Source organism: Megalobrama amblycephala, linkage group LG16, assembly GCF_018812025.1.
Source record: "Megalobrama amblycephala isolate DHTTF-2021 linkage group LG16, ASM1881202v1, whole genome shotgun sequence".
NCBI classification, from domain to species: Eukaryota; Metazoa; Chordata; class Actinopteri; order Cypriniformes; family Xenocyprididae; genus Megalobrama; species Megalobrama amblycephala.
Window position 1 is genome coordinate 8,263,890 of NC_063059.1, and position 144,179 is coordinate 8,408,068.

General features: G+C 36.5%; 7 protein-coding genes across 15 annotated transcripts in view; 4 read left to right on the forward strand and 3 right to left on the reverse strand.

Annotated features, from left to right (window-relative positions):
- Window positions 1-8,313, reverse strand: part of mag (myelin associated glycoprotein) — a 10,423-nt gene extending 2,110 nt beyond the window's left edge. The window contains exons 1-11 of one of the 3 annotated variants that reach the window (XM_048160053.1): window positions 8,176-8,313; window positions 6,437-6,515; window positions 5,906-6,274; window positions 4,949-5,245; window positions 4,588-4,845; window positions 3,561-3,821; window positions 2,953-3,261; window positions 2,769-2,868; window positions 1,402-1,504; window positions 426-479; window positions 1-100 (exon numbers count right to left, since the gene is read on the reverse strand). The exon at window positions 1-100 is cut by the window's left edge and continues 2,110 nt beyond it. In XM_048160053.1, coding sequence (XP_048016010.1) covers window positions 1-100; window positions 426-479; window positions 1,402-1,504; window positions 2,769-2,868; window positions 2,953-3,261; window positions 3,561-3,821; window positions 4,588-4,845; window positions 4,949-5,245; window positions 5,906-6,274; window positions 6,437-6,485 — 1,900 coding nt within the window. In that variant the 5' untranslated portion in view covers window positions 6,486-6,515; window positions 8,176-8,313. The remainder of the gene's footprint in view (window positions 101-425; window positions 480-1,401; window positions 1,505-2,768; window positions 2,869-2,952; window positions 3,262-3,560; window positions 3,822-4,587; window positions 4,846-4,948; window positions 5,246-5,905; window positions 6,275-6,436; window positions 6,516-8,175) is intronic. The other 2 variants (XM_048160054.1, XM_048160055.1) reach the window with 2 other exon arrangements.
- An 18,674-nt stretch (window positions 8,314-26,987) lies between these two features.
- lsr (lipolysis stimulated lipoprotein receptor) lies at window positions 26,988-40,849 on the reverse strand. 4 transcript variants are annotated; one of them, XM_048160058.1, is made up of 11 exons: window positions 40,603-40,849; window positions 37,884-38,210; window positions 37,511-37,630; window positions 36,963-37,019; window positions 34,999-35,145; window positions 33,916-34,104; window positions 33,767-33,817; window positions 33,367-33,480; window positions 32,130-32,418; window positions 31,586-32,051; window positions 26,988-27,772 (listed from the first exon to the last, which is right to left on the reverse strand). In XM_048160058.1, the coding sequence occupies exons 1-11, from the start codon at window positions 40,640-40,642 to the stop codon at window positions 27,737-27,739; spliced, it is 1,836 nt and encodes a 611-aa protein (XP_048016015.1). In that variant the 5' UTR covers window positions 40,643-40,849; the 3' UTR covers window positions 26,988-27,736. The 4 variants fall into 4 exon arrangements, with proteins under 4 accessions (XP_048016015.1, XP_048016013.1, XP_048016017.1 ...); XM_048160056.1 differs by having other exon boundaries at window positions 33,352-33,480; XM_048160060.1 differs by lacking the exon at window positions 36,963-37,019 and having other exon boundaries at window positions 40,603-40,846.
- A 4,339-nt stretch (window positions 40,850-45,188) lies between these two features.
- tmem106ba (transmembrane protein 106Ba) lies at window positions 45,189-51,804 on the forward strand. 2 transcript variants are annotated; one of them, XM_048160331.1, is made up of 8 exons: window positions 45,189-45,324; window positions 45,939-46,131; window positions 46,309-46,372; window positions 46,512-46,671; window positions 46,881-47,021; window positions 47,553-47,602; window positions 47,705-47,758; window positions 50,670-51,804. In XM_048160331.1, the coding sequence occupies exons 2-8, from the start codon at window positions 45,951-45,953 to the stop codon at window positions 50,788-50,790; spliced, it is 771 nt and encodes a 256-aa protein (XP_048016288.1). In that variant the 5' UTR covers window positions 45,189-45,324; window positions 45,939-45,950; the 3' UTR covers window positions 50,791-51,804. The 2 variants fall into 2 exon arrangements, with proteins under 2 accessions (XP_048016288.1, XP_048016286.1); XM_048160329.1 differs by having other exon boundaries at window positions 45,190-45,324; window positions 45,943-46,131.
- A 1,786-nt stretch (window positions 51,805-53,590) lies between these two features.
- On the forward strand, window positions 53,591-58,553 carry vwde (von Willebrand factor D and EGF domains). Its single transcript, XM_048160332.1, is given in 6 exon segments — window positions 53,591-53,988; window positions 54,103-54,198; window positions 54,322-54,426; window positions 57,983-58,078; window positions 58,226-58,255; window positions 58,258-58,553. Coding segments are annotated over 6 exon segments (636 nt in total). The 5' UTR covers window positions 53,591-53,759; the 3' UTR covers window positions 58,338-58,553.
- A 59-nt stretch (window positions 58,554-58,612) lies between these two features.
- vwdel (von Willebrand factor D and EGF domains-like) lies at window positions 58,613-93,574 on the reverse strand. The gene is made up of 32 exons (XM_048160328.1): window positions 93,175-93,574; window positions 88,903-89,093; window positions 88,568-88,799; window positions 88,320-88,385; window positions 84,655-84,887; window positions 84,484-84,573; window positions 84,246-84,375; window positions 83,915-84,129; window positions 82,535-82,608; window positions 80,503-80,779; window positions 80,159-80,355; window positions 77,502-78,382; window positions 75,666-75,802; window positions 75,433-75,579; window positions 75,224-75,328; window positions 70,187-70,301; window positions 69,547-69,797; window positions 68,725-68,944; window positions 68,445-68,582; window positions 67,423-67,515; window positions 67,185-67,328; window positions 66,682-67,053; window positions 63,159-63,254; window positions 62,966-63,061; window positions 62,723-62,818; window positions 62,546-62,641; window positions 62,038-62,133; window positions 61,837-61,932; window positions 61,615-61,710; window positions 61,004-61,099; window positions 59,142-59,239; window positions 58,613-59,018 (listed from the first exon to the last, which is right to left on the reverse strand). The coding sequence occupies exons 1-32, from the start codon at window positions 93,251-93,253 to the stop codon at window positions 59,010-59,012; spliced, it is 5,262 nt and encodes a 1,753-aa protein (XP_048016285.1). The 5' UTR covers window positions 93,254-93,574; the 3' UTR covers window positions 58,613-59,009.
- A 4,443-nt stretch (window positions 93,575-98,017) lies between these two features.
- Window positions 98,018-99,802, forward strand: si:dkey-30e9.6 (uncharacterized protein LOC564083 homolog). Its single transcript, XM_048161641.1, is given in 6 exon segments — window positions 98,018-98,129; window positions 98,132-98,173; window positions 98,176-98,444; window positions 98,549-98,633; window positions 98,871-99,013; window positions 99,094-99,802. Coding segments are annotated over 6 exon segments (732 nt in total). The 3' UTR covers window positions 99,175-99,802.
- Window positions 99,803-99,990: 188 nt separating this feature from the next.
- On the forward strand, window positions 99,991-103,732 carry arl4aa (ADP-ribosylation factor-like 4aa). Of its 3 annotated transcripts, none has more exons than XM_048161535.1 (3): window positions 100,022-100,136; window positions 100,224-100,339; window positions 102,789-103,732. In XM_048161535.1, exon 3 carries the CDS (start codon window positions 102,865-102,867, stop codon window positions 103,471-103,473), a length of 609 nt encoding a protein of 202 aa, XP_048017492.1. In that variant the 5' UTR covers window positions 100,022-100,136; window positions 100,224-100,339; window positions 102,789-102,864; the 3' UTR covers window positions 103,474-103,732. The 3 variants fall into 3 exon arrangements, with proteins under 3 accessions (XP_048017491.1, XP_048017492.1, XP_048017493.1); XM_048161536.1 differs by having other exon boundaries at window positions 100,030-100,136; window positions 100,270-100,339; XM_048161534.1 differs by lacking the exon at window positions 100,224-100,339 and having other exon boundaries at window positions 99,991-100,136.
- The last annotated feature ends 40,447 nt before the right edge of the window (window positions 103,733-144,179 follow it).

The window sequence follows — 144,179 nt, forward strand, 5'->3', positions numbered from 1 at the left end:
CCCGGTGTCGTCCATGGAGAAACTCTAGGGCGGCGTAATTCAGCTCTTGCCTCTCCATGCCTGCCATTGGGCCCACAGATTGGTAATCACTGTCGTCTCCCTGTAAAGATAATGCAGGAAAGATATTTAAGCCCAAATTTGGGGGGCAAAGCAGAAAAACTTTGGTAATGTCAAAATAAAAGTTCTCAACAAGATACTCAAAGCACTGTTAGCAATTAGCTGCTAAACAGAATGAGGTAGCATAGCGCATGAACTATTAGCTTTCAGGCAGCAGTGTTAAAAACAGAAATAAATCTAAATTATTTATTGTTGGAATTGGATTTTTTTCTAAAAAATATTCCATATTATGTCTTATTGTTGTCTAGTGGCAGTTCATTTCATCTCCACCCATTTGTTTACATGCTCATCTTAAATTTCAGCCTTACCGTGCCTTCCTCTAGGATGGAGTTAAACTTTGAGCCCAGGAGCTCAGTCTTAAGCTATGTTAGGGGAAGAAAAAGAGACAGAGAATGCAGAGAAGCAATGAAGGAGGAGAGAATAGAGGTCAGGAAATGCTCTAAGCATAGGCCACACTGGGACTCTTAGTTGTGACGAGCCATCCACACTTGGCTTTGTGACAGTGCCTATATTCAGAATAGTATACTAGCATACTACCATTTCTGCACAACATAGTATATATACTTTGCATAGTATGCCACTTTTTATATGCATAGATGATATAGTTAATTTGCCAAAATATGCAATATAAAACACAGCACACTGTATCCCACAATACAATGTCTTTCACTTGGCCTTCCATTTCTAGCGTGATTAAGGTAATTTCAGCCATCTTTTTCTTAATTACATTTTTCATTGGACTTTTTTTTAGACAAAATTGGAAAAATGATTTACAAGATGATAACTGGATATCTACATGCAACATAATAAGGTCATGTGACAAATATGTGACAGCATAAGTCTGCTTGAAAACTTTGTGAAATAGTGCCTCAATTTCCACTTACAATTTTTTTTAAAAATAGTAGCATAAAGTGTATACTATGCAGTATTTGCAGTAAGACTGTATCTGAACATAGCAGATGATTCTGCAGCAAAACTGCACTTTTTCCCTCTTCAAATCATTCTTTAAAAACTTAGTACTGAGTATGTAGCAATCAGCAAAAATTTACCATTCTTTTTCATTGGTGGTTCCTGATTGGTTAAAGTTAATGCTAAGTGTGAAAAGCTAATTACAACAAGAGAAGAGCCAGTATACAATATCATTTGCCACATCTATGCATGGAAAAGACCATAGAATGTTGTTTATTTTATTGTACGGTGTGTTCGCTTTTATTTTGTATTATCACTGTGTGCAAGTACTGTATATGCTGTGTAGGTGATTTATTTATCATTGTAATATCTCACCACTTTTTTCCTGAGACTCTGTTTGTCCTTCTTGACTGCGCTGTAGAACATTGAGGGATTCTCCACTTTAGATCCCACGTCCTGCCCAGGGTTACCATTCTCTCTGGGGGGTGGAGTCAGAGAATCAGACTCTGTCTCACACTCAACCATACTGTAAACTAACTGGCTTGCGGCAACACTTTAAAGGGATAGTTGACCCAAAATTCAAACTTCTATCATTGCTTACTCACCCTCATGACATTGAAAACCTTTATGACTTCCTTTTTTACAGTGGAACCATACCCAGATATTTTGCACAATTTCTAAGCTGCTCTTTTCCATACAATTGAAATGAATGGAGACTGGGGTTGAGCTTCACTAATGATATGCCACTTGTTCATGAACTTTTATTTTGAAAGTATTTCGTCCTGTGTGTTCAATTCCTGTGTGTTTAGTTCCAGTTTCCTTGGTTGCCATATTTGTTCCTTATTGTTTCATTGATTAGTGTCGCACCTGTTCCTCATCATTCTGTGTATTTATACCCTCTGATATCTTCTGTTCTTGGTCTTGTGTTATGTTTCATGCTAGTGTTTCTTTGTATGGTTCCTGATTTCAACGTTCATCTGTGTCAAGCCTCTTTGAATCTGGATTATCAAGACAAGCTAGTATGTGACATCGTGAGACATTTTCAGTGAATAACTTTGGTATATTCCTGAATCGTATGCCTGCAGGAAACTTGCAATATAATGTATAAAATCATATAGAACATTTTTTTGTCACTTTCGGGAAGTTGACAGTCCACATTATTTTTCATTGTATGGAAAAGAACTGCTTAGACATTCAGAAAAAATATTTTTGCTTTTGTTCCTCTGAAGAAAGAAAACCATACGGGGAGTAAAAGACAGAATTGTAATTTTTAGGTCAACTATTCCTTTAAGCCTGGGCATCCATTTTAACACAAGGGGATCATTGCAACCCCTAAATAAAAACGGCATTGTGCCAAGTGTGTCAAGTTTGGGATCATTTCATTTTGATGTCCAATGGGATGTTTTATTTTTTCTTGCAAAATGAGATAGGAGCAGGATGTTTGCTGCAGAGCTCAGCGGTTTTGAGGCTGAAAAGCAATGGCATGGGGCAATTGAACCTGCAATAGTTTTGTTAGTCTGCAGTTTCATGCACAATGTGGCATGTTTACCATCTTACCAAGCAATCAAATTGGATCATCTGTGAGTGGGTTATGGCTTGAAAACCAAATGCCAAAAAAAAACAAAACAAAACTGAACATGGATGACTAGGCTTGGGTGTTTTGATACCTACAAACCCCGGTCCCAACCCACAAACTCCACCAAAATGTTCTTCTCCCAGTCTTTCTTGTGAAGGATACTCACTTTTTATTGTTCTGACCCACGTATCTCACAGCTGCGATGATGAAGGCGATGACCGCCACACCTCCGATAGTCCCCACTATGACGGCCATCATGTACTTTTCTGAAAGAGAGCGTAGAGTTAATTGATGATACCTCAAAATCACATTAATGGTTGCATATGTGGTTTCAGTGAAAGTCTACTTACTCTCCTGCTGCAGTTCCAAGCGGATGGTATCGGAGCCGTACATGTTGCTGATACTGCAGTGCACATGGACAGCGGTATCACCATTGTTTCCCCTTTCACCCTTGTCCTGGAGCTTGATGATGCCCGTGGATGTGTACCCATCCGAGTGAGTGTAGTAGTTGAAACGGTTGTTGGAGCTGTTGATGGTAATGTTGAGGTCAGGCAGGTAGAATTCGATCGCAGGCTCAGGGTTTCCCGTGGCAATGCACACACATTGAACACCCTCACGGACTATAGTGCACTTAGAGTCGTCAAGAAGGATAGGGGCAACTGGGAAAATTGAGAAGAAATATTCAAAAATCACATCTTTCAGTGTTGTAGCACTTCATTCCGGACAAGACCAGACTCTGACAAGGATTTAGGAACATTTGGACTTGTCCAGCCTCAAATACTACAACAGTAACATCTATCTTTTACTTGCCATCTTAAGGCTTGATCCAAGCTGAATGCAAACCAAAACCAACTTTTCTTTGGAGGAAAATCTTCATAAACTGTCCCTGAGCATAACTACAGTCTACTGGCTCATTATCTACTGCACCAAAACTGGTCAAACTCTTACAGAGACTTACATTCTACTGTAATGTTAAGTGAGCTGCTGGCCCGTCCGTGTTCGTTTTCAGCTAGACAGCGGTAGACTCCATCGGCCTGCGGTGTGATCTCGTGCAGCTCAAGCACGGACCCCTCCTCAGCTGTGATGGTGCCCACCAGCTCCCCATCCTTCAGCCAGGTCAACGTGGGCATTGGATTACCCCTGCTGATGCACTGTAGAGCAACTGAAGTTCCTTCTATCACGGTCAGAGATTCATTGATCCATGGCTCCCGTGGAGGATCTTCCAGTTTGAGAGAAAAGAAAGAAGAAAACCTGATTTCCTGATTAATGTTCGGATTGATAATGGAATGCTAGCATACGGCTTATGACTTAAGCCACTTTTCCACCGAATTTACCCAGAACAATTTGTCCCAGGAACTTTTTTCCCCCAGACCTGTTGCTGTCTTTATTTACATCAGGTCTAAAGTAACGTGAAGATTAGTCCGGTGACGTAGGACTGCGCGTGACTTTCCAGTTCCCGCTGGATTTCATCCCCGCATATAAGTTTAATAAAGCCTAACCCTCGTTGTCGGTCCATCGGTCAAATTTTTTTTAACTCCGTTGTTGATTCAAATAGCAAACTCTTACTGCATGCACCGCAACAGACTTAAAAAAATGGTGGTTGAAATAAAATGCTGCGTGGAGTCAACAAACCAAAATGCAGCGTGAACTCAACCAATCAGTATGTTCAGAAAGTTCCTAAACTTTGAAAAAGTACTACCTCGTGAGCAGGGACTTTCTGAGGGGTAAATTTGTATCCGTAACTTCATTTAAACCCTGGTCCCTGTGGTCAAAACACACAGAGTACCACCCCAAAGTCCCTAGTCCCTGGGGAAAGTTCTTGAGGTGGAAACGCAGCTTTATTAACACAAACTTGAATCAAAAATGCAAAAACATTTAGCCATTAATCTGTATCCAAAATCACTCCCTATTCCCTAAACAATTGCTAACAGCAACTTTAAGAGATTTATATTTAAATCCACAGGGGTGCATGAACTTTTACTTACAATTTACTGCCAGATACATGGATGTGTTCATGCTGCCGTAGCCATTGTCACCAACACAGGTGTAGACACCTTCCTCCTCCGGGGTCAAGTTGTCCAGGGGCAGTGAAGAATTTGAGGCTGTTTCCGACATCAGCTCTTTGTCTCCAAAATACCAAGTTATCATGGGGACTGGATTACTGTCCACATCACAGTGCAGGACCACCGAGCTTCCCTCCATCACCTCTTGAGACACGTTCACCCACACAGTTCGAGGGGCATCTACAGATTACAGGATAAGTCCGTAGATATTGTCTGAGAAAATTATGCATCAGTTTTGATGAAATTTATGCAGCTAAATGTTTAAGAAAATGGCGGAACTTACACTTGATGTCCAGAGAAATGAGGCGTTCATAGACGAAGGTGGTGTTTTGGTAGTTGACCCGGCAGCCCAGCATCTGGCCGTTGTGCATGGGTTTGGGTGTGAAGGTGAGGGTGCTGGACAGTACAGCAGTGTTGCTGTCCTCAACAGTGTCAGGGGTGAAAACGGGGTCGGGTAGGTAGTCCGTGTACATCCAGTGGATTTCTGGACTCATGTCTGGACAATTGTCTGGGACATAACAGGTCAAGTCCAGGCTTTGGTCACTAACAATCTCTTCTGGAACATCGATGTTGGGCTGATCTAGAGCAGGGAGAGACATATAAGTCAATATGAAGTCAAAATAGACCTTTTTACCTAAAACTTTAATCAAGCCAAATAACTATTTATGAATGGATTTAGCAAACCTGCATTTAGACCTGGCTCTATTCTTCTATACAACACCCACTTTTAACAGTCCAAAGTCTTGCCCTACATTTTACTCATTTACTCATGCTGTTTGATTCAGAAATACATCTTATTACAAACGTAAAATTGGTTGTTGTTTAAAATGCTGTTTCATGTCAACTTCAAATGCTAGACCAACAATGTTTCAGTAACCACACTGAAAAAAACATTCTTAATTATATTCTTAGGTATTTTAGAGTAATTAAATATCAAAAAATCCTTTAAATTAATTTAATAAACTTTAGAAGCAAGAAAGTGAAAAGGTCTGCCAGTGTAATAATGTTATCCAAAACAACATTGGACACCCAGTGACTTTTCATTAGAGATCTTCTTACAGGTTGTTCACTTCTTACAGTGAGTAAATGATCAGAGATGTTTCACTCCTTTATTGTTAATCTTATGCAGTGTTGCTTCTCAAGTTATCTTTTTTAAGGATTTTGGGATATTATTAGTGGAAGACATAAAAAAGTATAATTAAATAATGTTTTTTTTTCATACTCTGGCCTGCATACTTACCCAACACCTGTAGTTTTGTGAAGTCAGGAAAAGTGTAGATGTTCGCTCCGCCCAGGTCTGCACGGAAGTAATACCTCCCAGAATGTTCCACGCCGACGTTGCTTATCAACAGTGTGCAGTTTTTTTGTGTCAGGTCACCCAGTAGCCTGGTCCGTCCCTTATAACTTTCGTGAACAATATCTGTGCGTGACTTGTACACCACTGGGGGGAAAAGCTGGGGGTAAGGGTGGCCGAAATACCAGATCCCGTGGACCCCCCTGTAAGGCCTGATACCCGAGGGGTATGTGAATGAACAAGGTATAACCACACAGGAGTTTGTCATGGCTGAAATGTCTCTGGGCATCCACACATTCCACTGAGCCCTAACATCTGTCCAGGGAAAAACAGAAGAGTGCAGGAAACTTAATTAAATTAATCTTTTAACACTATTAAAAAAAAAAAAATGTTTTTGGACATGCACCATAGTATCTTAACATACTATGTTAAAAGGAACCAAAGTAATAGCATGTTTGATTTAGAACAAGTTCTTACCTTTCAAAAAAAGCAGCAGAGGAAACAGCAGCAGCTCCAAGCCCTTCATGGTCTCAGTTTAAATCTGGACCATAGACCTCTGTTACAAAACCAGCACATGCATCAGCCTTACAAACATCAGACATCTACTAATACAACAGAGCTTGTAGCTCTCTCATTTTTGTAGTTTCACTCTAAAAAAATGTATTATTAAGAAAATATGAAGTTGTTTAAATTACAAATATAAGTTGTGCAAGTGTTTTATTTATTTATCTGTTAGCATTTTTATCATTCATAAAACAAAACAGATGGTGATAAAAGCAGTGAAGATTCAGGATATGACATGAGCCTTCCTGTAAAAAAAAAAAATGTGTTGCATACAAGTTTTAACTACTTGTTTTTGCCATATTTCACCCCAGAATCAAGAATTCAGAATTTATTTTATTATAAAGAAATGTAATCCTATTCTAAGGATAAATAATTGTTGTACTGCCTTTAATGTATGCTGATTTAAATAAGAAAAAAACATGTTTTTTCATTTTATTTTTTACTGTAACATGTTTATTTCTTTCTATATTATATTAATAACAGTCACATTTAAGAATATTCAAAACACATTAAAATACGTAGATAGAAACATGCAAAATTAAAGTAATGACAATTTGAAGAATATAGAAAAAATGCAAAATATAATATTTCTTTCCTTTTTAAAAAATGTATATTATGGTGAAATGTGACATAAACATGTTTTTATGTGAGATTCACCCTATTAGGTGATATAAATATTAGAAAATAAAGGTGGAATTGGGGTGATTGGAGTGTCACGGGTTGAATTACTATAAGAAGCCAACACTATATATACAGTCAAACCAAAATGTATTCAGACACCTTGAACATTTCATTGATTAATACAGTTTATTCGCTATAGTTTTTTTTTTTTTTTTTTTTTTTTTAAATGTTAATATGACAAGTTAAACTGTGTCAGATTTTTTTTATATTAATTATGTCAGATAACACTTAAGCAAAACATGGTCAGGTCAAAGTGTCTGAATAATTTTTGGTTCCAAATTTTTATCAGTTTTACTGGTGGTCCACTGTATGAAGAATTTTTGGTTATAATATGTCACAGATCACTTTATTTGCTCACGAAAACTTCAGTCAAGCCAGCTCGCGCGTCAACCTGAGAGATCAGCCTCCTTACCTTAAAGTGTCAAATTTCTCGGTTTCTGAATGGACGGTTTGGCTTGATTGACAAACGATAACGTTCGGGCATGATTTATATACCATCGACCTGTCCTAAAACATTAGCACGCTTTGATCGATGGTTTGGAGATCGCGTGTTTCTCCGTTCGAGAGCGCATTTCCTGTTCACATCCGCGACAAAACAGCTGATTATTTACGAACGGAAGCTCACAGAAACGTGAAAATAGTCTCGTTTGAAAGAAAATATCCTAAGCTAAAAGATGATATAGTGTGACTAATTGAAGCAGCCCTAATCAAAAGTGCGGGGGTCGACTTCTATCTTTTCAAAACTGCAGGGGTCCTGACCCCCCTGTCCCCCGTGCCAACGGCGCCCCTGCTATATACATATACGTATATATATATAGAGAGAGAGAGAGAGAGAGAGAGAGAGAGAGAGATTATGCTTATATGTAGCCTATGTGTGTATAGATAGACAGATTGACTATTTGTGTTTGTTTTCAATCTTTTGGGTAATACCAAAGACTATAAAATAACACTTAAAGGGACTTCAGTAATACCTTGAACTGCTGGCAAAGTGTGCTGAACCGCAACCAACTTTAATTCCCCTCTCCAACGGTGAACTAGCCGCTGCTGTTCTTCCCTCACAAACAAGGGGGCGTTCTCTCACAGCACATCAACTCAGCTTCCCTTCTGATTTGTCTTAAAACAACAACAAAAAATGACATCAGTATCAAGAAGCAGCATTAGCTCTCTTAACCCACACAGACACACTCTTACATGCAGTACAGGGCCGCAGTGTGTGGGAGAGGAGAATTGCTCATTATGAGTGTACGACGTCAGCCCTTGCGTGTTTTTGGCAGGCATACAGACATCAGTGTTCATGATATGACACATCATCCACAGCACATTCATCCACGCTCACACAGCGTCACCCAGCTGCCTCTGTTGACTTTATTCACGCGCTCCGCTCGCGTGTCAGCGGTGTGCGCGCTTTACACGCGCGAGCATCTCCTCAAGACTTAAGAGCAGACGGAGAGTGCAGATGGTGGCTGATAAATGGATTGTTCTTGAAATCCCTACGATTATTATATTAGAAGATTCCCCTGATAGCTTACGAGTTTGACGCAGTTATTGAACGAATAAACTTTGCGAGATGACAGAGGCCTGGCAGGACTCTTAAAGGGTTAGTTCACCCAAAAATGAAAATTATGTCATTAATTACTCACCCTCATGTTGTTTCAAACCCCTAAGACCTTCATTCATCTTCGGAACACAAATTAAGATATTTTTGATAAAATCCGATGGCTCAGTGAGGCCTGCATCACCAGCAAAAACACTCCCGTTTTCAATGCCCGGAAAGAACATATTTAAACAGTTCATGTGACTACAGTGGTTCAACCTTAATGTTATGAAGTGAAGAGAATACTTTTCAACAATATCTAGTGATGGGCGATTTCTAAACACTGCTTCATGAAGCTTTACGAATCATTTGCTTCAAATCAGTGGTTCAGTTATAACCCTTTAATATATAAAACAGTCAAGAATCTCGACAAATGCTTCACACAGCCTAAATTTAGGCCTACAGTATATCCTAGCAACTTGTTGCCATTCTTTCACAGCAATTTTTCGGCAGTAGTTTATTTTAATTAAATAAAACAGTAATATACATAAATAAATAATACAACTTTTTAATTAAATATTTAATGAAATATTCTTCAAAATGACTTATTTTGTGTTCCACAGAAGAAAGATTATATGGTTTGGAATGACATGAGGGTGAGTAAATCATGATATAATTTTCATTTTTTTGTGATAAACTGTCCCTTTAAGATTAAATAACTACGCTTAACTTATTTAAAATAATGCAAACAGTTAATTAAAAGTAGATTAATTCATAATATGCCTACTTACGCATAATATTATAGTACCATCCAGCACAATACGTTTATTTTTTACAGTATTTTTTGTGTTATATGACAGAACTTGTAAAACTTGTAAAAATGTTCTTACAACTATAGACCTCATTTTTTCCCAGAAATATTTCACAAAAATAATGAATGTTGAATCTTGTCAATCCTGGCAATACTTTACAGCGCATATTGTTACAATTGAAACCCTACAGAAATGGCTCATTGCACAAACATCCCAAGCAGCCTTTTTATTCTTGTTAATCATAACCAAATGATTATAATGACACCAGCTGTTCCAGAAAAACAGAACTAATTTATATGCCCATCACACAAGATCTAAGAGGCAGCAAACTGCTGTTGCTTGGAGCTGAACCCCTGGCAGCACGCGTTAGAAAGCATGAAGCCATTCCCAAGCCAAACAAACAGACCATTCATACTCCACAAACAAGCTTTGAACCATCCAGGACACTTGCCTCATACCAGATCCAGATTCCACTCTTGGGCTCTCCTGAAGGGGAAGAACTGGTCTCTCTGCTCCTGCGGTTCTGGTACTTCAAAGTCCTCCTGCTCTTCGTCCTTCCTCAGAGATGCAGGAATGGGGGGAAAAGACAAAAGAGGGAGGGCGACGGAGATAGACAGATAGGGAGAGGAGAGGATAGAGATTTTAGCTAAGCAGTATGGGCAAATGTGTGCCGTGGGCAGCCTTGAATATGCAGACATTTCCCTCAGTGCATTCTTCTTCTCTAGCCCACATCGTGCATTCCTCTCCATGACATCTCTCCTTTCTACGCTGGTCAGCCTCTCTTGTTCCAGCCTGTCTGGATAACACTGTTCCTCATGGTTTTTAAGTATACTTCTGCTAAGGGTCAGATGACACAGTTGAGCAGTTTGAGTTGGGACTGTGTAAATCTGCTGAAATTCTTTTTTGATGCACAACTTGCCTTATTTTTTTATTTTTTTTTTTTTGTCTCAGTTGTGGTTCATTTGAACTAAACATGAAATCATAATGGACCCTATTTCATTTTTTAAATGCATATCCTTTGTCTTATTGTGAATGATTCATCAGTGCATGTTATTCCAAATAAAATAAAAAAAATGTAAGTCTTTGTAATCTTTCATCAAATTGTAATGTCTCTTCCTCTGAATCAACATCATCACTTACAGTAGGCCAACGGATATGTTAAAGGATAAGTCCACTTTTAAATACACTTTTCCTGATAAATTTACTCACCCCCATGTCATCCAAGAAGTTCATGTCTTTCTTTCGTCAGTCGAAAAGAAATGAAGGTTTCTGAGGAAAACATTCCAGGATTATTCTCCTTACAGTGGATTTCAATGGCTACCAACAGATTGAAGGTCAAAATTACAGTTTCAGTGCAGCTTCAAGGGCTTTAAACGATACCAGATGAGTAATAAAGGTCTTATCTAGTGAATCGATCAGGCATTTTCAAAATAAATACAACCGTTTTTATGCTTTATAAACAAAATTTCGCTTTGAACGTACTTTCCGCTTCCGCATTCTTCATAACGCTTACGCTGAATGTCCTACGCCTTCCCTATTCTACTTACGGAACGAACGCGGCGGCAGTTTCGTTTTTTTCCGTAACTTGAATAGGGAAGGCGTAGGACATTCAGCGTAAGCATTATGAAGAATGCAGAAGCGGAAAGTACGTTCAAGGCGATATTTTGTTTATAAAGCATAAACGATCGATTCGCTAGATAAGACCCTTATTACTCGTCTGGTATCGTTTAAAGCCCTTTGAAGCTGCACTGAAACTGTAATTTTGACCTTCAATCTGTTGGTAGCCATTGAAATCCACTGCAAGGAGAAAAATCCTGGAATGTTTTCCTCAAAAACCTTCATTTCTTTTCGACTGACGAAAGAAAGACATGAACATCTTGGATGACATGGGGGTGAGTAAATTTATCAGGAAAAGTGTATTTAAAAGTGGACTAATCCTTTAACGAATAGTTGTTGTTTTAACAAACTCGCATTCAGTGTGTCTCAATCTCTCTTTTTTTTTTTTTTTTGAAAGAAATACTCTAATACTTTTATTTAGCAAGGACACATTAAATTGACCAAAAATGTTTATACATGCTTATATTATACATGAAGCACAACCATTTCCAACATTGATAATAATAAGAAATGCTTCTTGAGCAGCAGATCAGCATATTAGAACGATTTCTGAAGGATCATGTGACACTGAAGACTGGAGTAATGATGCTGAAAATTCAGCTTTACTATCACAGGAATAAATTACATTTTAAAATATATTAAAACAGAAAATGGTTATTTCTAGTTTGTTTCTAGTTTGTTTCTAGTTGGTTTATTACCGGCCAAAGTTAAAGGAGCCCACCCCAACTTCTATGGCATTCTGGACCCTAGTTGTGGCATCTTTAACAGTGGACGTCTGTGGAAGTTTTTGGCCATTTTATTTTATTTAGAATTTGTTAGCTGAAATTTTGTATATCAATATTATAAGTCAAAATACCATTTATGATGGACAGTGGACATAGGGACTCCCAAAGTTGATAGAGGGGGCTGTGTGGAACAAATGCACAACAAGGAGTCTGTGTGAAATCAAGACGTACAACATGCCACAGCACCCCACACACATGCGGCAACACACGCACCGTAAAGCACCACCTTCCCACCAACACACAAATGAATTGTGCAGCACATGCCAACACAATGTGTGTATTACATCAGTAATGCTGCTAAATGGCCTTTCTATGCTTCTGAATCTGAATCCTTCACTCAATGAAAAGTTTGTGTTTGAGTGTCTGTGTGTGTGAGGGAATGAGAAATCTGTCTAATATTAAAGAGCAGTTTGTTTATCCAAAACCATGTGGTACTGGAACCATGCTGTACTGTCTCATACTTTTAATGGGCTGCTTGAAATACAAGTGGGTGTCGGAAACAGCTATCAGCCAATGCGGCTAAAGACAAAAAAAAAGAAGAAAAGCCTGTATTTTTTCTCATTCATAATGACTATACAACAACATTAATAAGCTTTAGCTTTTTTCTCAGATCAGAAAATAGAGAAATCCATATATACAGAGATGGTCTTATTATTGGGAGATACAAGAGTCCATGGCTCTGCCACTGGAGAAAGCATAATGGCTAATTTGGATCTTGCCTTGATAACCAATTACATTACAGCCTTGATGTCATTGAATTTCCTGCAGAGTTCTGCGACAGTCAATCACTGTTTGCGGATACCATAGAAATGGATCGTAAACTGAATCATACCTGTTACGCAATTGTCACTTATAAAACATCATTTTTTTTTTTTTGGTGTGAGCTCTAAAAATATAGAGCAAACATGTTGAAGATTAGCTGATAGGCTGTCAGTTCACTAAATGATAAGAAGTTTTCCCACAAATCAGTTTATTTAATGTATTGTATCCTCTCCTCCACTGACATCCATTAAGGCCTCTGGTGTGTGTACCGCAGTGTTAGCAGGCATTACGTGTTTTTTTGTTTTGTTTTGTTTTGTTTTGTTTTTTGCCTTCAAGTGTCTTTGATATATATATTCAGAAAAAAAAAACTCTGGAATTTCTGGAACATTTAAAGGTGCAGTCAGTATATTGCATTGCATAATATGAACTGGAAACTGACACCTAGTGGTGTGGATGTAGCATTGCGCGAAAGCAAATGTTTTCTGATGCCACAGTAGAATGGGCAAAGCGCTGATTAATTTATTCCACAACCAAAAAAGTCCAATAGAGTGGCGCAGATATGACGTCACTTTGTAGGCCAATCGGCAGTTAACATCACACCGGTTCCCCTCGACAAAAACACAATAGGATTTTTCCATAGGCTTTTGAATTGTCGCAAAAAAACAAGCTCTGTGATCAACAAAAGTTTATGATACTTACACGTTTTGGCCATCAAGATAATTTTCACAGATGAACACAACTTTTATGAATTTTGAAGTTTTAATACAGTTAACAGAAGTAAAAAGCTAAAGGTAGGCTATAAATGAACTACACACAACTTCAGAACATCACTAAGCTTCCGACAACTCTTTCATTTTTTATCTAAAACATTTTCCCAGAATGGTTATAATAGTTTTTAAGAACACAATTATAAGCATAATGAGGCTGTAACAGTTTACCTGTTTGGCGTGATGACATTAAATGAACGTGACAGCCTCCATTTAGCCACTTGTTAGCAACCGCCTTTTTCAAGACACGTAACAGCTTCAATAAAATCATGAGTGGGGTAATACTGATGTATTTTATGTTGTAGGATAAAACGTGAAAGTGTCTCGAGCTTGTGTTCACCACAGACCTTATTTCAACCATTTAACCAAAATCCCATTCAAAATACCCAGGACGATAGAACCGGAAATGCTAAAATGCTAACTCGCTTTCAGGTTTTGGCTTACAAAGTTGTGCCTGCACCACTCTATAACAGGGAGGTTACAGAAGTAAATCAAGTATTCAGCAGGTCATGTGTTCGCAAAATGGCCGCCCCCATGAGCCAACCTGCTCCATGTAAAATAAAACTACTGATATGAGTGAAGGATTTATATAGTCATTTTAAACATTTGTTTATGCATAATTGAGGTAATTAACAATTAATTGAGTGCGAATAATTTATGTGTTTAAATGAGGGGAAAATTAATGACTGCACCTTTAAACATTGCTTAAGTGTTGTGCATGCACATCTTTCAGTCGGTTCTGTATAAATGTGCATCTTGTGCTATAGATCTCTTCAGAACAGGTCTGTTCACAGCATGCTTTACTGTCAGCATGTGACGCGCCCTGCGTCCATAAGCCTGGGCACCCTCTAAATTTACCAAAGGAGCAGATGGTGGTAAAAAACACGACTGCTGGCCCTCCCACACTGTTGCTGCATAAGCGACTATGACTGAAGAGTGTTTATGAATGCGCTCTTGGTCGGGCATATTCTCAGTGGCTTGCATAATTTCGGTAGGAGGGATTACAAATGCCTGTGAGTCAAAACACACAGCATACTAAGATAAAACTATCAGCATCATCACCAGGAGGTAATTTCAGCATGGATGGAGTAACAACTTTGGGGTGATTAATAAAGCCCAAATGTTGGCAAGTCTCAGAACAGAACTCGAATTAGCAAGGCAATAATGGATAAACAGCTAATGTGAGCTGCAATCCATCGATGAGTCAGATTGTAAACATCGCTCAGATTCAGAATGATCTGATCCGGGCATGTGTAAAGTTTTATGAAGCAGCCCACCCACAACCGGGACCCACAAGAACGCTGCCAGGAAGGGGGATGCTAATTGTCAAAATGTCTGCCGCTTGAAACAATATCCTGTTGCGTTATTAAATTTCCCTGAATCAGTCAGAATTGCTTCCATCCACAGAATACAAAAATGGGAAGATCTTCTATTCAAGAATAAAACTATTTTGAAATGTACTATAAATGCATATTATATATTAAATAATATTATTTTATTGTTATCATTTTATAAATAAATATTACTTGTTTTTATTTTGAAATGTACTATACTGTATACTTAAAAATGTACTATAAATATATTTTATTATTATTTTATAAATACATTATTTTTATTTTAAGTTAATAGAAGAATATAAGGTATACTCTTGCACATATAAACATAACAATTGTGCTTTCTAGGCTGAAATATTCCACAACCTGCTGTATTCAGCATTCCATAGGGGCAGATGGCAGTCTCAGTAGTCTACCTTCACTACATAGCAGCTTCCTGTCCACATTTCAGACTGTGAAGACAGAGGCCCAGGTCCAATTTAGTAAGGCTAGGCCCGTCCCACTCTCTTGGAGGAGAATCCATGCTAATCCTTTTGAAGTAACTCCTCATTTTTTAAACCGTTTTTGATTCCCAGCTAGTGCCAAATTTTACATGACATTTTTTACATGTAAAAAATTACATTGTAGCATTTCAACAAGTCCCAAAGAATACTGCTACCCAGAAAAATCCGTTAGGAACAGCTAGATGGACGCTATATGGAATAGAGTTATTCGAGTTTTTGAGCTATGAGGCATGAAACTATGCAACAGGCTTTGCGCATGGGAGCATCTTGAACTGCTTGTCAATATTTCATCATTTGGGGGGTCATTGGCATCAAAAAGTTGATCAATAGCTTACTGATTGGCTTCTCCACAAAAATACCCCATGAATTTAAGTGGTAACAATTACTGCATGCAACACACCAAATTTCAGCTCTGCTAAAATTATCAGCGCCAATGATTACAAACAAAAGCTGCTGTTCTGTGGCAAAGAATGTTTATGAGTAATCAGGAAAAGATCCAATATCACGCCACTCTGCTGCTAACCTAAAGTGGGATGTGATGAAGCCCTACTATGTTGTTCAAGTGAGTGATTGAGGAGTTTGGCAGGAGTGTGTTGGCACTGCATGACACATAACTATGCATGACTGAACCACCATTGCCTTCCCTTCTGTACCTGAACATCTCTCTATCTCTACATCCTTTTCTTTTTTTATCTTATTCTCGTGACAATGTCTTTTCTCAGTCCATACACAATTCATTTACTGACAACAACTGCATGAAAACACATTTAGTTTAACTAACAACCAACAGTAGCAATGATCAGACTTGATTTACTTTTCTAGTTTTGTTATACATCCAATACACTCTTGTAAACGTATCTGTGCAGCTAAACACATTTGAAATATATGAAAGTAAACTTAAAAAGCTCTAATGTAACCCTTAATGTAATTAATGAATAAACATGGCATTAAAAACAACCTAAAATGCAGTAAGACTCACCAGTGAAAAGGTTCCAGACGTCCTCAGTTCAAATCAAGCATTAATCAGCAGAGAAAAACCGTAGCATGATAAACACTCACAATGACATGCACACATACGGATGGAGGCCTCTCTTGCCACCTTCTGTACCAGGCGGGGCGGGCAGGAGGAGGAGGTGGGCTCGTTTCTCTCCTCCTTTCAACTCCTCCGTTCTGTATGAAAATGTCAGAGGCTCAGAGCAGGGAGCATTGTTCCATCCACTCAGGCCATTCATAAACAGACACCCACTCTACTCAACCCACAATGCACTGCACTGTTCCTCCCGGCCCAGAGCACATGGATGTGGCAGCGTTCAGAACCTAGGTCAACGCAAGCAAGAATCAAGATGCCCCCGCACACTAGTATGCATCATTTACGCTGGATGATATGAGAGGAATGCAAGCATTTTCATTAGACAACTGCATGGAGGGTGTTGCTGACACAAAGAGAGAGTGAGAGAAAATGCTCTTAAAAAAAGGTTCTTCAGAGGTTATTTTGAAGCACATTATGTTCAACAACAACAACAAAAATCTGTCATGCTTTTCATGGGTTAGCTATACACTGAAAACTGATAGGGTTTTACAACCTAATGGTGGTCACTGTGATTTTGCCAAGTAAGGCATGTTCCTGGATAAACATATTTTGTTGATCCTAGAACAACATTCCTATCTGAAAATTTAGTCCTAACCTTTTCCCAAACCCTAAACTTAACCCTACTCATAAATTATCCATAAAATTAGAGGGAAATGATAGTTGAATAACAATGTTGTGGAAGATGTTGATCCAGGAACATGTTGTACTTGGTGAAATCACGTTCACCACCTAAATGGTATAGAAGAACAAAGAACTTTTTCATAGTTTAGGTTCTTTATTGGCATCAGTTTCCATGAAGAACCTTTATAACATCCACACTCTTAAAATGAAAGATTCTTTAATGGCATTGACAGTTCCATGAAGAACCTTTAACATCCATGGAACCTTTCCATCAAACAAAAGGTTCTTTAGAGTGGAAAAAGGTTCGTCAGATCATTAATTATTGCTTTGCACTGAGATAGAAATGGTTCCTTTAAGAATGGTTCACTGAATGAACCAAAATTGGATCTTCTATGACATTCCTTTTGGAAGCTTTATTTTTAAGATTGCATGGAACAATTCAATAGCACATAAGGTTATTCATAGTGGAGAAATGTTCTTCAGATTATTACAATGGTCTTTATACCAAGAAAAAAATCGTAATATTTTGAGAACTGTTAACTGAAAGGATCTTTGTGGAACCAAAAATGGTTCTTCTGTGCAAAGCCCCTTTTGGAAACTTTATTTTTTAGAAATGTGCAAGATGCTGCTTTAGAACCTTTAATAACTTTAATAAACCTAAATACCTTCAAACAAACGTTTAATATAACATAAAGAACATTTTCTATCTCCAAAACATTAAATACTGTACATGACTCAAGAACCCTGCAAAGCAAAAATGGCTCTTGATAAGAAGTGAAGGCCCTTCAGAGAACTACTAACCTTTAAAGATAGTTCCTAGACGTTCTTGAGGTCAATTAACATATTAGCTTATAAGTTCTTTAAAGCACCAGTGCACTTTAGTTTCTAAAGAACTAAAATCAAATGTTCTTTGTGGAATTTCTAAGATTTTGCTAACTTTTTGGTTCTACCAAAAACCTAGAAACCTTGATTTTTAAGAGTGTGTGGACATAAAGATATACAAGAAGTCTCTATGCCAAACCACTAACCACTGCACATCAATAAAAATCTTGAAAAGTGGTTAAAATCAACATAACAGAAACAAACACAACTGAGGTGGCACTAAGGACTAACTAAAAGACATAGGCCTGTCTAGTTATCATTTACAAACAAAGTGATTAAATGAACAGCACTGTGTCCAACTGTCTTGATGAAAACACACTGTTCCAGTTATTCTAGTTACAACACACCACACCAGAGAAATAAGTCAATCAGCATAGACGTAAATGCTCCAGAGCCTCGACAAACACCACACACACACTCCTGCCCCTTGTGCTTCTGTACATAGTGCCTATTGTTTAGGCCGTCCCGAGGAGAGAACAGAACGACCAGGCTGGAGCCTGACACCACACAACACAGGGAAGTCGATGCGCACAGCTAATTGTCTTAAAAATCACAACAATCACCCATTCACTCTTCCCATTTCACTGCCTTTCTCTCGTGGATGTTACAGTCATAATTAAGCACTAATGCATGGGAGGCTGTGCTGTGCTGTACTTTAAATAGTCACGATTAATAGGCGTAAGCACTAACATAATGACGATTACTGCATTATCATTTTTAAAAAATAAAAAAATTAAATAAAAATATTTATTTTATTATTAAATTAAGCAAGCAACATCCTCCTGCAACACATATATATATATATATATATATATATATATATATATATATATATATACATTATCAATATTATTAAAGCATTGCAGATACATCCCACTGACGACTTTGCCTCCCCAACACCTCCTCTCTTTCTCTCCAAAAGGGTGCTCTAACACTCACATGAGTCAGGCATTTCCCCATTACTGCTGCATCTATGATCATACTCACTATACCAGTCACACACACACACCAGCCTACAGCAGGCCTCTGGTTTGAGCCATGAGGTCAGCGTGCCTGGAGGACTGAGCTCTTGCCTTGCTGTAGATATGGGGTGAGGGCACTCAGCGCTGGGACAAAAAAGGATCCATTGTCCTCCTTTTGTCTTTGGGAAGACAGACAGTATAGATGGTTTGTGGCACAACGGAAAGGTAGAGGAGAACGGGACACGAGGACTCATGGAACAGGGTGACTCTGATGGTAATTAATGACTCCTGTCTGAAACAGGGCATAATAAGAGGCCTAAAACAACTGTCCAGCAAAGACAAGGATGGCAAATGAAGATGAATATTTTTTTACTCAAATCAACAGAGAAAAACACAGCAGGAAACATTGACTAAATATATACTGTTGAGTAACAGCCAGATTGTCATAATCTGCAGAGAAAAAACTGAGTGTGTTGACAACCAAGATGGGTCTGAAATGAATAGATGCATTTTATTCCATGTAATTCTAATATAATACTCATTATGGATAAGCAAAGTGACTCAAAACATATTTGGACACTTAAGCCACACTTGTCATTGCATATCAAACCAAGTGGTATCTGCAAATAAATGTGGACTGAAATAACTTTCCTGAGTCACTTGTAGCCAAAAGGTCCAATTTTTAGTGTATTTATGGGCTGTGTCCGAAAGCCTAAAAATGCTGGCTTCGGAGGATGCATTCAAAGGTAGGAAGGCATCAAGGCACATCCAAATCCAATGTTAGCCTTACTTCCTGTCTCCTGAGATATCTTTATCTGATCTATTTTTGAAGGCAGCACAGATGTATCCTTCGCTTCCTCTGATATCCCACAATCCTGTGTGTTCCATTCTGTGACAGTTGAGCTAAAAAATAAAGATGGCATCTAAAAGTTGCAGTTGGTGCTCAGTTTTGTGTGTAAATGAATGTTTTTGACCAATGTTTTCCTCTTTTGATGTCATTCAGACAAGCAAGAAATTACTATTATAGTAATTAAATATTCCCTTAGTTATCACCAAAGCTGGCTCTATTTTGATGTAGAAAAATAAATCATTTAAGAGTTATGCTGCCTCAGAAGTCTGTCTGAAATCAGTTTCGTGAGGTACCTTCATGCGCAAGCGCTGCCTGAAAAGCCATTGCCTGATAGGGCAGCAAGGCAGCAAGGTAATAAGTCAGCTGCCTAAGCTTTGGGAAGCAGCTATGGGCTGCATCCATAAACTGAAAAATGCTGGCTTTGGAGGACGCATTCCAAGGTAGGAAGGCATCAAGGCTCGTCCGAATCCAATGTTAACGTCACTTCCTGTCTCTGAGATACCTTCATCTGATCTATTTTTGAAGGCAGCATAGATGTAGCCTTCACTGCCTTTGATATCCCACAATTCTGTGCTTTCCATTTTCTGTGCTCTTTCTGTTATGCTGCCTCAAAGTCTGTCCAATACCTTCATGCGAGGCAACAAGTCAGCTTCCTAGAGCCCAAAGTATAATTCACTTTTTACACGTACGCGAGGGTCAGCGTACAGAGTGCGCAACGCCAATTTTGTCATCAGAAGAGTATGTGCGTACTGTACTCGCACCGCTGGACTTTGTACGCACAGGTCGTACATGCGCAATTAATTGTTTTTGCAGTGATTTGTCTATCCACAAGGTGGCAACCGTGCCCTATGGGTGCTGATTCACAAGGTAGTCAGATAGAAACTGCATACACAGAACAGACCGGAACGCATGCAAGCTACAGTGACGAGGGATTGTGCAAAGAGGTTAGTACCCTAATTTGTACAACTCTAGCATGAAAGAATACAAAGATGTTTACGTGTTGTAACTCGTGGCGAGAAATTGTTCAAAACTACGCATACGTCGAACGCCTGTGTATGTGTACGAGTTGAATGCTGTGCATTCGACTGTGTGCGTACACTAGCGTATGTGTAAAAAACAAAGCCTGCGTTTCAATGTGCATACTATCAAGACTAAATAGTATGGTGCAAATTCTTGAGAAAATGAAGTCCAGGCCGTTAAATTAGTTATTCATTTCCAATTAAATTTAACCTCACACGCAAATTTCAATCAATAATGAAAATATTTAATAAAACCATAAGGTAAAAATTAAAATCTGAAATTGAACATTTATGCAAGAAAATCATTAGATATGGCGCCAACGAGACAGCAAAGTGCAAGTATAGCAGGAAAAAGGGTACCAATCGAGAGAATGAGCCAAGTTTTATACCCTAAGATTGGAAAAACTTACATCACATTCGGAGATCTTGTTTTGGATAGATAAGAAAGGTCAAAATGAACCTTTCCCTGGCTCAGAGTTTTTAAAGAAATTCATGACAGTCATTGGATAATTTTTGTGATCTCGTGACAAGTGACATTATCAAACAGAGCATAAACACCCCAAAATAGTCTCTAAATGGGTGGGGTAACACCTTCATCGGAACAATACAATAACAAGTTAACATTTTCTCCAAAATTTCCCTTTCATTTGAATACAGAGATACAAAATATTATTGTACATCATGTGATCCATTCTAAGAACATCTATGCTTTGGTAAAATTTTGGCAGGAACCCAACTCAACCACAAAGGTACCAAACCCTCTTTTACTCAGAAACTTCACTTGAACATCAAAGTCACAAAGTTCAACAGGTGAAAATAACACAATGGAGATCAAAATAACAAAAAGAGGATAATATGAAGTAAATATGTGGTTCTACTTGAAAATAAGTCATTATATGCGAGTAATTTAAGTAAGATAAGTAGCATTAAAAATCATACCCAATGAATGATAATAAGAGATTAAAATGATTAATAATGAATGATTACATAGAATATGGATAAATGTATATGCATAAATGAATATAAATCATTTCGGATCCATCAGTGACATTAGTAATATTCAATACCATTTTAAGGCAGATAGGGTGGATAATAAGCACATTGGGATGCAAGGAAAGTATTAAAAATTAAAAGTTTTTTTTTAGCTTTTAGTATGAATATGTTAGCCTTAATGTGATAAATAAGCTGGTGTGTTCCAAAACAATGACAAAATTCACATTTAGGAGATATAAGCATTCAAATCTTAGTCTCCCACTTCCGCTAAAATGGATCACAGATTTTCATGACATCACCGTGCACTTCAGCCTCTCATCAGATCTTCTGTCCAATCAAATGCTCTCTAGAATCTGAAGTCCCACCCCCTTCTACACTATAAACAGACGCTGAAGCTGCAGCTGAAATCGGTCATTTGTTCACACATTTACTAGTTTCTATATGGTGAACTGCACTATATAGAGGATAAGTGTTCAGACAGTGTAAATATGCTTTCCTTTGACGCGAATGAAGTCCGTTTTCACGTTAGTGTCACATGAACTGCCGCAGCACGAGCACTGTCCAGAGACTTGCCCTGCGTTCCATTTGGTAGGGCTCATCCCTATGCCCTAACCCCTTCAAAGGGTTTACCCTCCGGAGTGAGAGCTTCGAAGGAATGAAGGGTGTAGGGGTCAAAAAAACTCTTTATTTGGAATGCACTTCTGTGTCATCTTAACGAGACAGTCACGGAGGCGCCTTTGTCGCACATTTTATACGCTGATGTACTCTTTGTATTAATACGCATTCATTTAAGTAGTAACATTACCAGCTACTGTCAGTCTTTTATGTTAAATATAATGTATATTGTGTCTATGTATTTGAAACATTTTAAATGTACTGATAAGTAGCTGTAAAGTATTTTTTGTTTAAGTACAATATAATTTTGACCATAATAATGTACCAAATCTAACTTGTATAAATATTACAGTGATATAGAAAAATACTGTACATACATTTATAGGTAAAATCGAACTCCAAGCCTCGTGTACCCATTCTGTTATGCCAAACAGCTTTCCTGTGCAAAGGATCATGGGGGCCCGAAGTGTCCATCAGTTGTACCCTTCGAAATTCTTAATTCCGAAGGGCCCTTTGAGGTGGCCAGTTTTGAGCACTTCAGTTTGGAATGACCCTTCAATATGGCGGCCATGATTGTTTTCACTCCGAAGTGCGAGTCGGCACAGACCACAAAACGTTTTGAATTCTACAATCAATGCTATATTTTGAAGCAATATGGAGGAGATTTGGAGGAGAAATGGTTAGAAATTAGAAGGAAGCCAAAGCATACCGAGCTCAGCACCTTTGGCCAAGCTGTGATATACAAACCCGATTCCAAAAAAGTTGGGACACTGTACAAATTGTGAATAAAAACAGAATGCAATGATGTGGAAGTTTCAAATTTCAATATTTTATTCAGAATACAACATAGATGACATATAAAATGTTTAAACTGAGAAAATGTACCATTTTAAGGGAAAAATAAGTTGATTTTAAATTTCATGGCATCAACACATCTCAAAAAAGTTGGGACAAGGCCATGTTTACCACTGTGTGGCATCCCCTCTTCTTTTTATAACAGTCTGCAAATGTCTGGGGACTGAGGAGACAAGTTGCTCAAGTTTAGGAATAGGAATGTTGTCCCATTCTTGTCTAATACAGGCTTCTAGTTGCTCAACTGTCTTAGGTCTTCTTTGCCGCATCTTCCTCTTTATCATGCGCCAAATGTTTTCTATGGGTGAAAGATCTGGACTGCAGGCTTGCCATTTCAGTACCCGGATCCTTCTACGCAGCCTTGATGTTGTAATTGATGCAGTATGTGGTCTGGCATTGTCATGTTGGAAAATGCAAGGTCTTCCCTGAAAGAGACGACATCTGGATGGGAGCATATGTTGTTCTAGAACTTGGATATACCTTTCAGCATTGATGGTGCCTTTCCAGATGTGTAAGCTGCCCATGCCACACGCACTCATGCAACCCCATACCATCAGAGATGCAGGCTTCTGAACTGAGCGCTGATGACAACTTGGGTTGTCCTTGTCCTCTTTAGTCCGGATGACATGGCGTCCCAGTTTTCCAAAAAAAACCTTCAAATTTTGATTCGTCTGACCACAGAACAGTTTTCCACTTTGCCACAGCCCATTTTAAATGAGCCTTGGCCCAGAGAAAACGCCTGCGCTTCTGGATCATGTTTAGATATGGCTTCTTTTTTGACCTATAGAGTTTTAGCCGGCAACGGCGAATGGCGTGGTGGATTGTGTTCACCGACAATGTTTTCTGGAAGTATTCCTGAACCCATGTTGTGATTTCCATTACAGTAGCATTCCTGTATGTGATGCAGTGCCGTCTAAGGGCCCGAAGATCATGGGCATCCAGTATGGTTTTCCAGCCTTGACCCTTATGCACAGAGATTGTTCCAGATTCTCTGAATCTTTGGATGATATTATGCACTGTAGATGATGATAACTTCAAACTCTTTGCAATTTTTCTCTGAGAAACTCCTTTCTGATATTGCTCCACTATTTTTCGCCGCAGCATTGGGGGAATTGGTGATCCTCTGCCCATCTTGACTTCTGAGAGACACTGCCACTCTGAGAGGCACTTTTTATACCCAATCATGTTGCCAATTGACCTAATAAGTTGCAAATTGGTCCTCCAGCTGTTCCTTATATGTACATTTAACTTTTCCGGCCTCTTATTGCTACCTGTCCCAACTTGTTTGGAATGTGTAGCTCTCATGAAATCCAAAATGAGCCAATATTTGGCATGACATTTCAAAATGTCTCACTTTCAACATTTGATATGTTATCTATATTCTATTGTGAATAAAATATAAGTTTATGAGATTTGTAAATTATTGCATTCCTTTTTTATTCACAATTTGTACAGTGTCCCAACTTTTTTGGAAATGGGTTTGTAAACGAAACGCTGTTTTAAAAAAGGGGCAGGGTTGTTCGATATATCCCGCCCTGTCTTCCTGTTTCAGTTGAAATTGTCAACACATTGAAAAATGCTGCGCGTTCCAAGACACTTAAGTGGGCCTTTAAGTTTTCAGAGGCAGTCAGTTCACACAGGTGTCCTAGCAGAGTAACCACTTGTGTAGAGCATCACATCAATCATGAACATGAGCCACTAAAGTCTGACAACCAAGAAGTGTCACAATACTTCATTTTGAATGGTAAAATTGTTAATTTGATCATTTAAAACCCTGACAAATTCTTTGTTAAATTTTTTGCTTGTTTGTTCTAAGTAAATGACATTTGGTTAGAAATGTTGTTATCTACTACAATGACATTGGTACACTTTTAAGTGTGGGTTAAGCATCAAAATATGTTTTGGGACTACTTTAAAAAAAAGTCCAAAGTAAATACTGTTTGATAAAGTGTAATTTACTGAAGTGCACAAACAAACACTAACTAGAAATGGCCAGTGAGGCAGATGGCAATGAATAATAGGTCATACAGTTAATATTGTGCACTTGGACCAGTGCAAATGCCAGATGACAGCACACTTCACATCTCCAAAAACTATTGGACATTCATCCACAGTGGGGTTTGATTCACTGGCACATAACCAAGAGAGGAACTAGCCAACATTATAATCCCACTCTATAAAAAAATCATTTTGAGTTGTATGAGCAAAAACATTGGATCATAATGCATTTCACTGGTTAGGATACATGATTATTTCTGCCTTGGTAAAAAACAAAATAAAGAAAGGCATTAACTTTTGTGCCATGTCTACAGTGTCATCACATTTGATGCTCTGATATACTTTACAGCAACAATAACCAAACAACTGAGCAGCTTTTGTGTTAAAAAAGGGGAAAAAACAGATTTCACAAAGTTAGATAAAGTAATAATAGGTGTTTACCACTTATTCGTCTATAAAATACTTGCACATTATATAAAATAAAAAATCTAATATCTGATAAATGAATATTTATTAATAAAATCAAAAATATAATAAGAAAATTAGCAGTGAAATATCAAAACTTAATTTTCACTCAAAATAAATTGACATGCCAAATAAACATCATGGCATTTCTTAACCTCACGTATGTGTCACTTGTCATATAATTTATGGTTGCCATCTTAAAAAGACCAGACTTACCTTATCAGACGTCTTGACTGTTAACAGGCAGACAGAATGCCGATAACTCAAGAGCGATGCCAGTCTCTTTTCCTATTGCATCTCAATCCCTCCCATCCTGCCTCTCTCTCTCTCTCCCTCTCTCTCGTGTCCACCCCTCACTATCTGGTGGCATGTGCCACTGACACATGATTGTTATTGTGGTTTTACATTAGCACTCTGATTAGTAATGCCATGATTTCACAAACAGAAAAACATCACTGCAGAAAGCCAAACTGCTACTGCATTTCAAAAAGCAACTGGACACAAACATGACTTATTCTGGCCTGTTTTACAAAATGAAATCAAGTTCAAGTTGAAAGGAAAATAAAATCACATGCCTCAAGTCTGTTGTTCAGTTTCTCCATACATATTCAACTGAGTTTTAATAGTCTTCTCATGTAGTGTTACACTCTCCAATGTAATTGTTATAGACAGCATAACCGTTTATTACTCAGATTTCAACAGCTGTCTGAACTGTGGGGGTCACCTGGCCTTTTGCTGATTCTGTTTCTTAGGCAGTTCTCACCTACCTTCCTTCTATCTGAAGGAATTGCTGCTTTAAGACACCAGATGGATGAAAGCGTCGATGGCTACCTCTCCGCTGTGATCTTGGCAGGCCACCAACAGTGGATTTCAGAAACTACGTTTCACAGAGGCAGTTGTTGGTCCTTCTTCTCCATCTGGGTTAGAAAAAATGCTTTTTTTCTGCTAAACCCACAGCCTAGATGTACTAGCACCTAAAAGCAAGCACTCTTTCATATATACACTAAGACTTCTAGTCTGTAAAGACAGCATTGTACAGGACCAAAGACACCAGAACAAAGCTGCCAAAAACAGGAACTTAAACTTCACAGAAGCATTTCTAACATTAAATGCATATTTAAACTGCAGACATACAAATTAAATACCTCGGCTCAATGATAATCAATGTTATTGTCATTTTATGCATATGAATTCTGTATGACATACCTGCCATTATTGCACATGGATAGTAAACTGCCATCTAGTGGGCACAATTCAGAAACACCAAATAATACAAAAAAAAAAAGTGTCACATTGATCCCTAACAAGACAACAAACCTAAATACAATAGAAAAGCTTTATTGAAAATTGACATTCCAGAACTGTACAAAAATAGCAAAATGACAAACGAATGTATGACCAAACCTCAGATTAGAGTAAGTATTAAACATATGTATAAAATAAAAACACATTTAAAAAAAAAAAAAGAGAAAAAAAAGCACATTCAGGGGTATTTCATAGTTCTTGCATTTGTAAATGTGCATAATGTTTGTTTAAAAAAAAAAAAAAAAAAAAATGCATTATATAATCACCCACTTGCAGAAACTGCATGATGCCTCAAACACAATAAGAGAATTTCAGTCCATACAAAGATCATTTCTTTGTTACATTACAATGACTAAAAATCCACACCTGAAAACCTAAAAGGCTCAAATGTTCATCTTTTTTTCCATTTCACAAATGAACATCTATTAAAAACGCATTCATATACAGAGACAGACATATGCACAATTAAAAATAACTGCTGATGCCAGTTTTCAAAAAAATGTTCATGGCAGGAAACAAATCATAAAAAATGCTTATAATCTGCTATTTCATGTTCATAAACAAGCCTACATAACAGTGAAATAATCGAAACTATATGGCTATACAGTTATTATCATTAAAAATATCCCATAAAAATACAAGACGTTTGAATATCAACAAAAATTCTTCTTAGCAATCAACATAAAACTCAAAAACACACACACAAGTGTTGTGAAAAAGCAGAGGAAACACACACAGCTGCTTCAGAGACATACACACTGCTGTGTCACACCACCAGACTCTCTCTGCTCACAGCTCCATTCTGACCAAAGAAAAAAAAACAGCACAACTTTGTGTTAGTATTAAAACATGCCTGAATATTAAAGTATTGTGTCCTATTCTTCTGACCGTCACTTAACATTGACAAAGAAAAGCCACAATTTGAAATGGAAAATGTCCAGAAAAAAAATGTTTCAGCTAAAAGGTGGAAGCTATGTTTTGATCATAGCTAGTTTCCAGCTGGACCACCTAAAGCAAGCATGACCCAATTTTCTTCCAGCAGAGTCATGACAACTGACTTGCTGAACTCTGTACACAAACAAAATAGCTAACTATTTAACTAACTAAATAAATACAATTTGGTACATTTTTCTTCTTACATAATGATATTATGTACCACGAACGATACTCACAATGATCAGCAATGTTTGCACTGTACAGTAGGGATGTGCCTGAAGCCTAAAATGAATAATAGACTCTACAGAGCCCCTAAAGGGACATGGTTAGGCTTGCTGCGGCAGGTTGGTTACATTACAGTACATCAGATATCACTTATCATGTGAGAGATGACTGGACAGGACAATATCGGAGGATTTGGTGGGCAACAGATCCTGATCATATCTTGTAAAATACATGGTCAATGCCTCCACTCCCTATACACCAGGGGTCGACAAGTAAGTTTGGCATCGGGCCAAAAAAATTTTGCCACTAGATGGCGGACCAGAACATAGTCCAAAGGATAATTTAAGAAATTAATTGACGAAAAATGCAACTAGAATTGCCTGTGACAGACTGTTACAGTGTAACTGGTAGTGAGCTGGTACTCTGTCCTACTACAGGATTTAACACAGTCATTAACAAAAAGCCACATTTGTGTGGCGGCATCTGGGTTTTACACTGGATAAATTAATAAAGCAGAGTACTAACACGTAACCTGGTAATTATCTTCATTCACCAACTTGCAACAGACCACCTTGCTAAAACCCATATGTGGGAGATGCAGAATGGATAAGAAATAACTCAAAAAATAAGAGGACTTGAATAAGCCCATTAATGGCATGTTTGAGTCATGCTCTTAACGAACTATGGTTTATTTCCTCTTTCCATATTGTGAATTAATAAATGTGTATCATTTTAATTTGCTTGTTACACAATGGCGCCTAACTTATTGTAATAATTATTACATAGACTAACTTTTACACTCAGAATTATTCCTTGGCATCCTCAAGTACTAAAGTGCATTTTTTAATTGTTTGCGTGCTGGAGGTACGCTATTATGTCGTGTGCAGAGTGATGTTAAAATTTAAGGCTTTGGTGAGAGAAAAAGGCACTATCGAAGTGTCTAAAGAGGAAGAGCTTGACAGCGAAAATAGGGCATACAGAAGAAGAATCTAATGACAACTATGCATTCATCCTACCTAGTTTTGTGAATGCAAAGCCAGTGTGTCTTATCTGCAACAAAGTATCTGCTAAAAATCACGTTCCGGGGGGTAAAAAGTTTTTGGTGGGGTTCTGCCTGGTAAAATTTGCATTTCAGGGGCTAAATATCATGTTATTTGCAGACATGAAAAACAACCTGCGGCAACAGTGTTAAAGTAGCCCGATTTCCTTGGGAAAAATGTGGACTTGGCAACGCTGACCATAATATGAATTTAACTGAATAATTTAAATTTAATTTCAACTCAGCCAGGTACCAACAAACCAGCATTATTTTAGTATTATTTATATACTATTATAGTATTTATTCATATTTTTAATTGCCTTTTATTTTCATTTTGGTTTATGTTTTAGTATTTTTGTTATGTGGTTTTCTCATTTTTAGATTTCTATTTAGCTTTAATTCATTTTTATTTCAGTTTTAGTAATTTTAGTACTTCAGCTAGTCTAATTTGTTTAAAGTTGAAGTTTTTCATCTAATATTTATATTTTCTTTTACTTCAAAAGAAAATTTTAATAAAAGGTTTAGTTTAGTTAAAGGGTTAGTTCACCCAAAAATGAAAATTATGTCATTAATGACTCACCCTCATGTCGTTCCAAACCCGTAAGACCTCCGTTCATCTTCAGAACACAGTTTAAAGGTCCCGTTTTTCATGGTTTTTTGAAGCTTTGATTGTGTTTATAGTGTGCAATATAACATGTTCATGTTTCGCGTGTAAAAAAAACACAGTATTTTTCACATAATTTACTTATCTGTATACCGCTGTTTCCATGGTCATAAAAACGGGCTGATGACTTCCTTGTTCTATGAAGTCCCTCCTTCAGAAATACGTAACGAGTTCTGATTGTGCCAGCGGTTCCTGTGTTGTGATTCGACAGCAGCTTAGCGCTCCTTGCCCGGAAAGGTCACGCCTCTTACCATAACGTGGAGATGCACGCGCTCAGTGTTATTGTAAACATGTCTTTAATTTTACCCTATCAATTTGAGCCGGAATCAGACTCGGTGATTGGACTGCGGGATGAAAGTAACAGCGTTTCGACGACATGGCGATAAACACACTCTACAAACGCAACTCTTGTGTATTCCTGTGGGCGGAGGTTAGTCAAAAAACTGTTTTAGTGACGTCATTAAAGAAGGAAGTAGAGGGATGTAGTCCAAACTGGCCGTTCGATGTAGGCGACTTCTGTTAAATAAAATATCTCGCTTGGCATTGAACTTTGAGCTTTAAAATTTTACAGATTTTATTTATACTCTAACAACAACATTACACACTAACTAAAGTTTGAAACATGGGATCACAAAGAACGGGACCTTTAAGATATTTTAGATTTAGTCCGAGAGATTTCTGTCCCTCCATTGAAAATGTATGTACGGTAGACTGTCCATGTCCAGAAATGTAATAAAAACATCATCAAAGTAGTCCATGTGACATCAGTGGGTTAGTTAGAAGATTTTGAAGCATCAAAAATACATTTTGGTCCAAAAATAACAAAAACTACGACTTTATTCAGCATTGTCTTCTCTGCCGGGTTTGTTGTATATCCGCTTTCAATCCACAGCGACGCTGCTTCTTCTTCTTTCCTGTTTTACGGCGGTTGGCATCCAGCTTATTGGTGCATTACCGCCCCCTTCTGCTCTGGACAGTGACGCGATTAGGACATCCGCGACATGCACACCTACGCACCATTTTAAAAAATATAGCAATACCAAAAAAATAACAAACAATGTAGAATAGCTTGAATACAGCGTGCGTCTCCCTCAGACTGTAAACGAAGCTCGGGCGCACTACATAACACGTCATCAGCGTCACTATCCGGAGCAGAAGGGGGCGGTAATGCACCAATAAGCTGGATGCCAACCGCCGTAGAAGAAGAAGCAGCAGCATCACTGTGGATATACACAGACCCGGAAGAGAAGACAATGCTGAATAAAGGTCGTAGTTTTTTGTTATTTTTGGACCAAAATGTATTTTCGATGCTTCAAAAACTTCCTAACTAACCCACTGATGTCACATGGACTACTTTGATGATGTTTTTATTACCTTTCTGGACATGGAGAGTGCACCGTACATACATTTTCAATGGAGGGACAGAAAGCTCTCGGACTAAATCTAAAATATCTTAAACTGTGTTCAGAAGATGAACGGAGGTCTTACGGGTTTGGAAACGACATGAGGGTGAGTCATTAATGACATAATTTTCATTTTTGGGTGAACTAACCCTTTAACTAAAAACATTGCAAGAAAGTGGTGTTTCAGCTGGTGCTGACCAGCTTGTTGTAAAGCTACAACTGATTTTAGCTGGATTTTCAAAAAGCTTTTAGTTTGGAATATCACCGTCAATAAAACAACCAACAATTAACCTAAAAAAAACCACAATTCATACATTTTAATAAGCACTTTTGAATCTGGCTTCTTACCTTTTTTAAGTTGCTCTTTTTGGATGATGCTAAACTGTCACTGTCGTCAGTGTAGGGAGGGGGCAGAGGTGGGAAGTTGCTATGGTTGCCACGGCGATCAGGGTTTCCAGAGGGTGGGGCGAGCGGCAGAGGTGGCGGTCCCCCACGCGGCCCCCTGTAGCGGTCAGAACGGTCGCTCTCGCTGTCGAGCCTCTCGCGGCTGCGGCCTCTCTGCTGTTCGCCTAACTTCTTCTTTTCCATGGCCTCCCTCAGGAAGCTGTCATCGTACGCGTCCCGGCCTCCGCGGCCACGATCACGCTCCAGATCCATCAGGTCATCACGACTAAGGGCGCGGCGGCCCTGAAAACCAGGCCCACGGAAGGAGTCTCCACGACGAGGACGACTATCAGGAGAGTAATTACGGGGTCGGCGGTCATCAAAGGCGCGGTCGTTTCCTCGTCCGCTGCTACTCCATTCGTCATCCGAACTAGACAGAGTAAAGCCATGTTTTAAGAAGGACTTAGCATGATTAATTATTCATCATTGCTACGATTAATTCACTTACCCTCTTCTGCCGCCCCTGGCCCCACCGTCTCGGCGAGTGGGAAGATAGTCATCACGGTCTCTGTAATTGCGGCCAACATCGTCTAAGTGTTCCATGGAGCGTGCGCGTCCTCGATTGTCAGCTCCACGCCTGTGCTCGTCCCGTCGGACGTGCTGAGAGACGCTGCTGATGGTGCTCATATTCTCGTCCACATCATCGTACACCGTGGTAAGCTGAGGTGGTCTGGCCCGACCGCGATTTCGAGAGTCTGGACCGTCGTGAAGTGAGCTCACCTCGCTCATACCATCCACTAGAGGACAGAATAAGACCAAAGCAGCAGAAATGTTTTCAATAAACAAAGCAATTACAACCAAATCATCCCCCAACCTTGGAAAAACAAGAAAGAAAATTTATAGGAAACCAAGTTGAAACAGAATTTGTTTCCTTTAGACTTGCCTTTGGACTTTCACACACACACACAAGTAGGACATGTTTGTGAATTCCTAAATCTGTCAAAAAATGGTTGATTTGAATGTTGTTCATGGACCAGCAGAGGATCTTGATCCAGGAACATGTCCTACTTAAGTCATATTAAAGGGGCTACATGTAAGAATTTTCATGTATTAATCCTTTTTTTATTGCCATGTATGTGAACAGCTTGTAACGAAACTTAAAAAAAACAAGACCTTTCCTGACTTTCTAAATTGTGTCTGAAACCCTGCAGACAGATCAGGACTCGGGATGGGATGTTTTTGTCTGGATAATCAAAAGGATGTGATGTTTACAAGACATGATGCCTTTGAATTGCAAAGTTTGTGGAAAAACATATTTACATCGCTATGATCAGATGCTTTCTTAACTGCTGTTTTCTCACCGCTGTCATTTTTGATTGTGTGTTTATTTAGTTATTGAGAGGAAAGCATGCAGAACATATTTACATATTCATCTAAATGCTGTATTTAGCAGTGTGTATGGCTGCTAAAATGGATGTTCCTTTGTGTCACTGCAAAGGTAATTCCTAAAACTTATTTTTACTTCTAAGTAAAAATGAAAAAGAACTTTGAGATCACTTTCATTCTCTTGCGCGAACATGAGCAATAATTTACAGGCCGCAGTTCACTTAAAGGCCACCAGTGTCGCTAATAACAATGGGTTTCTGAATTCTACATATAGCCCCTTTAAGCACCACTTTGTTATAACCCAACCCTCAGAGTGAAAGATAGAGCCCATCTCCAGAACTCACGACGACTGTATTTGCCTGGAGTGTTCCCTGGGCGACTGGGGTCGAGGTTGGCCAGTTCACGCTCCATGTAGTACAGCACCCGTGTTGGGTTTCCATCGTGGTCAGCCTGAACACGGTATCCACTACGGGCTGAAAAACAACACCAACATTAGATGTGAAACGAACATTTGGAAGGTTAAAAATCACTTAAAAATACAGATCGTGGTGCCTGGAGATCTACCATCCTGCAAAGTTCAGCTCCAACCTTGATCAAAAACAACTGAACTGGCTAATTAAGATCTTCAGAACACTTGATAATTACAGACAGTTGTGTTGGAACAGGGTTGGTCTGAATTCAGCAGGTAGGTAGATCTCCAGGAACAAAATTGAGCACCCCTGATTTATGTAAAGAAAGTAGTAAAGATCTCTCGCTTACTTCCTCCACCATCGTGGTCTTGCAACAACGGCACTTGAGATCCTTGGCCAACTGTAGTGGGAAGAACAAATGATCAACTAATTACATTTATTGAAGTAAAACTAGTTTGTTATACTGTCAATTTTAAGGCAATGAGAGGACGAGTCTACCTGAGCTGGCCCCGTCGTAGTCTCTGCCGTAGCCATTGGAGGGAGGACCAGCGACGCCCATCGGCATAGGGAGCATGGGTATGCCTGGTGCTGCTCCATAAGCTGGCTGTCCGTACATACTTGGGGCATAGAGGGTGGGTGCATACTGACTGGGGACACCAGACTTTGCCATTTTACCGGCCTCATATACTGCAAAAAAAATTAATATAGTGCAAGTTATGATTTAAATCAATAATGCAATAAAATTCTTGTTAACATTTAGAGAATTTTCTCTGCAAATGTTCATATCTCTGCATTCAAATTTTTACAATTGATCTGATAATTCATCAACATATAATGTAATTAATTAGATTATTTATTTTCAACTGAAAACTGACAGCACAAATTTTAAAAAAAAAAAAAAAACACAAAGGGAATTTATGAACACTTTCCTTAAACACATTTTCCACTCCAAGGGTTTATTATCGTTAACTAAAAGTAAAACTAAAATTAAAAACATATTTGTTAACAAAGCTTAAATAAAAGATGAAAAAAATAAACCTAATTGTTGTCTTTGCAACTAACTGAGATAAGCTTGAATAACTAGCTTAAATAGTAATATTTAACTTAAAGGCTATTTTTTTCTTCTCCTTGGGCCAATGCCGAAAGGAATTACTCAAAATTAAACTAAAATTAAAATGAAGATCTAAAAGCTAAATCAAAATATTGATAAAAATGATAATATAAACATGTAACTAACTGAGATAAGCTTGAGTTGAAGCACTAAAATTACTAACTGGAAATAAAAAGAAACTAAAAATTAAATAAAAAATACTTAAATAGTAATATTAAAAAAATAAAAATAAAAATAAAAATAAAAGGAATTACTCAAAAATTAAACTAAAATTAAAATGAAAATCTAAAAGCTAAATCAAAATATTGATAAAAACGATAATATAAATATATAATATATAGTGTATAAATAATACAAAAATAACACTGACCACTTCATCATTTAGACTGCCTTGTCATTCAGTTTGATTTACTTTCACCTTCCTAAATGAGGAACAGGCCATTTCTGGTTAAAAGGGGAAGTGGACTCACAGGCTCGAGGACAGCAGCAGCGCTCCGGGCAGCAGGGGCACCTGACGTAACAGCAGCAGGTGTGAGGGCAACACTGACACCAGCAGATACCAATCAGGAGCAACAGCAACAAGAAGCCCAGGACCACCAACACCACTAACAACCAGTCTGGAGAAGAACAAAAGAGACAAATCGCTTGCTTCAGATACTAAACAGAGGAATCAAGGAATTAAACAGAAAAGACTGAAAAGAGAAACCTGTGTAAATGCAATATTGGTTTTATAGTTTCATGAGAAGACTGCTCAGAAGTCATAAAACTGGGATATAATTGTATCATTATCACTAATTTCATACACACACTAATATATATATATATATATATATATATATATATATATATATATATATATATACATATATATACACTTATTTTGGTATGTCATGAGATGGGTGATTTTTATCTTCATGTGTGCACATGTCTGTCAGCTCTTGCTGCTGGCAAGCAAAAAAAAAAAAAAAAAAAAAAAAAAGTATTTGACGCACATAAAGAAAAACCAGCCGGACAGGTTTTGCCTCGCAATACTCTGCCAGGGCTTGATTCCAGCATGCACCATAACAACATCCTACATGCACAGACACAACATGACTCATGTGCAGACACACATCTTAGAAACTATTCCACAATCTGACCAAGAAAACAAACCATCAAAATCAAATACAAGATCCTTATTTGTTCAGTTAGAATATCCATATAATCTCAACCAAATTACAGAGGATTATGCAAATCTAAAGTGGCAATAATGTACAGTCAGTGAGCTAACTGAAAATTACCCCACTTATTCCATAGCTTCTTACCAATACCACATAAATAAATTAATGGATCTTTAATATTGTTTTGAGCTGAAACTGGTTTCTTACATGAGAAGAAAGAGGTTGTGGTTGTGATAAGACAGATATGAAACAAGATATGAAACTGTTGCCTGGAACAACATGAAAAAATATTTAACCACAGAATGCTGCCAATCAGAATCAAGTATTCAAATAAAAGACATATAATAGTTAGTAACTGACCTCAGTCAGAGTAGACAACATACTTAAAAGGTACACTTTTTTTAACTCAAAGGTAACTTTTTTTCTCTCTCAAAATTAACAAATAGGTAAGTTGTCGCAATGTGTGAGAAAGGTGCTCATAATAAAACAAGAATCAACATTGGCTTGGATTTTTACTTACTTTACTTTATTTATAAAGGGACCATGTACAAATTTTAACATAAATGTTTCCATTCCATGCATTGTATCGGATTTAGCTAAAAGCTCATTTTCAACCGCTTATGTTTTGGTGATGGCGAGAACTGAGGAATTTGAAATGTTGTAAAAGTGACGTGAGATGACCATTTTTATTGCTCAACAAGGTGAGTACGGTATTTATTAAACAGATACACTGCCATATGTAGCTCTCTAACAGAGTTCACTGTAAAGCATTATCTATTGTGAAGGGTCATTTCATTATGGTTGTAGCACTGTGCTGGAATTTAGTTTCAAGGATGTAACATTTCTAATAATGGGTAAAGCTACAGGGTCAAAGCTAGACTGAGCTCACAACCAAAACACACAAAATGCATGCAGTTTTTTTTGTTTTTTTAAACTGCTAGAAGGCCAAAAGTTATAGTGTGCCTTTAATTTGACACAAATAAAAACAAGGCTGTGTTCATTTCATATGTTGTACTATCGTAAAAATCTTATTTTCAATGTTTTAGCGACTGGACGCTCTAACCTTCAAGGACACAGTGACACACATTGAACACACAGTTCTTCTGTCCTTCGAAACCTTGTTTTATGAATCAAATTAAATATGATTTCTACTCTATAGGTCTATAATTTTTCTAGCCTAAGGCTGCAGTGAATAAGACCTGACTGTGGCTGGTGAAGGATTCAAGTACAGCTCCAAATTTAACCAGATCTCTAGAGAGAAGCACTTATTCTACCTTCCATGATCAGTAAATCAATGCCAGGCAGCAGGTCTGTAGTATTTGACTTTCTCTCTGTGAAAGAAAGACAAAGCCATAATTACTGAAAAAAGCCTTTCGGCATTGGCCCAAGGAGAAGAAAAAAATAGCCTTTAAGTTAATAGAATTACTACTACTGTTACTACTCTAATTATTAATATTAGTATTTATCAATATATTCTTGTTTTCTATAACATTAAAGAAATGCTCTTGAATCCTTCACAAGCAAACAGTGACCTTCCAGGTGGAAATTAATGAAAATAATCATATTTTTTAAAAATAATATAAAAAAAAAAAAAAAACAGTAAAATATTTTTTTTTTTTTTTTTTTTTTAAATGAAGAGAAAAAAAAAAAAAAACAACTTCCAAGATATCATCTAACACGGCCCTAAATCCTCATGTGCACAAAGATCCGTCAAACGCGGCAAATTTTAACGAATGAACAATGCATGCAATTGAAATCACACATGATTAAATGTTTGGGTGTCTATCAGTATGAGGTGGTCTGTCAGAAGGTAAACACTTACCAAGTACAATGAGCTCTGTAAAACACTCGCCATTCCCTGAAAGGTCCACGGCTGAGGAGACTGAACAGAGATACACACCGCTGTCTCCCCAAGCAGTCTGAGCAATGTTAAGATCTGCTTCTATATATTTATAAACAAGAAGAAAAAAGGAAAAGAAAACAGAGAAAGTAAGATCAGGTGAGGTTTCAGATGTGCTTAAATCATATCATAAATGTACATATTTGAAATTCAGGCTAAACTTGGCATATTGATGTTAATGAAAATGCAGTAATATATATCACATATTAAATTAATTAATTAATTAAAAAAATACTTCCACAATGTAAAGAAAAAAAAATACTTCCACAATGTAAAGTCAACTAAGATTACTTACTATTGGTGATGCTGACCTGACGGCCCTGGTACTCTTTCGCAAGCGTGACCGCTGTTTGTTTCGAAGCCACTGTGCGAACGGTCCTGGCACTGTCTGCACACTCTATGTTGGGGTTGTAGTTTGGGTTGGCATTGGCGATGGCATTGTCAGCACTGCTGGGGTTTAGAGCAGCTTGGATCGGGTCTCTGCAGTAGGACTTGTACCTCCAGGTGATCAGTGGAGCAGATGTATCGCTGGTAGTGTAATCACAGTGGAGTGTGACGGGCTGGAATAATATGACCACGTAGCGTGACTTACTGCAGATCACATTGACGGCTGTGGTGAAGCCTGTGGGAGAGGAGACACATTTGAATAAAATCCACAAATAAATGAAACAGGGAGATTTAAGGCATTCCCATTAACTTGGACAGGAATTAAGAATAAAACAGATCAAAGACCATCCAAATTGAAAGAAAAAAAGTCCTTTCAGGCAATAACAAAGACTCAAGCTATGTCAAAAGGCAGCACAGTACATTAAAAATGGCCTCTCATATGAAAAGTCTTAAGACGTCACAGAGACTTTCTGCAAAAAATAATTCTTAAAAAACACAAGGGAACAACAGATTATAATAAGCCATGAAAACCACATGAAAACGACTATGATTGTATCAATGAAGACGCAAACCTCATCTTTAATCTGTTTAAATAATAAAGTGACTTCTCTTAGGCTTAGATCTATTGAAAATGTTTTGAATGCACCGGAAGCAAGTGATCCTCTTGAAATTGATCTTTCAATAACTTAAATCACTATTTTTCTTACCATGATATTAGCAGTGTTTAAAGGGTTAGTTCACCCAAAAATGAAAATTCTGTCATTTATTATTCTCCCTCATGTCGTTCTACACCCATAAGACCTTCGCTCATCTTCAGAACACAAATTAAGATATTGTTGATGAAATCCGACGGATCAGTGAGGCCTCCATCGAGAGCAAAGCTCTCAATGTCCATAAAGGTACTAAAAACATATTTGAAACAGTTCATGTGAGTACAATGTTTCAATCTTAATATTATAAAGCGACAAGAATACTTTTTGTGGGCCAAAAAAAAACAAAATAACGACTTTTCAACAATATCTATATGGGCCGATTTCAAAACACTGTTTCGGATCAAAATCAGTGAATTGGAGCGGCAAAGTAATGTGATTTCAGCAGTTTAGTCTTTTCATAGGATATCCGAATTCGAAATTATTCGAAATAAAAGATTCATAAAGCACAGAAGCTTCAGGAAGCAGTGTTTTGAAAGCGGCCCATATAGATATTGTTGAAAAGTCGTTATTTTGTTTTTTTGGCACACAAAAAGTATTCTTGTCACTTTATAATATTAAGATAGAACCACTGTAGTCACATGAACTGTTTTAAATATGTTTTTAGTAGCTTTATGGATCTTGAGAGTTTCAATGGCTTTGCCCTCAATGCAGGCCTCACTGAGCCATCAGATTTCAACAACAATATCTTAATTTGAGTTCCAAAGTTGAATAAGGGTTTTACGGGTGTGGAACAACATGAGGGTGAGTAATTAATGACATCATTTTCATTTTTGGGTGAACTAACCCTTTAAATCAGAGCATTATTGTAGTCAAATTCAGGAGATGGGCTGTGTTGTTACATTTATTAGCCCCGAACTTGCAACAAATGCTCAAAGCAATAGTTCAAAGTAATATCTTTAGTATTTTTTAAAACTGTATATGGGTTAAAACTACAAACAACATCTGCTCAAACTATGAAAATTATCATTTTGACAGGAAGCCAGGAACCCATTTATATATTTAGTTAAACTGTAATATTATAATTGGTGGCTTCCTAAAAACACTTGAGGAAGGAAATCTCTTATCATACTTGACTCTCTGGTTATTATAGCACTGCTTCTTACATGTAATGTATATGTAAACAAACAAATGACATTTCATGCCTCATTATCATGCATATTCATGTTGTTAGACCTCCTCTGATAAAATATAGAGAAAGCCCCTAACATACAGCTCAAAGAACAATAGCCTTTCATAAAACCTATAATTAAACGGTCTTTTCATGCACAACAGTTTAATGATACATTGAAAACGGATAAAGTGACAGATGGTGGCCTCTACAAGCCATTCACTTCAAAAATACTCCAAAAGGGCATTTTAATCAATGTTTGGGATTACTAAAAACTTTTAACATAGGTGACATCACATTATGACATCAGGCTGTAGGTTTGACTCATGTGTCTGACCGAAACTATTTCAGTGTAAAGGGGACATGACCACCTCCCACACGGCATAATCCACATTACTCAATCCCTGAGCAACAAACACTTAAGAAAATCCAAATAAGACAAAGTGAAACCATTGCTCAATGTGTAAATACCTGAGGTCTATTTCAAAATTGATGTGCATTTGTACTCATATCTGGTATTTAAATCGATTTAGCATTAGTAATAATGTGAAGTTGGGAACGACTTAATAATGCATATGCAATGATTATTATATTATTTGGTCAATTATATTAATGAATTATAAGACAAATCATGTAACTTATGGAAAGGTCCACAAGGCCTACATGAGATCAAGTGCTGTTATAAACTAAAATCTGATAATCTATTGACATTTTCCTATACAAATACAATAATCGACGAAGAAGTGAAAACAGAAAGCACAAACTGTCACACCTGAGCTTTGGTAAAGAAGAAATAATGCACTTACCTGTGAAAAAGAAGAGGGTAAAGATGACACCCTGCCACATATTTTCTCAAGATCTTTTAAAACATAGGAGTTTTAAAAACACCCAGCATTAAATTCCCCAAAAGTAGGTAGAGAAAGTCCGAGTAGGTGTCGATAATGCAGCCGTGTTTTTCTCAGGCAGGTGCGTCCTCCATTTCCTCGTGCAGAGAGGTATGGAAGTGTAACCCGAAACTCAGGTGAGATCGACGGGCCGCAGCAAACACAATACGCGTAATATCATAGGGGTGCAGAAGAGAACAATAGTTTGCGTGTTTAAAAATATGGACTCTTATACATTTCTTCTGCTTCTTGAACAATCTCACACTATATTGAAGAACCGTATTTTGTGACTGCAGATTCGGTTTGATGAGATTAACCCAAAACGTTTAATAGTACAACGCCCTGTAATCCACCTTTGATGAGAGAAATGGTTTAGTCCACTGACTGTATCTATGAAGGCCGAGTTAATGATCGCTGAGGGTAGAGGCTTTGGTTTTGAAGTAGAACTGCTTTGATACTTCGCATATCTTTTCCAAGTAACCTAGTTAGATTCTTAAATCTAATTAAACACTTTCAAACAACTACTAACTTTATTTTGTTAATAAAACCCTTAAAGGGTTAGTTCACCCAAAAATGAAAATTCTGTCATTAATTACTCACCCTCATGTCGTTCCACACCCATAAGAACTTCGTTCATCTTCAGAACACAAATTGAGATATTTTTGATGAAATCAATAATAAAGACATAAAAATTACTTATTGGTGAGTTGTTTGTGCATTCAGAATCAGAAAAAAAGTGTCCAACCACCAAGTAGGCATGTGGTTAACACTTCTCAAAATGATTTCTGATGTTTCAAGCGCTGCAAAGATATCATCAGACAACCTAACAAAAAAGTGACATTACTGACACAAATAATAAAGTTGAAATTTTGACCTACATATAATATTTATTATATTATATCATTTACAAACATGTAATAATATACAGTGCCCTCCACAAATATTGGCACCCTTAGTAAATATGAGCAAAGGCGGCTGTGAAAATAAATCTGCATTGTTTATCTTTTTGATCTTTCATTCAAAAAATTCACAAAATTCTAACCTTTCATTGAAGGAAAAGAATTGAAAATGGGGGGAAAAGCTCATTATGAAATAAATGTTTTTCTCCAATACATGTTTGCCACAGTTATTGGCATCCCTAGAAATTCTTCTGAGTAAAATATCTCTGAAGTATATTCCCATTTACATTTTTTTAGCACACCAGGGTGACTAGGAGCATGAAATTGTGCAGCCATGACTTCCTGTTCCACAGGAGTACAAATATGTGTAAACACAAAGGCCAAATCCCCTTAATCATTCATCACAATGAGAAAAACCAAAGAATATAGTTCTGATGTGCAGCTAAAGATCGTTGAGCTTCAAAAAATAGAAAATGGGTATAAGAAAAAAGCTAACGCACTGAAAATCCCCATTTCCCCCATCAGGGAAATAATTAAGAAGTTTCAATCAACTAAAGATGTTACAAATCTGCCTGGAAGAGGACGTGTGTCTAAATCGTCCTAATGTGAAGTGAGGACGAAAGTTTGAGTGGCCAAAGACTCTCCAAGGATCACAGCTGGAGAATTGCAGAGATTAGTTGAGTCTTTAGTCCCAGAAAGCCTCAAAAAAATTATCAAACAGCACCTACATCCCCACAAGTTGTTCGGGAGGGTTTCAAGAAAAATCCTCTGCTCTCATCCCGAAACAATCTCCAGCATATTCAGTTGTCAGACAAGACTGGAACTTCAAACGGGACGAGCTTATATGGTCAGATGAAACTAAAACAAGAGCTTTTTGGCAGCAAACCCACCAGATGGGTTTGGTGCACACATGGATAAAAAGTACCCCATGCCCACGGTTAAATATGCTGCTGGATCTTTAATGCTGTGGGCCTATTTTTGTGCTGGAGGTCCTGGACATCTTGTTCAGATACGTGGTATCATGGATTCTATCAAATACTAACAGATAAAAAAAAATCAAAATCTGACCGCTTCTGCTAGAAATCTTATAATGGGCCGTGGTTGGATCTTCCATCAGGACAATGATCCAAAACAAACATCAAAACCAACACAAAAATGTGTCACTGAGCACAAAATGAAGCTTCTGCCATGGCCGTCCCAGTCCCCTGACCTGAAACCTAAAGAAAATGATTGGGGTGAAGTGAAGAGAAGAAGCACGAACATGGAGCTGGAATATGAAGGATCTGGAGAGATTCTGTATGGGGAGGAATGGTCTCTGATCTCTTGTCAGGTGTTCTCCAAACTCATCAGGCATTATAGAAGAAGACTCAGAACTGTTATCTTGGGAAAAGGACATTGCAATAATTGGGTGCCAATAATCATGGCCAACATGAACTAGATAAAAACATTTATTTCATAATGAGCTTTTCCACCCATTTTCAATTCTTTTCCTTCAATGAAAGGTTAGAATTTTGTGAATTTTTTGAATGAAAGATCAAAAAGATAAACAATGCAGATTTATTTATTATTTTTTCACAGATTTATTTATTTTCATTTATTAAGGGTGCCAATATTTGTGGAGGACACTGTATAATATGTAAACCAACGCTGAGAAATAATCGCTTTAGTAAATAAGTGCAGCGGTGTCCTATTAAAGGGTTAGTTCACCCAAAAATGAAATTTCTGTCATTACTCACCCTCATGTCGTTCCACACCCGTAAGACCTTCGTTTATCTTCGGAACACAAATTAAGATATTTTTGATCAAATCTGATGGCTCAGTGAGGCCTGCATTGACAGCACGATAATCAACACTTTCAATGGCCAGAAAGCTACTAAAAACATATTTAAAACAGTTCATGTGACTACAGTGGTTCAACCTTAATGTAATGAAGCGACGAGAATACTTTTTGTGTGCCAAAAAAAATAAATAAATAAATAATGACTTTATTCAACAATATCTAGTGATGGGCGATTTCAAAACACTGCTTCATGAAGCTTTGAATCTTTACGAATCATTTGTTTCGAATCAGTGGTTCGGAGAGTGAATCAAACTGCCAAAGTCAGTGAACTATTGAAGTTTCAAAACGCTTATGATGTAACAAAGCCTCGTTTACTGAAATCATGTAATTTTGGCACTCTGAACCACTGATTCGAAACAAATGATTCGTAGCTTCATGAAGCAGTGTTTTGAAATCGCCCTTCACTAGATATTGTGGAATAAAGTCGCTATTTTGTTATATTTGGAGCACTCGTCGCTTCATAATATTAAGGTTGAACCACTGTAGTCACATGAACTGTTTTAAATATGTTTTTAGTAGCTTTATGGGCATTGAAAGTGTTGATTATCGTGATGTCAATGCAGGCCTCACTGAGCCATCAGATTTGATCAAAAATATCTTAATTTGTGTTCCGAAGATAAACGAAGGTCTTACGGGTGTGGAACGACATGAGGGTGAGTAATGACAGAAATTTCATTTTTGGGTGAACTAACCCTTTAATAGGACACCGCTGCACTTATTTACTAAAGCGATTATTTCTCAGTGTTGGTTTACATATGATATATTATTATATAATATATAATATGCATTTAACATCATCTTAAAAAAAAAAACTTCTTATACCTATCCTTTCACTTCCTCTAATCCCTCTATATTGTAGCTTATGACACTCTCAGCACTGCCTATAACGTTTATTGTGAGCACTTCTTGTGTCTGTTTGCCTCGTCATGACGACACATTTGTTGTATTCCTCACTTGTAAGTCGCTTTGGATAAAAGCCTCTGCCAAATGAATAAATGTAAATGTAAATTATATGTTTGTAAATGATATAATATTATAAATATTATATGTAGGCCAAAATTTCGACTTTGTCAGTAATGTCACTTTTTTGTTAGGTTGTCTGATGATATCTTTGCAGCGCTTGAAACATCGGAAATCATTTTGAGAAGTGTTAACCACATAACTATTTGGTGGTTGGACACTTTTTTTCTGATTCTGAATGCACAAACAACTCACCAATAAGTAATTTTTATGTCTTTATTATTTATTAATTGCATTAAAAAAAAAGGATGTATGCATTGCTCCTTTCTACTTGCCAAACCATTCTTCATTTCCTGTCCTGCCCCATCATCTGTCAATCATTATACATAAGAGAAAATTAAGTAAACAGATACATATTCCATATCTCTGTCTCTCTTTACACGCACACCTACATTCATGAGATGGGTAAATGATATCATTAGTAGTTGTTGATTTTGTTTGTTTTACTTTTAAGATGCAATGTTTTATTTTTTATTTCTATATTGTGCAATATGTAGCTACAACAGTAAGAGTCACAAGCACATCTGACTTCAACAGTAGTTTTAGACTAAATAAAGGAAATGAACCCAAAGTAAAACATTGCACATGTACACAGTACAAACAAACAGCCTTGAGACTACTATCAACAGAGAGGCGTGGTATAGAGAGCGTGAGTCCGACAAATCCCGCCTTATACGATATGATTGGCTTGTAACAGTGGCGTACGTAACTATCGTCCAATCACGCGACGCTTACAATGTAGCGTCATGCCATTGATTAAAGCAAGAGGCGGGGCTTGTTGGAAAAGGTTCAGGTTGGGGAAAAAAATAACGCGGTTGCGACAGAGTAATGACATTGTAGCGACTGTAATTTTATACAAACAGAAGACAGAACCCTTCAAAAAAGGTAAACATAACTTAAATCCTATCCGCTGTATTTTCATATCGTACTTTGAGTAATTTCGAATGGCGCTTGATCAGTTTTTAGGCCCAGTTGCTCTTGTATCACAATCTAAGCTATGTTCGTCGCGTGCGTGACTGCGTGTTAATAATGCTCTTTAAATGCATCGCAATATTTGCGTTCTTTTGTTAATGCAGTTAATGCATGTTAGCCTACTGTTATTAAGTATCAACATGTTACTGTTATTCAGTATATCAACATGTTATTGTTATTCAGTAACGAGAAAAAAAGAGAACGTCGACCGTACAGTACATTGTGTTCTCATGTAATCATTTACATGCATGTCTATTTATGATCACACATTAAGCATGTTTATCAGGCACTGATATAAATATGTTGTTTTGTTGAGGAAAGCCAGAATATTTTGATTGCATAATGAGTCATTAACATAATGTATATTTTACTTTATAAAACAACCTGCAGCTGCATACTTTGGAAGAAACGCGTGAAGAAATGTGCTTAAGTTTACCACAACATAAAGATCTAGACTTGGATGATCTTTCATGACTTGTAATCCACTAAATTTCACAGATGATTTCTTTTTTTTTTCTTTTTTTAAGGCAGGCCCAACCATGGGGAAGTCTCTGTTTTCCTTGCCAAAGAAAAAAGAGGACCAGGAGAAACTGACTGAAGACTCAAAGTCCCAAACCGAGGATGATAATGAGGATGTATCACAGTTTCCATATGTTGAATTCACAGGCAGAGACAGTGTCACCTGTCCTACCTGTCAAGGGACAGGGCGAATACCAAGAGGTAAGAACAGATCTGTCTTCCATCCATCCATCCATCTACACATTACTTTGTACTACAAAATGTAACATGCAAATTTATTTTTAACATTAATAAACTGTTCTCTAACAAAGGTGTATCAATAATTGTATAAATCATTGTTGTAATTATGTGTACTTCCTATCCTGGATATTCTCACAGACCAAGAAAACCAGCTAGTTGCTTTGATACCATACAGCGACCAGAGACTGAAGCCAAGACGAACGTAAGTTTGTATGAATATCTATTTCACATCAAAATTGTATATATACATATATATATATATATATATATATATATATATATATATATATATATATATATATATATATTTTATGACTCACTGTATATTTTCAATGTCCCAGGACATTGTACGTGTTTGTATCAGTCTTTCTGTGTCTGCTGCTTTCTGGTCTGGCTGTGTTCTTCCTGTTCCCTCGGACTATTGACGTCTCTTATGTTGGAGTGAAGTCAGCCTATGTCACTTATGACAGAGACCGGCGGATAATATACCTAAATATCACGGTAATATCTATAGCACACCCTTTGAATTAGTATTTCAGGATTGTTCACCAAATATTACCTGTTTAATTTGTAATTCTATTCTTTCTGTTTTGGTGGGATTGAACTTGATAATGAGATCAGATCAGACTTTTGACAAAGTCAGGGTATTTTTTCATTTTTGTTGTCATGTGTTTGTTTAATTTTAAATAACAGTATTTTTTTTTTCTCAGAATACCCTTAACATCACCAACAATAATTACTACCCAATACACGTGGCCAACATCTCAGCCCAGGTGCAGTTCTACAAGACTGTCATTGGAAAGTCTGTCGTCAGTAATGTCACCACCATCATCCCCCTGGATATGCGACAGGTGTGTGGAAATTTATTTAGATCAGTGGTATAAAACAGTATTTTTAGGTTCACTACAGTGTGTCAGTGACTTTGTTATATTGTGTGTGTCTGTTAATATATGAAAAAATATTATTTAATTATTAATATAAAATTGTTATACTTCAGCAAACATTACTTGACTAATAATTTTATATTAATAAGTGTGTGTGTGTTTGTGTGAAAAAACTATTAAATATTTGTTAATAGAAAAATATTAGTTAAGTAATGTTTGCTGGAGTATGCTGGTTTAAAAACATAAAATATAATAAAAGTGTACAATATAATGAAACTGTTCTAAACCATTATTTTAGTAACATGTCTGACTGATTCAAGCCTAAATATGTATTCATAGTGAGGAAAAATCACATGGGAGTTTTTAGACACACACTAAGATAACAGAAAGAAAATGACCTGTATCCAATAAAGCTGATTCATTTAGTCATATGGAGTTTCTCTCCATGTGTAATAACTTAGATAGCGACTGTTATCAATGTCATTGTCTTATTTTTAGGTTGATTACACTGTTCCCACTATCATAGCCAATGAGATGAGCTACATATTGTGAGTATTTGCCAGTCTGGCCTTACAACAATAAAACTTTCATAAAGACAATTTATCTTACAGTGTTCTAAAATGCGTATTGTTGCATATCTGTTTTTACAGTGACTACTGTACCATGCCGTCAATTAAAGTGCATAACATTGTTGTCATGATGCAGTAAGTATTCTGTAATGGACAATCTGATTTCTTTTAGTGAATCTGTGTGTTTAAACAATTTATTTAAATGAACAGATTAAAAAAAGTATTTCAATAGATAAATGTTTAGTAAAATTGTACTGTATTCAGTTTTTTTATAGTTGTATTTAGTATTTTTGTGTTTGTTTTAATGTTCAAGTTTATTAAAGAATTATAATATAAAGATAATAAAATCATTAAAGGTGCAGTAAGCAATTTCTGAGAAGCGTTGTCAAAAGTGGATCGGCCCGAGCAGCACAACGCACTTGTAGCCAATCAGCAGTAGGTGGGCGTGTCCACTCGTGATGTGGGAGGAAAGAGAGTGAGCTAGAGGGAGATTTGGGCTGCGTTCCAGTTGGGTTTTTTTTTTTTTTTTTTATGCCCTTCCCTTGCTAACTTCCCTCAGTCTCGTTGACTCGGATGTACGTCATTGCTTACATTGCACGAGTGCCAACTACTGGCGGAACCTTTGCAATGGGCTGAATTTGAATGTCCTAAGCCCTTGATCACTTGGAATTCCCTATGGAGTTGATTTATTATTTATTTTTTTCCCTTACGAAATTGTTTAATGCAGCATTCTATATGTATATAGGTGTGTTTGGGTTGTTTTAAATATTCAAAAAAAAAAAATCATAGGGTTGTTTGTGGTGAGGTAAATTAAACACGATATGCGGTGACATCACAATCGTGTTGCATTGTCGTATATGGAGCTGCCTGAAGTGTACATATGAAGTAGACTTACTCCCTCGGCAAAATCAAGGGAGCAAGGAGATCTGTCCATATAAACTTCCCTCGTCCACTTCACAAAGTGGAACGCACTTCATAATGGTGGCAGGGATTCCTCCAAGGGGAAGTGCTTAGGAAAGTTTGCAAGTGCATGTCTAAAAGTGGAGTGGAACGCAGCCTTGAAGAAAGACTGTAGAAAGAGAGATGCCTGAGAGACATTACAAAAAAAAAAGGTCTGAGGAATATCACTGGAAAAAGAAGGGTTATGATCAGGCAAGAGCTTTAGGATCCATGTTTATATTAGAAGATCTTTCCAGCGCTGGAGAGACTTAAGCGAGAATGCTTGAAAATGGACGCCGAGGTTGCGTGTAGTTTCTGCTCCATACCTGAGTAACATTGCCATGTTTCACAGAACCAAACCAAGATATGCTGTTGATGTAATGTTAGCTATAGTAACAGGACAGTTTTGAGTGTCATTGTTTGTCTGGAGCTGCTGGCAACTAACAACCATTTTGTTTTGTTCCTTGTTGTTCGTTCATCATCTTCGCTTTATATTACATGAAGTATTATTTTGCTTTACTTCAGCTATGATAAAGAGACATCCACTCTTGCATAGCGTTTTGTTCATTTTGGGGGGTGAAAGGTGGCGTGTGTACAAACCCGATTCCAAAAAAGTTGGGACACTATACAAATTGTGAATAAAAAAGGAATGCAATAATTTACAAATCTCATAAACTTATATTTTATTCACAATAGAATATAGATAACATATCAAATGTTGAAAGTGAGACATTTTGAAATGTCATGCCAAATATTGGCTCATTTTGGATTTCATGAGAGCTACACATTCCAAAAAAGTTGGGACAGGTAGCAATAAGAGGCCGGAAAAGTTAAATGTACATATAAGGAACAATTTGCAACTTATTAGGTCAATTGGCAACAAGATTGGGTATAAAAAGAGCCTCTCAGAGTGGCAGTGTCTCTCAGAAGTCAAGATGGGCAGAGGATCACCAATTCCCCCAATGCTGCGGCGAAAAATAGTGGAGCAGTATCAGAAAGGAGTTTCTCAGAGAAAAATTGCAAAGAGTTATCATCATCTACAGTGCATAGATGTTATCATCATCTACAGTGCATAATATCATCCAAAGATTCAGAGAATCTGGAACAATCTCTGTGTGTAAGGGTCAAGGCCGGGAAACCATACTGGATACCCGTGATCTTCGGGCCCTTAGACGGCACTGCATCACATACAGGAATGCTACTGTAATGGAAATCACAACACGGGCTCAGGAATAGGGTACAAGGACAACCCAAGTTGTTATCAGCGCTCAGTTCAGAAGCCTGCATCTCTGATGGTATGGAGTTGCATGAGTGTGTGTGGCATGGGCAGCTTACACATCTGGAAAGGCACCATCAATGCTGAAAGGTATATCCAAGTTCTAGAACAACATATGCTCCCATCCAGACGTCGTCTCTTTCAGGGAAGACCTTGCTTTTTCCAACATGACAATTCCAGACCACATACTGCATCAATTACAACATCATGGTTGCGTAGAAGAAGGATCCGGGTACTGAAATGGCCAGCCTGCAGTCCAGATCTTTCACCCATAGAAAACATTTGTTGCATCATAAAGAGGAAGATGCGACAAAGAAGATCTAAGACAGTTGAGCAACTAGAAGCCTGCATTAGACAAGAACGGGACAACATTTCTATTCCTAAACTTGAGCAACTTGTCTCCTCAGTCCCCAGATGTTTGCAGACTGTTATAAAAAGAAGAGGGGATGTCACACAGTGGTAAACATGGCCTTGTCCCAACTTTTTTGAGATGTGTTGATGCCATGAAATTTAAAATCAACTTATTTTTCCCTTAAAATTATACATTTTCTCAGTTTAAACATTTGATATGTCATCTATGTTGTATTTTAATAAAATATTGAAATCTGAAACTTCCACATCATTGCATTCTCTTTACTTTTTTGGAATCGGGTTTGTATGTTTGGGTTGATTTCAAATATCAGCATTTCTCAGAAATTGCTTACTGCACCTTTAACCATAAAATGTTAAAAAACATTTGCGGTTTGGTTTACACGCATTATATGCAGTAAGAGCAAAATATAATGCCTATGTTCTCCACTTCCAACTAACAAAGAAAATATGTCTCTCCAGAATGACTGTAACTGCAGTGTACTTTGGCCATGCTGAGCAGGTGTCTCAGGAAAAGTACCTGTACGTGGACTGCGGCTCAAACACCACCACTTCACGTGGACCCATGAGTGTGATACAGTGACGCCCCTCCGTATGACCCACAATCCCTAATGTTCTAATGTGGTGGTAAAAAAAATCTACTTGTCCTGAAGTCTGTACTGTAGGGTGGCAACATCAGGATTGATCAGCGAGTTTCAGTCGGAGAGCTGATGCCTTTCTTAGCACATCATTACTGATTCTTTAGCACTGGAGGTTTTGCTTGGATAGACAGAAGCACTTTAGTATATTTTGGGAAAAGGAATGACAGCAGCAGAATATTCTACATAGAGCTGCAACACTTAAACAACTTTGACTTTACTCCGTTATTCTTTTGGTGTGTTTATTTTGTAATTTTAAACATTGTCATGCTCATATCATTCTGTTACTTAGCTGTTTGTTGAGCAGGTACTCTGTAGATGTTTTTTTGAGTATGTTATTAACATATATCAACAAAACCATTAACAGATGCCTTCATTTTTACTGGGATGTTACTTGCCTGAAACCACACTCAAACTTGAGTTTATGAGAATTTTAGATTAACTCCATATTGTGGATTTTCATCTTCTTACTGCAAAGATTTTTTGTTTGGTTTAAATGTTTTATTTTAATTTCACAATTTATGTTCAAAGGGAATGTTTAGAAGGACGGTCTAAACTACTTTTGAAATTATGAAAATTTAAAAAAAAAAATAAAATGAAGTGGGCCATTTTGAGGCAAGCACAACACGAACCAGGTGTCATAATGAAATGTAATATAAATTTACCTCAGCAGGAAGCTATGGAGTGTATTAATTAAGAAAAAAAGGGAACAGAAGTTGATGGACTTCTGTTAATTGATAGTACATTTCTGTTGTCATATTTCAATCACTAAATTTGACCATTTTTTCTTCTTCTTGGTGTTGATGTAGATTATTGTTAACTTGGATGTTTCTCATTCATTTAAACCTTTTTTCTTATTTTGTTTTGGTGGAATGACACTTTTACATAAACTTATTTGAATGGTATTTAATTTCAGTGTTGGAAGGATTTATCAATAAATAGAATTTCTTTGATGAAAATTGTGTCCATGTATTTTTTTCTTGACTTTTTTGTGGGCATTTCAGCACTCTCCCAAGTAAATGTTATAGCCCAATATACTATAATACTAAATTTTCTAGTGTTCATGTTATGGTAAATTAAAGTAGGAAGGACTGACACAAATTAGCAATGTCTATTTAATATGAATTTACTCTGTGGGTTAGCCTGAAATAACACATTATTGTTTATCTTTTTGGGGGTCTTAGTTAAAACCCATTAGTAATTAGTTTTGGAGAGAAAAGTGGTGTGTGACCGTCACAATATTCCACAAGATGGCGCATACAATATAAGGTACCTAGATGCGAGTGAGGTAAAACACCATCAGATGTTTTGGAGGCGAAATAATGGTTTAAGGTTAGTAATGATAAAATAGCTTTTAGTTTTGTAACCACTTAAAGATGGGGGTGATAAATAGAAGAAGTAATATATGCTGACTACTAATATTTGGGGCGGCGTGTTGTCATGAGCTGAAATATATATTTTAGGCACCCTTATGCTTTTGTGTTCACAATGTGCTGTGTTTACATTTTCTTCCGAAGAAAGAAGGATTCTGCACATCTGTTGATGTCATTAAAGTTCCTGCTCACTTCCTCTCATGTCTCAGACTAGCAGATCCGTCTGGTTCCACTTTAATGGGCCTCTGAAACAAACGCCATGTAATGTTAGCTACTTCATGCCTTGATTTACCATGAATGAACCACCGATTTCAGACAGATAGAGTTACAATAATATAACCCCTTCCCTTACAGAACAATCTGTAAGTTTGACATCTATTGTGTGCTGGAATCAGGCTTGCCAACAACGCATTTTTAACAATGACAAATAAAAACTACAAATAACCAATGATTAAAAATCTACCTATTATTTTTAGTTCATACATAGGCCTACATGTCATTCAGAGAGGGAAATATATTAGCCGTGGTCTGAAAACTCTGAGCTGGAATTTCACTGAGGAGGAAGGAAATTCTCAAGACATCTGCAGAATCCATTTCCTCACATTTCCTGGGATCAGCGAAGTGAATGTATGGGAATTCTTTTAAACGACATTAACATAGGCATAAACAAGACTAAGTTTGGACTTAATAAAAGACTGCAGATACTCACTCTCTCTTAGAAATTCTGCTGTAATGCGAAAGATTCAATTGTAATGTGTTGTTATCTTCTTTTAACAATTTTACAGACTTTTGAGCCCCAAAACCCTGTTTAAAAAAAAAACAGCATATGCTGGTTAGGTAGGTTTTGAAGCTGGTTTATGCTGGTCAAGTGCTGGTCCAGGACCTGCCTAGGACCAGCACTTGACCAGCTTAAACCAGCTTCTATGCTTCAAAACCTACCTAACCAGCATATGCTGCTTTTTTTTTTAACAGGGAACCTATTTGGGCATGCTTAAATATTTACTATATTTTATACATACATTCCCATTCAAAAGTTTGGGGTAAGATTTTTGTTTTGTTTTTAAAGAAATTCCTTTTATTCAGCAAGGATACATCAAATTGATCAAATGTGAGTTACAAAAGATTTATATTGCAAAAAAATATACATTTATATTTTGTTATTTTGAACTTTCATATTCATCAAAGATCCCTGAAAAAAAAAAATGTATCACTGTTTCCACAAAAATATCTTTCTTTGAAATAAATACTGTTTGGTCTCAAAATACCTTTTGGGACCACTTGTTGATGGACTTACAGGTTCATTTCTCACAAAAGACAGCTATAAACTACAGACAACCACGGCACACACGCTCCTCTAAACACACACTCTGAGCTTGTCTGTCTCTCAGTCCTGTCACACACATTCCTAAGTTAGTACTTTTCCAGCTGTGGCTCCCTGCTGTACCATGTCTGTCCAGTAGGTGATTTACAGTGTTGTATGCTGTTCAAACAGACATTCACCAGCACTCTCAGTCTTTCTGGTTCCTTGTAAGAGTGTGGATATGAAAATGGCAGTGCTTTGCTGTACTTCCATGCATCTCTTGCTGGTGGCACTCGCCGCTCTTGCTGGGATTTGTCTGGGAGGGTCCGACGGGCCCCGAGGGGTGGCTCTTCCTTTTGTCTTTGACCCAAAAGCGACGTGCGACCCACCTTGCAAACATGCCGGGATTTGCATCCGAAATAACACCTGCTTCTGCTCAAGAGGATACGAGGGAGAAACCTGCCAATATGGTGATGTTTCAAGTTACTTGCTATGCAGTGGATTTTAGTGGAGTGTGTTTGTCAAACTTGTGTTTTATATATTTAAGGGGGGCACAACTCACATGACTTGCATGTTGATTTCAGCAAACTGTTATCCAAAGTGTAAAAATGGTGGAGTGTGTCTTCGACCTGGAAAATGCAGATGCCCTTCAGGATTTGGAGGAAAATACTGTCACAAAGGTAACTGTGAATTAGGTTTTTAAAGGTTGTTTGCAAGTTGAACAATAAAAAAAATTAACAAACAAGGTCAAAAATGCCAACAACACAGATAATTCACAGTCTGTGTGTGTTTGTATTTGTCAGTGGTGTGCGACAGTGGCTGTTGGAACGGTGGTGAATGTATTGCTGTGAATGGAGAAGCAAAATGCATCTGTCCATCCAGCTGGACCGGCTCCAGATGCCAAGACGGTTTGTTGATCCCATTTTGTTTTATTTATAAATCACAAATCCATAATGTTAGTTATTGCATTGAGAAAGGGTGAACAATCTGAAAAAAATATATTTTGTTGACCTCTGTACTTACCTTATCTCAAATTTTTCCAACAATGTTTAAATCCAGAGAAATCAGCAATTTTAACCAAGACACGGATTGTGTCATTTCATCACCTGTCAATGACTCTATCCAATAGTCAATGACAATATCCGCGTTACCCTTGATTTCCAGTTTTACTTTCGTAGAAACCATGGAAATCGGAAATTCACTCCAGTGGCCTCATCCTGCTCCCACGGCTCTCAGCTTACACTGTTAACCCATTCGCTCATCCATGAACATGATTTCTCCCCATGTCCGTTGGACGACGACAACTCCCCATGATTCCACACGCATTCATGGCTAGGGTTGGGTATCGTTTGAATTTGAACGATTCCGATTCCGATTTCGATTCCTTGTTTCGATTCCGGTTCCTAGCGATTCTCGATTCCGATTATTTTAAGAGGCAGGGTCAAAAAAAGTTTAGGATATTTTAAATGAGCTAGCTAACCAACGGTCTTTCTGAAGGAAATAGTCTGACCTTCTTCATCAATTTTAATTCTATGAACTTTTGACTTTTTATGAACTTTACTATGAATTTCTCACAGGGCTGTTTTCAACTACAATATAAATATCAAATCTATGAACTTGAATATAAATATTATAAATTATGAATATATTTTCACAGGGGTACACTTTCCTCAAGAGAGCTTTATTTTTGAAAACCTTATGAAAACACATTTACACATGAGTGTATGATGCTGCAGGTACTTGAACATGTTACTGTGTTCCTACTGATGGGCTAACCTGGTGCAGAATAGCAAATAAACAATAAGAAACAACTTGTAAAACCCAGGCCAGATTAGCAGCAGGTACAGTATAAAATCAGAAACAGTTCTTGTTAAGGAAAATGATCATATCTGCCTTTTCAGGCAGGATGCGTGAGCGTTCTGGACAGATAGTATCTCCTGCTCAGTCGGCACAGCGCGTCAAAGACGGGGCACACATTTATTTCTACTCCATGAACTCGGAGGTGCTTTATCATGTTCGACGTGCACCCTCCTATGCACGAAACAATCTTGCCGCAAATGTTGCATTTTGCCGAGATTTCGTTCTGTTTAGAAAAGTGAATCCACACTGTGGACCGCCGACGCACGCTATCCATGTTCGACTCGCTCGGTTATGCCAACACTTCTGGTGGACGCTTCTTTGTTGGTGTTCAGCGGTTTCTTCTTCCAGTTGGCGGACTGTGAATCGAAACTAGGAATCGAAATTTAAACTTTTGAACGATTCCGGGAAAATCGCAAAGCTAGTCCCGGGTTCCAATCAATACTCGATACTCGATACCCAAGCCTATTCATGGCATCCTCAAGCTACGCCTTTGTTTTTGAATAAGCAACCTCTAGCGGTGAAAATTACATATTGTGCCTTTAATCACGTTGCCTGTGTTCGGCTGAAATCATTTGGTGAATCAAAACAAAGGTGGTAATGTGAGCCCTAGCCAATGAGATTACAAATTTTGCGTTAGTTTCGCCCATTGCCAAAGCAATTAGCACCATATTTCGCCTACTATATTGTAGGGAAGTATGCAATTTCGGATGCAGCCTTAAAGGCCCTGTGAACCGGAAGTTGCAAACGACTTTTCTGTGATGTGTTTCCAAGAAAAACGGAATATTGAATAGAGGGCAGGGTTTTACTTTAGTGCTCCTCCTCTCCATCTCTCCCTCATAGCAGATTAATGGTTGGAGGGAAGTGGCTTAAGCGTTTTCAACCCAAGCCGTCAAACTGACGTCATCAGAGAAGGAACGCCATTCCAGACCGGAAGATTACCATGAAAAACTATTTTTTTCTGTGCATTAACACAGATTAATTGTTCACCACAAGATTAGTAATATGCACAAACGAAGTAAATAGGGTCGATTTTGATTTCATGATGACTATTTACAGTGGAGTGCTGCAGGGATGACATCTAAACCCAAAAGACTAATTCGCCAGTGGTTCCCTCAAGATTTTCCTATAGATTTTTCAATTCATGAGTAAAATAAAATCTGTGCTAAACATAACTTGATGATACTTGAACGTTTTGCTCTACAATGTAAACTGCACACACTCACCCCAAATATTCTTATCTAAATATAACAGCTTCAAAATTTGTTTTTCGATACAAATGTAGGTAATTTACATTGTAGAACCAAACATTCAAGTATCATCAAGTTATGTTTACCACAGACCTTATTTTGCAAATAAATTGAAAATTGAATAAATTGAAAATAAAAATAATAAAAGCCCAAAGGAAAATCTTGAGGGAACCACTGGTGAATTAGTCTTCTGGATTTTGATGTCATCCCTGCAGCACTCCACTGTAAAGACTTCATTGTAATGTGTTGTTAGTAACTTTTTTTACCTTCATAAATCGTTTTCTAAGTCCTTACGATGGTTAATTGACTTGTAGTGGTGTGTTTGAGGCGAGCACTAACCCCCTCTGGCACGTCTACGCCAGAATACAGCACTTGCAAGTTGAGCTTCGCCGACCCGACACAATCTCGCCTCATGTTCACGTTCACGCAAGAGTGACAAAATGCTTTACGGTAATTAAAAAACAATGTATATATTATGACTTTATAAGACAATTTCGAAAATTACCCACCTCCATCGAGATTTCTTGTACTGTATTTGCAAAACTACTGCGCTGGTGAGCGTTGTAGTCGTTGTAGTCCAGAGCTGCGCTTGGAGTATTTACGACAGTGTGATTCACTGAAGGAACCTGTAGGGGGAGCTTCGCAAATCTTACTGAGTTCCGCTTTAACACTTTTAGAGAGATTTTTGACTCTACAGTGGCCCCAAAACCCAGTTGAAAAAACCAGCATATGCTGGTTAGGTAGGTTTTGAGGCATAGAAGCTGGTTTGAGCTGGTTTATGCATCCAAAATCATTGTATAAAAGTTCTGGTTCACACGATTTTCACAACTCACAACTTTTAAAACTGTTTTTATGGAGTTTCTGTCTTACTAAAAGTTTTTTCCCCCCAGAAAGATGTTTCGTCAGCTGAACAATCATGATGTTGTTAAACAACAGTACTATCCATTGAACTCATTTTAATTCTATCCCTCACATCTTCCTTTTCATTCCTGAAGAAAATTAAATAGGGCGCTTCCGTGACTATTGTTGAGTAAAACTATTAAAAACTTTTCATTTTTCGTTAATTGAAATAAAGATGAAATAAAATAAAATATCCATTGGAAAATGTAAATGTAACAAATTTAAACAAAAATTAAAAATGTTGTCTTGGCAACTAACTGAAAAAAATAAGTTTGCATTGAAGTACTAAATTGGCTACAACTAAAACTGAAATAAATAATAGCTGAATAGAAATATTTTAAAAATGAATAAAAAAGGCAAAATGAATAATTTACATGTACATTCTCTTGAGTTGTTGTGCCTAGATGTCAGCGGAGTGTATGGGTCACATGTTGATCATTTATCTCTGTTTCCGTAGCGATCTGTCCACAGGGATGTAGGAATGGGGGCAGCTGTGTGGCTCCTGGAATCTGCAGCTGTCCTGATGGATGGATAGGCGGAGCCTGCCACACAGGTTGGTGACGACACAAAGATCTATATACGAGACTCTTCAACTGCTCTAGAAAGAGTTTTTTGTTGTGCAGTTACTATATGATGATTTAAGGAGTTGTAGGTGTGCAAATCCATAAGTTTACTCAAAAATTCCTCCTTCTGTCTGCAGCTGTGTGTAAAAAGCGGTGTATGAATGGGGGAAGTGTGTGTCTCCTGACACCTGTCGCTGTCGAGCTCCATTCTCAGGCCCGCAGTGTGAAGAGAGGAAGAAGCTCTTCTGATGTCAGAACTGTCTGACCTCTGACCTCATCGGTCCCTCAGATTGGTGCTAAAGTTACTTGTTTGTTTGTTGAACCCAAACTGAACATTGTGTGAAGTGTGATGTTTTCTTACATTAACATTGTACATTAATTACATTGTGACTTTTGTATTATTAAGTAGTGTGTTTAAGATAACTGATGAATTTCCTTTAGCGTACACTACAACTAATTAAATAAAGGTAAAAATAAAATTGTGTGTGCAACTTGTTTATAAGGTTTTAAAGATCAGAAATATGATTCATTCCCGTTTTTGTTGTTGACGACTTCTTTTTATTGAGAAATGACACTAAGCTGTATTTTTATGATTTCAAATGTGGCTTTGTTTCTTTAAAAGCAATTTACTTGAAAATATTTTATCAACACTATAAAATGTACACACTGTAGTACATACATCACAAAAATCAAATGAAAAAGTCATTGTCAGAGCTGTGCAAGAGATGTAAAACAACACCCACATACACGAATAACACTCCTGAAATACTATAGTAATCAGACAGAGTCTAATAGAAGTATATATATTTTTTAGGTTTGCTTCACTTTTAGGGCACTGATGCTTACACACACACACCAACACACTCACACCATTTATTTATTACAGTGAAACAGAACGCTGTCTTCAATGTCACATCTTCATCACCTTGTCTGCAAATACAAAGTTTGCGGTCAGTTAATCTTTTGTCCATAAATGAAGTCAAAAATGTTTTTACAAAGATCATTTTAAAGATGAAATCAATGATGGTAATGTAACGTTTGTGAAATGCCTACTTTAGTACCACAGGAAGGTCCAGTGTAACCTTGACGACAGTGGCAGAAATTTGGGAAAACACATCTCCCCCCATTGAGGCACGTTTGTTGACAGATTGCTGTTAGGGGAGAAATTAAAGATAAAATAAAATAAAAAATTATTTGTAATTACTAAATACACAGACACACATACATACATATCCAACAGTTCTTTCTGGTTCTCGAATCTGAATCTTGCAGCGACTGTCAATGCGATCGAGCAAATCTACCATATTTTTTATACATACTACTGTTGTTGTGTCACAAAATGTAGTTTAATAGAGTTTTTAGGCGAGAATGTAGTTATTTAGACCTCAAATATGTGACTCGTGCTCCAGGCCGTCAGCAGCCGTTCAGTGCTCGTGTACCCGCAGAGAACAGCTTCATCTCGGCCAGTCATTCAGGTATTTGCCACTTTTATGTAGATAGTCACTCTCTCATAATACCATAATACTCGACTTTACATAACACAATAAGCTTCAATGAAGCGACTCGATGTTCCTTCGTTACAAGTTCTAAAGTGACGTTTTGGAATTAGTAACAGAGGCTTGGGCTCAACTGTTAAATTATCAACTTGAGATTTGAATCTGTGGCGGCAGGAAGTAGTTCTGCACAAAAGAGGGTTTTTAAAGACACTCCATTGTTGTTTCTATTTATTTAAACACTCATGCCATCAAACTGTTGTATAAACGCAATATCACACTCCTAGCCATGCAATATGGCTGTATAACAGCACACTGTGATTACCTACGGCCGAATCACATTGATATTTTATATTGTTGCAGAACCTCTCTTCCCAGTCTGACAGTAACGTTGCCCCTCCTTCTGAAAAGCGTAATGTGCTCTGATTGGTCGGCTGGACCAGTGTGTTGTGAGTGGTCAACCGCTTTGAGCGCGTTTTGGAAATGTAATGCCCCTTATCATAACTGTGAGTTTCAATACATTACTTAGCCACCTTTCACACAGAGATTCCAGAAAATACACTGATAATGTGTATTTTCCTCATTTAAATTATTTAAATGATGAATATTGTGACTTGAACATTCCTGGAAGAAAACTCAAGACTACAATCGAGGCGTTTCAGAGAGTTCACAAACTGTGTTTACTGATATATAGAATGGACTTTGTGCATTGTAACTGCTTGTTTTCATGCTAACAAAACAACATTACACAAAAAAATTGGACACGACCACAACGCAGCCCTGAAGTATCAGCAGAGATCGAGTCGACTAGATCATCCACTGTGAAGGCCTCATCAACACGACAGCCAGTAGCACAGTTCCTCAACAAACCGTCCATACCGGCGTGATGAATACGATCCTCAACTGGATGGAACTGAAATAAATACTTTGAATGTTGCGATCCTATCAGATTTATGATAGCAACCTGAATCGTAACAAAGCACTGTTCGCCAGAGGAGAACTGGCCCCCCGACTAAGCCTGGTTTCTCCCAAGGTTTTTTTTTTTTCTCCATTTTAACACCTATTTGCCACTTGTTTGCCACCTGATGTCACCTGTTGGAGTTTGGGCTCCTTGCCGCTGTCGCCTTTGGCTTGCTTAGTCGGGGACACTTGACATTTGACTTGACATTTGATATTCAACAGTATTCTTGACATTTATTCAACAGTGCTTTGATCTGCCTGCATTGACACTATTCTTGAAGAGCTGCTGTGCAGCAAAAACTATGTACCAGTTATCAATGTAAAGCTGCTTTGATACAATCTGCATTGTAAAAAGCGCTATATAAATAAAGGTGACTTGACTTGACTTGACTAAAAAAGTTAAAAATGTAAAAACGCATAATAGGACCCCTTTAAGAGCATTTAGGATTCATCAGGACTTACGAGTTTGGCACTGCAGACCCTCCCATCCAGCTGGACAGTGGCAGGTGTTCGGCCCCACACACTCACCACCATTTTTACATTTCTGTAAACACGCCGCTACACATACAGACAAGACTATATGTTATGTTGCATGTATTTGATATTTCAAGACAAAGATTTGGTTAACAATAACAATGTGTACCAACAGAAATATTTATGTAGTACACAAAGTTTGGGGTCAGTAAGAACTTCTTTTTTAATTAATTTTTATCTTTAGAAAAGAAAGTAATACTATTATTCAGCAAGGATGCATTAAATGGATCAAAAGTGACAATAAAGACATTTATAATGTAACAAACGATTTCTATTACGATTTTCAAAATATTAAGCAGCACAAATGTTTTCAACACTGATAACAAGAAATGTTTTTAAAATGTTATAAATGTGTTTTAGAATAATTTCTGAAGGATCATGTGACACTGACTAAAGACTTAGTAATGATGCTGAAAATGTTTTAATATGTAATAAAATAGAAAAGTTATTTTACACAATATTTTTTCATAATATAACCATTTTTACTGTATTTTGATCACATAAATGCAGCCTTGATGACTAAGTCACAAATCTCTTACGGATGTTGCAAATCTCTCCTCTCCATCCAGATGGACAGGAACAGGTGTTTGGACCGACACACTTTCCGTTGTTCATGCACATGGGGTCACACACACCTAAACACAGCACATATAGTCCAAACATTTAATATGTTAGAATGCATGGTGGATGTAGAAACAAATCACAACAACAGAAATAAAACAATCTATATTCTGGAGAAAATAATACTAATGAACACTCACTTTTCTGGCATCTCTTCCCAGTGTATCCTTCAGGACAGGAGCACACGTTGTTTCTCATGCACTGGCCTCTGTTTTTACATGGAGGATTACACAGAGCTACAAAAATGACACACAGCTTAATTAATAATTACAATTAAGACCATTTATTAATTGTGCAGCATTGTTTACATGAAATAAAGATTTGCTATGAAACGGTTGTACCTATCTGGCACTGTGAACCATAGAAGCCACTAGGACAAGCGCAGATGTTTGGTTTGATACAAGTCCCTCCATTTAAACACACAGGTTTACAGTCGGCTGGGAATTAAAACAGGTAGGAAATGTATTATAATCACGTTTATTAAATATATTTTTGAAGACATTTAGTAGTTAAAGTCACCATGAAATCAAAATTTACAATTTTTTAATTAATGTGCCTTCATAATCTTTAATCAAATTGACTTCCTCTCCCTCTTCCGGCGACAACTCTTCTCTTCTTTGATGATGTGTTTACTGGTGCGAGGGCGGGACAACCTGTCACTCGCGTGAGATCGACCAATAGCAAACCACAACCATCCAACAATCCAATTAATTCCCGATGGACAAAATCAAGTACCGTCCCTCATTTTTTCTTGTTTGAGAACCCGTTTCACTTGGATATGTGTCACAACAGGGAAGAAAAGACTACCGCAACTTCCGTTTCAAGCTGACTTTAAGAATGAAAGCGCACCTGAGTTACATGTTGGTCCGTACCAGCCGGGTTTACACTTACAGACATCAGGCGACACACACTCTCCACCGTTTTCACAATGTCTGTTACACACCACTGAAAACACAAAGGCAATGACACAATCATTATGAACTAATTTCTTTGTATTTTTAAAATCACTTGGAAATGTCTGCTCACTAGTTTCACATCTTGGTCCCAAGTAGCCATATGGACAAGTGCAGTGATTTCTGGACAAACAGCGGCCACCATGTTGACAAGGCGGATCACAGCTGGCTGAGAGGCAAGATAAAAATGAGTAAATTTACATAATATCCTCTGAAACCCTCAATGCATATTATCTGGAGTCATATAGCAAAATGGTTAAACGTTCATGGATTTGTAACGGTTAGACTGGAGTAAGACACTAAAGATATGGTTTACCTTCCTCACAGGTGGGGCCGTTGTACCCTGCGGGACATTCACACACATTGGGCTTCACACACTTCCCTTTGTTCTTGCAGTCTGGTCGACAAACAGCTGACAAGACAAGATACATCTGGTGTGAGTTTGAAATTAGTCATAAAGACATATCAGAATCTTTCAAGCTAAATGAATGTCTTAGGCTGGGACTGACCAATGTGGCAGTTGTATCCAGTGTAACCCTCTTTACAGGTACAAGTGTTGGGCTGTGAGCACTCCATATTCTGACCACAAGGGTAACGACACATGGCTGTGCACACACACACACACACACACACACACACACACACACACACAGAGGCAATGTTTAAATTATGTTAACAAATGTTTTAGAAACATTCTATCAATAGTATTTAAAGGTGAACCTCACAATATATACACACACATATATATATAGCAAAAAATATATGAAGGCTCAGGGTAGAGTGAGTAAAAACGCCCCCTTGGGGTAAATTGCCCCCCCTACTGTTTTTCCCAAAATAACCACTAGATAAAGTCAAGATACATTTTTTTTTGTTGCTATGGACTGAGTTGACAAGAGTGATGTAGAAGTATCAAAGTCCCTTTAAGACAAGTCATTTCACTCGGCGGCCATCTTTGAAACGCCTCTCGGGCATCCTGGGCATCATGCAGCGCCAAAGCTGTTTGCCAAGCTTTCAATTAAATTTCATATTTTAAATTACCAATGAAATCTGACAACAACTGTCTCATAATTTTTTTTCCAAACGCTCGAATCATGACAAAAAAAACTGTATTTTTATGCTGGATCAAGCTAATGTGCATGCGCAGACCTAAATGCGCGTCTCTTGTGCCTCATCAAAGACTATAGAATAACACTTAACACGTCTTAAAGGGACTTTGGCCTCATTTCGAAGGCGCGCGTCTGACTGTTTCTATAGAAACCGTTTTAACGGCCGCTGCAGTGATGCTCTTTACCAGACGGCGATTGGCTCTTATTTAGAAGGCGGGACTTTCCGCCATATTGCCGTTACATTCTCCCATTCAAATAAGAGTGACACGTCTTGTGTTATTCTATAGTCTTTGGAAGTATTCACTGTGAAGCTTACACTGGCGACGTACCTGAGAGAAAATGAAAAATGGATCTAAATGGAAAATTAATCTAATTTTCAGCAATAAGAAAAAAAAAGTGTTTTAAAGCTTGCTGTTTTGCAGAACATCACAGTTATATATGATATGATAATAGTAAGGCCTGTAGTTAGGGAGTACATGTAAAAAAATTTTCAAACCTAGTCTGTGGGGTAAAACACTCCCAGGGTAGACTGGGTAAACCCAGCCTGATCTGCTGCATTTGATTTCGCCCGGCAACCCAGTTGGAAACCCGTACTTCATCTGCTGCATCTGTTACATTTTGCAGGAACCAATCACAGACTTACCACCTTTTGCTATTGGCTACAGAGCTTTTCTACTTGGGCAGGTATAACACGATGACGTCTCTCGCACGACCGTCAATCCTTCCTTTTAACCTCTCAACGTTAAGACTTCTTTAGTTTAGAAAATTGTGGGTGTAAATACTTTTCATGTTTTTTTTGCACAACCTGCAATCGCTCAATGCAGGTTCTGCAAAGCTGCACAACAATACAAACTAAGCCTGTCTGGAGTTTTCGCACGCTCTGCAAAGTACCACCTGGATCGTTGATCTGATTGGTTGAAGGACATCCATCGTGAATAATGCTCGTTGACACGCCTCTTGTGCAGTAGGAAATACATAGCAAACTCCCCAGACCAATGTTCAATTTTAAATTGAGCTTGGTCTGGTGATAACCAGACAACTCCCAGGGGGCATCGCTTCCCACTATCAACATGTTTACTTTACTTTATTTGTCCCTGTTAAGGGAAAATTGTCTTGGGCAATACAGGTAATGCTGCACAACAGAACACAACCATCAATAACAATCACACAATCATGTCCTTTGAATTTGAATTCAGCAGCCTTGTAGCCAGAGGAACAAAAGAATTCCTATAGCGGTTGTATCTAAACCTTGCAGTGCGGAACCGTCGACCAGATGGGAGTAATTCAAATTCAGGATAAAGTACATGAGATGGGTCCAGAGTCATTTTCCTAGCCTGGTTAAGAGCAATTTTGTTGAATAAGGGTTGATGATTGGGGTAAACCCCCAGAACTCAACTCGCCTGCTGAGCAGCGCCCCGGAAGTTAATTATTACAGGTTTGCATTACCTGTAACCTGTTCTGAACACCATCATTTGTTTTTCCATCAAATGTAATATAACTAGATGGTTGAATAAAAATATTAGGGCTTTACAGTATATTTAAAAAATTACCTCAAGTTAATATCAGCTAGCTAGTTAGCTAGCCAGTTAGCATCAGCTAACAATATTTTTCAAATAGGCTGATTTCAGCATGGTTAAATATTCATATTTATCTACTAGTATTTTGGCTTGTCTTTTTAATTTTAAGCTAAAACTGCTTGTACTCTGATTTTGCTGTAAATGTGTAAAGCAATTTGCTTTGTCAGAGTGGAGTGTGTGTATATAAAACTTTTTTTACTTGTATATTACTATTTTTGCCTTTTCCTGCTTTAAAGGTGCCATCGAATTGAAAATTGAATTTACCTCGGCATAGTTAAATAACAAGAGTTCAGTGCATGGAAATGACATACAGTGAATCTCAAACTCCATTGTTTCCTCCTTCTTATATAAATCTCATTTGTTTAAAAGACCTCCGAAGAACAGGCGAATCTCAACATAACACCGACTGTTACGTAACAGTCGGGATCATTAATATGTACGCCCCCAATATTTGCATATGCCAGACCATGATCGAGGCATTACACAAGGGCAGCCAGTATTAACATCTGGATCTGTGCACAGCTGAATCATCAGACTAGGTAAGCAAGCAAGAACAACAGCGAAAAATGGCAGATGGAGTGATAATAACTGACATGATCCATGATAACATGATATTTTTAGTGATATTTGTAAATTGTCTTTCTAAATGTTTCGTTAGCATGTTGCTAATGTACTGTTAAATGTGGTTAAAGTTACCATTGTTTCTTACTGAATTCACGGAGACAAGAGCCGTCGGCTATTTTCATTTTTAAACACTTGCAGTCAGTATAATTCATAAACACAACTTCATTCTTTATAAATCTCTCCAACAGTGTGTAATGTTAGCTTTAGCCATGGATCACAGCCTCAAACTCATTCAGAATCAAATGTAAACATCCAAATAAATACCATACTTACGCGATTAGACATGCTGCATGACGAACACTTTGTAAAGATCCATTTTGAGGGTTATATTAGCTGTGTGAACTTTGTTTATGCAATGATAGAGTCGAGAGCTCGGGAGGGGGTGGAGAGCATGAGCAATTAAAGGGGCCGCAGCCTGAATTGGCGCATTTCTAATTATGCGTCAAAATAGGCAGTTAAAAAAATTAATAAAAAAAAATCTAGGGGGTATTTTGAGCTGAAACTTCACAGACACATTCAGGAGACACCTTAGACTTATATTACATCTTGTAAAAAACTTTCGATGGCACCTTTAATATTTTTTTATTATATATATATATATATATATATATTGGTGTAAAATATGATGTAAAATATAAATTTCTTGCTTTTCTCATGAGTGTCAACTACTATAACAAACAACGTTTTATTTTGTTATTCCTCATTTATCAGGATAAACAGCTCACGTTTGCAGGTAATTCCATTTCCTCTATAGCCGTGTGGGCAGCTTCCACATCTGAAGGAACCAGAGGATGTGGCTTCACAAGGTACTCCAGAAAAACAGGGGGAGTCCGCACAGGTTCTGTTGTCCTCAGCATGTTCAGGGTTAAATTCTTCTTGATTCAGCTGCTCCCTGGTTGAGCTGCCTTTTGCTTTCGTATTGGTCCAGTCTAGGGTGTGTGTGGTGGTCTTCCTATCAACAGATGAGGTCCTCTTGGTGCTAAGAGGAGATCTTTCAGCTCCAACAGAAGGTTCTGCTGACTTCCTTGTAGAAGAAGGCATGGCCAAAGAGGAAGTGACATCAGAGAGTTTGTCACCCTCCCTCAATAGTATCTGCCCTGCAAGATAGTAAGGGTTAGAAAGTCAAGCCTGAAGAAGAATCTACAAAAACACAAAAGCTATGTATTCTTGTTCCTCTGTAATAATGTTGCTCGTAATGATAATGTTTGCATAAAGAAAAGCAACTGACTGTTTGCCGTCCTTGACGTGCATGTTTGTCCATTGCCATTGAGTCCAGAGGGACACGGACCACATACATAACCAGCAGATGTGTATGTGCTCTCAAAGCACTGGACTCCAGGATAACAGGGCCGACTGGCACACGGGCTCTGCCCTTCAGAGGGGTACATACATATTTACAGTCATCACATACTCACAACTGATACATATTAGAGTTGAAAAACAGTGTAATTATTTATTATTCCCACCTGGAACAAGCTTGGGTTTGAAGGAGCCGAGGTTAATCTCACTTTTTGAGGTAATTTCATGACTGTCTTCATCAGTTTTATCCACGGTCTTTTCTAAAAACAAAACAAATAAATAAATAAAAAGTTGAAATTTAATTATGACTGTATTTGTCATTATTTTGAATTATATAATAATTATGTCTTTTTATAGCATAATTTCAACTTTTTGTCATAATTTTGACTTTTTTGTCATAATTATGACTTTCTATCTTATCATTTCTACTTTTTGTCATAACTTGTCATAATTATTACTATAATTGTCAGTATATTTAGACTTTTTTGTCATAGCTATTACTTTTTATATCATAATTTTGACTTTGTTATAATTGTTTTTGTCATAATTTTGACTTTCGTCATAATTATGTCTTTTCAATTCACAATTTCTACTTTTTGTCATCATTGTTTTTTTTGTCATAATCTCGACATCTTAATTATGACCTGGTGTCTAATTATTTTGAATTTCTGTCATAATTATGACTTTCTCTGTCATAATTTACCAAAGCATGACTTTTCTTTCTTATGTGGTGGAAATGGGCTTCCATAGTACCAATTCTTTTGAATCAGTAAACTCATGGGTATAAACTCAGTAAACTCAATTATATAATGTTTAAAACCTAATTTACATGGTTAATATTACTGGACAGCCCCAAGATTAACATGCAAAGCATGACATTTTAATGTCAACACTGTTATTGTACACAAGAAATGTTTAAACAGGAGTAAACAACTAGTTTTAGTGCAATATCAGGTTATCATTACTTTCAGCAGTTAAAAAATGGATGGTGCTTGAGAAAGGGTTAAAATCAAGTAAAGTCAAAATTGACACAATTTAATTATATTGATTCTATTTCACTATTTCACGTTACTATTCATTCTGTTCCATGGGAAAAAAATGCTTTTGTAATATTTCCTCATAATGAAAAACATTCTCTGCTTGACTATTTGTTCATAAACCTAAAAGTAAGTATGAGATATGGGAGTACGGTTGCAGGTCGTCCCATCTCCAGTGAGGTATTCCGGACAGGGTCCACACACAAACGAGCCCATCGTATTTCTGCAGGAAACACCTGAGTAACATGGAGCTGATAAACATTCATCAATGTCCTCATCGCAGATTACACCTGTAGAGCACAGCAGCAGGAGGCTCTCAAACGTGATGAACAAATAACAACTACACCAATATTATATCAGATCCACTTCTACACAAATAGATTGTTTCTACAGTATTCTTTCAGGTGATCATGTAGCTTTAAGTGAAGTGACCTGTGAAGCCCTCTGGACAGTGGCAGGTAAAGGAGTTTAGTCCATCCACACATGTGCCCGAGAGGCATGGGTTTGACCTGCAGTCATCGACATCGACTTCACACCTGTCCCCCTCCAGACCAGCAGGACAGACACACAGGTATTCACCAGACCCCGGGGGGAAGTTAATGTTAGTCACACAGGATGCTCCATTCTGACAGTCACAGGGGTGAACTGACACCTGGGAAATGGAATATGCAACCATATATATAAATATAACATACTACTGTTTGGGGTTGGAAAGATTTTTTTTTTTAAGTTTTAGAAGTTGTTTTGGTCTTCAGTGTCACATGATCCTTCAGAAATCATTCTTATATGTTGACTTGCTGCTCAAGAAACATTTCTTCTTATTATCAATGTTGAAAACAGCTGTGCTGCTTATTTTTATGGAAACTGTGATTCCATTTTTGTCAGGATTCTTTGATGAATTGAAAGTTCAAAAGAACAGCATTTATTTGAAATAGAAAGCTTTTGTGACATTATAAATGTCTTTACTGTCAGTTTTGATCAATGCATCCTTCCTGAATAAAAGTATTAATTTCATATATTGTCATTTATATATAATAATTATTAAATTATTTATTGGCAATATATTATGAAACAGAGTTACACTGATCTAGTGATTCAGAAATGCTTTTGGAAGCCATTTGGCACCCCCCTGTGGACAACAATGGAGACACAAAATCATACTTCCAGTAGTCTACAGCATTCAGAATGATCCGTAAAAATTCAGGTGCAAAATTTGTAGAAGCAACATTTTACCAGATTGTTTCTAGAGCTCACCTTCACTGCTGCACGTGTCTCTGCATTACAGTCATCTGTTACAGCCAGTTCAAAGGTCATTGGTGTGGTGGACAGAGCTTTCCAGATGAGCAGGCCAGCTGGAGAAAGAACAGCGTCTCTGGGCCCTGACTTGAGCGTGAAGAGAACTGCAGACCCCTCTGGATCAGTGGCTGAGAACTGATAGACGAAATTCTCTCCATAGAATGTCTTCAGAATGAGCTGACCCGCGTGAAACGCCGGTGCCTCATTTTCTATGAACACACACAGAACATCAGAATAAGGACTATGACATGAGAACATCACTCAACATTATGTACATTGGAAAATACATACTGAATATAACAATATATAACTCAACATGACAAAACTGTATTTTCATTATTTATTGTGAACTTCTATGTAAGTGTGATATATAACTGTTGCAGGAGAGTAAAAATAACATGTTTATCTATAAAACAGCAAAAAAAAAAAAAAAAAAAATCAAACAGGACCAAGTGCTAAGCAAACATGCATCTTTATGGAAAAATATGGCCAAACATTACTCAGAGTCAACAATGAAGTCATATCAATATCAGAACTAGTAAGTTCTCCAGCTTTAGGAAATATAGGAAATAGGAAATAAAGACTGATATGAACATACTCTCAGCAATAGACCAGCCATACTTGGAAAGATCCGGTCTGCATGTCAGACACGGGCTGCTCAAGCTGTGATTCCCCTCCTCATAACACAGTCCGTCAATGTTACATGTTCTGTCCTGAGGGGATATTTAGGAAAAACTTTTTTTAAACTTTACATTACACAAACAAAGCAATCTGAACTAATATCATTAGGTTTTTGTGGTTGTTTAAATAAACCTCTTGCATGCTGTGGCAAGCAGGGCGAGGCCGAGAGACGTGGGAACGGAGCGAGGCCGTGGACGCGCCACACCGGCCTCGAGTCCCATGGAGGAGCTCCGGAAGAATAAAAGGAGGAGTGACGACAGTGGAAGACGAGAGAGGACCAGGCCTATGACTTTATGTTGTTGTTTTGTTTTAGTTTATGCGACAGTCGTCCAAGAGGGGCCGCCACTTTACTTTAGTTTTTTTTTTTTTTTTATGTTTTTATTATATTGAAGCTTGTTTCTGCTACTGAATAAGAAAAGAAAAAAAAAGAAAAGGTAATTCTGACTTTTTTTCTCAGAATTGCATGATATAAACTCGCAATTGCGAGTTATAAAGTCAGAATTGTGAGTTAAGTCAGTATTTTTTCCTCAGAATTGGACTTTATAACTCACAATTGCGATATTTCACAATACTGAGAAAAGTCAGAATTGCGAGTTTATAATGCGCAATTGTGAGTTTATATCTCACAATTCTGACATTATAACTTGCAATTTTGACTTTATTTCTTGCAATTTTAACTTTATTTCTCTTGTGTTTATATCTCACAATTCTGTCATTATAACTCACAATTGCGAGTTTATATCTCACAATTCTGACATTATAACTTGCAATTTTTACTTTATTTCTCGCAATTTTAACTTTATTTCTCGCAATTTTGTTTATATCTCACAATTCTGTCATTATAACTCACAATTGCGAATTTATATCTCACAATTCTGACATTATAACTTGCAATTCTTACTTTATTTCTCGCTATTTTAACTTTATTTCTCGCAATTGTGTTTATATCTCACAATTCTGTCATTATAACTCACAATTGCGAATTTATATCTCACAATTCTGACATTATAACTTGCAATTTTTACTTTATTTCTCGCAATTTTAACTTTATTTCTCGCAATTGTGTTTATATCTCACAATTCTGTCATTATAACTCACAATCGCGAGTTTATATCTCACAATTCTGACATTATAACTTGCAATTTTGACTTTATTTCTCGCAATTGTGTTTATATCTCACAATTCTGTCATTATAACTCACAATTGCGAGTTTATATCTCACAATTCTGACATTATAACTTGCAATTTTTACTTTATTTCTCGCAATTTTAACTTTATTTCTCGCAATTGTGTTTATATCTCACAATTCTGTCATTATAACTCACAATCGCGAGTTTATATCTCACAATTCTGACAGTATAACTTGAAATTTTGACTTTATTTCTCGCAATTGTGTTTATATCTCACAATTCTGTCATTATAACTCACAATTGCGAGTTTATATCTCACAATTCTGACAGTATAACTTGAAATTTTGACTTTCTCACAATTTTAACTTTATTTCTCGCAATTGTGTTTATATCTCACAATTCTGTCATTATAACTTGCAATTTTGACTTTATTTCTCGCAATTGTGTTTATATCTCACAATTCTGTCATTATAACTCACAATCGCGAGTTTATATCTCACAATTCTGACATTATAACTTGCAATTTTGACTTTATCTCTCACAATTTTAACTTTATTTCACGCAATTGTGTTTATATCTCACAATTCTGTCATTATAACTCACAATTGCAAGTTTATATCTCACAATTCTGACATTATAACTTGCAATTTTGACTTTATTTCTCGCAATTGTGTTTATATCTCATAATTCTGTCATTATAACTCACAATTGCAAGTTTATATCTCACAATTCTGACATTATAACTTGCAATTTTGACTTTATTTCTCGCAATTGTGTTTATATCTCACAATTCTGTCATTATAACTCACAATTGCAAGTTTATATCTCACAATTCTGACATTATAACTTGCAATTTTAACTTTATTTCACGCAATTGTGTTTATATCTCACAATTCTGTCATTATAACTCACAATTGCAAGTTTATATCTCACAATTCTGACATTATAACTTGCAATTTTGACTTTATTTCTCGCAATTGTGTTTATATCTCACAATTCTGTCATTATAACTTGCAATTTTGACTTTATTTCTCGCAATTGTGTTTATATCTCACAATTCTGTCATTATAACTCACAATTGCGAGTTTATATCTCACAATTCTGACATTATAACTTGCAATTTTGACTTTATCTCTCGCAATTTTAACTTTATTTCACGCAATTGTGTTTATATCTCACAATTCTGTCATTATAACTCACAATTGTGAGTTTATATCTTGCAATTCTGAGGAAAGAAGTCAAAATTGTGAGATAAAAAGTCGTAATTGCCTTTTTTATTTAGTAGCAGAAACAAGCTTTCAAACAAAATATTATTATCAAAGTAATGTTGACCGTTCGCCAGTTCCTGCCTCCTCCTTCTCTGAGCTTTTAACATCATTACACATGCTTATCACAAACATTTCTTGCTGAATTTAACTGTAGAGTGTGAGAAAGCCCCGGTTTTAGAGAACTGAACAACGCTAGCTTAGGGCTGGACAATAATTCAATATCAATATATATCGCGATATAATTTTTTTCGATAACGGTGATATGATTTTTAAACACATTTCCGGTATTTCGATATATACATTACAACATTTCTCACTGACTTGAGGCGCAGCCGTTAGAAAGAGCAGAACGCGATTGGCCATTGGCGTGATGACGTACACCACAGAGACACGCAGCTATCAGCCAGTGCTCAGCATTAATATGGTTTGTTTAAAATAGCAACATGGAAAACAGACAGACAGAGTTCAGATAATGTATGTTTCAGTCGATGGATGCGCAAAACGTTACAACAACGATAATCAAAAAGCGTGGACAAAACAGTCACTCTTTGTAAACTGTTAACAGCTAGTGCCGTATGCTCTAATGTCCAGTCATTTACGCCGTCATCACCCGGATGTTGATAGCGCGCGAGCGCAGGTGAGACCTGAACAGCACACGATGCTATCTGTTTAAACTAAACTCATTTAAGCTTTGCTGATTTAAACCTTCAAGAACAAGACGCGAAAGAGAACTCGCACGCGCCGTGAGAAGATTTGTGTGCGCTCATCCGAAGCGCGCGCACGCTTATTTCAGTCAGCATGCAAATACTGAGTTCTCTTTCAAGTCTTGCGCTTCGGCGGACAAATTCATACATAAATTAAGTCAACATGCCCGTCTTGGCGAGTATCCTAGCAAACATAGTCAGTTATGTCTTAAGTGAACGTATAACAGTCGAGAAAGACATCGCATGTGTAACAGTATATGTAGCTACTGGATCGTAACGTTACATGTCTTAAAGGGAAAAAAACTATTCCTGCTGCCTGTTTTTAATGTTAAATCAAACAACAAATAACAAAGAAATCACTCACTGCTCTTGACTGAATAGTTTTTGTAACTTCAATAATGATTCATCTTTATTTATTTTATACAGTAAAGATAATATGCAGTGTTATTTTATATTTGATGTACCTGAAATCTACTGTTAGATACCTGAAAACCTGAAAAGCACTATTTTATTTTATTTGAATATTTGCTTTATTGTACTTATTTGTGATGTACTTATTTGCTTGTAGTTTGATCGTTTGTTCTTATTTTCTTTATTTTTATTTGACAGTAGTCTTATTTTTAGGGTCACGGTTTCGGTACAGTTCGGTATGTGCCGAACTGTACCAAAACTGTGACCCTAAAACCATAATACGAACCGAACCATGAGAATTTTGAACCATTGCACCCCTAGTGTCATCAACACTCAACAATGTCCCTGCCCCAGCAATGTTTTTGTTGTTTCTCACTGTTTTTTTCTGTTTTTACTGTTCACAATCTTTATCTTGGCCGAAGCACTTTTGTTTTAATCTATATTAAGGATGATAAAATCAGCCTACGTTATAGTTTAATGTTAAAGATATTAATATTACAAAAGTGAGTGAGTCTTATGTTTATTTTTTATGTTTGTATGAAGGCTAAATACAAATAAAAGCTGAACATACATTTATTTCTACTGTTTTTATATCTAAAATATTACATAGTTTTATAGGAAGAGATTTCATAGATTTGGCAAATTCATTTTTCAGACATTATGGCCGTTCTTGGCAGTTTTTCTGAGGCTATTATATAGTTCATATCGATATCGGAATTATATCGTATCGACCGAAATTAAAAATTATATCGTGATATAAATTTTGGCCATATCGTCCAGCCCTACGCTAGCTTTGTTTGACTGATCTTGACCTGAAATTATTTTGCTGTACATAATTACAAGGCTGAATGTGAAATAGTTTCCTGTATTCAAAAAGTCTAAGTACACATAATGACAAATGATGAACAGTGTATGTAAACATTTCAAGATAAAACGTGCACTGAATCTGGGTCAACTGATCAAAAAGAAGTTTAAAGGAACACCATTTAAACAAATTACAAACAGATCATGGTGGAACATATGTTTTTTTTTTTTTTTTTTGAGAAATGGTTTACAGTAATGTACTCTACCATTAAAAAATTGGGGTTGTCAGATATTTTAAAGTTTTTGAAAGAAGTATCAAATGCTCACCAAGGACGTATTTATTTATTGTGAAAGATTATTAAGGATTAATTTCGTTAAAAAATCTTACTGACCTCAAACTTTAGAACGGCAGTGTAGCTACATGGAAAACACAGCAGATACAGACTTTATACTTTGTGTGAGTGTGTTTTTTTTTTGTCTTATCAACTTATTGATCTTGTTCTGGATACCTAGATGGACTTTATTAATTAAATATCTCTGAATTTGGCAGTCATTTGTAATTAATAGGACCTGGCCATACAATAAGAGTTCTGCATCCAAACCAAAAGAGAACTGAATGAGAATGGATAGCACAGACCTTTAGGGTGCAGATAACCGAGGTGCTGACTGTACAAATCTGACATGTGCCGTCAAAAAGAGTCAGTATCTTCGCATTGCTGAAGCTGTGTCCATCATTAGACACCTAGAAGACAGATAAACAAATAAATAAATGTCATTTTCCATACGTTTTAATAGTTTTACACAATAGTTTATAGCTCAATCACACAGTAATGAGTGACAAACTACTTTGATTTGCCAGCGCAAGACTGGTTGGTGTGCAGTGGTGGAGGATTGTGGGTCGTCCACAGGGAGCTGGCACTCTAATGAGGACGAACTCTGGAAGGAGGCGGGCACCAACCGAGCATCATCCAAAGACCATTCACCATTTACTATCTATGTAGACAGAACAATATGTATTCAGGTTAATAATCATTTATCTTCAGGCTCAATTTAATGCTTGAGTGGCAATGTGCTGTCACCTTTTCCTTCACAACTTCACACTTGAGCTTGTAGGACTTTTTAAAGCCTTGACCAAGAACCCTAACAGAGGAACAGATGCCATAACGGACATCACACAGTCCTCCGTTCTCCAGTTCTGTGATCTCTGGAGTCTCGTCTGCATCAGGAAAACAGATTAGCTGGCTAAAAACAAATGAAATGCACACCAAAGTCTTCTGGATCAACAAACATTTCCATTTACTCATATGCAAATACTTAGCAATGATTTTACAAAAATAAAATTGTAAAATCCCATTCTAGGCCACGAAGAGATAATCATTTTGACATTTTTTGTTTTTCTTCTCCACTTTTATTCCTTAGAATAAGTAATTGATGCATAACATATCCATGAATTAAAAAAAAAATCATGATTTCAGGAAGGATGTTACGGAAGAGGATTAGGGCCAAGCAATAATAAAAAAATAAAACCATCTCGAGATTAAAGTTGTTAAATTTCTAGAAAAAAGTTGAGATAAAATGTTGAGAATAAACTCATTAAATTACGAGAAAAAAGTCATTAAATTATGAGAACAAATTCGTTAAATTATGAGAAAAAAGTCGTTAAATTATGAGAACAAATTCGTAATTTAACATTCATAATTTAATGAGTTTGTTCTGGTAGTTTAATGACTTTTTTCTCGAAATTTAACGAGTTTATTCTCAACATTTTATCTCGACTTTTTTCTCGTAATTTAATGACTTTATTCTCAACATTTTATCTCGACTTTTTTCTCAAAATGTAATGACTTTTTTCTCAACATTTTATCTCGACTTTTTTCTCGAAATTTAACGACATTTTTCTCATAATTTAACGAGTTTGTTCTGGTAATTTAACAACTTTTTTCTCGAAATTTAACGAGTTTATTCTCAACATTTTATCTCGACTTTTTTCTCGTAATGACTTTATTTTCAACATTTTATCTCGACTTTTTTCTCAAAATTTAATGACTTTTTTCTCAACATTTTATCTCGACTTTTTTCTCGAAATTTTACGAAATTTTTCTCATAATTTAACGAGTTTGTTCTGGTAATTTAACAACTTTTTTCTCGTAATTTAACGAGTTTATTCTCAACATTTTATCTCGACTTTTTTCTCAAAATTTAATGACTTTATTCTCAACATTTTATCTCGACTTTTTTCTCGAAATTTAACAACATTTTTCTCATAATTTAACGAGTTTGTTCTGGTAATTTAACGACTTTTTTCTCGAAATTTAACGAGTTTATTCTCAACATTTTATCTCAACTTTTTTCTCAAAATTTAACAAGTTTTTTCTCGAAATTTAACAGCTTTAATCTCGAGATGGTTTTATTTTTTTATTATTGCTTGGCCCTAATCCTCTTCCGTAGAATGTATAAAGAGAAGAGTATATTTTAGGGGCTGTAACTGGTCACATTTTTTGCCGACCTTTCTGACATCCCTAGTTCACTAGTTCATTTTAAATAAATATCATGTGACATTTAAATAAATAATAATCGTTAATTGAAATAAACCTGAGATAAAATAAAATGTAAACAAAATGTAGACAAAAGCACTAAACAAAATTACTAAAAACTAAACTAAATTTAAAATTAAAAATGAAAGCTAATTAAAAATACTAATAAATACTATAATAGTATATAAATAATACTACTTTTTTTTTAAAAAGTACAAATATTCCATGCAGCCTCTCAATTAATGTGAGATCATAAAACCTGTATTCGTGATAATTATTAAAGCAAAATGCTGTTTAAAATCATTTTAGATTGAGTATAGCATATCCCAGTGCAGGACATGTGAACAATTATATAAACTACCCAAATATACATACACCCACCAGACACCTGGCTGCAATCATATGAGCCAAATCCAGGGAAGCACGAGCAGCCCCACTCTGTGCACTGTCCATTCCCGCTACACAGGCTCGGGCATCTGAGGGAAGCCAGAACATCCTGGTTCTCCTTTCTCCTGCCAACATCCTCTACCACCCTCCTCTCACACTCATTCTGCAGGAGGGGCACAGTGGCTCCTATCCAGGCCTGATCGTCCTTTAGTTGTTGGTCTATCACACACATTTCCAATGCCTGTTCCAGCATCTCTGCCAGGAGACGCCCACAACCCAATCCCACCGTGGAGTTCCTCAGCGTTCCCTCGCAGAGCCGCCGAACCTCGGATTCCGTCAGGCCTGACTCAGTAGGCCAGGATGGTACCAGCGGTTCAGGTGAAATCGATGAAGAATGGTCCTCTGGGAAATTATATGTTGACTCCTTCAGGTCTGACTGGTGTGGAGATGATCTGGAGTGGTAATATCCACCTTGACGTCTGCTTCGATTTATGACACGTCTCTGAGTTTGGGATCTCTGTGGGTTTAGAACACGTCTTTGACTCTGGGATCTTTGGGGATTCATAACGCGTCTCTGAATTTGGGATCTCTGAGGATTTGTTCTGCTTCCCTGCTCTGGACGGTGTTGGGTGGGCCTGGACGTCTCTCTATGAAGTTGCATAGACCTGATGTACTCAGCTGTTACATCCAAAGTAGGGATGATGGAAGGAGATTGGACACGGGTAGAGGAAGAACACCTGGAGGAAACGGTAGACTGGGGCGATGCTCCACTGGTTGACTGGTGTTTCTCTTGTTGACAATGGCAGTACTCGTGGAGACTGGAGTTGCTTTCATAGATGGGGATCTTGTCAAACAAGCTGGTACTGGGTGCCAACCTGGTTTTAATGAAGCATAATGATCCATATTGAGGAGGGATGCACAACAAATCAGCACCATATCGGTTATTATTTTATCGATAGATACTGGATATACACTACTGTTTAACCCTTTCGAGCGTGAGTTTAAAATATTCTAACTGTCCCCCCAGAGTAAGTTTTTTTTAGGCGACCGTTATTTTAGAACGTTTGCCTTTAATGTTTCCATAGCGACGCGTCATGCGTGTCACGAGCGCTGAGCGCAGCCACAATAACACTGTATGACAGGTGGATCGCTATTATTTTGTTTTTCCTTGTTTATTTAAAATATTCACAAACTTGCTTACCATGTTATCAACTATCTGATATTCCGATCCTCAAATATATGTAAGTGAGTGTGTTTTGTCGTTTAAAAGCCTTTATAAATGATCTTTATCTTGATCTATAACGCGAGATGGGCGCCGCCATCTTAGTTTGCCCCGCAGTTTGCAGAGTCCTGTCAGTCGGATTTACAGCAAGTGAATTCATCATTTTCTCCCGAAATATATGCAAGTAAGTGGCTGGTGAACTGGAAGAATAATAGAGTAAACTTTGTAGTTACTTAGGCCCATTATGTGTGTGTGTCTGATATGAATAAATGTTGGCAAATTGTATATGAATGGATTGTTATTACTCCTTCCACTGATGTCTGACATCAGTGTGTATTTTATAACTCTAAATATATTGTTTTAATGGTGCTTATGCATATTTAAATGTCTGAAACCTTAAAAGAAACATTATGTGGCTGAAAACACTGCATAGTTGTGATATATGACAAGAGCTGCGCGCGTCCGTCTCTCAGCCAAAGCGCGAAAGAGCAGTTTGAATCTGGCAGTTATGTGACGTCGCTGAACGTTCGAAATCCCATATGTGGGACCGTACGCCCAGGGGCACTGAAATAAAAATCCCATATGTGGGACCGTACCGCTCAAAGGGTTAAAGGTATGGGGAAAGTATTTTTTTATTTTTAAAGTAAAATAAATACTTTTTTTCAGCAAGGATGTATTAAATTGATCAAAAGTGGCATTAAAGACTGGCATTTTTACAAAATATTGACAGATTGAAAGACAAAAGGTTCAAATTAATTGATTTGTAAGCTACTTACATATATATTACACACAAGGAAGTTTTTATAATAACGTTATAATACTTATTTAATGATATAATTATGTTTCTACTTATTTTTTATATAGGCCCAAACATTTAAATGGTGGCTGTCATAAAACGGATTTATACATTCAATACTGAAGCATATGTTATGTACAAATACAATGAATATGCAATAGCCTATAGTGCACATATTTAGCAAAATTGTCCTCTCTAAGTTCATTTTCTGTAGCTGACTAATGAGTTTTTGGACATTAAATGGCTTTTCTGAGGTAAACATGAAGGTAAATGTGACATTTTTATAAGCTGTTTTATCGACGCCCTTCCACAGTTGAAAATTGATCGATCACATGTGACATGATACGGATTCCGGTAAGTTGTATTGTATCTATAAAAATGACTTTGAATGTTCATTCATGTTTATGTTGTGTTGTAACTAGTAAAGAGGGAGATATTATTAGTTCACGTGCGCTTTGCTTGAACTGAAGCGCCACAGAGTGCCAAGAAAGATCACGACAGCTCGAGATACGTCTACGGACTCCAGTCTATTTGAAAGTAGTCCAATTTCGATTCTTGTGAGGATAAAGCGACTAGTTAGCAGGTATGTATTACACTTTTAATATTGAACTAATTCAAGAGGATGAGTCTCACCTCCATGCGTTGATAAAAGAGGTGCTGTCCTCCACAGTCTCTCCACCCTCTTTGTGGAAGTCATTCATTGGCTGTCCATCAAAGGTTCCACACAGGCCTTCAGTGTGGCCTTGATCAGATCCCGGGGCCCTTGCAGTCAGACTCATTCCCCAGTCAGCCACATCCGCACGCACAAATGCCCCAGACAAGAACATAATCTGGACCAAAAAAAGGCTTATATTTATGGACTAAACTGTGGGTATAATGCAACTCTATTATCTTGAACATATTCTGGTCATCATGTTTATCAAAATTTGCAAGAAATAATCAAAAATGCATACTAATATGCACCTAATATCACTCACAGTGACTTTGCGGCCCTGGTAGGACTCAGTTACACGGATGCCACTCTTTAACAGATCTCCATTCTTCACAGAGAGACGTGGTTTTGTCTCTCCCACCAGCCCGTTACACATGTCATAAGTGACCACATAACTACCGTCCCTGGCTGCAAAGCCACAGACACACGAGGTGGGATGGGCGGTCATGCCGGCACATTCCCACTGTCGCACATGCACCTCAAACGGCCGAGCAGTGCTCCTGTACAGTACAAAGGTGCCTATCTGGTAGTTATCATACCTCCTGTGAACAAACAAACAATATTAAATTCAATTCTCACTGCATTTGCATTTATAAATTCATTTGGTGATTCCACATCAAAAAGTGTTTTTAAAGAGGACTTATTATGCCCTTTGACAAAGTCTTGATTTTGTTTTTGAAGTCTACTAGAATAGCTTTTAAAGGTCCCGTTTTTCGTGGTTTTTTGAAGCTTTGATTGTGTTTATAGTGTGCAATATAACATGTGTTCATGTTTCGCGTGTAAAAAAACAGTATTTTTCACATAATTTACTTATCTGTATACCGCTGTTTCCACTGTCATAAAAACGGGCTGATGACTTCCTTGTTCTATGAAGTCCCTCCTTCAGAAATACGTAACGAGTTCTGATTGTGCCAGCGGTTCCTGTGTTGTGATTAAACATGTCTTTAATTTTACCCTATCAATTTGAGCCGGAATCAGACCCGGTGATTGGACTACGGGATGAAAATAACAGCGTTTCGACGACATGGCGACAAACACACTCTACAAACGCAACTCTTGTGTATTCATGTGGGCGGAGGTTAGTCAAAAAACTGTTTTAGTGACGTCATTAAAGAAGGAAGTAGAGGGATGTAGTCCAAACTGGCCGTTCGATGTAGGCGACTTCTGTTAAATAAAATATCTCGCTTGGCATTGAACTTTGAGCTTTAAAATTTTACAGATTTTATTTATACTCTAACAACAACATTACACACTAACTAAAGTTTGAAACATGGGATCACGAAGAACGGGACCTTTAATGCTTGAAAGTTCAAAAACCACATTATTTTTCACATTTTACATTGTTGCAGCACCTCTCTTCCCAGTCTGTCAGTAACACTGTTTAGAAAAGTCCCTCCTTCTGAAAAGCGCAGTGCGCACTGATTGGTCAGCTGTGTGTTGTGATTGGTAAACTGCTTAGAGCGCGTTTCGGAAATGTCATGCCCTTAACATAACTTTGACTTTCAATACACTACTAACGCAACTCAACCAGGCTTTGCCCCTTTTTTATTTTGCATATGCCTTGGATGAGAATTATTTAGAAGAGGAATATTGTGACACGATCCTCAACTGAACCACAACGCAGCCCTGAAGTATCAGCAGAGATCGAGTCAACTAGATCATCCATTGTGAAGCCAGTAGCACAGTTCCTCAACAAACCGTCCATACCGGCGTGATGAATACGATCCTCAACTGGATGGACAAAGCACAGTTCGCCAGAGGAGAACTGGCCCCCTGACTAAGCCTGGTTTCTCCCAAGGTTTTTTTCTCTCCATTTTAACACCTATTTGCCACCTGTTTGCTACCCGATGTCACCTGTTGGAGTTTGGGCTCCTTGCCGCTGTCGCCTTTGGCTTGCTTAGTCTGGGACACTTGACATTTGACTTGACATTTGATATTCAACAGTATTCTTGACATTTATTCAACAGTGCTTTTGATCTGCCTGCATTGACACTATTCTTTAAGAGCTGCTGTGCAGCCAAAATTATATACCAGTTATCACTGTAAAGCTGCTTTGATACAATCTGCATTGTAAAAAGCGCTATATAAATAAAGGTGACTTGACATGAATGTTCCCAAAAGAAAACTCAAGACTACAATCAAGGTGTTTCGGGGAGTTCAGAAACACCTTTTTCATGCTCAAATAGCAACATTAAACACTAAAGAAAATTGAAAATGTAAATATATATATATATATAGGTCCTCTTTAATACGTCAACTTTTATTATTAGACTATAGTTTGAGTGTAGAGTTTTTACCTGCCATCAAATGTAATGATGTGAGGATCTGTAAAAGAGTAACAGTGAGCAGAGGGAACATCCTTCACAAGAATCTGGGAAGAACAAGTATATGTATACATATGAATACAAAAATATCGTATAAATATATAATTTATAGTATTATATAGTATTATTTATTCATAAATGTTTTACCTAGCTTTCTAAAGATGCATTTACAAGATTACAAAAACAACAAGGCATTTGATTTTATACATACTACATATGAATATGTTTACATAGTGTCAGGACAATTACTTATTAATATATATATTAATATTACAATTAATATATATATATATACAGTACAGTCCAAAAGTTTGGAAACACTAAGATTTTTAATGTTTTTAAAAGAAGTTTCGTCTGCTCACCAAGGCTACATTTATTTAATTAAAAATACAGTAAAAAACAGTAATATTGTGAAATATTATTACAATTTAAAATAACTGTGTACTATTTAAATATATTTGACAAAGTAATTTATTCCTGTGATGCAAAGCTGAATTTTCAGCATCGTTACTCCAGTCTTCAGTGTCAGAAATCCTTCAGAAATCATTCTAATATGCTGATTTGCTGCTCAATAAACATTTATGATTATTTTCAATGTTGAAAACAGTTGTGTACTTTTTTTTTCAGGATTCCTTGATGAATAGAAAGTTCAAAAGAACCGCATTTATCTGAAATACAAAGCTTCTGTAGCATTATACACTACCGTTCAAAAGTTTGGGGTCAGTAAGAATTTTTATTTTTATTTTTTTGAAAAGAAATTAAAGAAATGAATACTTTTATTCAGCAAGGATGCATTAAATCAATCAAAAGTGGCAGTAAAGACATTTATAATGTTACAAAAGATTAGATTTCAGATAAACACTGTTCTTTTGAACTTTCTATTCATCAAATAATCCTGAAAAAAAATATTGTACACAAATATTTTGTACAATTGTACACATTAAATGTTTCTTGAGCAGCAGATCAGCATATTAGAATGATTTCTGAAGGATCATGTGACACTGAAGACTGGAGTAATGATGCTGAAAATTCAGCTTTGCCATCACAGGAATAAATTACATTGTGAAATATATTCAAATAGAAAACAGTTATTTTAAATTGTAATAATATTTCACAGTATTACTGTTTTTACTGTATTTTTAATTAAATAAATGTAGCCTTGGTGAGCAGACGAAACTTCTTTTAAAAACATTAAAAATCTTAGTGGTTCCAAACTTTTGGACTGTACTGTATATATATATATATATATATATATATATATATATATATATATATATATATATATATATATATATATATATACCATATATAAAAATATACAATATACTGCATATATAATCAAAGAAGGCTGACCTGCACACTTTGAGGAGCGTACCCATTCCACAGGAAGTTGGTGCTGATTATAGGTTTGATGTGTATTTCTGTGCTTCTGTCTCCATCTTTCCATAAATCAGTCACTGCACTGTAGTGCACAGATGCTTGGCTACAGAATCCATTATGACAAGGGGTTTGAAACAGCTCAACCTTACAGGAGGACAGGACTAAATCAACACCCAGGTCTTTCTCATCTGCCACAGGAGACAAATCTTCTTAGTACAATATTCAGTTATGGGTGACATGGTGCAGCTGCTTTTTACAGTTAAAGGGTTAGTTCACCCAAAATGAAGTCATATAAACACTCCACCTTGACTACTAGTAGCAAGATGCAAAGGCAAAGTGCATCTCTCTGAGGAACATGGTAAAGGCACAGTGCTCTCCACTGTCAGTTTATACTCTCTCCCATCTTCTGAAATAGACACAGCTTGTGGTTTCATCTGGAAAATATGCATAAAAATATAATAAGTCTCACAGAAAACATCTCTTTACTAATACCTGCTCAACAAACTGTATTTCACTGAATGAGAATTAAGAACGAGACATACTTGGATCCCTGCATAAAACTCTTCACTCTCCACAGGAAGACTTTGTATATTTGGAGACTCCAGAAAAAAACTAGTGCAACTGCAATGGATCTGAGACATAGATATGTAGGTTAAGATTCATAAAGGTGAATTTGAATTAATGTGAATACTGAATATAAAGTGGCTGGCTACCCTGTCTCCGAGTCGCAGGTTGATCCCATCCAGCTCGATGAGAGTAAAAGTCTCTATTATAGTGTCTTTCCTGAGCTCTTCTCTGTTGCCCTCGGGTGAGAGTCGCCACCATGTCACTACATATCCCAGAGAGCTGTTCCCACTACTGTCATCAAACGCACACTTCAGGTACACGCTGCTGTCAGAGAGCTCAGCAACAATCAGTGGTACTGAAGAAGAGGGCGGCTGTAGTTCTGAGGGATAAATTAGAAATACTGCATATACATTGCCCGGCCAAAAAAAAGTCTCTGTTCGGATTTAAATAGGTAAATGCTTAAGAGTCTATGACTGGATCATTATTGCTGTGATTATTATGTTTTTTAGCATGTTATATGTTTGGCAAAAGTTCTTCAAACCATAATTGATGGAGTGTGTAGCTTTTCATTTCTTAAACAACCATGCAGGAAGACACACCATGGCCATATTCCAGGATGACAAGGCCAAGATTCATCAGGCTCAAATTATGAAAGAATGGTTGGGAGGGAGCATGAAGAATTATTTTCACACATGTATTAGCACCTCTGATTCCAGACCTTAATTTAATTTAAAGTCTTTGGGATGTGCTGGAGTAGACTTTATAGAGTGCTCGACTCTTGCATTGTCAGTACGAGACCAAAAATGTATGCACCTCTTGATGGAAATATATGTTGTAATGTTATTTTCATAAAGAGGTGCATCAATTTTTTGTCAAGATCTTGTATTGACAATGCAAGATTCAAGCACTCTTCAAAGTCTACTACAGCACATCCCAAAGACTTTCAATGAATTTGGACTCAGAGGTTGTTTAAAGGTGCCCCAGAACCAGTTTTTACAAGATGTAATATAAGTCTAAGGTGTCCCCTGAATGTGTCTGTTAAGTTTCAGCTCAAAATACCCCATAGATTTTTTTTTTATAAATTTTTTTAACTGCCTATTTTGGGGCATCATTAACTATGCACCGATTCAGGCTGTGGCCCCTTTAATTTGAGCGCTCCCTGCCCCTCAAGCTCTCAACCATAATACAGTGCATTTACAAAGTTCACACAGCTAATATAACCCTCAAATGGATCTTTACAAGATGTTCGTCATGCATACTGCATGCATGCGTCGGATTATGTGAGTAAAGTATTTATTTGGATGTTTACATTTGATTCTGAATGAGTTTGCTAGTGCTCCGTGGCTAAAGCTAACATTACACACTGTTGGAGAGACTTATAAAGAATGAAGTTGTGTTTATGCATTATACAGACTGCAAGTGTTTAAAAATGAAAATAGCGACGGCTCTCTTGTCTCCGTGAATACAGTAAGAAATGATGGTAACTTTAACCACATTTAACAGTACATTAGCAACATGCTAACGAAACATTTAGAAAGACAATTTACAAATATCACTAAAAATATCATGTTATCATGGATCATGTCAGTTATTATTGCTCCATCTGCCATTTTTTGCTATTGTTCTTGTTTGCTTACCTAGTCTGATGATTCAGCTGTGCACAGATCCAGACGTTAATACCGGCTGCCCTTGTGTAATGCCTTGAACATGGGCTGGCATATGCAAATATTGGGGGCGTACATATTAATGATCCCGACTGTTACGTAACAGTTCTTGTTCTTCTTGTTCTTCGCCTGTTCTTCGGAGGTCTTTTAAACAAATGAGATTTATATAAGAAGGAGGAAACAATGGAGTTTGAGACTCACTGTATGTCATTTCCATGTACTGAACTCTTGCTATTCAACTATGCCAAGGTAAATTCAATTTTTGATTCTAGGGCACCTTTAAAGGGACCTATAATGCCCATTTTACAAGATGTAATATAAGTCTCTGGTGTCCCCAGAATGTGTCTGTGAAGTTTCAGCTCAAAATTCCCCACAGATCATTTAGCTTGTCAAATTTGTCCCTATTTGGGTGAGCAAAAACACGCCGTTTTGTGTGTGTGTGTGTGTTCCTTTAAATGCAAATGAGCTTCTGTTCCCGGCCCCCTTTCCAGAAGAGGGCAGAGCTTTAACAGCTTGTGCTTCGGTTGCTGGAGAATCTCACACTGATGGAGAGACTCAGGAAGAAGTTACAACTTTTAGAATGCGTCTGGACGTTTCTAAATGGTTAGTGGATAAATTTATGTAGTTGCTGTGGAGTTGATTCAACTCGTCGACTAGCATGTGCCGTCATGTTAATCTTTTGTTCAAATCCAGTGTTGAATTTACCCTCATTTGTGAAGCAGTCGGCATAAAATGATGGCATGATAACAACACTCTACTACAACAACTCTTCCTCTTCTCTAAAGTAGCCCAACATGGCCTCACCCCCTTTGTTGCGTGTTCCCGGGGGCAGGGTTTATGCAAATTTTGGGGTTTGTGATGTCACCAAACCGGGAAGAAGCTCATTGTAGTCTCTACCAGCCATTTGTTGTAGTCCTTAAAAAGCGATTTCTGTAAAAGAAAATATCTCCCTTTGCTTTGAACTTTGAGTGTCGTAACTTTGCAGATGTTGTTTATGCTCTAACAGCAACATTACACACTAACTAAAATTAAAGTTAAAGTTAAAGTGAAATCATAACCAAGAATCCCTTTAAGAAATGAAAAGCTACACACTCCATCATTTAGTGTTAGATGAACTGTAACATGCTAGACACATAATAATCACTGTAGTAATGATTCTATCATAGACTCGTTAAGTATTTGCCTATTTAAATCCAAACAGCACCTTTTTTTTGGGCTGGGCAGTGTATAAATATACAAATAATGTATACTTCAAACCATATACTTAGGATATCTAAATATATATTTGTATTTATAAATATTTGGAGAATATAAAAGTCATTAAAGCCAGAGGGTAACAGATTTCGGTAATCTCTAATGCTGCCTTGTTGAATTTGGTGACCCCGATGTATGCTTTCTGCATGCTTTCTAGAGTGTGAAACAGAGGAGTTTAGGCATCACCATAGTGAATTTGGAAATTATTGAAGCCATTTTGTGTGAAATAGAGGGGGAAACAGATTTCAGAAAACTCTAATGCTGCCCGATCGGATTTGGTGACCCTGCTGTATGTCTGTAGTTGTTCACATCAAAATGCAAAATGCCATTTTGTCTGAAATAAAGAATGTTTGGTGCTGCTTCAGCTTTAAAACAATAAGTCCAAAGGAATGAATGACCCAAGACCCAGATTTCAGGCCAAACTCTTAATCATCATGTCTGTTTCACTTCCAAGACATGCTTTATGATGCCTGATGAAGAGGGCACTTCTAGAGTAAGTGTGTTGAAGGATTCCACTTGAAGGAAAAGTTCAGATGCCTAAGACCAGGAGAAGGATCACTTGTGAACAGCTGCCAAGACGACGCTCCATGCCACAGTTAAAACACAAAAACAACACAAATACATGAACTTCTGCTAGATTCATTAGCAGGATAACATGGGGGCAGGGACATTCCATATGATTGCCAGCTCTAAACTGTTTTGGTGCCTGCATGACAATGAACTCTGGAAATGCAGCAGTTCATTTTAGTGTATTTCACAAGCATTGGTTTCACAAGCTCTGGAAAATAATTTGGTGAAAAAGAGCAATTAAAAAAGTTAAATTATTTTGCTTAGATTATTTAGTTTTGAAGATGTAGTTTTATAATTTTGGTGGACAAGTCTGAACTGCTTACCATTGCAGGTTCCATCACTATTCCTTTGTCTCCCATCACACCTGGTTTGATTGGATTGTGACATCTCTGCGAATATAATAAAATGTAATGTAATGACGACTCTCTTTTTGCACTCTTTTTTGCTTTTTATTTTGAAAAGGATGATTTCTGTCTGATTTTTCACAGCCTTTGGGATGCATGATGCAGAACCAAAGGATAATCATACTAACATTTCAAATAGGCCTGCTCAGTGAGGTCCATTGACTTGCCTTCAGCGCAATATCCCATGCATCCTTGCGTTGGTTGGAGCAAGTACACATAAAAGTCCCCGCAATTGCGTACGGTGACAGGCAGGCGAAAAAGACAGCAGTCTTTACTGCCGCTTCCGAGGAACTGCCAGGTAGCGCAGGCCGTCATCTGCTTCACCTCTAGAGGGCGTGGGAGAGTCTCTCCCTCGGCCAAGGAGAGCCACACTGGGGCTTGTGTTCCACACTGATTCACCTGTAGGGGTTATATAGAAACATGGGTCATTATGTTGTAACATAAAGGAGGCATTGTTCAGCAGGCTGGACTGATTACACAGATGTACTGTACTGTACTGTACCTCCACACATTTGGTGGGCATACGGGCCGGCTTATTAAAGATCTGGAACTGATACCATCCGGGAGAGAGTGAATGATCACAAATGAGCTCCTGCAGGGCAGACTGGAGCAGCTGCTGTGAGCTGAACCTGGTGCTTCGGTACGGGCTCTGAAGAACAGTATAACCCCCACGGCTGCATTCAGGGGGCTCCACTATAATAATACACACAAACACACACTGAGTTTTGATCAAAAACATACAACACAGAGGAATGCAATACCAAACGCACTGAGACAAGTATGAAATTAAATTACTGAAAAAAAAAATCAGGTCTTCTATTATTTACACTACTATTCAAGTTTGGTGTCGGTATAATTTTATTTTAAATGACTTTGAAGGAAGTCTCTTATAAAAATACAATAAAAACAGTAAAATTGTGAAACATTATTACAATTTTAAAAAAAAAATGAAAAAATGTAATTTATTCCTGTGATTAAGAAGCTGAATTTTCCTTGATCCTTCAGAAATCATTTTAATACGCTGATTTGGTGCTCAAGGAACATTTCTTATTATCAATGCTGAAAACAGTTGTGCTGTTTAAAGGTGCCGTAGAACGTCTTTTTAAAAGATGTAATATAAGTCTAAGGTGTCCCCTGAATGTGTCTGTGAAGTTTCAGCTCAAAATACCCCATAGATTTTTTTTTATTAATTTTTTTAACTGCCTATTTTGGGGCATCATTAAATATGAGCCGATTTAGGCTGCGGCCCCTTTAAACGCTCATGCTCCCCGCCCCCGGAGCTCGCGCTTGCCTTTAACAGCATAAACAAAGTTCACACAGCTAATATAACCCTCAAAATTGTTCTTTACAAAGTGTTCGTCATGCAGCATGTCTAATCGCGCAAGTATGGTATTTATTTGGATGTTTACATTTGATTCTGAACGAGTTTGATAGTGCTCCGTGGCTAAAGTTAACATTACACACTGTTGGAGAGATTTATAAAGAATGATGTTGTGTTTATGAATTATACAGACTGCAAGTGTTTAAAAATGAAAATCATGACAGTCTTGTCTCCGTGAATACAGTAAGAAACGATGGTAACTTTAACCACATTTAACAGTACATTAGCAACATGCTAACGAAACATTTAGAAAGACAATTTACAAATATCACTAAAAATATCATGTTATCATGGATCATGTCAGTTATTATTGCTCCATCTGCCATTTTTTGCTGTTGTCCTTGCTTGCTTACCTAGTCTGATGATTCAGCTGTGCAGATCCAGACATCCTGCCCTTGTTTAATGCTTGAACATGAGCAAAGACTAAAGAATAACACAAGACGTGTCACTCGTATTGTTTTGAATGGGAGACAGTGTAAAGCACAATATGGCGGAATAAGTACCGCCTTCTAAATAAGAGCCAATCGCCGACTGGTAAAGTCATCGCGTCACTTCAGCGGCCGTTAGAATCACCGGTTTCTATAGAAACAGTCAGACGCGCGCCTCCGAAGAGACACGCATTTAGGTCTGCGCATGCGCATTAGCTTGATCCAGCCTGAAAAATACAGTTTTTTTGTCATGATTCGAGCGTTTAGAAACTAAATTTATGAGCTGGTTGTTGTTAGATTTCATTGGTGATTTCAAATATGAAATTTAATCGTAAGGTTGGCGAACAGTTTTGGAGAATTTGATGTTTCCCCATTCAAAGAGATTGCATGATGTCCAGGATGCCCGAGAAGCGTTTCAAAGATGGCCGCCGAGTGAAATGACTTGTCTTAAAGGGACTTTGACATGAGCTGGCATATGCAAATATTGGGGGCGTACATATTAATGATCCCGACTGTTACATAACAGTCGGTGTTATGTTGAGATTCGCCTGTTCGTCGGAGGTCTTTTAAACAAATGAGATTTATATAAGAAGGAGGAAACAATGGAGTTTGAGACTCACTGTATGTCGCTCCATGTACTGAACTCTTGTTATTTAACTATACCAAAATAAATTCAATTTTTAATTCTAGGGCACCTTTAATGGTTTTGTGGAATCAGTGATATTTTCTCAGGATTCTTTGAGGAATAGAAAGTTAAAAAGAACAGCATTTATTTTAAAAAGAAATCTGTTGTGTTCATGCGTGAATAGTATTGTGACTACTATTTTGAAAAAAAAGTCAGAACTGTGTGTAATGACAAAATGTGTGAGAACAGAAGTGAAGAGTAAACAAGTTGGATGAAGTTCGCTACTTCTGTCTCATGTGCTTTATTGTTGTTTACTAACTCTTGACAGATACCACAAAACGTTTTGTAACATTGTCTGTCACTTTTGATGAATTTAATGCATCTTTTCTGAATAAACATATTTATTCACTTCTTTTTAAAAAAATATATATATATATATTAAATGAAAATATAGCTGCGAGCAGCAGTTATCAAGTGCTTTAAGGCCTTTAAGCACATGGGTAAAACGGTATTGTTTTATTTAACAAGCCTGTAACCATCTCGATCATAAATGGAAAAGACCATTTACAGCCAATACAGGCAATTTACCATAAGAAATATATGTTTTTTAAAGCTTTTTAACAGTTATCAAAGTTGGTTTTTGAAATAATCATCAATATTTAACAAACGCTTTGATGGACAGCGGCGGTCCTAGAGGTAAAGTTGCTTAGAATAAGGAGTATTCATACTATATGGTACGATTGTTGTGAGTGTGTGCGAAAAATCAAGCAATACACCATTTTTTACGGACGTGAAAATGCGAAGGTGCCCCCTGGTGGCTGATTTCTTTCGAATTTCTCACAGGCCTCTAGGGCCGTGAGTCAAACAGGCCCAGCGATTTTTGTTCCGATCGGCCTCCGTTAACCTAGTATGATAGCTGCTCATATTTTATTGGCTGATGGCGGACATGTTTTTTGAGATGCGTCAATGTCCTCATAGACAGTCATGGAACCTCAAAAAAAAGACACTGCATGCCAATTTTCAAGTCGATCGGACTAACGGTGAAGTAGTTATAGGCATTTTCATGTTTTTTTTCCCTGTTATAGCACCACCAAGTGCCGTCCTTTTTCACGCGACCACTCTTACATAGGTGTGTTGAGTTTGGTGAAAATATCTCATTCTGTTTACAAGTTATAGCCATTTTAGTAAAAGTGGCTCCACCCACTTTGAACATTTTGGGGACCGTGAATCAAAATTAAAAAAATTTTTTAGAATTATGACAATTAGACTCCAGAGAATCTTGCTGCACTGGTTTGGTTCCGATCAGGCCAAAAACCTAAGACTAATTCACAAAAGTAGGTTTTTAAAAAAATCCAAAATACCTGAAATTTTTTTGCAAGAATGACGAGCAAATCAGAGGCATGCATTTTGTCTTGAGCCAAAGATTATATAAGACTACGCACTTGAACCCCTAAATAATTTATGAAATTTAATTTCATGAAATACAAAACATCAAACCAAGTGGCATCTGCAAATATTTAAAGATGCTCCTTTCTAAGAACTTCACAAAATTTCAAAGCAAGCACCCCTTTCCTTATGAAAACATCTTTTGACATGCAAAGGAATGAAAACATGTCTCTGACAAGAAGCAACAATAATTTGAGGGCAATTCAAGATCTAGATGGCGTCAGCTCAGAGAAAGCTGAGATATCTTTTGCTGCCTGTCCTGAGATATATCTTCACCAATCATTTGCTGGCAGTGGGAGGGTTCATGAAAAAGGCACAGTGGCAAGATGGCAAGCTACTCGAATATCCAAGATGGGATTTTGACTGCACCGCATGCTTGATGAAAGGAACAAATTCTGATTCTCAAGATATATTCACAATTCATTGTGAAAACGCCACATAAAGTAAACAGTAGTATCATTGACAGTAGTAGTAGAAACTGCATGTCACATCACGTCAGGTCATGTGATGTCAACAAGGCGTCCTTGAGAAGGCGACCCGCTCCATGTAGGATATAACAGCCTTTTCTAGTCTTCATCTCGTGGGGATTTACTTTATTATTATTTCTCAAAATTACTGTTAATTTCTTTAAGAGTAAAACTTTTTAATTATTAAAAAAAAAAAATACTGAGGATGCACCTTTAAGTGTGGCGATCACACATCATACTACAGGGTAATTAATACATTTATATTTATTTTATATAATTATTAATAATGAATTGAATAAAAAAGTAGCTAATCAAATATATTACTCAAACTTCTCTAAAAAATAAAGCAGCCTGTTGCCCAAATGTTCTCCATCAGAATTAAATGTATTTTAGCAGTCCAAGACAGAATGTTTATCGATCGACTTACCTTTTTGACAGCTGACAGTGTTGTTTAAAATAATAAATATAACAGCAAGGCAATACTCCACACAGATGTTTAAATGCATTTCCGTCTCTAATGCTCTTTAGAAACCCTTTTATCCAAACCAATAACACTATACAGATTAATATCCCGCCCGAAATGAAAGCTGGCAAAGAAATATTTGAAATGTCTTCAGCGGTCTTTGAGGCGAACAGCGAGTGTTTCGTGGGCTGCTGTCCAGACCACACACACCTCCTCCCGCTGGAGCATCTCGAGCTAACTGTCCCATTCTCCAGTGCTCGTTTAATATTACACACATCCTCTACATACTTTAACCACAACTTTTTCAGTTAAATCTACTAATAAAAAGGGTGTGTTCACGATAGTACGTTGAAATGACCATGAAAAATGTCTTTATTCACATTTGTAAACAACGTCCCACAGCGGTGGCGTCATTTCCACCACAACGACCAACAATTATTTTTTCCAAAAGTTAGTGTAGGCTAGGCTACTTATTTACCAAAGGAAATGTAGGCTGCTTGTCAGTGAGGAAGAATTTGCTATGAAAATAAAGAAAAATCAAATAAGTATTTGTACTCGATATTTATTTCTCACGAATAGCCTGCGTACGTTTTCTTCATTTTCAATCAAGCAGTTATTTTATAAAAATTGCAAAATATAAATTAAAACGAGACCTAGGCTATGAAATGATATGTAGCAAGACATTTATAAAACATTTTAAAATGTCATTTTCACCACAAAATGCTAAACATAATTTTTTTGTTTGTTGTTAAAAAAAAAACTAAGCATGAAAATTATGTTTTCAAAATGTCCACAGGGTCAGAAGTGCCCACAGATGAAGAAATATCCAATAAGAATTAATTTTGGTAACACTTTATTTTACAGTATCATAGTTACATGTTACTACATGTACTTACTATATTAATAACAGTAAATTATGCATAATTACAAGTAACTAACCCTAAACCAAACCATAACCCTAACTGTAATAGTACATGTAGTTAATTAATAATACACAGTACTTATTTGAGTAATTACAATGTGACTACAGCACTGTAAAATAAAGTGTAACTTTAATTTTATTGTCCTGTGATATGCAAAGTGTATCTTCTTTCCAGTCTGATTAGAGAACCAGATGTTAACATTTTCTGTAGCCTACATCTTTTCAAGAAATATGTCTGTTTTTGCTCTTGTGCCTTTCATCTCTTATCAGTATGTGGTGTAATGAAAAGAGAATGTCCATCATCCACCTACAGTAGTATTTAATCGCAATAGTAAGTTAGCCCTCAAAATGTAAGTTAGAAGTTCATGTAATAGGCCTACCTGTTGTTAGTTGGATTAATTAGACTATGTGGCAAGATACCAAAATTCACAATATATAGCTTTGCTAATGAGCAACAGCTTTCAAATTTAACACTGACCTTACTGAGCATTAACAAGAATTATTCTTCACTAACTGTCCATTGCTGGGCTGCTTATATCAACATTACAATAATCAGCCAAAGTTCTGCTCCGAGAAAGTTAAACAAAATCTGTTGTGTGATGCCTGCGAGACTTTGTGAAGAAATCGCATAACCAGAGGCCATCTGTTAAACTGTTTTTATCAAGGGCGTGCCACTCCTTCTCAAAGAAGATGTGAATAACATTCACGGGATGAAGAGTGAGCACTGGTATAACACCATCTGTTTCTCGAGGGGTGTTGACACACTGTATGAAATAATTAAATTCTTCCTCCATGCTGTATATTTTTACTGAATGATACTCATTAGACACAACAAAACCACAACATATTCCCATTATTTTTACTTTGATTTGGATAAAAGGGGTTAATGCAGTGTAACAGCTGTGACACCTAATGAGAAAAGCAGAATGTTAAACAATCACCAGTGGCAAGACTTTTTCATGATCTGGTGTGATTAGCAATCAAAATATCACAAAGTCTAAAAGCTGTGAATGTATAACATTGAACTAAAGTGCTTTAAAGGGATAGTTCACCCAAAAATGAGAATTCTGACCTGTATGCTGTTATTTTTTATTCTTGAAAATAAAAGAAACATTTTTGCGCAACCCTTTATATATAACGACAGTGATCTTTTACAAATGTAAAAATGCTTTTGAAAGTTTTCCTTTTTGGGTGAACTAGGCTATTCCTTTAATAAAAAATGAATAGTCCATCTAATCATCTATGTCAATTGAAATTATGAGTTTTTTTGTAAAGGAGTGTGAATAATACACTGCACTCTTTACGGAGTTCTATTTAGAACTGTATGGTCCTGAAGAACCCTTTATATGCTGAAATGGTTCTTTGTGTTATAGTTTAGGGTTCTTTATTCCCGCCTTTTTGTTTTTCAAATCTGTAACTGTCAAAGCCACATCATTACTGGTTTTCTGGAGCTCAGCCATCCAACCATAATTAAAGATGTTATTAATAACACAATTAAGATCCATATAGCACTTTCAAAGCATGTTTCTTTATGGAACCTTATAAAAAGGGATTTATTTAGCACCAAAAAGGTTCTGCTATTGTAAGAAGTCGAAGAACCCTAATTTGGTACTGTTTAGAACCATTTTCCTTTAGAGTGTATATTTGTCTGAACTTTTACAAGGGTTTGAGGTCATACCCTCTTCAGTTAAGATGCTCATTTCCATTGTTCGACAGGTTCTCGTTGCACCTCAAGACCAATCTTATAAAGGGTTGACCAACCTGTCCTACCAGCTGGATATCTGGCTTGTTCTATGTACAATAGAGAGTTTCTGTTAGGAGCTTCTGCTCTTTTAAAGCACGACCCCCATAAAACCCAGCTGTGCTCTTTGACCCACTGACTTGGGTTTAGCTCTGTTAACTTCTTCTTCCTGAAATGTTCATGTAAAGTTCATACGGAGTAGAAATATAGTCAAGGTCAAGTCAATACCCTTCCACTATAATAGTACAGTTTACTGAAGGCTTTTAAGCACTTAATCTTTTACAATCCTTATTTTTTGATCGGTTAATGAAATTTTATATGCTCTAAATGTATTTGCAATATCTTAGCATCCTCTGTTTTCTTCATCTATTCCCCATCTCGAGGGGGGGAAGATAGGTCTACTTTTACAGAGAATTACTTTCCAGTGTCTGCTACTTTTATTACAGAGCATATAGGCTACCAAAGTTTCCATTTCATAAATTATGTTATATTAAAGTTTTGTATGTGTTTAAAGGGTTAGTTCGCCCAAAAATGAAAATAATGTCATTAATTACTCACCCTCATGTCGTTCTACACCCGTTCATCTATGGAACACAAATTAAGATATTTTTGATGAAATCCGATGGCTAAGCAAGGCCTACATATACAGCAATGGTACTTCCTCTCTCAAAATCTATAACATATTTAAATCAGTTCATGTTAGTATAGTAGTTCTATCTTAATATTATAAAGCGTCGAGAATATTTTTTGTGCGCCAAAAAAACCCAAAAATGACTTTTTAACAATATCTAGTAATGGCTGATTTCAAAACACTGCTTCAGAGGGTTATGAATTGAATCAGTGATTCGGATCGTATATCAAACCGCCAAACTGCGCTCCAATCCACTGATTTGATTCATAAAGCTCCGAAGCTTCAAGAAGCAGTGTTATGAAATCGGCCATCACTAGATATTGTTAAAAAGTCGTTATTTTGTTTTTTTGGTGCACAAAAATATTCTCATTGCTTTATAATATTGAGGTAGAACTACTGAACTCACATGAAATGTACCTTTATGGATCTTGAGAGAGGAAGTACCGTTGCTGGCAATGCAGGCCTCAATGAGCCATTGGATTTCATCAAAAATATCTTAATTTGTATTCCGTAGATGAACGAAGGTCTTACGGGTGTAGAACGACATGAGGGTGAGTAATTAATGACATTATTTTCATTTTTGGGTGAACTAGCCATTTAAGAGGACAAACTAGATGTTTAAAAGTGGAAATATGGGTTGAGAGAGAGAGAGTCTTTAAATGAGTTGATTGCCCTCTGCTGGTTTTGATTTGAAAGTACAATTTGAACTTTTGCATCAACTTACTACAAAACGCAAAAGCAACGTCCAAAACACTTAACAACCATGAAATAGGAGTCATTTAGATCAAAAGTCCCAAAATGGAAAGAAACAAAATATGAACATTTGCTTTTTGTTGCAATTGCTAAAAACATTAAAAAGAATAAATATAAATCTGCCATTTTTTCCCACATACACATTAGTATTGTCAGTTATATAAATCAATTATATATTATATAAAACCGATAACTGAAGATATAACTCATAGGTATCCCTTGCAATAAAATGTTTCACAAAGTCTTTCATACTTAAAGTGACTTTAATTCATAGTTTGATGGTTGCTAAGGCATCTCTTTGTTTCCTCAACAATGTCCCCACTGTGCTCTGTCCACATGCAGTCTCTGAATGAGAACTTGAAACTCTTGCTGCCTGGCAACCTCTTTTTGTTGTATCCAATGCTTCATGCTGAGCTGGCTTTAATTTTTTTGATCAAGCACAGCAGTTTGAACTCTTCACTGTCTACTTAGTCATGGCTGAATGACAGCCACTCTGCTGTGAGAAAGGTAAGTCGACCTTGATTTTAAGAATTCTATCTATCTATGCATTTATTTATTTAAACGTTAGTTTTGTTTTTATATTATTTATTCTTATTAACATTAATATTTTAGCTATATTTTTATATATATAATTACATTTCTATCTCCTAAATCATCATCTTGCTCCTGCTTTTGCATATATAATGGCATTAATCTATCTAACTGTAAATAAGATTATGTTTTATGCATGTTTGTTTGGTCTCAGATCATTGCTCTGAACATGAATCTTCCTGAGCATTTGGATACTACCATGTCTTTTGACCTCAGAAGAAAACTGCTCTTTTCTGTGAGTCAAAACTTGATCTCAAGCAGGAGTTGTGGACTCGTCCCGCCACAAGTAGTCCCCTTGATCCATGGAACATAAAAGCCCCTGACTTCACCCAAAACTCTACAGATCTGTGGGTTTGCCACGGATCAAGAGCAAAAACATTCACCTGGTTAAATCAAATGATAGTGTGGAACAAACATCTTTTGTTTTGGAAAAGATTAAGGATGTTACTCCTTCAATATTATCTCCACATAAAGAACAACCATTTATCACATGCTACAAACCACCAGACTCACTAGAGACAAAACTGCTGTTTGTAAGAGCAGGGACGAATCCTGTCGGGCCTTACAAAGATCCAAAACCTCACAACTTCAGACCTGTGAGTTTGCATAAAGATTATTGCTTATATTATCTGCACTGCACTGTATCAACACTAGATGACAGTCTTTATAAGACATTTAAACACTCCTTATTCGATTGCAGTGTGCTGAGGGAATGCCAGACATGGTGACGTCTGTGGAAAAGGACCCAGACTGCTTGTTCTTAAAGTCTCAATGCCTAAAAGCAGGTGAATTATTTTCACTAAGACATCAGGACTGAAAACAGAGAGAAATATGAATGGTTTTTCCAACATTGAACATTGGGTTGGTATGAATTGTGTTGCATATTATTGCCATTGTGTTTCCACTGTACAAGCAATCTTGTAGCACTTATCTAATACAAACCATTGTATAGAACAAAGGTCACCCAGTAACCCAACATGTATTACTGATAAGCTTTGCATTTTTTTTCAATGTCTCAACAGTCACTGACAGCCAGCCCGACCTGAACCCTTCTCACAGAAACACAGTGAGCAAAATGAACACTTTCAAACCGGCAGAGCCTAAATGGGACTCAAGGCTCATACTACCAAAGACGCCATGGCCCCCAAAATCTGCATCTTATACAGTGAGAATGGAGAGAACACCCATATTTATCTTAACAGATTTATTAACTTTTTTAGAAACATCTTACTTTCTGTGTTACAGAGATATCGCCGCAGAAGAGGTGTATATAGTGCCTTAATGGACCGAATTGAAGAAAAGTTTACCAACTGCTGGAGGAAATGAATCTGTTTTAAGAGAAACGAATGAAAGGGTGCTGTTTTTTTCTAATGAGTTTGCTGCTCACATTATTATAGAGTTGTTTATTACACACTTTCTTTCTGTTTATTTTCATTTCTTTTGATAAAAAAAAAAACAGTACAAACAAGCAAACAGGCAAATATGTTGTTTTTTACTGCACAAACAAAATAAATATAACCACTGCATTAATAGAAATGTTACAAACAAGATATTAATTAAGTTTCGTTTTAATATTCACTCTAAAAAAAAATGATGCTATATAAAAGTGGTTATTTGGCTCATAATCATAGGGGAACCACTTTAAGTGCTGTATAGCACCAAATCTTGGTTCTTCAGCGGTTGTTCACTGGTTCTTTAGGATGGTTAAGGTGCTATATAGCACCACTGCCGTTCAAAGAACCCGTTAAGCCCCTTTAAAGGTTCTTTACAAGCCAAAATTTGGTGCTGTTTAGCACCATTTTTGTTGAAGAAATAAAATGCGAAATGGCACCTCTTATGGGTTCAACATAGCACCATTTGACAAAGGTGCTGTAGAGCACCTTTAAAGATATGATGCTACATAGCACCAAAAGTGGTTCCCCTATGATTACAAGTCAAGAACCACTTTTAGGGCTAGCACCTTTTTTTTTTTTTTTTTTTTTTTTTTTTTTTTTTTAGAGTGTTATTAAATGTTTTAATATAGGCTATATTTTTTAAAATATATTTTGTATAGCATGAGAAATTTAAACTATAATGACTAACAGTAATAGTTGTAGCTTTCTCGTTTTTCTCATACATCTCATTATGGCGCATGACCTTCGTTGACCAATCATTTTAAAGGTAAACAAATGAGCTGCGTGTGCGCGTGAGTTCAGGCGCGCGCCGTTCCAGTCAGTCAGCAGCACACAGAGCAGAGCTGCCAGGGCGTTAATGAATGACGCGCTCTTGCGAAGTATGAAGTCTGAACGGTAAGTTGAATGGGCGACTGTGAGTTTAGTTTTAAAACTTTTACCTACAGATAAGGGATACAGACTCATCTTTATTTTCTATAAAAGCTCATTTTGTCACCGCGTCATGATTGATTCATTATACTGCCCCAAGGCGCGAGCTGTGGTTCATGCGCTTTAAACATCCACAATCTTTCTCCAGAGCTGCTGTCACTTCGATTAAGGTAATATTTGCATTATATACGGATATATTGGTCACTGTTTAGGATGGATAAATAGGACTCAGAAAAGTTTCGTTTCGACAGGTGGAGTGACTTCCAAAGAAACTACGTGCTCAGCGGAGCTCTCTTATCGCGCTCACTTTCATTGTTAAACCACCCTGTTTATCAGTTTTTAGGGAATATTGCGCCATGAGATAATAATATTGCGTACTGAGATCTTGTGGGTTTACACATTTAAATTTTTACATTAAAGAAATGCTCCTCGAAATCTGTACAAGTTAGATGAACTATGACGAAATACTATGAAATTTGCGCGATTTTGGTCGTAATTGAGTATTGATATATTTTATATATATATACCTTTTATATAGACTTTGAGTTTGTCTATGATACTATACCCTCCTAAATGTACTGCAAATATATAAAAAATAACATTTAATGTAATTTTGTTTTAATGTACACATTTAGACACTTAACCTTTTCTTACAGATATAGTGGACAGAAGTTTATAAAATTATATAAAAAAAATGTAAAAAAATATGTTAGTTGCTACTAAAATGTCAATAATGTCAACAATATTTTGCAATGAAAAGTGGTAAACATTAGAATTGCATTTTTACAAAAAGCCATTTTTATATCAGCTTAAAGGGATAGTTCACCAAAAATGAAAATTCTGTCATCATTTACTCACCCTCAGGTTGTTCCAAACCTGTATGAATTTCTTTGTTCTGTTGAACACAAAGGAAGAACTTTCAGAACTTTTCAGAACTTCATTTTTGGGTGAACCATCCCTTTAAGCTGGTCAAGTTGGTGTTTGGAACATTAAAGGGTTAGTTCACCCAAAAATGAAATTTCTGTCATTTATTACCGTCGTACCAAACACATAAGACCTTCGTTCATCTTCGGAACACAAATGAAGATATTTTTGATTAAATCAGAGGGTTTCTGAATCTCGCAGCAGCAACGTCATTGCACCTTTTGACGTCCAGAAAAGTAGTAAAGACATCATTAAAATAGAAAATAAAAAAATAAAATAAGAAATAAACCCTCGGATTTCATCAAAAATATCTTCATTTGTGTTCTGAAGATGAACGAAGGTCTTATGGGTTTGGGACGACATGAGGTTAAAATACTCAATGACAGAAATTTCATTTTTGGGTGAACTAACACTTTAATATGGAAGAGGATTAGGGCCAAGCAATAATAAAAAATTTAAACCATCTCGAGATTAAAGTTGTTAAATTTCGAGAAAAAACTCGTTAAATTTCGAGAAAAAAAAGTCGAAATAAAATGTTGAGAATAAACTCATTAAATTACAAGAAAAATGTCGTTAAATTTCGAGAAAAAAGTCTAGATAAAATGTTGAGAATAAAGTCATTAAATTACGAGAAAAAAGTTGTTAAATTATGAGAACAAATTCGTTAAATTATGAGGAAAAAACTCAGATAAAATGTTGAGAATAAAGTCATAATTTAATGAGTTCTCAACATTTTATCGCAACTTTTTTCTCGAAATTTAATTAGTTTTTTTCTCGTAATTTAACGAGTTCATTCTCAACATTTTATCTCAACTTTTTTCTTGAAATTTAATTAGTTTTTTTCTCGTAATTTAACAAGTTTATTCTCAACATTTTATCTCGACTTTTATCTCGAAATTTAATGACATTTTTCTCATAATTTAACGAATTTGTTCTTGTAATTTAACGACTTTTTTCTCGTAATTTAATGACTTTATTCTCAACATTTTATCTCAACTTTTATCTCGAAATTTAACGACATTTTTCTCATAATTTAACGAATTTGTTCTCGTAATTTAACGACTTTTTTCTCGTAATTTAATGACTTTATTCTCAACATTTTATCTCGACTTTTATCTCGAAATTTAACGACTTTTTTCTCAAAATTTAACAACTTTAATCTCGAGATGGTTTTAATTTTTTATTATTGCTTGGCCCTAATCCTCTTCCGTACTTTAATGCTTGTTATTTAGTTGTGTAAAGTAGTTTACCAGCACTAACCTGGGGTGCGTTTCCCAAAGCGAACTATGGTCGCAAGTTCTGTCATTACCAATAGAGTTCAATAGGATTTATGATCATAGTTGACTAACGATGCTTTCGGGAAAGGCACCCCAGCTTGAGCAAGGTCTACCATTTTAGTTTAACCCTGACCAGTTAGATCTGTTTGGACAAACTATGTTGAAACCATTGTTTGATATGATCTTCTATGCCATGAAAGCTCATAACAGTATAATGATTTAGGATCATGTGTCAGAACTTTTTTTTAAAGTAACTCACTTTACCTGAACTCTAATTTTGTTTGACATGTAAAGATAAAGTGGGACAGTATTTAAAACAGATCCTCACAAATAATTGTCATCATGCAACTATGCAAATTGTATTAGATCATTCAATCACCATTTAAAAACCACCATGTGCCTATGTATGAACTTCTAGGCATGCATTGGATGTGGGGTTTTGGACCTATGGAACATCATCCTAAACTCGTGTTGTTCTCACACTCCTGAGGGAAATGGGGAACGGAACATCAGAGCAACCCAACTTTCTTTCCAGTCTTCCATTCTTTAATTCTCTTCACATCTCTATTCTGGGTCTGGACTCTGCAGGCAAAACAACGGTGCTGTACCGTCTGCAGTTCAATGAGTTTGTCAACACTGTCCCCACCAAAGGTTTCAATGCGGAGAAAGTCCGAATAGCTGTAGGGGACTCGCGGACAGTGACGTTTCACTTTTGGGACGTTGGTGGCCATGAGAAACTGCGCCCTCTCTGGAAGTCCTATACACGATGCGCGGATGGCATCATGTTTGTTGTGGACTCTCTGGACGCAGAGAGGATGGAAGAGGCTAAGACAGAACTTTACAAAATCACCCGCTCCACTGAAAATCAAGGAGTGCCTGTGCTGGTTATTGCCAACAAGCAGGACTTGAGACAGGCTCTGTCACTGTCACAGATAGAGACAATGCTGGCGCTCAATGAACTGGGACCCTCTACGCCGTGGCACCTACAGCCCACCTGCGCCATCATTGGTGATGGTCTCAAAGAGGGACTCGAAAGACTTCATGACATGATCCTAAAACGAAGAAAGATGCTCAAACAGCAAAAACAGAAAAATAGACCGTAAATGTATTATATAAACGGAGGAGAAAAGAACAGTTACAGTTGATTGTTGTGAACTATTTTTATGTGCCCAGATTTGGTTAGAACCAACACGCACTTTAGTTGTTTACTTTCTTGTTGTTTACTTCTCTGGTTGTTTACTATCACTTAGAAATATATAAACTTAATATAAAGGGTTTTTTGAATTATTACACTGAAGGATGATTCGTATTGTAGGTTTTATGTTGATTTGCAATAAAGGGGCTTTCTATGTTTATTCTAAATTGTCGCATGTAATACTTGCACACAATGAGACTTTTTAAAGTCTTTTTTTCATTTTATGGTCAGGTCATTTTTCCTTATGTTACAGGAATAGCTTACCTAACAATGAAAAATCTGTCATTTAACTCATGTTCATGTTATTTTAAACTGAATAATGACTTAAATTTCAGTCTGTTCCTCACTCAAAGCTATTGTATGTGGGGATGCAATATATCACAACCATATCATTTATCTGCCGAGAAACTTATTAGTATCGATATTGGATATTTAATGCTATTTTCCTTTATTTTTACATTTATATTAGACTCAATATTTAAAAACACTAATAATTTAATAACACTGTTAAATGTAATCTTCTGCTATTTTGCTTTATACAAAATAGTAAAGAATTTCAATATGAGCATTTATTGGTTATTGGCTGCGTTTCCCATACAACGACGTAACTCGTTGCTTCGCTACCATAGTACGATGCATAGTTCAACTAGCTAGTCACGACTGTTTCCCGAAACTGTATTGTAGCAGACTTGTCATTCAGCCACGTTGGTGAAAAAAAGTAAAAACTGAATCAGTTTGAGATCGAATTAATGCTAGATTTTTTCCTATAAGTTACGGACATGGAATCTGAGGACTAATTCTCATTTTTCTCAGTTATTTTGCTTTATTTCCAGATTCAATCATAGGCTCGTTCTCACGTACTAGAGCACATACGCACATGCGCAAAAGAGGTGCTTAAAATCTCTGGACAAACTAAAATATGTAAAATACCTTTGGATATATTCAAAATAAAAGATATACATTGTACTTAATGTCAGCTTGCTTATTTTGCTCAAGATAACGATTTATTAAGTTCACGTCATAAAAACAAGAACCTTCTAACCACAGCTCGAGAGCTGTTGTTCAAACCACACAAGTTTGCGATGCAGTTTGTGAATGTTCGTTTGAACTATGGTTTTGGGAAACACCAAATCGTTGAACTATGTTAGTAGCGACGGAACTTGCGATGTTAGTTGGCTAACGATGCTTTTGGGGAACGCACCCCAGTATGGGCCCGAATTTTAATGTTGGTGCATTCCTTGTTTTATAACATTAGAAAACTTATAATGTACAGCATGAGTTATATAGATAGCTTTTATGATACTTCCATGGTGCTTTTGTGTTACTTTTAAAGCATGAAAACTGTCCCTGGTTATTTTACAGTAATTGCCTTACAGATTTGGAACAGCATGATGGTGTGTAAATGACAGAATTGTTAATTTTGGGTGAAACATCCCTTTTACTCATGCCTTTAAAAAGCATGAGTATTTGGAGCCTTGCACCACCACATTCTTCTTTGGTTTAGTAACACTAAGGTGAGAATGGAAAGCAAATGCCCCTGCATCATACATTACAAAACCTTAGATTAGAATTGACCCCTTATCTGTGATGCATCCACCTTTGCAGGCATCAGAAACACTCAAATAGCCCAACTGGAGGGGATTTATAGGATTTGTCTGCTGTGTATCACATGCGTCCCTAAATTCCAGTCCTGACTCGTAAATCCAGAGCGACTGGGACTCTCCCCCCCCCCATTCCATTGATGTCAGTAAAGCTGAGCTGGGATGGTGACAGACTGGAAAAAATCTGCAGTGCAGTTTCCATTCCCACACTTTCGCTAGACTGATACTGAACTGCAGGTCGGTATCGCACCTGTGGAAACCCCAAAACACTTTTGTACACTTCAACCAAACTTAAAATTTAGCAATTTCATTGCGTTAAAATATAACATATCAAACCAAATATCATCTGTTTACAGGCATTTTCTTAGAACTAACTATAATTTTTATATAACAGTTTATTTTGTATCGCAATGACATTCATGCATTTTTATACTTTATCTACCCCTCTGTTCGTTACGCAGACCTATTTTTCCTGCAAACTTTTGTTTGGGGGGGGGAATAGATTATCATGTGACTGCTTGTAAAAGAAGCAGAGAAAGAGGGAGTCTTTTTGTTATAATGGCACTTTTGTAGAAATCCAAAATGCTTTTTTGTTGCTTTTAAACAATGGTTGGTACTTTCACTTGTTGAAAGCGGTTTTAGACATTGTTTCAAGGAAAACTGTGAGCTTGTGTTCAGTTATCTCAGAAACCCTGCAGTGCAGTCTATGAGATTTTGTGGGAAAGAGAGAGGTGTAGCGACCTGGCTCTCCATGCAGGCCCCCCCTTCACTCCCCCACCCCGTCTGTATCTGATGACAGTATGTTGGCAGACTGCTTTTGTTCAGCTCTGCTCTCAACTCATTCCAGCTTGAAGGATGAGGTCGGGGTAGATGGAGGTCTAGTAGCTGTTTTCCCCTGTCCTTTTGTCTGAAAAATAATTCTCAGTGGGTTCAAAAGGGTGCTGCAAGTCATATTAGACCAAGTGTTCATTCTGACAAACATCATGAGATTAAGAGACTTTATGAGCTAAATAAGTAATGTTTTGGTCTTTTAGAACTAAGTAAACACCATGTTCTGTAATCGCAAATGTCTGGTTTATATCAGTGTGCTGCCACAGATAATGTGATCACCACAAAGATCATAATCTTGTTTAGCACGGTAAATACCGATTGCATTTAATCCTTATGGCTTTAGTTGACACAAGGACTGTATTCATCATGATGCTTGTTGGTCCAGTTTGATCCAGTCTAAGCAATGCTACATTGAGAACTAGCTGGTGCTTGTCTCAAAGAAACATTGGTGTCTGGATTCACACGGTCATGGAAACTACACTCTAAAAAATGCTGGGTTAAAAACAACCCAAGTTGGGTTAAAAATGGACAAACCCAGCAATTGGGTTGTTTTAACCCAGCGGTTGGGTTAAATGTTTGCCCAACATGCTGGGCAGTTTTATTTAAACCAACTATTATTTAAAAATTACTATATGGCTGGCTTAAAATAGCTGGTTTATTTTTCAAATTAAAAACCAGATGCAATTAGAGGCAACAATAATAGTCAAAAGGTGAACATTTATTAATAAGCAATTTAATAAATGTTTATTGTTTAATAATTATTCATTGAACATTAATAAATGTTCATTTACAACATACTTTGGGTTAATTTTAATTAAGCAATACAGTAATTTTTAAACAATAGTTGAGTTAAATAAAACTACCCAGCAGGTTGGGCAAACATTTAACCCTAACGCTGGGTTAAAACAACCCAATTGCTGGGTTTGTCCATTTTTAACCCAACTTGGGTTGTTTTTAACCCAGCATTTTTTAGAGTGTAGATAGTAAATAGTAGTTATTTCTGGACCTGTGAAAGTAATGAAAATTAGTAAAATCAGAATCAGAGTCACATGATCCTTCAAGAAACATTTTTTTATTATAAATGTTAAAAACAGTCATGCTGTTTAATAATATGGTTTTCAACCATGTTTTTTTCCCAGGATTCTTTAATGAATAAAAGCAGCGTTTATTTGAAATGGAGGTTTTTTGTAAAAATGTACTGTCACTTTCGATCATATGCATCCTTGCTGATTAAAATTTTATTTTTAAAAAATCCTACTGACCCCTTTCACTTAATTATATGGAAAGGATATGGCATAAACATTTCATGTCCAGTCTCTTCATCGCTCAGTAAATGTAGTGATGGAAGTATTTCCTGCGATAGTATTTCCATTGTCACAATGGTAGCTTTTTCTGTACAGTGCTGCATTTGTCTTTGTGCAGAAAGTGTTTCTAAATAATAATAGATGGTTCTTGTAAGTGAGTTATTTAATCTGTCATGCCACATAATTACAGAAAAGAATTTAACCCATTGATTAAAGCCGTAGTATGAGGAAAGTATTTGTTAGTGTTGTATGTCAGGGAAAGAATAGCTATAGCAAACCAAACCTCATGCGAGTAAAAGAACAACTCAGTCAAGTCCGACTAGTTTTGTTCTTTAGAGGAATGTGCTTTTTTTGTGGTGTGAATTTCTCTCGCCTTTTCCTCCTTGCTGTTTATGTAGAATGCTTTGCTAAAATTAGTATAGCTGACAAGTGATAGTCTCTTAAAATGCAGTTTTTTAAACTTTAGTTCGGGGAAGTCAAAAGTTAAAAAAAAAACCTGAGTTATCAGATGAATGACTTTAGGACTTTTGCCATGGAAAACAGATGTAGCCTACATAAAGCCTCCCCACCCCCAACAATGTGGCAATTTTAAAAGTACAACAGAACTAAGAAATAGTGGTGGTTGTTTTTTTTGTTGACTGGTAACTGCTCAATAGACAGGTCTCTACAGATCTCAGCAATACCAAGTATTTAACAATATTTTGCAATAGAAATTCACTTTAAGAATGAGTCAGCATGCATGTAGAAACATGCTGACACATACACAATCAGCTTTTCAGACAAAATAATTTTTCACACAATGTGGTGTCAAAAATTTTTTTACAGGTACAGTATGCATCAAAGTGTTTTAGGTGCCTGTACAATTTTTTCCATCTGAGATAACGATCAAAGGAATGTCATGAATGAGATTATATCCCATGTTTACTTTTTTCTTTGTGGAACACCAGTTGAATTTAAAATAGTTAGAATACATTTATATATATATATATATACACTCAAAAGTTTGGGATCATTAAGGTATTTTAATGTTTTTGAAAGAAGTGTCTTTGTGTTAACTGAAGAAAGTTTGGAATGACATGAGGTTGAGTAATTGATGAATGAATTTTCTTTTTTGAGTGAATAATGTAGCTTTATCATACAATTTTAATGCAGATACCTGCATAAAATCCTAACACAGGTATTGTCTGCCTACAGTATTGTACTTGTGAGACAGTTACCCAGCAAGTCTTCATTACAGCTATAGGACTACAGTCATCTTATAGCCAAATGTCTAGTGTATCTTTGTTTGTTATACTACTCTCAAAGGGTGTCATGTTTACCTTCTAACTAGACCACTCAGTTGGAGAACACCAATGTTTTCTCTGTCACTTTCTAAACCGCAGCTGTTTGCATGTCTTTTCCTGCTGTTCTCGCCTCTGGAGCTGCGAGTTACTTGAGCTCGTTCGCATGTGCAAACAAAATCCAAGAGTCCTTTGGGGGACGCAGTGACGTGGACACTGTTGTGATTTTCTGTGTGCTGTGGCAAAACCTTTTTTTCCACAGGGTACAGGTGCTTCCTTCTGAGGAAATCAGAGGTGTCCCGTACAACACTGTTATCAGCAACTCTCTCAGTGAAGAATAAACAGTGATCACATGCATAACTGGAATCTTTCTCTGTCGGATACACACTTCCCCTAAGTGTTGTTCTAAGGTCAGTTCACCCTACCTGGATTCTAGCTTCAATATCATAGCCAGTTTCATATGAGAATATTAAATTGCTTTAGCAGCACTTTGGGGCAAGTTATCTAAAACTGCCTAGTTACAGGGAGGAAATCCTGTTCATTGCAAATTGGTCACATGGGCTGTGTAAATAAAGACTCCATGCATATCACTTGCAAATGATCTGTCTTGTAAATAATCACTGCATGACTTCCAGTTCTTATTATCATCTGGTCTCTTGATAACACTAAAGGAATTTACATTTTTGGCTTCATAGTGTCTCATGAGAATGGTTTTGCTTATCAAGGGCCTATATTTGTGACTAAGAGAAGATTAGATTAGTTAGTATTTGAAGAGTTTGGTTCCAAAACGCAATAACTCCATTTTGATTAATTTGAGTAAAAAGGTGTTTTCTTTACCAAGAAAGTGGCAAGATGAAAACCACTATTTTCTGTTTCAAACTTTCACATAGCATCTTTTGGTTATAAAAACATAAAAAAATTCAAATCTACATTTTGATTTTAAAAAGTTTATTATAAAAACGTATTATTTTTTTTCCCCAAAATGCAATAAATCCATGACACTTTTTTTTCAAAATGCAATTAATCCATCAATATAAAAGTTATTTTTCAAATTGAAAATACACAAAGTAAGTTGATTCATATACATGACAGAGTCTCAACTTTGCCAATATTTATCTTATATACAGGCATTTTACTAAAAATACATTCAGCCGTCGCTCCCAAAATGAATCTTGTTAAATTATTTGTCATTACCGATTAAAGAGTATCTGGCGCCACCGCACGGTTAAATAAACACATTTGCCGAGTACATTGGTATTAAAAACGGCTTTTAAAAAAGCCTTCAATGTTTACAGTGTGTGGAATGGAGCGCTGTGATCGGTTGAGCGGATATATCGCGTTCTGCAGAGAAGGGAGACTGGCGTTTGTCGCGTTTTGGAAAGAAAGGGAGAAAACATGACAGAATAACACGACGGATATCGCATTTTGCGCAAAATTAATAAATGACTTTTCAATACCGACCAGATACAATACTGATTTTGGTGGAAACTCAATTTTTTGAAAATGGCGTTTATCGCGTTTTGGAACCAAACTCTTCATTTTCTTTCATCAATATAGAAATGTGACACTACTGATATTATAAAATTGTTCATGTTTTTAAGCTAAGTTTTAACTTGTTAATATTTCACTTGATACAACATATCTTATTCTAAAATGTATTTTCCCCTGACACAGACTTGATTGACATCAATATTATGAATTAAACAGCTTGTAAACATGCTCTATCACTAGAAACATTTTAAATAACATGTTACAAATCAAAGTGAAAGTTTTTGGCATAAAGGTTCTTAAAATTGGACCCTATAGGTTCTATACAGAACCCCACTGAACCTTTTTTCTAAGAGTGTAAGTTACTTTGGATAAAACAACTTGCCAAATGAACAGTGTTGGGGGAAGTTACTTTTAAAAGTAATGCATTACAATATTGCGTTACTCCCTAAAAAGTAACTGATTGAGTTAGTTACTTTTTTACGGAAAGTATTGTTACTTCTGCATTACTTTTTCTCATCTAGGCTGGTCTTGCTTGTTTGTTTTTTAATTAAATGTAATAAAAAAATAATCTTTTGGCAAATGTAAAGGCCCTTTCACATCAAAAGTCAAATGCAAATTCACACCTATACAGTAGAGGGTGCAGCTCGAACAAACCTTTCAGCTGTGCTGCCATTCTGGATTGCAGAAGAATAGGAAACAAAAAATTTAAACACAATGTAAACCTGAATAAGTTGGCAAAACTCAAAAAATTTGAGGCAATCTGTTGTTAAAGGGGTTAGTTCACCCAAAAGTGAAAATAACATCATTAATTACTCACCCTCATGTCGTTCCACACCCGTAAGACTTTCGTTCATCTTCAGAACACAGATTAAGATATTTTTGATGAAATCCGATGGCTCAGTGAGGCCTCTAGACAGCAATGCCACTGAACTTCTCAAGATCCAGAAAGGTCCTCAAAACATATTTTAAATAGTTCATGTTAGTTCAGTGGTTCAATCTTAATATTATAAAGCGACGAGAACTTTTTGTGTGGCAAAAAAACAAAATAACGACATAATGATATCTAGTGATGGCCGATTTAAAAACACTGCGTCAAATCTTTTGTTTCGAATCAGTGATTTGGAGCGCCAAAGTCACGTGATTTCAGCAGTTTGGCATTTTGACATGCGATCTGAATTCACTGATTCGAAACAAAAGATATGAAGCAGCGTTTTTAAATTGGCCAGATACTATTGAAAAGTCGTTATTTCGCTTTTTTTTTGGTGCACAAAAAAAAATTATCTTCCCTTTATAATATTAATATTGAACCACTGAACTTACATGAACTGTTTTAAATATGTTTTTAGTACATTAGTGGATCTTGAGAAAGGAAATGTCATTGCTGGCTAGAGGCCTCAGTGAGCCATCAGGATTTAATCAAATATAACTTAATTTGTGTTCTAATGATGAACGAAGGCCTTACAGGTGTAGAACGACATGAGGGTGAGTAATAAATGACATTTATTTTCAATTTTGCGTGAACTAACCCTTTAAAAGTTAAGAAATTCAAAGTTTAAGTAAGGAGAACTGGCATATTTTTATTTTGTACTCAATTTTAATTATTCTTAACTTGAAATGTTTGCTCACACATACATTTCATACATTTAACTTAAAATTACCATGTAACCTCAATGTAAACTGATTTATTAGTGTAAACTTAACTAGCTATAACAAGCTAATTCAGAAAATGCAAACTTGCTAGATTGTTAACATGTTAACAATAGCATGATATAGCACTTGCTGAACGAGTGCAAGATAAAGCATTTAAGATACTTACTCTCAAACCAAGCCGCATGCACCATGATGGTAACTCTCCAAAAACCCACATAAACAGAAACTCTTCTAAATTAGCATAACAAAACATTAATCACTACTAAATCTCCCACTTAACACAAATCTTGCACAAACACTTAATTTTAGAGTTTACTCTCCCTTTCAAGTGCCATGCTGGGAAATAGAAATCCCAGCCCAGTTTCAGTTAAACTTAAGTTCATCTAAATTCATTAAACTCAAAACAATGAAACAGTTCAGTTTACTTAAAATATATCAGTTCTGTGAACTTGAAGGAAAAAGAAAGTGCTAAATACTTATAAAAGTTCATTTGACTGAACTTATTTAAGTTTGTCCTACTCAAACCAATTAATTATTTTAAGCGTTAGGGTTTACAGTTCATATGTAATATTTATATAAAATCATTTTTGCTTATTAATATATGGTTGAATTGGATCATCGAAGGTCAGCAGAACTGACATTGGTTAATAAAGTGAGATTAAATACATAAAGTATATTTGTGTTATTTAACATTTATTTAGGTTTGTGTAATATTCTGAGTTTGCATTTCACAGTTTTTATTTTGAGGAATACTGAATCTATTTTTGTGCAAGTGAGTAAATGCTCACATTTAGTCTAACCATCATGTTTACGCAGTGCACACAACGCTTCTGCACTTTTATTCTTGATTTCTCTCAACATGGGGACAGGAGAGCTGTCAGTAAATACATTGGAAAACAAAAGAAACTTGCGTTACTATATTGGAAAAAGTAACTCAGATATTTTGTTGTAAATGTAAAAATAAAGCGTTACTTTACTAGTTACTTGAAAAAGTAATCTGATTACATAACTCACATTACTTGTAATGTGTTACCCCAACAATGCATATGAATGAATGTAAATATAAATGTTAAAAAGTATGTATTATGCACATAAATTGCTAGTTTTTAAAATCTATATTAGAAGTGTTTGCGCCCCATGTAGGTACAAACACACTTTTTTAGTCTGATACTCTCACAATATCCAGTGTGATAGATGCATGGACTGCAAAATAACAGTGACCACTAACATCTGTATTCATAACACAATTTTTAAAGCTATTTTCTAAACAACAAACAAAAAGGGGGAAAACATCCCTATCAGTCTTTTTACGTATAATGGCTCTGATCCTCCGTTTCTGCTACATCCTGCCATGTTAACAGGTCTTCATTACCAGTGACTCATTTCCTTTGAGGATGTTACACGTGGTGAACATGACTTGATTAGCGCCGCACACATGCACACACTCGCACACTCTGATACAATTAAGGGAAAGAGACTTCTGACATGATGTTCTGTCAGACGCCCCACAGTGTACACAGTGCCTGTAGTATACTTTCCCCTTACTGGAGAGGATGCAGCTGCTACATGTAAAAAAATAAAAGGGACACAGTTCATTCCAGTTTAACATTAAGTTCATCTCAAAATATTCAAAAAGAATGTAGTTTAGCATTATTTTAAAAAAAATTTGTTAACAAATTCAACTTTTTATGTATATATTGTTTCAACTGATCCCAGAATGTGCTTTCATCCAAAGCCACTTATAAATGAGAAACAATGTAAGCTATTTATCATTAGAGCCAACAATATCTGCAGTGCACAATGGCAAGTTTCATGTGTAAGCTGTAGTACACAAACTATAGATACACTAGACTTTTTTAAATGGGAGTTTTAATAGGAAGTGCCTTTATTCATACCAACCACATTTCTTATTTTATTGGTTAAACATATAGTATGACTTTGGCAGATTTAAAGGCCCACTGAAGTGCCTTTGAATGCACAGCTTTAGTCACTGTGTTGACGTAATTTCTATGAAACAGGAAGACAGGGCGGGATATATCTGAAAAGCTCCTCCCCTTTTTTCAAAATAGCCAATAGCGTTTCGCCTAGATCACAGCTCGGCCAAAGCCACTGAGCTCGTAAAACCTAATTTTCCTTATAATATCCGAACGTTTTGTGGTCTGTGCTGAATCACGTATTATCTGCTCTGTGCTCTCGTGTCTCTGGACCAGAGCAGACTGTGCTTGCGCTGCGGTGGTTAACGTGACACTAACGCGAAAACAGACTTCATTCACAAATTTTGCGTCAATGGAAAGCATATTAAAACTATCTGAATCGTTCTCTATCCTCTATATAGTGCACTATGTGCCATTCATCATATATAAACTAATAAATGTGTCAACAAATGACCAATTTCAGCCGCAGTTTCATTGTCTGTTGATAGTGTAGGAGGGGGCGGGACTTCAGATTCTAGAGAGCATTTGATTGGACAGAAGATCTGATGAGAAGCTGAAGCTGGTGATGTCATGAAATCCGTGATCCATTTTAGCGGAAGTGAGACACTGTACGTTTTGAATGCTTATATCTCCTAAACGTGAATTTTGTCAGTTTATTCATATCCTTAAGGCTAACATATTCATACTAAAAGCTAAAAAACTTACATTTTGATTTCATGGGGACTTTAAGTAAACATGACTACAGTGGTTCAACCTTAATGTTTGAAGCAATGAGAATACTTTTTGTGTGCAAAAACAAACAAACAAACAAACAAAAAAATGACTTTTTACACTGTTTACGTTGTAAACACAGTGCAGCGCTTCCGGGTTCTACATCGGAATGCCAACTCATTATTGGCCGGCTCCTATATAATGGTATGTTTATATATATTTATAAGCATTAACCAATGCTATAAAATGTGTTAATTATTAGTTCACAATGCTTAATGCATTAACAAATGTTAACATATAAAGCAAAAGTACAGTAAAAATAGATTTGCATGTGACAACGATTAGGTCAGTTTCTCTCATATCAGTAAGCACATAACTCCTAAGCATCTTATGTATCATATGGCATAACTTTGTGACACTAAGAATTCCATATATTTTCTGAAGTGGGATTCTGCTTAAACTTTCCCACAGAATGCAGTAGAATGTTGTTGTTTATGTCACTAGCTGCGTGTGAACACGTGCATGCATGTTATATGTTATAGATAGTGAGGCATCAAAATGTTTTTTGGCAATGTAAAAAATTAATTGAACAATTAAATACATGTTCTTTTTCTTGCAGAATCACTGCAGACCGTGTACAGCCTGATCGCCGAGCACCATACCAGGAGCCAGACATAACCACATTTCCTCAGCTCTGATAAAGACCCCCTGGAGACCCGAGTCTCCTGTTTACAGTGAGCAGTTTTGGTGTAATAAATGTTGATTTTGTTCAGGACGTAATTAGTGCTGTGCGCTTTGAAACCATGAGCGTGGGCAAACATTTTCACCAGTCTCAACAGTGCGCAGTGACATCCTCCAGGGATTAAAGTTACTGCAGAGTCCCTACAGCACAGCAATTATGCTATATGCTAATAATGATTACATCTCTCAGCTTCTTTTGCCTCTTAATTTGGCTGATTAGACTGTCAACGTCATTGCTGCATTACAGCTAAACCCACGTTTACAGCCTCCTCACAAAGAAGAGGCTTTTATCTTTTAACTTTTGTCTTTCAAAAGACTCTTTTTAGGCTATAAAACATGCTGTACTCTTGAGACAATGTTTTTGTCGGCCACTATTCCAGATTACACATTTAATTGTTATTCTCATTTACCATGAAGAAGAGGACCATTTAATTGAATCTTTGTATAGCATGCTGTGATAAAAGTTAAAAGTGACCCTTGCACCACCAAGAAAATGGAAGGCCTATATGTCACTTATTTTTAAACTGCTAAATGTAAAAAATAAAAGTATCTTCACAAGGGACACTGTTCATTCCAGTTTAACATTAAGCTGTAATCTCATAATATTCAAAGATTGTAGTTTAGCCTTGTTTTAAAAATGTTAAAAAATTAGCTTTTTATGCATAAGACCATATATACTGTTTCAACAGATCCCAGAATTCTGACATTTACATTATGCTTTTATCCAAAGCAGCTTATAAATGAGAAACACTGTAAACTATTTATCATATTTGCAGAGCACAATGGAAAATTTCATGTGTAAGCCATAGTACACAAACTAGATGCAAAAAAAGTAGAGAGAAAGAGAACTTTAAATAGGGGTGTTAATAGGAAGTGCCTATTTATACCAACCACATTTCTTGTTTTAAAATAAATGGTAACACTTTACAATAAGGTTCATTAGTTAACATTAGTTAACATGAACTAATAATGAGCTGCACTTCTACAGCATTTATTAATCTTTAATGTTAATTTCAACATTTACTTATTAAAATCTTGTTAACATTAGTTAATGCACTGTGAACTAACATGAACAAACAATGAACAACTGTATTTTCATTAAGTAACGTTAACAAAGATTATTAAATACAGTAACAAATGTATTGTTCATGGTTAGTTCATCTTAGTTAACACATTAACTAATGTAGTTAACTAATGAACCTTATTGTAAAGTGTTACCAAATAATTGTAGCCTGTCCATCCACTTTGTATCTCCATTGAGACTTTTTATCTGCCATTAGCCTTTCTTTCATGGGACTATTCCCGATTCTTTAATTGTTATTTCTCCTGTAAGGTGTTATGAATATGAGAATTATATGACTGAATCTAAAATATAATCATTTACACAACGCAAATATTGCCCTCTAATGGTGATAAGTTGTCATTTCTTCAAATTGCTGTAAACTTATGTACAGCAGAAGGAAAGAAAATACATGCTTTTTTCTTTGTTTCTTTCTTTGTTTCTTTTTTTAAATGTGTAGGTTTAAAAATTAAAAAAGACCTCAAAGAAAGACACTTGTTAAATTGAGCTGATATGGGGGCAGTTGTGGCCTAGTGGTTAGAGAGTCGAACTTGTAACCTGAAGGTCATGGGTTCGAGTCTCAGTCTCATTGGTTCAAGTCTCAGTAGTGAATGTTTCTCTCTTCCACTCTTATTAGCCACAACTGAGGTGCCCTTGAGCAAGACACCTAACCCCCAATCGCTCCCTGGGTGCCACAGCAAAAATGGCTGCCCTTTGCTTCAGGGGTGTGTGCGTGTGTGCGCACTTGGATGGATTCCGTGTATGGGACACCATATTCATCTTGATGCAAAAAGCTTTTCCAGGTTCTCCTCCTGAAAATCACCATGCACTAGCACCACGTTTAACAACAGGGATGGTGTTACCTTGGTGTTGTGCTATAACTAGTTTGTGCCAAATACAAATGCTTTCAAGCCAATGAGCTCAACGTTAGTCTCATGAAACCACAGTTTACTTCCAAATGGTTTCACTTTTGCCACATGGCTTCAGTATATTTCTTTTAGCTGTGGTGAATCTGTGAAGTTCTGAAGTGACCACTGGATGTCAGATTTGTCCATTACAGCTGATATGGCCTGATCTTTGTAGCAACCCCATAGCCTCTCCTACTTTCTCTTTTTCAAACAACTGCTATTTTAGTTATGAGACTGTGATATTACTGTGCAGTCATGAATTGAGCATTGCTGGATCTTGAAATGAACACCAGGTGTACATTGTTAACATCTTTAGTGTGACTTCCCATGATAATTGATTTCATCACCCAATTTAGGTTGCTAAAACACAGCGGGATGAATGCGTATCAATTAAGCCACTTTTATTTTTCATTCAGTTCTTAAGACCATAGCCTTTTTCCTTTTTTTTTTTCCAATTTAAAAGCATCACATGACTTAATAGTGCACTGAAATAAACTGTGACCAGATAATAACTTCACAAATAATTTTTTGGTGACCCAAGATGGGGAAAAAACTGTATATTTCTCATCATTTTTGATATTATGTTCTCCACTTTTATTAAAAAAAAATTAGAAATTAAAGGTGCAAATATGTAAGAATTTTGCAGTAAAATATCCAAAAACCACTAGGCCAGTGTTATATTTTGTTCACTTGAGTACTTACAATATCCGAAATGTTTCCAACTATTTGTAAATCGTGAGAAAATTGCAGTTTTAACCAAGGCTTCGGGACGCGTGAGGAGTCGCCTGTCAATTGCGTCATACCCGCGTTACCCTCGGTTTCCGGTTTTATTTTGTAGAAACCATGGAAACACCAAAGACGCATTAATATATTACATGTTTTAATAAACAAGGAAACAACTGTTTTGATATATTTATAGACAGAAAACTAACTATTGTTATATAGCTCAACATGTTTAGTCTTATTGTTTAAATCTAATTTTCTTGATTTTTTGCGAGTACCATGCTTTACCATGCCTCAGAGAAAAACACTATCTTGTGAAGTAGCTAACATAGCATAATCAGATGCAGCTTTATTTTTAGTAACAGTAATACAGCATTTTCTCCATCATACAATACTTTTTAAAATTAATTGGTTGCCATTTATCAACACAAGCCATCCAGCATTTAAAAATCGATTAAAATCGATCTAGCTTACTGCATTGTGCAACAAGTGTCTCACAGCAGCCACCGAGCGAAAGCACAGAATAACATTATAACATCATTTTCAACACACTCAAATGTATCTAATATGATAAACGGAGCTGCGTTACCTCATTCTCATTTAATCGGAAGCGGCGCCGACTGTGGCATAATAAAAGTTCTGCTGCTCACAGTGTGTGTTGCGCAATCGCTCCAGCGGCCTCTTTCAGCTCCAACAACACTCGGCCCTGCTCTGCTTCATACTACAATAATGTTAATAATCGCATCCATGAACATGATTTCTGCCCGAGTCCTATCATGATTATTTTCCACCAGCTACACCTTTGTTTTGAATAAGTGACTTCTAGAGGACAGAACATTTTACATATTGCAACTTTAATTTATTATTTTTTATTGACACCCCCACCCCACCCCAGTAGTGCAGTAGTTATGTCACCATCAAATTACAAATTATTAGTAATTATGTCACTAAAAGATGCAAAACAAAAATAAATAAAGGAATAAACCTTAAGTTATAATACCCTTACAAATATATATATATATTTTTTTTCATAACTTATAATAAAGGGGTTTGTTGCAACTGTGCGCTGAACATTATTTATTAAGGACTGGTTGTTTCATCTGTATTTTTTTTTTTTTTAAATATCAAAACAGATATTTAAAAAATGAGATAATAATATGATAATATTATTTTAATACAAGATGCATGTACTAGGAAATAATATTTTTGGGTTCCATAGTGCGTCTGCACATTTCCATTCGCTAGATGGCGCCATTGAGTCTCGTATGTAAAGGAAGCGTCACGTCAACTGACAAAAAATGATAGTCAAATGTAGTCCATCACCATAATCCAGACTCGAGCAAAAAGTAGTGTGTATATCTATACATAGCTGAAACATAATATGTGACTGCTTGATTTGATACTGATTACTGAAATAATTACTTGATATAATCTGTTCATTTGTTATATTGGCCTACACAATGATACCAAATCTGAATAGTGACCAAAAACTTTTAAAATAATTACAGGACCACATGTCATGAGATAACTTTGCAAATAATCTCAGCCTGCAATTTGTTTTCCTCTCTCACTCTCACTGTCTGGCTCTACACAAATAACACTTCGCAGCTTGCAGCGCGCGCACTCTCACGCTCCGCACAAACAACAACACTTGTTCGGGCGCGCGGCAGCCTGCTTGATATGCACGCTCACAGCCGCACGCTAGGCCATCGCTTTCTGCCAGCCTTGTGATTAATTAACATCCAGTTCGTAACCCCCCAAATTAACGCCGGAGCACACGGGCTAATGAGCTGACTGTGATCCTGTAGGTTACAATAACTCCATCAGACCAAGCACAGGCACTGCGCATCGGACTGGAGCTCAGTAGTTGAGCGCAAAAGTTGTAATAATGGTAGTCTGCTTGATCATTAAATAGGTCAAAACCAAGGCTACCTGTCATACTTTTGCTCCGGTTTATTTTTGAAAGTCAATTACCGTACAGGCTCTGAAAGGCTATTGAACATTTCCATCATTGTTGGCAACGGGGAAAAAAGATTCATTAAACACGTTTACCTGTCAACAATAGCGGGGCATGTTGTCACACCATATGGTTTGTCACAATGGTTATTAAATTGTTGGTTATGAAATGGATTTTAGACTTTTATTCTATGAATTTTATGAATATTTTATCAATATTAAAGCAAAAAAAAAAAAAATTAAGTGTAGCACAAAAATTTCAAGCTATTGTTTCTGCAAACTGTAATTAATGAATTGTCATTCCTTTTGAATGCACTCACGTGTCCATCCCCATCTCCCGGGATGCCATTAATCCGTCCCACGTCCGTCGGCCATTTTCAGTGGGTGAGGGAGGAGGGGGGTATCCAAGTTTTTAGTTCACTCTTTAAAACGTGAAATGCCATATTTATAAGCCCGTATTTATAAACACATTTGCATAGATCAAGATGAAAAAGTTGTTTGAATTGGGGGGCCATTTGCATTTGGCGAAGCATATGGCAGAGCTGCGGAAGCCACGGGCCATGCCTTCATTAAGCCAGCTCCATTTCATCAGAGCGGAGCGCTCCCCACCACGCTCCCCCGCCGAGCCGCCTTCTGTCCCCGAAGGTTCCACTGACAGGGGACAATATGTCCCCAAGGTGAAACGCACCCCGGTCCCAATGATTATTTAATCTGACTCACGCACCGCTCCTTAAGGGAAAGGGACAGAGAGGGACAAAGTGGTGCTTTTTTTTTTTTTTTTACTTGTCGGGTGGAAGCACTGATCTACAGGTGAGGCGACTGACACGTGTTGGCTGAGGATAACACAGTTTTTAGTTTGGCTATGAGTGCATGCCGAAGGAGACGTGGGAGTAGGCAAGTGCACGTTTATGGCACGCGGCCTCCTTTTGCTGTGGCTCACATGTACATTGTTCACAAACATGGCACATTGGATTACAAACACTGAATTCTGTTCTTTACATATGTAATATTAGGCCTACAGGCCAAAGAAGGTCCACACTCTTAAAATAAAAGTTCTTCAATGGCATTTATGGTTCCACGAAGAACCATTAACATCCATTGAAACTTTCCTCTGCAAAGAAAGTTCTTTATAGTAAAAAAAAGTTTCTTTAGGTTATTAAAAGTTTAGGTCATCCAAAAATGAAAATTCTGTCATTAATCACTCACTCATGTCATTCCAAACATGTAAGACTTTTGTTCATCTTCAAAACACAAATTAAGATATTTTTGATGAAATCTGAGAGCTTTCTGTCCCTTCATAGACGACCAATGCAACTAAAACTTTGACGCATCAAAAAGTTCATGAAGAGATCATAAAACTGAATTGAGTGTTTTAATCCAAATTTTCTGAAGAGACTCAGTCACTTTGTATGATGTAATGTAGGCATTTATTCACATATAAACATTGATCAGTGAACATAAACAGAAGCTCAACCGAACCTGCTTGACACGCAAGAAACCTCTTGCGGAAGCTCAAGCGTGCTGCGTAACATGAGAATTAAAGTTTCATTTGCATAACTGTCTATGGAGGGACAGAAAGCTCTTTTAGATTTCATCAAAAAGATGTTCATTTGTGTTCAGAATAAATGAAAGTCTTATGGGTGTGGAACGACATGAGGGTGAGTAATTAATGACAGATTTTCATTTTTGGGTGAACTAACCCTTTAAATTTTCATTAGACAGAAAAAATTGTTCTTTTAAAGGGGACCTATATGCCCATTTTACAAGATGTAATACAAGTCTCTGGTGTCCCCAGAATGTGTATAGTAAAATTTCAAAACATAATACCCCATAGATCATTTATTATAGCTTGTCAAATTTGCCCCTATCCGGTTGTTAAAGCAGAACTAAGTAACTTTTTTACCTTCATAAATAGTTTTCTTACGATGGTTAATTGACTTGTAGTGGTGTGTTTGAGGCGTGCACTAACCCCCTCTGGCATGTCTACGCCAGAAAACAGCACTTGCAAGTTGAGCTTCGCCGACCCGACACAATCTCGCCTCATGTTCACGTTCATGCGAGAGTGATTCAGAAACAATGTATATATTATGACTTTATAAGACAATTTCGAAAATTACCCACCTCCATCGAGATTTCTTGTACTGTATTTGCAAAACTACTGCGCTGGTGAGCGTTGTAGTCGTTGTAGTCCAGAGCTGCGCTTGGAGTATTTACAACAGTGTGATTCACTGAAGGAACCTGTAGGGGGAGCTTCGCAAATCTTACTGAGTTCCGCTTTAAGTTGTGACGTAAGGAATGCCATTTCTGGGTCCAAGCCTCAACTCGTTTCACTTGAGAATGCCATCAACGGCCGTTTAGGAGCGCTATTCATTCATATTAAACATCAAACATTTTAAAAAGTTAAACATTTTAAATACTTACAGTCTACACAACAGTCTCCATGCTCACAGCGTCACAGACATTAATATTTTAACGATTTATAAAAGATGAATCATTGTCTGGCCATCTGGAATTTTGGTATGGAGATAAAGATTATGATTATAATAAATAAGTGATAAATGATAAATGATTTTTTGTAGTATTACACCACATTGTGTGTGTATATTAGCACCGTTTGTTGTTTTTCTTGTGGTATGAGATAGAGCGTTTGGACCCGGAAGCACTGCTGTGTGACGTCAGACTTAAAGGTGTGTTCACGCGGCTTCGTAATTCCTGTAGTTACGAGATTCTAGCTTGTAAAAAGCGTTCACGTTACCGTAGAGCTCGTAATTACAGCTTGTAAGCTGGGAGTTTTCTGAAAGCTCCCAGATGTACCACCTGACCGCTGTAGATTCATAGGCGTTGATAGTGGTGCCATGGAAATGCATAATTCCCACTCAAAGGACGTGAACAGCTCCAAATATAACGTCACGTGTTGTCCTCTCAAGATTCCGGTAAATACCAGGTGGTGTGAACGCAGCATTACAACCGAATTTGGGTGTGTGTGTCCCTTTAAATCCAAATGAGCTGCTTTCCAGAAGAGGGCTGAGCTTTAACAGCACTTTGGTTGCTCAACAACAACAAAGCTGGAGAATCTCACGCAGCCAAAATGATGATTGTCAGTAACAGAGTTCAGCCTTACATTGTTCAAACTGGAGTCGGACACTGATGGAGAGACTCAGGAAGAAGTTACAACTCGTAGAATGCAACTGGACATTTCTGAATGGTTAGTGGATAAATTTATGTAGTTGCTGTGGAGTTGATTCAACTCATCAACTAGCATGTGCCGTCATGTTAATCTTGTGTGCAAATCCAGCATTGAATTGACCCTCGTTTGTGAAGCAGTCTGGCGTAAAATGACGGCATGGTAACGACACTCTACTACAACAACTCTTCCTCTTTTCTAAAGCAGCCCAACATGGCCTCACCCCCTTTGTTGTGTGTTCCCGGGGGCAGGGTTAATGTAAATTTTGTGGTATGTGATGTCACTAACCCGGCAGAAGCTTGTTGTAGTCCCTACCAGCCGTTTGTTGTAGTCCTTAAACAAAGAATTATTTTAAAGAAAATATCTCCCTTTGCAGTTTGAACTTTGAGCGTTGTAACTTTTTAGATGTTGTTTAAGCTCAATTAGCAACATTACACACTAACTAAAGTTAAAAAAAGTGAAATCATAATCAAACCCCCTTTTAAGAACTCATCACTCAAAGGGAGTAAAAATTGTTCTTCTATGGCATCGCTGTTAAAAACAGAGCTGGACAGAGCTGTCCATTAGTATTCCTTCATTGTTTTACCATGTAATTGGTCTTAATCATAAAAATGTTAATTAACGTCTTTTAAATCTAGGCATTATTTGGTAATGTCACAAATTATCAAAGCTAAAATGGTCAAATTAAACATTTCTCTTCTGTGTTTTAGTTCAGTAAGAAAGCTAACAGCTTAGCCTTTTAGCTTAGCATAATGTTAATTGGTTAAGAAAAGCTCATTTGATTAGTTAGAACAGGTTATCACAGAGATATTAATACATTTTTCAGGCATGAAGCATTCTATAAAGGCATTGGATCTTATATGACACAGGAAACAGATTCTTGTGTTTTTATGCTGCTGAACTCTCATAAAGGATCCTCTTCAGCAGGTAGGTTAAGATAAACGGGATGTGTTCATTCTTAACACATTTTTAGGGGTTGTGACTATTTTAACACGTTGTGTGGCATTTTGTGTTAAATGTATGTTAAAAAAAAGAAAAAAAATGCAACAGTATGGTATTAACACAATGTGTTAATTATCACATTACTTTTTGCATCACTTTGTGAGCCTTCATTATTCTCAGGACTCACAAGCAAGTTTTCATGCGCTTCAACTTTTTATCATGAATGGATATCTTTGATACGTGGAGGTAAGAAAAATGTCTGTATTTTGTATTGGAGGCTTTCAAAATACCTTTTGTGATAATTGGTAGACGGTCGAGGCGAGGGGCATTTTACACTAACGCGGTAGCCGGAAAAGCGCCTCGTGATGGCGGTGTGAGCCGCGCCCGTGCCAACGCTACACGATTTTGGTGGGGTGAACTTATTTTACGAGCTTTATGGCTTCTTTTGTTCGCTTTATTGTTAGTGGAGTCGCTTCTTATTAATCAATGACATGTTGTGGCCATGCCGTGATTCGCATGAGTTAATTTCACGGTGTCGTTTTCCGCAATGAAAATGAACTGAGCGGTTACCACGTATTGTGTAAAATGCCACAAGATGCCACTTGGCTTTTTAACTAGTAACGTTAGCTTGCTATATTCTTTATGTGTATAAATAACAAATGTGTCTTTATTTGCACTCTTGCAGATTTGAATGGAAGACTCCCCTGAATCAGTTACAGGTTTCATCTCACCGACCCTCACACCTGTATGCTATCTTAATAACAATTATTAGCCTTCTGAGCCCCTTCATTTTTGGGTCACTCACACTTGGTATCTTCGCAGTTAAAACTTTGAAATGTAACTCTTTTTTTTTTTTTTTTTCTCAGGAAAATCATTGTAATATACTTTTGTTCAAGAATTGTGAGGCGCTTTTATGATTCTATGCAATATTTATACAATTTTATGAGCTATTTTTCCTTTAAAATTAAATATAATTTAAAAAAAATCAATAAATGCAATATTTCAGATTTAAATAGAGTGAAGGCCTTTAACATATCCAAATCACGTTCATTATTTTTGTGTGTTCACATAGGTAATGCGACAAAAGTCACCAAGTGTCATCCCATTCTGATGAAGAAAAAAAAATCCATTCATTTTCTTATGTCGGTCATGTTTTCTTATGACCGCGAAGGTACCAAGAGTTTTATATATATATAATATTTATTCATTCTACATGGATGAAAAACACTACTTCTGATAAAATGCAAATATACTAGTTAAAATGACACTGGGATTAGGAGATTGAAAGTATATAGAATAAGAACTTTATCTAATTACTGACATGAATTATATTAGAACATTTTGGCAAGTATTCAGTAACTTACTTGTCCTGTATGCTATTTTATAAAATGTTTGCATAAAATGTGCTAAAATGATTTCCAAGGTAAGTGCATGGTGGTAAATTTATTACATAATACACACACACGGCCCATATATACACACACGCACATATACATATACATATATATATATATATATATATATATATATATATATATATATATATATATATATATATATATATATATATATATATATACATATATACACACACACACACACACACACACACACACACACACATATATATGCACATGTGTGTGTGTGTGTATATATATATATATATATATATATATATATATATATATATATATATATACACACACTACCATTCAAAAATCATGTAAAAAGAAGTTTCTTATGCTCACCAAGGCCACATTTATTTGATTAAAAATACAAAAAGAAAACAGCAATATTGTGAAATATAAAAGTCACCAAACAGTCATGAAAAAATTTTTTGGGGTCATTTCTGACCAAAGAGGCCCAGTGCATCCCAAATGCAATACGCTAACTTATACACTATAAATTCTTTTTGGAACTTTTTAGTGTGAACACACTACTCGCACTATATATACTACAAAAAAAAGCAAATTGGGACGCACATACTGTTTAAGATGCTGTAAAATATCACATTTTTAAACAAAAATCCAAAGTTCAAACTTCATTAACCTTTAACTCTTCAGGAACTCTTCACTCAAGCAACAATAATTACAATATTTTAACTGACTTTCTTTTTTTTAAATTGAATGTTTTTTTTTTTTTTTTAATGTAAATGTAGTAGTTTTAATTCTATATTAACTGCATGTTAGTTTGTCGTGTTTTTATTGCATATATAAGTTTTGCTCGATTGGATCAAAAATACCATGACACGAATTTTGTAACATTAGTATGCAAAAGATTTCAACACACTTTCTGCTTAGAGGAATAACACTTTGGTTGAGTTAAAAGTAACACAAAATGTGTTATTATCTAGACACAAAGGTGTGTTAAGAAACAGTTCAAACAGTTTGTGTTGTTTTCAACACCATTTTTAAGAGTGTAGTCTTGAATAGCCATGTGTTATTCTCATTGTTAAAACTCACAAGAAGAGCCATAAATAGACTCCTCTCTCTCCAGGTTTTGATGCTGGCAGATTTCTTGGTATTTGCCGAACTATTTGCATTTTCAGTGTTTCTAAATTTCGGCCCAGGTGTCTGTTATAGCATACGGTCCAGATATATCAACATATGACCACCTGTGGGTTTAAGAAAACAAACGCAAGTGTTGTTTATGTGGTTTCCATTTGGACACGACCACCTACCACCTATTTTTATCATGAGAGCGATAATTCAATTAGGAGAAAAGTGTGTGAAAAGTGTTTTGGCCTTGTAAAGTTGATATTTTTGTAGTGTGTAAGAAGTTGAGCTATGATGGATAGATATTATTATTTTGCATATTTTATCATTCTCATATATTAGGAATTTATCTCTCATTTTAGATATTTTTTGTTGTTGACATTGACATGTGACGTGTATTCAATCAAATAATTGATTGCCTGATTTATTTGAGTCCATCTGATTTGACTTTTATTTGTTGTATTTGGATAATCAAGCTGACAGCATCACACAAATGTGAGTTTATTTATGCAAAACCATTTTGTGCCAGAAAGAAAGTTGTCTGAATAAATAGCTTTAACTTCTAGCTTGTAGTGTTAACCACTTACATGGGTAGCTTGACTTTAGTTAAATTACTTGTAGCTTGTTGTAGTTACAGTTTAAAAGTAGCTTCGCCAACAATTTTCAGAAATTATGTTTTAAAAATAAAACCTGTCAAATGTCGACTGAAACTTTTCATGGAGTGTTTTCCTTCTGAAGGCATGATAAATGAATTAATACCCATGAGATCGCGTCAGCAGGCCCCCGTTGTCGCCAGAGCCTGGGAGAAACAGACTTTATAAACACTGGGCTTCTCCGTTAAATACACATCCAATTCAAAATACTAGTTTAATTAATCTGCCACTATGCTAATGAATCCAGTTGAACCAATAACTAGACTTTTGCTCGTTATTCAGGGCGGCAGTGGCGGCGAGTAACCCTAATATTTTCTTGTCGCTTAACTGAAGTTTAGATCCGAGGGCTTGCGGTATAGCTGCTTTATTAAGCCACGATTCTACATATTCCAGCTGGGAAAAAGCATCCAGTCCCTTTAATAAGTAATGATTGCCGAAGATCAGAGGAACCGTACAGTAGAGCAAAACAAGTTAAGCGCGAGTTTTGATAATGATGCTTAATAATTCAAAGTGTGTAATTATCCCTTTATGGGGAAGCACAACAGCGGCGGGATGCTGAAGGCACGTTGGCAATTAGTGCAAGATCGAGGTCAACATATCAGACCTGGGCCTGGGTTAAGGGTGAGGGGGTGACCATTTAACAAGAATACTTTTGAATCTTGTACTGTAAAATGTCCAATTAATGTTTTTTAGCCACAAAATGTGTTCATTCTCTCAACCAACTGAAGTGCATCCTGGGATGCCATTTAAACTGTATGGAGGGAGCTCAGAAGTATGCTGGATTCTGGTTTTTATTATTTTATTTTTGCTCAAATCTTCCAATGAATTTCAAAAATGTGTCATTAAATATAAAGTTTTTTTTTTTTTTTTCAATTTTAAGAATTACAATTTTTATTTCTAAGAGTCTGAGATTTAAAATTGAGATGTTAGATAGTCTTTTCTAATGTAATGTAAAGTAATGCTACAAATTTTGCAGCTTTAATTTTGTCTGGCCTTGAGCTCAGGGTTATTTCCTGTTTTTTTTTTTTTTTTTTTTTTTAGAGCCGCTCTTCAATTTGCCCTGACCTCTTGTTTTCGCATTTTGTGCCACTAAACATTTAAATATTTTCACATTTTTAAACTTTAAGAATTTTCTTTAAATTAATTGTAATTGTAAGGTCAGGTTTAAAATTGTGTCTCTTCATGGAGTGACAGTACATTTACCTGCTTTTGGCTGCGAAAATCTCATTTGAAATCTCTTTTGTAGTGGAATGTGTTTGTAAAGTAATTCTAGGTTTCGCGGCTTTATTTCGTCCGACCTCAACTCAGGGTCCTCTTCTTTCCTGTTTTTTTTTTTTTTTTTTTTTTGTGCTGCTCTTGACTTTGCCCAGACCTCTTGTTTCCCACATTTTGGTGTTGCCAAAGGTCTTGAATTTGCAACTCAAATAATTGGGATTAATCGTCTCTCTAATCACTGTATTTGTTCTCCCTCCATTTGTGTTTCACAATACATGGGGTGGAGAAGGAGAAAAAACAGCTGAAAAGAATCCGTTCTCCTATTAAATCACTATCTTTCAACAAGCAGCTCTCTCTATTCACGCGAGAGGGCATTCAACGAGGGCTGCTTGGCACTCATTGTTTGGTTAAATGAGTAATCATAACATCAATGAGCCGCTGAAATGCGACGCAGAGCACATTGACAACCTTTATGCCCCCGTGAGGAGGGGGAGCTAATTTGATCACCGCGATCTGGGCTTCTTTCAGCCACGCGCCACCACAGCCAACAGCTGGAGGGGGTCCGTGCCCCGAACGCAGCCAAAAAGATGCTACAGAGGAACCATGATCAAACCTCTATTGAAAGAATGAGAGATGCGCCTCAATAGCCCCAGCTTTTACAGGACGCCACTTTCAAAAGCCGTTTGTGGGCTTCAGGCCAGTATCAAGCACCGTTTCTTACTAGTGTCATGAAGAATTGTCTCACAATCGGTTGTTCAGCCCTGTGAACCCTAATTGCCAGATGGTGGATATTTATCTCCCCCTTCTTCTCTTGAAAGTTGCATTAATTGCAGGGCTGCCCGGGGGCTGAGTCGCACTGATCAGAGTGATAGGAGACGCCATGACCCTGATTAAACCCCCCACCCGCATCCAAACACCCCCTCCTGGCCCCGGTGCCAGGCCTCCCCTGCAAAGGTGGCGGTGACGTTCTGAGGGGGGTTGGTGCGACCGCCTCACCCAGTCATTTGCCTATCAAGCCACCTGGGCATTGACACTTCGGAGGGGGTGGGGAGAACGTGGTTGCGAATACGGGCGAGCATCGGGGTGAATGACTCCAGTGGATAGGCTCGGGGAGGGTTTTAGCCCCCTAACGGCTGCACCCTCTTTCCGAGCCTGGGCTCGTTTACATATCTCCCAGAGATGTAATTGAATTAAATGAAGCTTCTGGAGGGCAGCTGTGGCAGCTGCTGTTTGTGGCATGTCAAAAGGCCCGGCACTTTAAGAGCACTTACATATGCTCCAAATTAGCAGGTCAGATAGGCGCACGCTCTCGATGACAGGGGCAATGCTGCCAGCGCAACAAGGGGCCCTGCAGCTGTGGGCAATTCAGCCTGATGGGTCTTTATCACGGGTGCATTATCAGTGTGTAAATGCGTTTGTTAAAGGGTGAACCGTGTGCGAGTGTGCTGCAGGTCACTGATGGTACGGAGCACTAACTGTCCCACCGGAGGCTAATTATTTGTGTGGACCCTGGGTCAGTGATTGATTTGACAACATTATTAGGTTCTAACTGCTGTTTGGAAAACTGAAACATTGTCATCTTAGTGGCTTCACTGATATGGTATTTAAAATGTCTTCCTTTAAGACTTCACGTACCTTTGGGCTTCAGTTTGTGAACTGTAAAATGTTCGCAAAAAGACAATTGTGGAAAGCCAAATACTTTGAAGGATGCAAAACTAAATGGGCACAATGCACTAAATATCAACCAAAATCGCTTTTATACGTAATAGTTGAAATACGCTAACAGCAACACAAGTTTGCACACACTTATTCTTTATTATTACTGACATTCTTTAGTACTCATTCTTTATTATTGCTAAATAAATGGTAATATGTTTTCATTAGTTATCATTAGTTTAGTTAACATGAACTAATATTGAACTGCATTTTCTGCAGCATATATTAATCTTAGTTAATGTTAATTTCAGCATTTACTAATACATTCTTAAAATCAAAAGTTGTATTTGTTAACATTAATGCACTGTGAACTAACATGAACAATGAACGACGACAGTATTTTTATTAACTAATATTAACAAAGATTAATAAATACTGTAACAAGGGTATTGCTCATTGTTAGTTCATGTTACTTAATACATTAATGTTTACAAATGAGATATTGTAAAGTATTACAATAAATCTGGTCATCAAAACAAGCGGAAGTATGGAAATTATGTAGTCACACGTATTTTTGAGGTTTTTAAAAGCTGTATTTATAGCTGTCACCTCATGTTTTTATGTTTATTTTATTGGATTTTAAGGATTTCAGATGTATGCTTGACCTTGTTTTTTATTCTTATTAATTTTTGTTATTATTATTATTTAAAAAAATAATTTCTTAATGTCTTTAAACAGTATTGTTGCAGGTCAGCAGATGTTGGAGTCAGGTTGGCTGCATTTCCTTGACATTTATTTATTTATTTATTTATTTTACACTTTACAAGTGTAAAATGTTTTTAAGTTAATGAGAAACATAAAAATAGCTCTCAAGTGTGTCCAAACCTTTGACTGGTAGTGTGTACATATACTGCACCCAGTGTACATACTCCACATTTATAGGCTCAAGGAAATTTAATTTCAGGATTTCACAGTTTAATTACCCCAGAGTCGATTCAGTCATTTTTCATTGATAATGGCAGAATTTGTACTCAAACCCCTGTAATCCACAGGGAAAATATTTACACATTGTGTAATTTGTGGAAAAAGTGTTAAATAATTTCCATACTTGTGTCAATACTTCATGTAATGAATCTAATCGTATATTTGTCACACAGAGGTATCACTTTGCATTCCGACAAGAACTTGCTTTGCTTTGGTTTCCTGGGAGATGCTGTGATATTTGAATAATACTTGTCATAGACTAATCAGCTGTCGTGAACAATTACCTAATGACTTGTCAATCAAACGCTGTCAGTCAGAAAAGTGTTTTGCAATTATGCTATTTTTATTCTGAACTGGCTGATGTTTATGAGAAATGAAGTCTTATGTAATTGCTGTGAGAGTTACCTGAGAGGAGTTCTGTCTAATTAGCCACCAGTGTGATTGAGAACCGACTGACTCCTGAACTCCCAGGATAATGGGAAAAAACATGATAAATTAACACCATATTTATACTGTATACAACTAGGACACCACTTTTAACAATACCTTGATATTATAATAGTTCTATTGATGTGTGTAACACTGTAAAGCAAACAGGTATGCCATTGCGACTCAGCAGTCTGGTATCTATTTGTGAGATTAATTATGAAACCTTTAAAGGAATATTTCAACCAAAAACAATAATTGTCATCATTTATGTAATTGCAAACCTTTGGAAGCTTGTTTCCACCACGGAATAAAAATAAAAAAAATAGTAATTGTGAGTTTATATCTAGCAATTCTGACATTTTTCTCAAAATTGCAAGTTTATATCTCACAATTTGGACTTTATTTCTTGCATTTCCGAATAGCAATTCTGAATTTACATCTAAACTCTTGAGTTTCGAGAAAAAAAGTCAGAATTATGAAAAAAATAAATTCGTAATTTTGAGAAAAAAAAGTGAGAATTGTGAGATAAAAACTCACAATTGCAATAAAAAAAAAATTCTCTGAATTTTGAGACATAAACTCCCAATTTGCGAGAAAAACGACAGATTAAAAAGTCACAGTTACATGTTTTTTATTACGTGGCAGAAACAAGCTTCCATACAAACCTGTATTACTCATCAAATAAGATGCTTGATGCAAAATGCTTGAGCTGCTCTTTTCCATGCAATGAAAGTGAATAGGACTGGAACTGTCAAGCTCCAAAAAGGATGATAAAAGCAGTTTTGTGAAGCCATATGAAATAATAGCTTTGTGTAAATTTTTTGAGAAATTCAAGTCATTATTCACTGAAAATCCTGCCTTAAATCTATTCATTGTTCTCTAGGGAAAAGAGCAGTATATATCTTTGCTTTTTGGCTGAACTATACCTTTAACGTCACGTCATTGGTAAATATTCTTATTGTGGTGGTACTTTTCCCTGGTCTTGATCGTCTACCTTTATATGCGTTGGTCGTCACAGATTAAGTGTGGAGGCCCAGCGTCTTTATCGAGGCTCTCGGTTCCAATTAGATGTTGCGCAAAGCACAAAGTCTGTGACTCAGCTGTTTGCGCGGCGCGTTATAAAAGAATGGCAGCAGAGCGGCAGCAAACAGCGCCGTTAAAAATGCATGAGGTGCTACCCAGCGCTGCTCTCGCTGCGTCGAATAGAGCTATCACGGCTGCCTGTTATCTCCAGAACCCCCAGGTAGAAATGGTAATGATACTACTTAACACCGCTGCACATATGGAGGGAAAATGGAAATGCCAACAGCACCTCAACTATAAAGAAAATCAAATTGAAATATTAATCCGCTGATTAATATAACATTATGAGAGCCCATTCTCTTTGTTGTTTAACAACAAAGGATTGCAAAATAAGCAACTGCCTGAGAGGTAAGGGGTTTAAAAGAGTCCCACTGAGGTGTTAGGATCCCTTTCAAACATCATTACCACACATAATGTATTCACTTCCACAGTGCTGAGGTTTTGATATTGATGTTTACTCATTTATTTTTTAATTAATGTTCTTTGTTAATGAATTCTTTGATGAGAGGCATTTTGTAAATCATTATCCTAAGAAGAAGATGAAGAAAAAAAACGTTCTCGATTTTGCCCATTAAACTTGAAAACGCAAGGTGTAAGGGGAAAAAGTTGAGCGTTGAGTTGTGGGTCATTATTTAAAGTTTTTCTTTTTAGGGACATTAATTATTGTCTATTGTGAGTGTATCTTCTTGTTACCTTGGGAGTTCAGTTGAGACATTATGCAGCCCATTGCAAACAACGTGCTTAATTAGACAAACTCTGAACTTCAGCGCTGAACCTTTCGGCGAAGTTTGAGGGTTCTTCTCGTCGATGTGGATCATTTTAGGGTACTTCATAGATTGTACTGTCAAAATGGAAGATGAAAATGTGTAGTCCCCAATCTCACAACCACTTGATTGACATACATCCCTATCACAGCTTAAGCACTCAAAAAAAAAAAAACAAACAAAAAAAACTTAATGAAAAGGCCCAACAAAGACTATATATAATATATTGATTGACATACATCCCTGTCACAGCTTAAGCACTCAAAAAAAAAAAAAAAAAAACACTTAATGAAAAGGCCCAACAAAGACTATTTTCTGTTGGCGTAGTTGGGCCAGTACTTTGGATTTTTTTTTTTTTTTACTATTTTTTTTAATTATATATATATATATATATATATATATATATATATATATATATATATATATATATATATATATATATATATATATATATATATATATATATATATATATATATATATATATATATATATATATATATATATATATATATATATATATATATATATATATATATATATATATATATATATATATTGATTATATATATATATATATATATATATATATATATATATATATATATATATATATATATATATATACATACATCCCTGTCACAGCTTAAGCACTCAAAAAAAAAAAAAAACACTTAATGAAAAGGCCCAACAAAGACTATTTTCTGTTGGCGTAGTTGGGCCAGTACTTTGGATTTTTTTTTTTTTTACAATTTTTTTAAAATTATATATATATATATATATATATATATATATATATATATATATAATTATATATATATAATATATATATATATATATATAATGTTACAATTAATGATGTTTTACAAGTCATGAGTCATTTTTATAATTTATAATTTATGAAAACCTCATCTATGAAAGCTAGATAACATTATCTTGACCAGTCAGCAGAATTAAAAAAAATTGATTTACAATTTAACGTGCTCACTTACTGTTCAATAGTTAACAGGAAACTGTATGAGGTGAAAAAGTGACAACTTTTACAGGCAAACATTTTGTTGGTTTTTTTTTTGTAGCCATAAAAACTTGCAGAAAAGTCAATTTGAGTGGCATTTTTCACAGGCTGAGTGCATTTTGACACAGTATTGTGTACTTTATCTTGAAATAAATGCTTTTAAAAAATTCGAAAACCATTCCAATTGACTTTCAGTTAATTTACATATATGTTCAAAATGATTTGATGATTGCCACTTAAATGCTATATAAAAAGCAACAAAATCTGCAATCTGGATAATGTCTGCGCCCTTTGAATTCATTCAGAGATGCTCCAGAACAATTTTCAGCTTCAAAACCACAAAAGTTCTGTAGGCAGCACTCAAGTTTCATAGTCAAAATGTGGCCTTTTGCCATCCCCTATTCAGCTGTGGCTTTAGGAGAAACATGCATTTTAGTCTTTGAGACAAAGGAACTGCTTTTTTTTTTTTTTTTTTTTTTTTGCTTTACCCCACGAATGACTGATTGTGTTTGCAGTACCCCACATACACCACAGTGCTATTTTTCTTTCTATCTTTCAAGCCAGTCTAAATGAAGCCAAACTATACAGCCTTAAAGGCACATTCATCACAGTGCGCCTGCGAGCTCAGTGCAGATGTAATGCAAGTAACTGATTGCTCTCTCTTTCTCATAGGCAAAAAAAAAAATAAAAATCTCGACTAGAATTAGGGCTTTTCATCGGCAAATATATTTCACTTGTGATTAATTGCAACACTCAAATCCCGATCATTTTTACACAAGAGAGAGCATTTCGGCTTTGTAAAATTGATATAAAGAAAATGCAAATCGTTGGTGTTCTTGGCACCAAACATATGCTGCCACGATGCCAACAAGCCTGCCCCTGACGATCCCAGCTGGAAGCTTGCAAGACGTGCTTTTGGCAAAAGACTTTTTTCCACCCCGTTTTGCAAATGATCGGCAATTAATATGCCAAGCATCCAGAGCTTATTCTGCACCTGTTTACATGCAAGTTTAAACTTTGTGAAATGCATTACACCATATACTGAAGGTTTATATGCCTTATATTTGTATCGATTTGTCCCAGTTGGGATTTCTATAGCCTATGGAAAAAAAAATGTATATGTGTAAATTTTTTAATATCATCTTGCATACCTAGTGGCATCTTGGGAACTTTTTTAGTCGGGACCAGTGCATATCCAAGCATGAGCACCTGTGAGCAAACTTACGAAATTATTTACATATTTCCAGTCAGCCATTTTAGGAAGTTAAAACTGTGGTCAATGCAAATTAAAATTTGCGGGTAAAAGAAAATATTCAAATGACACACTTGCATTTGTACAACTGGCAACCGGCCAGATGCATTGAGCATTTCCAGCTCACGATTCAAAATCCAGCATTATTTCTCTCTGTCACCGTAACATGCGTGTTTTCTTTACATTTGAAATATGCGCTTGCATAGACATGCAACATTGGTGAAATATTACAGTCGCACTTATGAAGATGTTATGCTGTAAGATGCTATAAGTGCTTCATGTAAAATGTTCAGGTTGAAAACTCAGTCTAGACGAGGGACGGAGTGGGCTGTGTTAATCTTCCTCTCTCTCTTCTCTCACAGATCTTCCTCACTGCACAACTTATGATGGATAGGAGGCCTTAATGAGCTTCTTACAAGCAATTAAATAATCAGGGAGCCCTGCTGTTTGCCGATGAGGCTTTAGAGAGCGCTGACAAACGGTGGGCCATCAGCGCTCCAATCAACAGGACACGGCGCTCAGTGCTGTCACCAATGCTATTTTAAACAATGACTCTCTGCACTGCCGAGAAAACACTCATAGGAATTATGTTCGCAGGAGTGGGAAAGTTTTGCAATTGTATCTTTCTTGGCCATACAGATGCTCTGTAACAGTTTGGTGCGTTTGGCAGATGAATATGAAATGAATAGTTCACCCCAATATGAAAACTGCCATTATTTACACACTCATGTCTTTCCATACATGTATGCTGTTTTATTCATGGAACGCAGTAATGGAATTTCTCGAGAATCTTTACCGCAGATCATTTCAACAGCAGTTGGTGACCATGAGATTTGAGAAGGGAACATTGTCTGTGTGTAACAACTTAAATTTCAGCCTGTTTCTAACACAAAGCTTTCATATAGCTTCAAAAGAGTTGAAGTACGCTTTCTATGGGAATACTTTTATCATTCTGCAACGAACACACACACAAATCTCCTTTTGAGTTCCATTACAGAAAAAACAATGGAAGGACAATTTGGAATGACGTGAAAGTGATTAAATAATGACAGAATTTTAGGTTTTTAAAGGAATGAATACGTTTTATTTAGTAAGGATGCATTAAATTGATCAAAAGGGACAGTAAAGACATTCATAATGTTACAAATTTCTATTTAAAATAAATTTCAAATGCTGTTCTTTTGAACTTTCTACTCATTAAAGAATCCTGAATTAAAGAATAAGCACAAAAATAAGCAGCACATCTGTTTCTAACATTGATAATAATAAGAAATGTTTCTTGAGCAGCAAATCTGCATATTAGAATGATTTCTGAAGGATCATGTGACACTGAAGAATGGAGTAATGATGATATTTCACAACCATTACGGTTTTTATTTTATTTTTGATCAATTAAATGCAGCCTTGGTGAGTATAAGAGACTTCTTTCAAAAAAATGTAAAAGTCTTACCGACCCCATATTAAGTTTTTAGATCTGTAACTCCATTTTTTTACCTGTTATTCTGAAACAGGCCAGATGTCTTTAAGCTTTCATTCTCCCATCAATGTTTTTTTATTAACATTCTGTAATTAGTTTTAAAACTTCAGTTAGTTTTTGTCGCTCCAAATTTAGTATTGAAACCAATCACCTCTTGCTTTCCCAGTTTACAAATCTGTCAACATACAGCTGACACATGTACAGACAGTCTTGGTGATAAAGTTCACTTCCAGCTTCAAAGATGGGTTATCACCTTGTTATGCCTCATAAAGTGCTGTAACATCTTCTTTATAATTAGCCATATTTGGTGAAGTTGCAATAGTATAATTCCTGCTGTGACAGGAAGAAAAAAAAAAAAAAAACACAGCAAGTGCATTTAATTACAAGAAGTGGCATGTTCAAAACAGGGGGGCTTATGGCTATGACATGCCAGTATGTGTACTGAGTTCTCAGCTTCTTATTTCTCACCCATAGGAGATGGAGACGGGGGCTGGGCACGCCTGGGTGCCACAACACCTCTGCCACAGTGGTGACTTCCTCTTGTAGAAGTGCACTTGTTCGCTCCAGTGGAAGGGTAAGATACTGGAGAATGACACAGCGAGCGCATGCCGCAAAAAGTAAATATGTTGCCTATTAATAGGTTGGTGGACGGGTAGAACCTGGAGCAGAACCGCGAGGCGCTGGGGGAGAGTGCCAGGAGTGCGACTCGTTTTGGTGTGTGTGTGTGAGAGAGAGTGGAGAGAAAACCGCTGAGGGAGCAGATTCTTAGCACAGCGCTGGCACAGGACACACTCACATATGCGCACACTCGTTAGCGCATACACATGCATTGAAACACTGCAATCAAAAAGATCAGTTATATGGCCCTAAAAGTATTTGGGAGGATGGGAAAAAAAACACTTTAAAATGCTTGAATGGCATTGCATTATATAACAAAAATATCAAACCAAGTGGCATTTCTGAGAAAAGTGTCAGAATACGTTTGGCTTTACTGTACTGTACGTTATTATAGTTTTGATTTTATTATAGTTTCATTTTCAATGTTCAATTTAATTTTTACACTATTTATGTTAGTTTTAGTTTAGTTAAAATTTTCCTGTATACTCAGTTTTTATTTTAGTTTTAATGTTCTTAAGGAGACTGCATTTATATTAAAAAAAAAAAAATACATTATGAATCATAAAACACATTTGTAGTTTTTGTTAGGGAAAAGTAATAATCATTAATCTGGTTTCTGGTTTTATGTTTTATGCAAATATTGGAAATATTTTTTTAGATCATGAAAATGAATTTTAGTTTATTTTCTTAGTTTTCTGGGCATTTTAATTATTATTATTATTATTTTTAATTCTTATTGTTTAATTTTTTTTAATCCAAATTGGTATTTCTAAAGACTAGACAGGGAAACAAAATCCAGCCCTTTTCTTTCTGTTTGTATATATATATATATATATATATATATATATATATATATATATATATATATATATATATATATATATATATATATATATATATTTTTTTTTTTTTTTTTTTTAAATACACATAAAATGTCCAGATTTTCCAAAAATAAAAAACGGATACACTTCCTTGAGGTGAATTATTCTCATAAAATCATACAATGTATTTTAGTTTAGCTTTCTGGAATTTTTTCCCCCCACCTTTTTAGATTTTATTTTTATTTATTGTTTTCTCTTGTAATTTTAGTTTTAGTTAAACATGTCTGTATGTGTCTGTATGGATACAAGTAGCATTCATATGGATTAATAATGAAATCTCAGGGCCGCACAGAAACATTTTGGCACGAACATCACTCCCACGAACAAACACGCAGGCAAAGAGAAACCGATCAGTTGGGGACACAACCATGAAATTTGTTCCTAACTAAAATAATTAGTTAGAATAAAAGCACTTTTCATGTAGAAAATCACTGTTAATCAGAGCGTTAGTGTAAACTTTGATGTTTGCTTGGCCATATTGTCACAACAAAGTGCTGGCCAGTTCATTTCAGCATGCTTCCATATGGCCGGCTGCCACTTGGAGAGCTACAGTACACGCGCTCACCCAGAGATACACGCGCGCGCAAACACGCTTAATCAGCGTTTTATCTTTTCTAGTTCAACATAGACCAACCACAACTATTGCTGTTTTGGGCAATACGTTTTTTTAACAGATCATGATATATGAGCACATTTTACTACAGAGCCCTGGAGAAATATTGAGACACAACAGCCTGGCTACATGCTTCTCTGGTTCCATGCAAATTGCACAAGCTAATTATGATCTAATAACTGGCAGACTGTCCAGCATTATTACAGGAAGAGAAGGTTAAATTAATAGCTTATCATCTGCCCTAAGAATCAGTCATTTGTTTTTAACGGTCATAATTCTGACATTAAATCTTCATTACCTGTCAAGATCTTAAGGGAGGTCTGTCAATTTGCTGCCTCAATGAGAATTAAAGCAAGTATTGCTCAAGCTAGAGTCTGTTTTTCAAACAAGACTAACTTCATTACCCGGGGCCACATCGTGGAGGCTGGGCCCGAAGACATCTGAATTCTTCAGTCTAGAGAGGATACGTACCTGGTCCCATGAAATAAGTGTGCATTTTGGGAATTAAATGCTTTCAGGATGCAGTTTTATAGCTACTGGCTAGAAGAAATGCTAAGTGAGGTTGTTACGTCCTCATGAATATTAGCATACAACATTTGTGTTTAGCATATTCAAGTGGACTTTAATTTTCTCGGAAAATGCTGCGAGACATATCTAGTGGCCCAAAGTGGTATTTTCTGTTTAGTTTTTTTTTTTTACTAATGGGTCATTGCCCAACAATAGGTTGCCATGAGTGGCAGATGAATAGACTGTTTTCTGCTATTGCTATTGCTAAATGCTAATAATAAAATGCAAGCAACCATATCACTGCAGTAGCTGTGAGGCAAAAACACATCATATCTTTTGTTGTGTATGTCAAAAGCTATGCATCTATGCTATTTTGACACAAATTTACTTTTAACTTGCTAAAGTGGCTAATACTGCTACAATATTTAGCCCAGTGTTTGATCCATGTGTGAAGGTATGCCTATACGGTTGAGCTTTCGCAGGCAATTTCGCATTTCAATAGGAACTCATGTGATCGGGAATTTCTCATGAGGGTGATTTCTCACAAGTTTTTCACATGAGTTTGCCATGTTGACCAACAGAAAGCTGCTTGGTTTGAAAGTGACTTTTTTGTGAGCTGTGCATCATACATCGCTTCATTCATTTTTTGCCTGCAAAATGTTGCTAATGTGACCATACCTATAGGCTATAAATCACACTTTTGTTGTTTATGCATTTGCCAAATGGTCAATTTTTTGTTCATAATTCTGAATATTTTTGGGCCATGGTCATTATAATAAATTTTAGTTTGATTTTAAGCACTTTTTTGTTTACTTTTGTATGATGAACAGTTTTGGTACTGTGTTGGTACTGTAAAACCTTATTTGGTAAGATGGGATTTTGTAATTACATTCGACGTATCCCGGTGGAAATGCAATCAAAAACAAACATTTTTTTTTTTTTTTTCTGAGAAAAATCTGGACTGTAAATGGGAAACCTGAAATGTGGAGGATTTGGCTTGAGCTCCAGAACTGATGAAACCACAGGAGACACAACAGCTTTAAGGAAGTGAGGCAGATCTTTCTGTGCAGCATTCTGTTTGTTGTGGGTTGAGTTTTCGCAAACAGCTTCAGGCTAAAGATCGCTTAAGGACAAGTACGCTAGGTAGAGAGAGAGAGAAACAAAGATAAAGAGTCTCAGCTCTGCGCCTGTCATATAGAAAACAATATCGTGGCCTAACACAACGTTTACTGACGGCTGAGGGACAGCGTGACTGAATGAAAATGGTCAAATAAATCTAAATCAATCAAATGTCCAATATAAATACGAGCAGTGCCAAGAGGTGACGTCCCAGAGGCTGGAACAGAGCAAAGCGGGGTGATCCATGTGAAAGGACTGCCTGTGTGCTGGAGAGAAATATACGCTCCGCGTCAGCCACCACAGTCAGATCATTATGAGATTAATGATACTCTCTGTTAGAGCAGATACGGCATTATACTGTAATTGAGCGTTTTCTGGGAAGTGCAGTATGGTCGTTGCCATACAGCAGATATGGCTTTATAATGTAAGATGTTTTCCTGGAAGTGCAATATGGATTTGGCCATCTACCCATGAGTCTGTTTACTGCAGTTTCTTCTGTGATTTTTCAGATGGTGATGGGTTTTTTATGTTATTTAGATGACCTCTTGAAATTTTTGAGTCTCGCTGGCACTGACAGCACTACCATTGTCCCACTTTTTAACAAAGTTAAGATGGTGATATTAAAAGGTGTCGACTTATGACAATCAAAACCTAAAAATGCTCTTTTTATTTCATTTATTTACTATTAAGACCAAAAAATACATTTAGTGAACTTTAATTTTCTTCAATAAATGTTTTTTTTTTTTATTATTATTATTTATAGGCTATATAAAATAGTTATTTAATTTTTTTTTTTTTTTTAAATATAACAATTATGTTTAAAAATTCAAGTAATTTTAGGGCTTTCAAAATTAATGCATTAGCACATGCAATTAATTTTTTTAGTAATATTTAACGCAGTCTTTTTTCCATCACCCTTTCTGGTGTTAAATGCTTTTTGCATGAATAACAATTAAAGTGCGACAAGACACAAAAGAGAGCGGTACTGGCACACTGTCTGTGAATCTCCTGTCTTTGTGACAGACACACGAATCACGCGCACAGAAAGCGCGCCGGCCGCATCGAGTTCTCTTTTGCGCTTGAACGGACAAAATCACACAAAATTACGCCTCTTTTGTTGAGTATCCTTGTAAGCACAGTCTTAAATAAGTTAAATAAAGTTTTAAATGAACATAAAGAGTTGTGAGGAAATGAGATGCGTGTCAGATCCACGTCATGTGCGTCAGGTCTTAAAGTGACAGCAGCCTAATAAACTTGTTGCAGTCTGTCATTAAGGTAAATCAAACAACAAAAGAAAAAGAGTAAATCACTCACTGCTCTTATCTGAATAACGTTTTATAGCTTATATAAGCATATTATATAATAAGGATTAATCTATATTTAATTTATAATTTATGCAGTGAAAACTGAAGTAGATCAAATATTTAAAATATACTGTCTTTATGTTGTTTTTATACTAATTTGTAGATTAAATGTGAAATTATTGCAATATAAAAATATATAAAAACTTAATGTTAGGTGCGATTAATCGCGATTAATCACAGAAAAAAATTTGATTAATTAGTTAATTTTTTAATTGATTGACAGCACTAATTAATTTATTTAACAGGTTTGTTCTAGCCAGTTTATTTTGTCATGAATACTAATGTTTTTTTTTTTTAAACGTGTGGCTTTTTTTTTCTTTTCTTTTATTTAAAGGAAATTATTATCATGGCAATCTGAGGGCAAAGGAGCAAACACAACAGTACAGGCCGGCAAAATGTATTCATGTCAACACAACTAAAATTGATTAGGTAAACTTCTGTTCTACAAATTTCAGTTAACTGCATGCAAAATTGCACAAAATTAATTTGTGACAGAAATGTTTCTAGAATTGTGTTGCATTAACTCTAATAAAAAAATGACTAAGCAGCAAAAATCCATTTATCTGAGTGTGTAACCTCTGTACAAAAGTTGTTACACTCAAATTGCTTATGGCAAATGTATATAAAACATTTCAGAGAGAGAAATTGAACAGTTTCGGCTGAAAGTGTGTAAAATTGGCCAATTACGTCCCGAAATTCATCCAGCTACCCAATGACTCCAGAAACAATGAAAAGGAAAAAGCCAAGATCTATCAGCGATTAGAAATTGCCAAATAGTCTTCTCTCTCTCCTGATTTCTTCTTCCAGCTCTACCTCCTCCCTCTTCTCTTTTCTTTTCCTAACCACCTGCCATATAAATAACCCGTTAAAAATGGACACCTCAAATTGAGCTCTGGCTAAAACAACCAAGTCATTTCACCTCCCGACAACAATTGATCAATTGTAATTACCGACCTGCGGATTGGACCTAGAGTCTGCCTGGTGCCCCGGGGGGACCCTACAGAGAAAGCAAACAGCAGTAACAGGTAGACTCCATAGGACAGAGCAAGAAAGGGAGGCTTTTAATTGCTTTGTGCAGTGCGTAATTGAAGGTTCAAGTGTGTTGCCATGAAGAGTGTGACTTCACTTGGCCTTGTCTAATTAATCCCGTCACACGATCCTTCTGCCTTCAATTTTCACATTTGGCTTTCATTGCTAGGTGCGAATAAAGCTGGAAATATAGGATGGTAACTGTATGCTGCTTGCTGAGCCAGATGCACACAAATAAAACCATATGGAGGGATCCCATTGTTTTGAATCCAAGATAAATGATTTCAAATCTCATGCGCAGAGCAGCGGAAAATTGAAAACATAATGCTGTTGTTAGCATTGTTTACATATGTCTAAAAGATGAAGGGTATGGCTATTTTACATAATGACAAAAATAATGTTTTTTGATGGTTTGCTTTGGTTTCCTCCCAGCTTCTAACATACATGATTTTATATTGAGGATATCGTGAAGTTATTTGCTGCTCTAGTGGTGGAAAGGAACGAGGAAATGTCTGTAAGTTGCACAAAGCAACAGGTCTTATCAGTGTCTACACACCTGTTCAAAGTTTTGCGATCAGTAAGATTTCTTGAGCAGCAAATCAGCAGATTAGAATGATTTCTGAAGGATCATGTGACACTGAAATGATGTTGAAAATTCAGCTTTGCCATCACAGGAATAAATTACATTTTAAAATATATTAAATAATAGAAAACAGTTGTTTTAAATTGTACAAGAGACACAAGCACAGGAAACTTCTTTCAAAAACGTCTTGCCAACTTTTGAAAGGTAGTGTGTGTGCATGTATATATGTATAATACTCATTTTTTTCTCACTATCTCACTAAGAGAAATATTAAGAAAACAGAAATTTTCTTAATATGAGAGATAGATTCATCTCTCATCGTCTCTATATGCGATGTTAATGCAGCGTGCCAAAAGTTTGGCCAGTTTTTACTTTCATTTTCTGTAGTGAATAATTGACTGGCGTTTGAGACTTCTTCACCCACATAACTCTCACGCAAAGTTTGCACATTGTTTGTGTGACACCCACAACTCGCCTTCATGGTTTAAAATGAAAACATTTTCAATATTGCAACATGGCATTTTTCTTTATCACCAGTTGCTTGCAAATCACAAATCGTGCG

Bases quoted from the DNA above. Each gene is read 5' to 3' on its own strand.
- tmem106ba (XM_048160331.1), top strand. From the start codon at position 45,951: ATGGGGAAGTCTCTGTTTTCCTTGCCAAAGAAAAAAGAGGACCAGGAG. The intron at 46,373-46,511 runs GTAAGTTTGTAT...TCAATGTCCCAG, and splicing joins AGACTGAAGCCAAGACGAAC to GACATTGTACGTGTTTGTAT. The intron at 47,022-47,552 runs GTGTGTGGAAAT...TCTTATTTTTAG, and splicing joins TCCCCCTGGATATGCGACAG to GTTGATTACACTGTTCCCAC.
- vwdel (XM_048160328.1), bottom strand. From the start codon at position 93,253: ATGCATTTAAACATCTGTGTGGAGTATTGCCTTGCTGTTATATTTATT. The intron at 88,386-88,567 runs GCAAGTCAATGG...TTATATTCGCAG, and splicing joins CATGGGATATTGCGCTGAAG to AGATGTCACAATCCAATCAA. The intron at 78,383-80,158 runs GTGAGACTCATC...CATTAAAACCAG, and splicing joins TCTTTTATCAACGCATGGAG to GTTGGCACCCAGTACCAGCT.
- arl4aa (XM_048161534.1), top strand. From the start codon at position 102,865: ATGGGGAACGGAACATCAGAGCAACCCAACTTTCTTTCCAGTCTTCCA.
- lsr (XM_048160056.1), bottom strand. From the start codon at position 40,642: ATGTGGCAGGGTGTCATCTTTACCCTCTTCTTTTTCACAG. The intron at 38,211-40,602 runs GTAAGTGCATTA...CCTCTCCCACAG, and splicing joins TACCCTCTTCTTTTTCACAG to GCTTCACCACAGCCGTCAAT. The intron at 32,419-33,351 runs GTGAGTTCTGGA...TCTGTCCTCTAG, and splicing joins TCCAGGCAAATACAGTCGTC to TGGATGGTATGAGCGAGGTG.